A 144,179-nucleotide genomic window follows, 5' to 3' on the forward strand; every position below is an offset into this window, starting at 1 on the left:
GGACCTGAACAGACACTTCTCAGAGGAGGATATACAATCAATCAACAAGTACATGAAAAAATGCTCACCATCTCTAGCAGTCAGAGAAATGCAAATCAAAACCACCCTAAGATACCATCTCACTCCAGTAAGATTGGCAGCCATTAGGAAGTCAAACAACAAGTGCTGGCGAGGATGTGGGGAAAAGGGTACACTTGTTCATTGTTGGTGGGACTGCAAATTGGTGCAGCCAATTTGGAAAGCAGTATGGAGATTTCTTGGAAAGCTGGGAATGGAACCACCATTTGACCCAGCTATTCCCCTTCTTGGTCTATTCCCTAAAGACCTAAAAAGAGCATGCTACAGGGACACTGCTACATCAATGTTCATAGCAGCACAATTCACAATAGCAAGACTGTGGAACCAACCTAGATGCCCTTCAATAGATGAATGGATTAAAAAAATGTGGCATTTATACACAATGGAGTATTACTCTGCATTAAAAAATGACAAAATCATAGAATTTGGAGGGAAATGGATGGCATTAGAGCAGATTATGCTAAGTGAAGCTAGCCAATCCCTAAAAAATGCCAAATGTCTTCTTTGATATAAGGAGAGTAACTAAGAACAGAGTAGGGACGAAGAGCATGAGAAGAAGATTAACATTAAACAGAGATGAGAGGTGGGAGGGAAAGGGAGAGAGAAGGGAAATTGTATGGAAATGGAAGGTGATCCTCAGGGTTATACAAAATTACATACAAGAGGAAGTGGGGGGTAAGGGAAGAATAATACAAGTGGAAGAAATGATTTACAGTAGAGGGGGTAGAGAGAAGAGGGGAGGGGAGGTGGGATAGTAGAGGATAGGAAAGGCAGCAGAATACAACAGACACTAGAATGGCAATATGTAAATCAGTGGATGTGTAAATGATGTGATTCAGCAATCTGTATACGGGGTAAAAATGGGAGTTCATAACCCACTTGAATCAAACTGTGAAATATGATATATCAAGAACTATGTAATGTTTTGAACGACCAACAAAAAAAAATGTTATTGATTTAAGAGGATGAAAGTTACCTCTGTAATCCAGATTTTTCTTTTTTTTTTTTTTTTTTTTTTTTTTTTTTTTTTTTTTTTTTTTTTTTTTTTTTTTTTTTTTTTTTTTTTATAATATTTTATTGTTGGTTGTTCAAAACATTACATAGAACTTAATATACCATATTTCACAGATTGATTTAAGTGGGTTATGAACTCCCATTTTTACCCCGTATACAGATTGCTGTGTCACATCAGTTACATTTCCATTGATTTATAAGTTGCCTTTCTAGTGACTGATGTATTCTGCTGTCTATCCCATTCTCCACTATCCCCCCCTCCCCTCCCCTCCCCTCCCCTCCCCTTCTCTCTCTCCACCCCCTCTACTATAAATCGTTTCTTCCACTTATATAATTTTTATCCTACTCCTCCTGTCCTCTTATATGTAATTGTGTATAACCCTGAGGCTCACCTTCCAATTCCATGCAATTTCCCTTAACTCTCCCTTTCCCTCCCACCTATCATCCCTGTTTAATGTTAATCTTCTTCTCCAGTTCTTCATCTCTACCCTGGCCTTGGTTACTCCCCTTATATCAAAGAAGACATTTGGCATTTGTTTTTTAAGGATTGACTAGCTTCACTTAGCATAATCTGCTCTAATGCCATCCATTTCCCTCCAAATTCTATGATTTTGTCATTTCTTAATGCAGAGTAATACTCCATTGTGTATAGATGCCACATTTTTTTAATCCATTCATCTATTGAAGGGCTTCTAGGTTGGTTCCACAATCTTGCTATCGTGAATTGTGCTGCTATGAACATCGATGTAGCAGTGTCCCTGTAGCATGCTCTTGTTAGGTCTTTAGGGAATAGACCGAGAAGGGGAATAGCTGGGTCAAATGGTGGTTCCATTCCCAGCTTTCCAAGAAATCTCCACACTGCTTTCCAAATTGGCTGCACCCTTTTGCAGTCCCACCAACAATGAACAAGTGTACCCATTTCCCCGCATCCTCGCCAGCACTTGTTGTTGTTGGACTTCTTAATGGCTGCCAATCTTACTGGAGTGAGATGGTATCTTAGGGTGGTTTTGATTTGCATTTCTCTGACTGCTAGCGATGTTGAGCATTTTTTCATGTACTTGTTGATTGATTGTATGTCCTCCTCTGAGAAGTGTCTGTTCAGGTCCTTGGCCCATTTGTTCATTGGGTTATTTGTTATCTTATTATCTAATTTTTTGAGTTCTTTGTATACTCTGGATATTAGGGCTCTATCTGAAGTGTGTGGGGTAAAGATTTGTTCCCAGGATGTAGGCTCCCTGTTTATCTCTCTTATTGTTTCTTTTGTTGAGAGAAAACTTTTTAGTTTCAGTAAGTCCCATTTGTTGATTCTGGTTGTTAACTCTTGCGCTATGGGTGTCCTATTGAGGAATTTGGAGCCTGACCCCACAGTATGTAGATCATAGCCGACTTTCTCTTCTATCAGACGCCGTGTCTCTGATTTAATATCGAGCTCCTTAATCCATTTTGAGTTAACTTTTGTGCATGGTGAGAGAAAGGGATTCAGTTTCATTTTGATGCAAATGGATTTCCAGTTTTCCCAGCACCATTTGTTGAAGATGCTATCCTTCCTCCATTGCATGCTTTTAGCCCCTTTATCAAATATAAGATAGTTGTAGTTTTGTGGATTGGTTACTGTGTCTTCTATTCTGTACCATTGGTCCACTCGCCTGTTTTGGTACCAGTACCATGCTGTTTTTGTGACTATTGCTCTGTAGTATAGTTTGAAGTCTGGTATCGCTATACCGCCTGATTCACACTTCCTGCTTAGCATTGTTTTTGCTATTCTGGGTCTTTTATTATTCCATATGAATTTCCTGATTGTTTTATCTATTTCTACAAGAAATGCCACTGGGATTTTGATTGGCATTGCATTAAACCTATAGAGAACTTTTGGTAATATCGCCATTTTGATGATGTTAGTTCTGCCTATCCATGAGCAGGGTATATTTTTCCATCTTCTGAGGTCTTCTTCTATGTCTCTTTTTAGGGTTCTGTAGTTTTCATTGTATAGGTCTTTCACCTCTTTTGTTAGGTTGATTCCCAGGTATTTTATTTTTTGGGGGGATATTGTGAATGGAGTAGTTGTCCTTATTTCCGTTTCAGAGGATTTGTCGCTGATATACAGGAATGCATTTGATTTATGTGTGTTGATTTTATATCCTGCCACTTTGCTGAATTCATTTATTAGCTCTAATAGTTTCTTTGTAGACCCTTTTGGGTCTGCTAGGTATAGAATCATGTCATCTGCAAATAGTGATAATTTAAGTTCTTCTTTTCCTATTTTTATGCCTTTAATTTCTTTCGTCTGTCTAATTGCTCTGGCCAGTGTTTCGAGGACTATGTTGAACAGAAGTGGTGAGAGAGGGCATCCCTGTCTTGTACCAGATCTTAGAGGGAATGCCTTCAATTTTTCTCCATTCAGAATGATGCTGGCCTGTGGCTTATCATAGATTGCTTTAACAATGTTGAGGTATGATCCTGTTATCCCTAATTTTTCTAGAGTTTTGAACATAAAGGGATGCTGTACTTTGTCGAATGCTTTTTCTGCATCTATCGAAATGATCATATGGTTCTTATTTTTAAGTCTATTGATGTGGTGTATAACATTTATTGATTTCCGTATATTGAACCAGCCTTGCATCCCAGGGATGAATCCTACTTGATCATGGTGTATAATTTTTTTGATGCGATTTTGAATCCGATTCGCCAGAATTTTATTGAGGATTTTTGCATCTAGGTTCATTAGAGATATTGGTCTGTAGTTTTCTTTCTTTGAAGTGTCTCTGTCTGGTTTAGGTATCAGGGTGATGTTGGCCTCGTAGAATGTCTTTGGAAGTTCTCCCTCTTTTTCTATTTCCTGAAATAGCTTGAAAAGTATTGGTGTTAGTTCCCCTTTAAAGGTTTTGTAAAACTCTGCTGTATACCCGTCCGGTCCTGGGCTTTTCTTAGTTGGTAGTCTTTTGATGGTTTCTTCTATTTCCTCTATTGTTATTGGTCTGTTTAGGCTGTCTATATCTTCCTGACTCAATCTGGGCAGATCATATGACTTAAGAAATTTATCGATACCTTCACTATCTTCTATTTTATTGGAGTATAAGGATTCAAAGTAATTTCTGATTATCTTCTGTATTTCTGAAGTGTCTGTTGTGATATTGCCTTTTTCATCCCGTATGCTAGTAATTTGGGTTCTCTCTCTTCTTCTCTTCGTTAGCATGGCTAAGGGTCTGTCGATTTTATTTATTTTTTCAAAGAACCAGCTTTTGGTTTTGTCAATTTTTTCAATTGTTTCTTTTGTTTCGATTTCATTAATTTCAGCTCTGATTTTAATTATTTCTTGCCTTCTACTTCTTTTGCTGTTGTTTTGCTCTTCTTTTTCTAGGATTTTGAGATGATATATGAGATCGTTTATTTGTTGGTTTTTTCTTTTTTTAAGGAATGCGCTCCAAGCAATGAATTTTCCTCTTAGAACTGCTTTCAATGTGTCCCATAGATTCCGATATGTTGTGTCTGTGATTTCATTTAACTCTAAGAAGTTTTTAATTTCCTCCTTAATGTCTTCTATAACCCATTGATCATTCAGTAACCTGTTGTTCATTCTCCAAGTGATGCATGATTTTTCCTTCCTTCTTTTATCGTTGATTTTCAGTTTCATTCCATTATGATCAGATAAGATGCATGGTATTATTTCTACTCCTTTATATTGTCTAAGAGTTGCCCTGTGACATAATATATGATCTATTTTTGTGAAGGATCCATGTGCTGCTGAGAAAAAAGTGTAACTACTTGATGTTGGGTGGTATATTCTATATATGTCAATTAAGTCTAAGTTATTAATTGTGTTGTTGAGATCTATAGTTTCCTTATTTAGCTTTTGTTTGGAAGATCTGTCCAGTGGTGAGAGAGGTGTGTTGAAGTCTCCCATGATTATTGTATGGTGGTCTATTAGACTCTTGTACTTGAGAAGAGTTTGCTTGATGAACGTAGCTGCACCGTTGTTTGGGGCATATATATTTATGATTGTTATGTCTTGTTGGTGTATGGTTCCCTTGAGCAGTATGCAGTGTCCCTCTTTATCCTTTTTGATTAACTTTGGCTTGAAATCTATTTTGTTTGATATGAGTATGGACACTCCTGCTTGTTTCCGCAGTCCATATGAGTGGAATGATTTTTCCCAGCCTTTCACCTTCAGTCTATGTATATCTTTTCCTATCAAATGTGTCTCCTGTAGGCAACATATTGTTGGATCTTGTTTTGTGATCCATTCGACTAGCCTGTGTCTCTTAATTGGTGAGTTTAAGCCATTAACATTTAGGGTTATTATTGAGATCTGGTTCATTCCTCCAGTCATATTTGTTTATTTATGTTACTAAACCTGATAGTTTTCCTCTTTTATTACTTTCCCCCCTTTACTGTCCTACCTCCCACTGATGGTTATCAATGTTATTTTCAGTTTCCTCTTCCTGTAATGTTTTGCCAAGGATTTTTTGAAGAGATGGTTTTCTAGCTGCGAATTCTTTTAACTTTTGTTTATCGTGAAAGGTTTTAATTTCATCTTCCATCCTGAAGCTTAATTTCGCCGGATACACGATTCTTGGTTGGAGCCCATTTTCTTTCAGTGTTTGAAAAATGTTATTCCAGGATCTTCTAGCTTTCAGAGTCTGTGTTGAGAGATCAGCTGTTATCCTGATTGGTTTGCCCCTAAATGTAATCTGCTTTCTTTCTCTTGTAGCTTTTAAAATTCTCTCCTTATTCTGTATGTTGGGCATCTTCATTATAATGTGTCTAGGTGTGGATCTCTTATGATTTTGCACTTTCGGCGTCCTGTAGGCTTCTAGGATATGGGATTCTGTTTCATTCTTCAAGTCTGGGAAGTTTTCTCGTATTATTTCATTGAATAGATTGTTCATTCCTCTGGTTTGGAGCTCTGTGCCCTCCTGTATCCCAATGACTCTTAAGTTTGGTCTTTTAATGTTATCCCATAATTCTTGAATGTTCTGTTCATGGTTTCTTAGCAGTCTTGCTGAACTGTCTATGTTCTTCTCAAGTTGAAATACTTTGTCTTCATTGTCTGATGTTCTATCTTCTAAGTGATCTATTCTGCTGGTAGTATTGTCAATTGAGGTTTTAAGTTGGTTTATTGCTTCCTGCATTTCTAGGATTTCTATTTGTTTGTTTTTAATTACTTCTAACTCCCTGTGAAATTGATCTTTTACTTCCTGGATTTGTTTCTGTAGTTCCTTGTCAATGTGATCTTTCATTGTCTGATTTTGCTGTCTCATGTCTTCCTTGAGAGTCCAGATCATCTGAAGCATGTATATCCTGAACTCTTTATCTGACATTCCATCTGTTGCAGCTATTACCTCTTCTAGAGTTGAGTTGACCTGCAATGCTTGTGGTCCTTTCTTTCCTTGTCTTTTCATATTTCTTGCGTTTCTTTCTGCTTAGTGAAACTGTTGTGTTTTTGAAATTTTTCCCCCTGTTTATTTATATTGCTCTTGTATAGTTGGAATATCTCTCTTGTAGGGCGGGTAGTGGTTGTGCTCCTCCTCTAATCGGGGTAATCTATCCACTACGCTGTTTGGTCGTAGGTCTGCCCACCCTGCGGGCACGGGTGGCTGCTCTACTCTGCCCCCACTCCAATTGCGGTGACGTTCCTACCACGTCCTCGGATCGTTGGTCCTGATCCGGATATGGGCGGTAGCTCTTCTCCACCCCTACTCCAATTGATGTGACGTGTCTACCACGCTGGTCAGCCTCCAAGCCTGTTCCGCCGGTGGGTCTCAGATCTGCCCGCCCTGTGGGCCTGGGCGGCAGTTCTGCTCAACCCCCACTCCCAGTGGGGGTACCTAAATGCCTCTCCAACGGGTCTCTGGGCTCCTTCCGGACGCTGACAGCCGGCTCTGTTCAACCCCCACTCCAACCAGTGTGACGTGACTGCCTCGATGCTACTCGTCCACCACACTGGTAGGCTGCCGGGCCTGCCCTGCCAGTGGGACGGAGGACTGTCTACCCTGCAGGATCAGACGACAGCTCTTCTCTGCCTCCACTCCAAGTGGGTTGACTTGGCTACCCTGCCGTCTCGTCGCTGGTCCTGTTCCAGGCGTGGGCGGCTACTCTCCTCGGCCCCAGCTGCAGTTGGGGTGTCGCGATACCACACCGGCGGGACCCTTAGCCTGCTCTGGGCACAGGAGGCAGCTCCACTCTGCCCCCCAGGGCCCCGCAGCACCCAGCAGGACCCGGACTAAGAAGCAGACCCTGTAGGATCCCCAACCCTGAGCCTGGGCCGCTTCGGAAACCAGGAGCCGGTCTCTCCGATCCCCGCCACGTTCTGCTAGGCGTAGGCTCCTCAGAGCAACCGCTGCGGGTTCCCCAATCCCAGGCCAAGGCAGCCCCGGGAGCCCAAGCCTGGCTGCACCAGACTCTCCCTGCTTGGTGCCCAGGCCTGGCCGCACCAGACTCTCCCTGCTCGGTGCACGCTCCGCTGGGAACAGAGTCTAAAACGCACTTCCCGCGGGCTCCCCAGCTCCAGGCCAAAACTGTTCCGGGAGACAGAGTTTCGCTGCCCCTGTCGCAAGTTTCACTTGAGGCTGGCCTCAGCTTGCGGTCCCCGCAGGCTCCGCGGCCCTGGGCTCAAACAGCCACGGGGAGCCGGAACCCAGCCTCTCCGATCCCTGCCATACTCTGCTAGGTGCAGGTTCCACAGAGGTACCCCAGCCTCAGGCCCAAGTGGCCCCGGGAGCCGGAGCTTGGCAGCTCCAATCTCTCCCAGCTCAGTGTATGCTCAGCCAGGGGCAGGGTCAAAGACGCAGTTCCCTCGGGCTCCTTAGCCCCGGGCCAAACTGTTCTGGTAGCCAGAGCCACGCCGCCCCTCAGCGCACAGTTCCCTTGTAACTGGCCTCCACCCGGAGTCCCCGACGGATCGCCCGCCCTGGACCAAAGCAACCCGGGGAGCTAGAATCTGGCCGCTCAAAGTCAGGCGCCCGGCGTGAAGCCCGAGGAGTATTCTCCTCAGGTATCCCCGTCCCGAGCCTGGGCGATCTGTCTGCGCGACGCAGGCAAATACCAGCCTGGAATCACCTGTTCTGTAGTTGAATGAGCTGAGATCAGTAGAAAACAGGGATGATTGCATCAGCTCTTCATGATGGCGGCTGCTGCCCTCGTCCGTTTTCCGACCGGTGTCTGGTATCGAACTGGACCGGTTCTCTCCTCTGATTCAAGGCTGGAACTCAGCACTCAGCGCGGCCAGTGCGCCGCTGGCAGGAGCCCCAGAATCCGCTTCGCTGCAATCCCGCTCTGGAACCTTGCTGCCGATCAACCAGGGCGCGTCCCGGATTTCAGCTACGGGGCGGCCCCCGACCAGGCACTGCTTCTCTCCGTGCGGAGAAATCGCTGCGACCAAGCCCCTGCAGCCGGATCCCGCACGCTGGAAGTCTGTTCTCTAGATTCTGGAGCACCTCAATTTCACTGGGGATTCCCACCAAGGTAGCCTTCAGCTGTTTCACCTGTCTTTATCCCGCACAGTGGCGCAGCGCACTGGGGAGTTGCTCTCCCTTCGCCGCCATCTTCTGACCCCTCCAGATTTTTCTTAATATAGATTGAATTCTAGCATTCTATCAAAAAAAAAGGAAAAAGCAGCTTTACATGTATGAAGACATGAATTGGTGTGAGCATATTTTATATACAAACAGAGATATGAAAAATTGTGTTCTATATGTGTAATAAGAATTGTGATGCATTCTGCTGTCGTGTATTTAAATAATAAAAGCAATTTAAAAAAATAACAAATAAAATAGCTGCATGTTAAGATGCTACCCAAATGTATCCATTTAATAAATAATGTGGATTAATATTAAATAATATTAATATTATTAATATTAAATAATATTATCACATTGAATCAAAGAGCATTCTGCTGTTATGTATAACTGATTAAAACAAACAAATAAATTTAAAGACTGTAGATCTGATTAACGGATAAAGAAGACTACCTGACAAGTCTTGTCTACTACCTGACAAGAACAACTTATGGGAAAAAAAAGTTTATTTTCGGCTTGGTTTCAAAGGTTTATTCCATGGTGAGCTGACTCCATAGCCTTAGTACCAAGGTGAGATATGATCACAGTGGAAGGATGTGTACAGGAAAACTTCTCAGTTCATGGTGGCCAGGAAGTGAGTGGGGTGGTGGTATAGCAGAGGGAAGATGCACCCTTCAATGGCATGCCCCAGGGACCCAACTCCTTCAGCCATGATCCCTCCCACACTGTTACCACCCAGTCCATTCAAACAAAGATGGAGTAACAAGGTTATAGCTCTCACAATCTGATCATCTGAACATTCTGCATTAACACAGGAGCTTTTGGTAGATACCTCGGATTCAAACCATAATACACATTTTTCCTGGAATATCTGTCCTAGTACTAAGAGGGAGAAAAAATTGAACCAATAAACTGATGGGTTATTAAGTACTTCCAAACTGCTTAGGGGATTGTGCTCAATTGTGCTTAGGGGATTGTTTTAGGATTATTTGCTTGAGAGACAATTGGAACTAGAATTTTTTTTTAGAAGAAAAGTTGAAGGTTCACAAAACAAGTGCCAATTATCGTTCAGCTTGTTTTTGCTTTCTGGGTATTAGAAATATGATAAATAATGAATAAATTTAAAGATTTTTAAAATATTTCTGATTCAACATTTTTTCAGCAGATATTTGTTGAATACCTACAACATACCAAGCACTGTTTTAAACCAGCAGGTCATCAATGCTGAGTTGATATCCTGATTGTAGGGGAGGACAGTCATTCAACCAAGTCTTTATTAGTACCTATTTGCCAGGCAACCTGCACAGCTATGTGAGTGAATAGCAAACTTCACTGGGCATATGAGAATGAGCTTTTCATTTGTTCTAAATTGTTCCTCAGCAGTGTATATAGCAATGACTAGAATAGGTGATATAAAAATGTTCCTTAAATCTGCTTGCAAGAAGATTCAAGTTCTAGCCACGAGTTGGCAAAAATGCTCAGCTACTTTTTCTTGTTTTTTCTCCCCTCCTCTGCCCTCAGAACTGGGAATTGAACCCATGGGTGTGATACCACTGGGGTGCATCCCCAACCTTTCTTATTTTGAGACAGGGTCTTCCTAAGTTGTTGAGTCTGGCCCAGAACTTGTGATCCTCTTTCCATAGCCTCCTGAGTTGCCGGAATTACCAACATATGCCATTGTGCATGGCTCTGCTACTTTTTCTGAGAATGTTCCAAGTGGACAGCCTGTCCATTACCTAAAGTGTTTATACCAGTCCCAATAACTAGGTATAAAACAAGCCAGAATTTTAAAGTTCAAGTAAATCTGTGTATGCGTGTGTGTTGTGTGCGTGTGTAGAGATCTTTTCACATTTCTTATGCCAGAAACATAAAAGCATCCACACAAAATTTGTCATAATTGAAAGAGAATTAATGATGTAAGGGTACTTCAAACCAAATATATTTTGAAGATCATGTGACTCAACCAAATCTATGGCTCACTTTCGATGCAGATGCACTTAAAAATCTGAGGGGGAATAGCCCCACTCCTATGGAATTGGCAAAGTCAAGTTGTTATGACGGTTGCTTTATCCCTACAGTATCTCAGGTGTTTCAGTGAAATAAGTGGTACATCTACATGTTAAAGTAAAACAGCTACTGTAGTCCGGTGGTTCTAATCCCTGGCTGGAGATTAGAATTATCTAGGGAGCATTTTAAAATATAGTGATTCCTGGGTCTCACAATCTATAAATTGATTCAGGTGGACCAGGGTAAGGACAGAGCAAGGTCTAGTCCTATAGATCTCTCTGTGCCTTATAAGATCGGAGAACAAATATCTGCCATGCACATTGGTTTTGAGAGACAATGAAGGAAATAAAAGAGCTGGGCATTGTGGCACATACCTGTAATCTCAGTGATTCTGGAAACTGAAGCAGGAAGATGGCAAGTTCAAGGCCAGTCTTAGCAACTTAGCTAGATTTTCTTTAAAAGGGATGGGGATGTATCCCAGTGGTAGAGTGCCCCTAGATTCAATCCCCAATAAGGGAGGGGTGGCCTTAAAAGGAAATTTAAAAAAATCCATCTGTCAACTGAAACTCCATAACTCCAGCAATCTCAGGGGACCCAATCATCAAGTATCATGCTGCAGATAAATATCCTTAAAGGTCAAGTGTTTTAGCCAGTTTTTTTAACCACTGTGACCAAAAGACTTAACAAGAACAATTTTGCAGGAGGAAAAGTTTATTTAGGGCTCACAGTTTCAGTCCATACACAACTGACTACATTGCCTTGAGACTGCGGTGAGGCAGAATATCATGGCAGAAAGGTGTGGAGGAAGAAAGCAGCTCAGGTTAGAAACCTGGAAGCAGAGCGAGACTGCTCCCCTCATCATGGACAAAATATAAATAATCCCAATGATGCAGCTCCTCCAGCCACAGCCTACCTGCCTACAGTTGGTTACCACTCAGTTAATCCCTAACAGTAGATTAATACACTGATTAGGTTAATGTCTCATAACTCAATCATTTCACTTCTGTACTTTCTTGCACTGTCTCACACATGAGCTTTAGGGGGACATCTAATATCTAAACCATAATAACAAGATAAGGATAAAAGCCATTGGCTCAAAGCTGTGGTAGAAAACTTAATCTCAAATTGCTGCAGCAGAGATAGCCAAGCTCCATTCCATTGCAAAAGATGAGACATGAGGTAACTTCAGAGGATACTTTGAAACCAGAAATCAGATCAGCAGGTTCTTTTGTTAAAATATCCTTTGTAAGACTAACATTGAACTTAGGAGCATTAAAGAGTGGTCCTTTGGAGTTCTGTTTTCATATAGTTGTGATATTCATCTGCTACCAAAGCCTAGCCAACCATCCTTTTTGTAAACAATCATTTTAGCTTGGTTTTTGAATCCGTGGACTTTAGCCATTGTTTAGAATTGTAAGCCTTTTTTGTTGTTGTTGTTGTTTTTTGTTTTTGTTTTAGAGAGAATTTTTTTAAATAGTTTTTGGCGGACACAACATCTTTGTTTGTATGTGGTGCTGAGGATCGAACCTGGGCTGAATGCATGCCAGGCGAGTGTGCTACCACTTGAGCCACATCCCCAGCCCATTGTTGTTTGTTTTTGAAACTATTCTAAGATCCTAAAATTTGGAGACATTTTAATTAATGATATCATTTGGTATGTTTTATTTCTATAATACACATTGCTTCATTTATTTCATTTTAGCTACCTGTGATAGGGTATGTGGGATAATTAATCTCCAATTGGGGAAGTGAAGCATGGTCTATAAGAAGTTTTATATGGGCACACATAATAATTCTGAGGAAGGGTGTTAATCTCTGTTCTCTATTTTTCTATGAGTGGGCAAAGATTCACAGCCCCACAGCACAAACATATGCAAATTTTATACCATGATTTTTAAAAATGCTTATGACTCTGAAGGAAGTAATGAAATAGTTATTTTGGTAGAAATTAGATTATGACTCCATTGTATTAACAATGAGGTTCACTTAGGTCTAATTAGATAATTGAAAGTCAGCATTATAGAGTACTCTTATAAAATGATGGTTTGTAGCAACATTGTGAAAATTTCAAGGCCTAGACTGGATTCAACATTCAATAAATCACTTCTGAGAACAGAGATGATTTGTGTTTAAGATAATTTGATGTTTTTACAAACATTTGGTGTCATTTTTAAATTTTTTATTTTGAAATAATAATCACACAGGAAGTAACAAAAACAATACATAGAATCTGATGAACCCTTCACCCAGTTTCCCCTAATGGTGAAATCTTATGTAAATGTAGAATATTGTCAAGATAGCATTTGTTGTTAATGTCTTAAGTTCCCTCAATGTTTGCATCAGAGGAAGCAAAATCATTGGCTAAATTTCACCTCAGATGTAACCACTGAGAATATTGCATTGAAAAGAATGGTGGGGCTTGGGATGTGGCTCAAGCGGTAGCGCGCTCACCTGGCATGCGTGCGGGCCGGGTTTGATCCTCAGCACCACATACCAACAAAGATGTTGTGTCTGCCAAGAACTAAAAGATAAAATATTAAAAAAATTCTCTCTCTCCCCTCCCTCTCTCTCTCTCTCTCTCTCTCTTTTTAAAGAATGGTGGGTTTGCCCTTCTAGGAAAAATAACTCTTAAGTAAGAGGTGTTCATTTGTATATACAAGATAAATATTCTTTAGTTAGAACCTGGTCTAAGATTCATCTACTTTAAATTTAACATAGTGTGTAATGGTTATCTGATAAACCTCACTTCTCTACAAATTCATGTAACTCTGAAATTTTAGTTGAAAGTCTTCTATATTCACTTGCCTATAATTAATGTGACAATTCTTAAGTCACATCATAACATTCAATTCTGTAGAATTAATTAGGCTTTGGTAAAAGATGATATGGCAGTTTAAAATCTGATACTCCCACACATTAATATTCCAATGTAAATAATCATTATAATCACTATTTGATATCTGCTTAACTGAAGTATATATAATTATTTTGGCAAAGCAACTCATCCATGTGAATGGATGAAGAGAGCTAAGATTTCCAGTATCTTTATTTTTTAAATCATTTTATTGAAGTACATTAATGTATAAAAACTATATATATTTAATCTTGGTAAGTTTGGGGATAAGTAGATACTTGTGAAACCATCATTACCATTAAGATCATCCACATATATGTCACCTCTAAAAGTTTCCTTTATTTTTTTCCTTTTGCGTGTGTATAGTCAGAGTTTTTAACATAAGATTTGCCCTTCTCAGCAAATTTTAAGTGTGCAATAAAGCATTGTTAGCTACAGGTACTATGCTGTACAGTAGATCTCCAGAACTTACCTTTCAAAGCTAAAATTTTGTACTCTTGAATGATCACTTCCCTATTTTCTCATTCCCCCAGCCGGGGCAACCATTCTACTTTCCATTTCCATGAATTTGACTATTGTTTGTTTTTTGCAGTGCTGGGAATGAAACCCTGGTAAGTGCTCTACCACTGAACTATGTCCCTGTCCCCTGATATTGACTACTTTAGATTTCACACATAGGAGACATCATACAATATTTGGTTTTCTTTGTTTGACCAATTTTACTTGACATACTGCCCTCCAGATCTGTGTATGTTGTAGCAAAGGCAGGATTTCCTTCCATATTAATATTGAATAATGTGGGCTGGGGTTGTTGCTCAGTGGTAGACTGCTCGCCTCGCATGCATGAGGAACTGAGTTTGATCCTCAGCACCATATAAAAATGAATAAATAAAATATATTGTGTCCATCTTCAACTAAAAAATTTTAAATTGGTAAAATCATAAAAAATTGAATAATGTTTGTGTGTGGATGTGCATATACATGTACAAACACGTGTCTTACAACTTTATCCATCTATCAATGAACATTAAGTTCCCATATCTTTTAGTGGGAATAATGTGTCAATGAACATGTAACTAATAGATATATAGTCAAGATTACAATTTCAATTCATTACAATAACAAACTTAGAACTGGAATTGTCAAATCATAGGGTAATTCAAATTTTAATGTTTTGAGGGAGCTCCATACTGTATTCCATGATGGCTGCAGTAATTTGTATTCCCAACAATGTACAAGGATTCCCTTTCCTTCACATTCTTGATGACATTTGTTTAAATAATAGGCATACTAGCAGATGTGAAATATCATGTCATTGTGGTTTTGATTTGCATTTCCCTGACAATTTGTGTTGAGTATTTTTTTTTCATGTACATGTTAGCCATTTGTAAATATTCCTTAGAGAAATGTCTATTTAGGTCTGTTGCCCATTTTCAGTCACATTGTTTGTTGCTATTAAGTTGCTCGAGTTCCTTATGTAGTCTGGGTATTAACTCTCTATCAGATGAATACTTGGTTAAATGTTTTTGCACATTCTATAGGTTGTCTCTTCACTCTGTTAATTGCTTCCTTTTCTGTGCATTAGTTTTCTAGTTTGAAGCAATCCCATTTGTCTATTTTTACTTTTGTCTCCTGTGTTTTGTGGTCTTGCTCAAAAACATTCTTCTCCATTCTAATGTCCCAAAGTATTTTCTCCATGTTTCCTTTGAGAAGTTTCATGGCTTCAGGTCCTCTCAATAAGCCTTTAAAGGATTTTGAATTGATTTTTATATTTGGGGAAAGAAGGGGTGTATAGTTTCATTTTTCTGCAGGTAGATACCCATTTCCAATCATTTTTTAAAACTTAAAAAATTAGTTGTCAATGGACCTTTATTTTATTCATTTATTTATATGTGGTGCTGAGAATCGAACCCAATGCCTCATGCATGCTAGGCAAGTGCTCTACCACTGAATCACAATTCCAGCCCCCCTAGCATCATTTTTTGAAAAGACTATGGTGTGTGCTCTATTATCTTGTCAAAGATCCACCAGCTATAGATCTGTGGATTTACTTTTAGGCTCTATTTCTATTCCAATGGTCTATTTGTCTGTTTTTATGCCAATACCATGCTGTATTGATTACTACAGTTTAGTGGTACATTTTAAAGTCATGTAGTGCAATGCTTCCTGCTTTGTTCTTTTTGCTCAAGATGGCTTTGGGTATTTGGGGATTTTTGTGGTTCCACATAAATTTTAGGATTTTTTAAGCTCTGTGAACAATGCCATTGGTGTCTTGATAAGGATTGTATTGAAACTATAAATTGTTTTGGGTAGGATAAACATTTTAACAATATTGATTCTTCCAACCCATGAACTCAGTATGTCTTTCTATTGATGTCCTCTTCAATTTCCTTCATCAGTGTTTTTATTAAGATCTTTCACATCTTGGATTTATTTCTGGGGTCTTCATTTGATTTTTTTTGTAGCTATTATACATGAGATTGCTTTCTTGATTTCCTTTTCAGGTAATTCACTATTGGCATATAATAGTGTTACTGATTTTAGCATATTTATTTCATATCCTGCAAATTTGCTGAATTCTTTTATTCTAATAGTTTTTTGGAATCTTTGGGTTTACACACACATGCGCGCGCACTCAGGAAATCATGTCATGTGGAAACAGTAACAATTTGACTTATTCTTTGCCAATTTGGATGGCTTTTCTTTCTCTTGCCTGGTTATTCTGCCTAGGACTTCTGGTACTATGATGAGTTAAAAGGGTAAAAGTGAGCATCCTTATTTCGGATCTTAGAGAAAGCCTTTAGCTTTTCTCTAATAAGTGTGATATTACCTGTTGGCTTGTTTTATATATAGCCTTTATTATGTTGAGATATATTCTTTCTATAACTAATTCAGTATTTTTATCATGAAGTGGCGCTGAATGCATTTTCTGAATCTTTTGAGGATTTTTATGCTTCATTCTGTTGATGTGGTGTATCATGTTTATTGATTTGCATTTATTGAACATGTTTGCATCCCCAAGATGAATCCCACTTGATCATAGCAAATCATTTTTTAATGTGCACTTGGAGTCAGTTTGCTAGTATTTTGTTAAAGATTTTTGTGTCTGTTCATTTGACTTGTAGTTTTCTTTCTTTTCCTTTTTTACCATTTCTTTTTTTTTCACTTTTTTCTCATTTTGCATTCACACGTATGTATGTGTATCCTTGTCTAGGTTGGAAGAATTTCCTCCTCTTCAGTTTTTTCTTTTAGAATTGGTATGAGTTCTCCTTTAAATATTTGGTAGAACTTGCAATTAGAAGCCATCTGATTCGAGGGGCTTTTTGTTGATGGGAGACTTACTAATTTGTTTTCATTACTTGTTGATCTGTTCAGATTTTCTATTCAAGATTCAGCCTTGGTAAAGTGTATGTGTCCAGGAATTTGTCTGTTTCTTCTAGTTTATCACATTTGTTGGTGTATAATTATTCATAATAATCTCTAATGATCCCTTGTATTAATGTGGGGTCAGTTGTAATGTTTCCTTTTTCATATCTGATTATATTTGTGGCTTCTCTTTTTCTTAGCCTAGCTAAGGATTTGCCATTTTTTCTTTTTCATAATAACCAGCTCTGTTTTGATGCCATTTCACATTTTTTATTTATTTCATTTACTTCTGCTCTGATATTTACTATTTTTTTCTTCTTCTAATCTGGGTTTGGTTTATTCTTGTTTTTCTGGTTCCCTGATCTATAGCAATAGGTTGTTTGAAATCTTTTTTTTTTTATGTAGGTGTCAATTCCTGTAAACTTCCCATCTAGCTGTGCTATTGTTGTATCCCATAGGTTTTGGAATGTTCCATGTTTATGTGTTTCAAGAAACTTAAATTTTATTGATTCATTCCTTGAACCATTGGTTGTTCAAAAGTAAGTTGTTTAATTTCCATGTATTTGTACAGTTTCCAAAGTTTTTCTGATTGATCTCCAGTTTTACTGCATTGTGGTTGGAAAAGATACTTGATATGACTTCAATTTTTTAAAAAATTGAGACTTGTATTGTGGCCTACCAGGCCTATCCTGGAGAATGGCTTATGTGTTGTTGATAGAATGTGTACCCTGAAGCTTCTGGGTGGAATGTTCTGTAGATGTCTGTTAGGTGTTAGGTCCGTTTGGTCTAGGGTGCAATTTTACGTTTTTTTGTTTTTTTTTTTTTGGTTTGGATGATTTGTCCATTGACAAGTAGGTGTTAAAGTTCCCTACTATTATTGTATTGAAGTCTGTCTCTCCTTATAGGTCTATTCATATTTGTTTTATATATTTGGGCGTTCCAATATTGGGTGCATATAATATTTATAGTTGTTATTGAATTGACCCCTTTATCATTATGTAATGACCTTTTATGTCTCTGTATTGCTTTTCTTTCTTTCTTTCTTTTTTTTTAGAGAGTGAGAGAGGGAGAGAGAATTTTAATATTTAAGTTTTCAGCAGACACAACATCTTTGTTTGTATGTGGTGCTGAGGATCAAACCCGGGCCACACACATGCCAGGAGAGCACACTACCGCTTGAGCCACATCCTCAGCCCCTGTATTGCTTTTCATACAGAATTTATTTTATCTGATATAAGTATGGCTATTCTTGATTTTTTATTTTTTTAAATTCTATTTACCTTTGTAATCTGGCCATGATTGTGCCCATCCCAGAAATTCTAAAGAGTTGGCTTCTCTAAGCCTAAGGATGCTTCTGCTCTTTTAGCAGTAGATGACACCCTAAATCCAGATTTGCTTCAAGTCGGCTCTTAGTGTATTGTTGCTGTTTTGGCACTAGAGGGCGCTCTAAGTCCAAGTTGTCCTAAATCTGCAGTTGGCGTATCATTCAGAATGAACTGGAGGAATACCTAAAACATATAGTCCATCTCTGTTGTCCTCCATTTGAGGTCAGGATAGACCCAGATGCTTTGTCCACAATCAATGGCCTCTGTTCAGGTACCACAGGATTCTTCCTGGCTCTGGGCCTCGCCTTCACAAGACCAACCCCAGGTTTCTATACTGTGACTTGGCACCTACCTCCCTGTGCCCCCACCCCCAGTGGATAATTTCTCTCTCCATATTGTGCTACCTGGGGTTGGGAAAGTTGGAAAATCCCATGGCCACTAACACTGCAATGGTAGGTCACACCTGGAGTTCATGGCTTGCCAAGACCACTGCAGTGCTACTGCAGGATCAAGGCCCACGCTGCTATGGATTGCTGTCTGTTAAGGTAGACTCATGGACCAAGACCACTGCAGCCAGATACAGGTAATACTGGTTGGATTAGAAGTCCAATTGACTAGGGCCACAGGTCTCTTCCTAGCATGGGGGCTGATTCGGAGGCTCTATCTGCAGACACTGGCCCTGGAAATTAGGACTCTGAAGATCAGCCCACAATTAGGTTTCACTAGCCCTGCACTGAGTCTTGGAACTCACTTTTTGCCCTACATCCAGTGGGAGGAGCCTTGTTCTTCACTGTTCTGCCTGAGGGTGGTAGAAGCAGTCCCTAAGCTGATGCTAACCTGGGTCACACCTGAATCTCACAGCTGCAGAGACCTACACAATCTCAGGCAATGAGGTGCCATGACTGGCAGTGATGCGGGCTGAAACATGAGTGTATTCCACTGAGATTCAGGTTTCCGCATGATGTAGAGGCATGTCTAGAGTTTTAGTCCATGAGGACTGGCCTGGGGATGGGGGCCATGGGGCTCTTTCTGGTGCTGGGTCCCAATGTAGCAAGTCTTGTATAGAACAAAGCAAAGTCTATTCTCACTTTCCTGCCTTAGTTACAAGTAAGTAGTCGTGCTCCCCACTCTGTTGCCAGAGGTTGAGGGAGGGGTGGTGGTGGCAGTCCCTTGGCCACCTTGGCTAAGGAAGATCCAGAGATCTTTGGGCACTGGCCTCGGGACAGGGGTCCTGGGTCTCTTCCTGGTACTGTTTCCGTGTGGCAGGCCCGGTATTGGGGTTCAAGTCTAAAGTCTGTATTTAATTGTTCTCCCTCTCCCAGGTGGGAGGGGTGTCTCTCCATGCTGCACGGCTTGAAGTTGGGGGGAGGTGTGAAATAGGCAACTCTATCCTTTCTGCCTTCCTCAATGCATCTTTTCTTAGGCTAAAACTAGGCCTGGTAGCCTCTCACCTGGTTTAATTAGCTTTTGTGGTGGTAGTTTGATATGTGAATAGCTGTCCAAATTGGTTTCTCTGTGGGGAGATAGTTGCTTGAGCATTTTGGCCATTTTGCTCCCAACCCAAGGTAGTGTCCAAATATGGATGCCTTTTAGTTCTGTAAGTGCTTTTATTTGAATTCTTTTTTGTAGTTGTTGATGGACATCATGCCTTTATTTTAAAAATTTGTTTATCTTTATGTGGTGCTAAGGACTGAACCCAGTGCCTCATATATGATAGGCAAACACTTTGTCACTGAGCTACAGCCCCAGTCCTCTGTAAGTGCCTTTGGTAGAACTTCCAATACAACGTTGAATAGCAGTGGTGAAGGTAACCATCCTTACCAAGTATGATGTTAACTACATCACTGAGCTACATCCCCAGCCCAACTTGATTTTTTTTTAAAATATATTTGCAGCTGTAAATTTTTCTCCAAGCACTGCCTCTGCTGTAACTCTAAGTTTTGGTATGCTTTGTTTTCCTTTTCATTCATATCTATGCATTTTTGTATATCCCTTGTGATTTCTTTGACCCATCAGTTGTTTAAGAGTATGTTGTTTAATTTCCACATATTTGCAAATTTTCTGCATTACCTTTTTAAATACCATTCCATTGTAGTCAGAGATACTATATGATTTTACTTTCTTAAATATATCTATTGGGACTCTTATATGACCTAAGATTTTGTCTATCCTGGAAAATGTTCTATATGAACTGGAGAAGAATGTGCATTCTGCTATGGTTGAATGGTGTGTTCTATGTGCATCTGTTAGATATAGTTGATTTATAGTTTTATTTCAATCCCCTATTTATTGATTGTCTACCTAGATGTATTATCTATTTAAAGTCTTGTATTGAAGCCTTCAAATATTCTCACTGAAGGATATGGAAAATCACAACCCCTAGAGAGAGAAGGAGAAGAATGGGCTCTGGACTTTCACAATTTCCCATATTTTTACAACTGTTCCCCTGACTGCCCAACTGACACATCCCTGCTATGACTCAGCCCCAGTGAACCTTATAAAACTCAGACCCCAATTGTAACCAGTTGACATTTTCCTCTTGAAAATGTGCCCCTCTGCTGCTTTATTAAGCATCACTGATCTGTTGAGGTCTGTTCTTTTTCTTTCTTTTTTCATTTGCTTTCACTCACTATCTTGATTCTGTTTGCTTCTTATATTTGTAATAATAGTTTTAAATAGTAATCATAGCATGTAATAATAGCTAACATCATTTCAGCACTTAGCATATGCTAGGCATTTTTCTATATGCTTTGAATACAATAAATCAGTTAATGTTCACAACCACTCAATGAAGTTGAGTTTTATTAACTGATACCACAGAAATACAAAGGATCATAAAACTTCTATGAACAATTATATATCAACAAATTGTATAACCCAGAAAAACAGGTTATTATGTGTCTAGGAATTTATCTATTAAGACTGATCATGAAGAGAGAGGAGATCAAAACAGACCAATAATGACTAAGGAGCTCAGATCAGTAATAAAAAGTCTTCCATCAAAGAAAAACCAGAACCTGATACTGAGTTTTACCAAGCATTTAAACAAGTATAACTAAAAAGAACAAATTAAAAAAAGAACTAACCCCAAACCTTCCCAAAGTTTCCCAAAATTGAAGAAGAGGAAACACTTCCAAATTAATTGTATGAAGCCAGTCTTACCCTAGTATCAAGGCCAGTTAAGGACACAAGAAAAGAAAATTATAGGCCAATATCTTTGATGAAGATAGATGCAAAATCCTCAACAAAATACTAGCAAACTGAACTCAACAGCACATTTAAAAAAGCATATAACACAATCAAGTGGCATTTATTCCTGGGATGCAAGAATGTTTCAACATAAACAAATCTATAAATGTGGTTTAATAACATTAACAGAATCAAAGACAAAAACGTGATTAACTCGATGATGCAAAAAATGCATTTGAAAAAAGTCAATGTCCTTCTGTGATTAAAAACTCTCAAACATTAGGTGCAGAAGGAACTTTGCCTCAACATAATAAGTCACATATGACAAACCCACAGCTAACATACTCATCAGTGAAAGTTTTTTCTCTAAGATCAGGAACAAGACAAGGATACACACTGTTACTTCTATTTAACACAAAACTGAAGATCCTAGTCGGAGCAACTAGGCAAAAGAAAGAAATGAAAGGCATTGAAATTGGAAAGGAAGAAGTTAAATTTTCTCCAGAAGACATCATTTTATATATCGAGAACCATACAGACTCTAAACCAACCAACCAACCAACCAACCAACCACTGTTTAAAACTAATAAATGTATTCAGTAAAGTTGCAGGGTACAAAATCACCATCCAAAAATCAGTAGTGTTCCAATACACTAACAACAAACTATTGAAAAAACAAATCAAAATCCCAATTCTTGGGAATAAATTTAATCGAGGAGGTGAAAGATTTGTACACAGAAAACCATAAAATGTTGATTAAAGAAATTAGACATAAATGGATTGGTATCATGTGTTCACAAACTGGAAAAATTAATATCTTTAAATACCACTCAAATTGATCTACAGATTCAGTATACTTCCTATCAAAATTCTAATATTTTCACAGAAATAGGAACCCTAAATTTCACAATAGAACTACAAAAAAACCTCAAATATCCAAAACAAACTGAAACAAAAACAACTCTGGAGGCATTAAACCACCCGACTTCAAAATATATTACCAAATGATAGTAAAACAGAATGGCACTGGTATAAAAACATAGACCAATGGAATGGAATAGAGAGACCAGAAACAAATCCACAAATTTTGTTAATTTTTTTTAACCAAAGTGCCAAATACCCAAAATGTGAAAAGGATAGTCTTTCCAATAAATGGTATTGGCAAAACTAGAAATTCACATACAAGGGAATGAAATTAGGCCTTTGTTACATCATATACATAAATCAACTCAAAATGGATTAAAGATTTACACATAAGATCTGAATTTGTAAAAATTACCAGAAGAAAACACAGGGGGGAATCTCCATGACATTGGTCTTGGCGATGTTATTTTTAATATGGTCCCCAAAGCACAGGCAACATAACTAAAAGTAGGCCAATAGGATTATATCAAACTAAAAAGCTCTGCACAGCCAGGGAAACAACTGACAGAGAGAAGAGACAGCCTACAGAATGGGAGAAAAATATTTGTAGATCCTGTATCTAATTAAAGATTAACATCTAAAACATATTAAAGGGGCTAGGGATGTAGCTCACTGGTAGAATGCTAGGCTAGCATGTATAAGGCCCTGGGTTCCATCCCCAGCACCATGTACACAAAAATTTTATTTATATATAACAGCAGAATTCATTGGCAAGAAAACAACTCAATTTCAATTAAAAAATGAGCAAAAGCCTTCTTTGGTAAACTGTCTCAAAAGACGGCCAACAGGTATATGAAAAATTAATCAACACCACTAATCAACAGGGGAATGGAATCTAAACCTGAATGACATATTGCCTCACACTGTTAGCTTTAGTCTTTTTGAAAGTAGTCATCCTAACAAGTACTAGTAAGGATATGGAGAAAAGGGAATCCTTGCACACTGTTGGAGGGAATGTAAAAAATACAACAATTATAGTAAATACTATGAAATTTCCTCAAAAAATTATAAATAGGCCTACTATATGATCCAGCAATCCCACTACTGGGAATGATTCCAAAGGAAATGATGTTAATATGTCAGACATATCTGCATTCCGTGTTCATTACAGCATTATTTAGGATAGCCAAGAATAGAATCAACCAGAAAAAGAAAATGTGGTACATATGGCTAAATGGTATTTCATTGTGCATAAAGAATGAAGTTCTGTCACTTGGGACAACATGGATGGAACTAGAGATCACTTGCTAACTGAAATAATCCAGGTATAGAAAGACATACTGCATGCTCTCATATATACAATCTAAAACAGCAAACTTGTATAAACAGAGTACAATGGTAGTTAACCAAGGGCTGATGCATGGGGTAAATATCTTTCCACCCAAGTGGCAGATGTAGTTTGACTCCTTTGTGAGTAGTTATGTGCCTTCTTAAATCTGCTCACTTCTAAAAACACTTTCCCCACATGTTATACCTCATCTTGGCCTTGGAATGATTTTTGATTCAGCCCTTTCTTTTTTTAATTTATATATAAAAGCAGAATGCATTACAATTCTTAGTACATATATAGAGCACATTTTTTTCATCTCTGGTTGTATACAAAGTATATTCACACCAATTCGTGTCTTCATACATGTACCTTGGATAATAGTGATCATCACATTAAACCATCATTAATTACCCCATGCCCTCTCCCTTCCACTCCCACCACTCTGCCCTATCAACCCTTCCTCAGAGCTTTCTGGCTGGTAAAGATTCTTGACATGGCCATCTTAAGAGTGTTCTCTTAGCATACAGTTGTGATTTTTCTCCCCATTTTCCCATTTCACTGTTAAGAGTTGCCACAGAGACATCTTGTGCTGGAAATATTTCCCCAAGAGACATCACTTTGCATTCTGAATTGTCATTTCATGTGACTTGTTCTGTTATAGGTGTGGATGACTTATTTCCATCTAGAAATAATTCAAAATTTGCAGCCTCTGAAATGTCACTAGGATATAGTATTCTTATTCCATTCTGTTATTTGGGGAGTTGAAAGTCTTTTTAGTTTGAGATAATGTCTTTGCTAGAACCTCTTTTTGAGAATTTGCCTGAACTAATCTGTTTTATTCCACTTTTGAATCAAGAGTTTAGAAGAGCTTTTTAAGTTTTCAGATGGCTTGATTTATTTTAGTAACTTCTAGATTTAATACCTTATGGTCAAAAAATATGGCTTGTATAATTGTTTTTGAAATTGGGATTTTCTTGATTTCTGTGTGTAAATGTTTGGATATTAGGAAAAATATTTTTTTACAAAATAGTCTCAATATATAGAGAATTAACCAAGTTAATCATAATACTATTTAGTCTATTTTGCAGTCAAAATAAGAGAATTGTGTCTTCTATACAAAGATTTAGGAAAATTCTGATATCACCTGGATTGTTTACCCTTGTAGATAATATTTTCTCAACCCTCCTGCCCCCATGTCTCTATATAGTTATATGTCTCTTAACAGGAATATGATCTGAAATGTGTTAAGTGCTTTTGTTATTGTGCAAAGATCATAGAATATACTTCCACAAACTTAGATGTCTTCTTAATGTAATTGAGATGTAGTGAATGAGTTGTATGGGGTTGCTGCTAACATATCATGGCACAATTTTCTTCTATATCCACTGTCTGTTCCCTCTGGTATTCCTTATCACATTTCCTGGATATACATTAATTTTATTGGTTCTTTTTAGTTATACATGACAGTAGAGTCCATTTTTTATATAATTATACAAACATGGAGTATACCCTATTCTAACTAGGAGTCCATTCTTGTGGATGTACATGATGGTGGGATTCACTGTGGTGTTTATATGTGCATAGGAAAATTATGTCAGGTTCATTCCACTGTCTTTACTTTTCCTATACCCATGCCTTCTCTTCATTCCCCTTTGTTTAACCTACTGAATTTCTTTTTTTTTAATTTTTTTTTATTGGTTGTTCAAAACACTACTGAATTTCTATTCTCCCCTTCTTCCTGCTTTTTGTGGGTTAACTTCTACATATCAGCAAAACATTCAACCTTTATTTTTTTGGGACTGGCATGATATTCTCCAGTTCCAAGTGCCATTCTTTCTTTGTGGCTGAGTAATATTCCAAAATATATACCATATTTTCTTTATCCATTCATCCATTGAGGAACACCTAGGTTATTTCTGTGACTTGACTATTGTGAATTGAGCTGTTATAAACATTGACGTGGCTGTATCATTATATATGCTGTTTTTAAGTTCTTGGGGTATGTACCAAGCAGTGGAATAAATGAGTCAAGTGGTGGTTCTATTCCAAGTTTTCTAAGGAATCTCCATACTGCAGATTGGTTGCACCAATTCCCACCAACAATGTATGAGAGTACCTTTCTCCCACATCCTTGCCAACATTTGTTACTTGTATTATTTATAATTGCTATTCTGACTGTAGTGAGATGGAATTTCAGTGTAGTTTTTTAAGAAAATATTTTTTAGTTGTAGACGGACATAATACCTTTATTTTTTTGTGGTGCTGAGGATCGAACCCTGTGCCTTACACATGCCAGCCAGGCAGGCACTCTACCACTGAGCCACAACCCAGGACTTCAGTGTAGTTTTAATTTGCATTTCTCTAATTGCTAGGGATGTTTAACATTTTTTCATGTATTTTTGACCATTCATATTTCTTCTTCTGTGAAGTGTTTGTTCATTTCCTTTGCCCATTTATTGACTGGGTTATTTTCCTGACGTTGGGTTTTTTGAGTTCTTTGTATATCCTGAAAATTAATGCCTTATCTGAGGTACTGGTAGTGAAAGTTTTCTCCCATTCTGTAGGCTCTCTGTTCACATTCTTGTTTCCTTCACTGTGAAGCTTTTCAGTTTGATACCATCATATTAATATCCAACAAAACTGAAAACAAGTTTTCTACTTTTCTTCAGTAGTTTTATATATCACTTGGTTGGAAATTACTTGATTACAAAGTATTGGGAAGATTGGGAAGTTCAATACCTTTTAAGCATTTGTTTTTGGCCACTCAACAGTAGACAGCAGTATTTACTGTGGGGTTGAAAACCTCTTCCTGGAATCCTCAGGGGACCAAACAAGATTTTCATCTGTGTTCATCGTGGCAGCCTGAAGTTACTTGTTGCCTTATGTCCCTTAACTAGTGGCCAAGTAACTCTCAGTAACTGTTTTCCTTATTTTAGTGAACTGTGGTGCCAAGTGAGTCAGGAAGCAAATGCAATCTACATGCTTTCTGTCTAGGTTCTATTTGCTCACTGTTCAGAGCTTGGGGATCTTCATGGGTCCTATTGGGGAATCCCAAAGGCATGCTTTGCAGGTTGACCTTCACTCATGGCTAGAGTTGTGGCCTGGTTGACAGCAGTTGCTATTGCCCTCTATACATCCATCAACTTCCTGTCATTTCTGACCCCTTGAGAGTACCCTTCCCTGTTTTCCAATCCTTAAAAATGTTTTTTTTTTAAATGTTTCAGTGGAATTTGGGAAGAGAAACTAAAATTGCAATCTTGAAATCAGAGTCCCCTACCACATGTGGCAATTTGAAAAATATATTCACCAATGTTCAAAAGGCAGGAAAAGTGAGATGATTTGATTGGTCACAATTTTGCAAAACAAAATCTCAACCACAGGTTGGGGATATAGCTCAGTGGTTGAGCATCTACTTAGCATGCTTGCCCCACTGGGTTCAACCCTCAGCAATAACCCTCCATGTATTGTATATACTATCTTAAAAATCTCCATCATAAAACATTACCTGTTCTATGTTCTAGAAAAAGGCCAATAGGACAAAGTCAGGAAGTCTTTGGAGGAATACAGGTGGGATACAAACATTGGGCATCTCCCACACAACAGTCCCCCAAGTCTTCTGTATGAAAACTGAGCTGGTCAATTTCTAAATAAATCATTATATGGATACAGGAATTAAAGGTAAATAATGTAGTCCTCACAGATATCTCTACAAAACAGACACCACAGCAAACCACATCTGTGCTAACGGAACATTTGAAGTAACTAAAAATAATTCAACTGCTTAAGGCAACCTAGGATGTGGGAATTGATTTGGAGTTAAAAACACTTTACTACTTTTAAAGTTATCTTTGACATTTATTCTAAGATGTGGTAGAGTATAACTAAATAGGTGATGAAGAAAAGTTTCCTTAGAAGATATTCCAGTTAATAAATGACTAGTTTCCTGGCAAGGAGAGAAGAAAACTCTGAGGATGTGCATGCATACACACATACTGCACATTGTGAGACATGACAAATTTCAAGTACTCCATCTATACTATAATTTGAGAAACCTTATTTTTAAAAATGTGTGAGACTTGGGAAATTTAAAACACTGGATATTCAATATTTAAACAGCAGTGATTCTATAAGGTGTGATGAGTACAATGTGCTTATGTTAAAATGTATTTCCAAATGAACTGATGTCTGGGATTTATTTCAAAATAATCCAGGGAAAAGTGAGAGGTGATAAGAATATAGATGAAAAAGGATATGTATTTAATTTTGGAAGCTGGGTAATGAATAAATGGGGTATCATTATACAATTTTATACTTATGTATATAAAATGTAGAAATTATTAAAAAAATTTTTTAGTTGTAGATGGACACACAATATCATTTTTTTATGTGGTGCGGAGGATTGAACAAAGTGCCTCCTCACACATGCGAGGCAAGTGGTTTACCACTGAGCTACAGCCCCAGCCCTAGAAATGATTTTTAAATGTATTTAATCACAAAAGAGTTGTCTAATAGAATTCATCTGTGATGATTTCTGTGCAAAAAGTTGGGAAGGTTTACTTCAGACCCTAGGCAAGGTAAGTGACAGAACCCCTGTTTGCCTTTGGAAAACTAATTACAAATGATATCAATAGCTAGATGCAGTGGCGGGGCCCTGTAACACCAGCTATTAGGGATTCTGAGATAGGAAATTGCCAAGTTTCAGGACAGCCTGAGCAACTTGGCAAGATGTAGACTCAAAATAAAAAGGGCTGGGAGTGTGGCTCGGTGGTAGAGTGCCCCTAGATTCAATCCCCAGTACTACAAAAAAGAAAAAAAATGTAAAGAAGAAAAATAGTTTGTCGGTAAATAACATTAAGTGGAATGAAAAAAATATTAAGTTTCTAACATGTTCCAACTTATAAAAACATGCGCACGCGCACACACACTCACCCACAAATTTTCAAGTCAGAACAATGTGCACTTAATACTTACCCACGTCTAACATTACTAATGTTCTAAGAAGATGAAATGTGATGGTTAAGTTAGTGCATCCAGAAATGTTTAGAACTAGAACTAGCTTGATATTATGAATTATTTCTAACTATACAGAAAAGATGCAGAATGTAGTGTTTGCTTTTAGTTTATTAATTTATTTTTCAGGAAACTTTTGACTTTCTGAATATGTACTGTTTGGAAGTACGATGCATGCATAGCCTTTTTAAATGCCTTTGTACAATTTCATCTCAAAATAATTTCATTCACAGCATACACAGAAATCTAAGAGACATGGTATTTACAAGATTTAATAAGTTCTTGCTGCTTTAATGAAGAAACTGATCAATTCCTTTACAGTAGGGAAAGAAACATGGACATTGCGTGTTCTTATAAATAAGAATTCAGAATTGCTCAGTCTCAAAGCAACTTTTCATGGCTTTAGAAATTAAAATTGACTCATCATTCTATTAATCTCTGAATGCCCAAGCCATGCAAAATCTACTTGTATTAAATATTTGGGGATGCAAATAATACAGAAAAAAAATTTCTGGTGAATGTGAAAACGTCATCAGAATTAACTTTCACAATAGGAAAATACTGTTAATTCTTTCAAAAAGATACAGTAGTGGTGCAACACAGACAGTGCCCGATTTTGATTTTTTTAAAGTAGCATTTCATTTGTCATTTTCCTTTCTCTACAGATATACATACACACACTGTAACATAGACTCATTCAAGGTCTAACAATGGTACAATATTAAAATAATTTTTAACTATAAAGGGACATCTTCACATTCCAGGATACATCATTGATAATTTTTAAAGGACAATTCTTCTATGTCTTATATTCTTGCTTTTTGTTTATACTGTCAGCAAGACATTACAATTACCTTTTAAAAGACTATATAAAATTGAGTTGCCACAGAAAGTTGGATATGAACCCTAGATAATTGTGACAAAGCAATGACAAAATTTAAGGAAACATCGATTTATAATTAAAAAGTACTAAAATTGAGACCAGCTCCTTAAAAATTAAACTGCTTATCACACTTCCCATTTCTTCCAGGGAAATAAACAAATTAGCAACACTTTCCCACCATCATTAATCTGCTCTAAAACTACATTTTTACAATGCATTTCTTTTGTTTCTTTAAAATCTCCTGCCTCTACTCTCTCCCAAACTAGCTCAATGTCAACATTTTACAATGCTTAGAAAGTTTCTGGCTCTTCTATTACCACTTTAAACTTTTAAGAACTCCAAAATTTAAGGGGCAATGTACTATAGCAGAATGGCAAACGTGCTTTCTAAAAACCCAGTTATGAAACAGTGAAATAATGTAAAATGTATAGTCAGGTCTATATGTTACCAGATACATCAAACCAGTTGTATTTTAAGAAAGAAAATCTCTTACAAGAAACAAGGAGTGCACCAACTCAACCAAAGGGCGTAGGCGCCTCAGTGGCTAGGCATCACCCAACTTAATTCCTACCAATTGTTTATGCATACCAATCTGACTAGGAGATCCTTTGGAAAAGATACCTTGAAAGCTGGGTGGATTCTTACTCAATCTGGTCATAGGCAAGAAGTGGTCTGGGATACGGTTAAACACAGCAAATTTATCAGTGTCAAACAATATGCATATTTTAAAAAACTGAATACGGCCTAAGTTGGCAGATGAAACTTGTGCACAATCACAAATTGACATGTACAAAACTTCCTTAAAATCAATCTCTGATATCTCATACCCCACCTTCCACACCTAGCAAATGGACTGTTTTCTCATTTTTCCTGGCAGGAAAGCAATGATTGACTAGATATGTCATCAAAGGACTGAAACCATGCATCTACTGTATGATAACAGCTTATTAACCTGGATGTATTTTCATGCAATAGTTTTAAAGTCATCTACATGGTTTTAATAAAGCATCTGACTATTTTCAAACATGCTACTTTCATTTCAACTGACAACTGCCAAGTTAGTTGCTGCCACTTCAGCGTATCACTATGAATACTGGTAAACCTTTTAGCTAGAACACCAAGCAGTATATATAGGTTTGTCCCCCTAAATTGTTCATTAACACCAAGTGGGGTTGACCACCACTAACATGATACAAAACCACACAGAGGCAAAGGAATCTTACAGGATAGTAGGACTGCTGGACTGTTGTTGGAGACTGACAGATACCAGTGTTACAAAAGCCTGTTTAAAAAAAAAAACTGTTTTCAAGTCCATGCTTTAAAGCCTGTCTGCTTTCTCACCATCTTTTTCACAGTTTTGCCATAATTGTTGAATGAGAAATGTTTTATCAGTGTAATTACATAACCACAGTTAACTTTGGGAGACGAGTGGACATATTTTGGGGAGTTTTCCACATATGAAAAAATGTTTTCAAAGCTGTAGGCAGAGTATGAAATTATGATTTGATGGAAAACTATGATGAGTTATGCCTTTGGTTTCATTATGCTATTAAGTGCAGCTTGTTTTTCCAAGCCTGCCAGAGATTACTGCTAAATTAGAATACAATGAGAACACAAAGGGTGTGTGTGTGTGTGTGTGTGTGTGTGTGTGTGTGTGTGTATGTGTAGGGGGGGCACCTGCTGGTATTCCTAAGGTTACAACCTCAGCCAAAATGCTTCAGAATGGGAAAATCTACCAACTTTACTGCTGTTTATATTCACCAAAATGAGGGGTTTGGATTTTAAAATTCAATTCTGAGCCAAGAAGGAAACTGAACAGTGGCAGAGACCTTATTTAGATGTGCTATTAAATTTCCAGTGGTGCACCCTAATGAGTCACATGATTTTATCTCTTCAGTTATCCAAACCTTGAAGTTCTGTTTCATAGATTGCTGTGATGCCTGGACAAATTCAATATGATCTCTGAAAACACTTTTATTTAAAAAGTTGTTCATTTAAAACTCTTGTATTCATCTTTTTTCTTTTCGTGGTACTGGGTGCTCTACCACTGAACTACACCCCCATCCAATATTTCCTAACCAGTTTTTTCTTGCTCCCCAAACAATGCAGTGTGCAATTTTGATATTGGCCAACTGTAATTTCCCTCACATTGGTTTATAACATATGTGTAAATAAATCTTTATTGAACAGCTAATATTGATTTTTTTCTTCAGCTAAATTAGGATTATGGCACAAAGTATTATCTGTGCTGTAAACATCATGAATTCATCACAAAATTGGAAGGAGGCAAAAAAAAAGCCCTATGAACTGCAAACATTTCTTAAGAACCACAGCTGAGCTCAAGATTTCCAAATAGATTTTGGAATGGACTTGCATTTGGCATACATTCACTGTGCTATTGGCAAAGCGCAGTTTTACAAGAATGTCATTTATAAAATCATACTTTGTAAGGATTTGTTATTGTTTAAAACAGCCTAATAAAAGCATACAGTAACTTAAAAATATATCTCTTATATGGTATAATTAGGTCTTAGTTACCAGTGTTGATATAGCTTGATGAAACCTTGTACAAGCCAAAGGGATCTTACCACCTCTGATTGTACTTTCCAATGATGGGCATAATATGCCTAATTCCTGACTGCTACAAATCACATTTTAAAACATATTGTTTGTGTTTGAAATTACCCCTGAAAAAAAGCAGCAATTAAAAATATCTCTATTATTTTGCAAAAAAAAAATCATATTCTGGGTGCTTTTTCCTGTCCTTCTCTTCATAGGAAGCATGGGAAGAAGCACAGGGAGCCTTGGTTTTCCAGAGAGCTGTGGCCAGGTAAGCCTACTCTGGAATTCACAGTTTGTCTGCATAAACTGTTAACTTTTCATAATATCATTCAAGGTTTGACTTAAAAAAAAAAACATAAGGGCCACTCAGCAGTAACTTTAACAATTGGGATTCCACAGAAGAGCTCTTGACTTAGCTCTGTGTACATTCTTTCAGGAGTGAATCCTTCCCCAGTTTCAAGTATTCCTTTCTACCTCTAACTCTGCAATGAGTTAAGAAAGGAAAAAAGAAAGACCTCACCATATTCCTTTTGTGAGCACAGTGACCACAGTGCCATTCCTCCTCCTACCCACCCCCCGTGCAATTGAAAATGAAAAGGCTGGGCAGATGAATAGACTCCTGAGGTTTCCTTTTCTCATGGTGCTCAAAAAGTTTCACTCTTAACCTGGTGCCAACTCTTCTGAATTCAAGTGTACCGTGGCATCTCACACTGCTCACAGCGATTTAGTGCTGGGTGGTTAAGAAAGGTGCAGCTGTCACAATTCCACGGAGCCCCTTCGTAGTCTTCATCTCGGGGTTGTATCCGAGGACTGTGTGTGGAGCCAGTTAGATTCTCTGAGGGAAGTGAAGATTAAAGAGAGAGGGGGGTAAAGATAAAGTTTTTTTTTTTTTTTTCCCAAGTACAATCCAAAAAGCAAGGGACGTAACTTTCTGCCTTATGTGTAAGGCACTTAGTAAGCACATCTACTAGAAAAGCATAACCGAGCAGAATGCAAAATATAAAGTTTGTTCTAAACAGTTCACTTTTTTTTTTTTTTGCTATAAGACAGAAGCTGAGTGTGGTGTTGCTCACCTGTATCCCAGCTGCTTGAGAGGCTGAGACAGGAGGATGACAATTTCAAGACCAGCCTGGGCAATTTAGCAAGACCCTGCCTCAAAATTAAAAAGGGGGCTGGGGATATAGCTAATATCTAGCATGCACAAGGCCCTGGGTTCAATCCGCAGCACTGCCAAAATGAAAAAAAAAATGATGGACAGAAGTCCAGAACAGATTATCTTCCTAAAAGATTACTAATAGATAGTGGATATTTATGCTTTATTCCAGCCAAATGAAAAAAAAATGGACATGGAAGAAAACATGTTTTCCCTGACGATCTCGGCCTACCTTGACTTTTTTTTTTCTGTTACTATATACATAATATAGCAAATATCTGATATATGTGCCTTTTCCTATGAGATATTTAAACTCCAATACACATGTGCTTTGTACTAATGGTTCATAAATGGCGGGGGATAGTTCGTAAGAAAAATTTCCCCAGAATAGTGAAAAGATAAAGACTTCAGTTTTTCTGAAAGCCAAATTACATTCAATATAAAAGGCTATTATTCCCAGATTCTTTCTTACTTTTTTGGCATTCAAATGTCCTTCATATGTTTTGAAAAAATGTCTATAATTGGCAAAATCAAATGCTGGCAAATTTAAGTTGGCCTCCAAGGTTTTTTAAAAATTCGAAACTTGTATTCGTGTTAAATCTTCATTCTCCCTAATCATCACACTTAAAAAGGCTCTGCTTCTAGGGTCCATTTGTAAATCCTGCCTTTTAGGAACAGTCCCTATTAAGAGCAGGGTGAGTGAAGAGAAGGCTAAAGGTCTCCTGATGAAATCTTCCCTGGAATCTGGGGTAAGATCAAGAGGCTGGGAATGTCCACCTATAGGACACTGGAAACCCTCACTATGTTCTGGAAATACGATTAAGATCTAAGGTAAGCAATCTTTCCAAATAGTTAACAAAAATAAACAGATATGGGAAAGCTCTGTCAGTTATGGTTCTGGGTTACCATATTTCCCACTAAAAATTAACTAGCTTACTTCTGGGTTATCAATTTGTCTTTCATGGCAAATGACTAGTGTGACCATTCCCTGAGAACTGAGGTTCAGATTCTGAACCTTACCCTATGATAAGGCTCAGCCCCTATTGGGAAGGTTGATCTTAGTTATACAATGACTAAAAATTGCTGGGATCTTTACCCTATTCCTATGACTACATAAGAAAGATGGGCTCATTTCTCTTGTTTCAATTGCTGCATTAAGGGGAATTTAAGAATAGCAAGTAGTATACTTGCACAAACACAAACATATCCAATACTTTTAGAAATCTCATTTCAACTGAATGCCAGGATAAACCATTAGAAAATTTCAGTGAGAAGTTCATAATAATCCAGAACTTTCAAGTCATTTTGAAATTGTTTATTTGGCCTTGCTCTCTATATATGCTATTTCCTTGGAGCTTGATCCACCTAATATGGTGGCCACTGAGTGTTTCAAAGATGATGAGTCTGATTTGAGATGTACTGTAAGTGGATAAAAATCACTAACTTTACCCTGATTTCATATTGAAATATTTTATGTATATTGGATTAAATAATAAATATATTAAAATCTTTTTTTTTACTATTTAGGGTGATTACTAGAACATTTTTAATTATATACATGGCTTGCAAAATATTTCAATTGGATAGCATAGCCTTAAAATTTAACTCTATAGAGAAAAAAAAAAATTCAGGGTAGCGGGGTGGTTTCTGGGAATTGAGCCCTGGGGCACTTTTGTCACTCAGCTCTCTCTCTAGGGTCTTGCTAAGTTATTAAGACTCAAACTTGGAATCTTCCTGTCTCAGCCTCCCAAGTAGTTGGAATTATAGGTGTGTGCCCCCTGTTCCTGGCTTAGGGAATAATTTTTGAAAGCAAAAATTAAAGGTTTGGTTTTACTTTTATGGTAACTCTACATAAGTTAACATGTGTCTGTGGACATTCTGGACACACAAGTACAAACCATCTGCAGCTGCTGCCTGGGTGTCATGAACATCCGCCTGTACTTTGGAGGTCACACTAATTCTTCGAGCTTTTCTCTCAATTGTGCAGGGGTCTGAGGAGTCTGTTTATTTAAAAAAAAGGAAAGAAAAAAGAAAAAAAGAAGAAAAAGGAAAAAAAAAGGAAGAAAAAAAGAAAAAAAAGAAAAAAAAAGGAAAAAAGCAAAGCCAGTAAGAAGAGATCAAGTGATTCTTTAGCAAGAGTAAAAAGGCTCACAAGGTTTACTCCTGCAACCCACACAGCTGAGTACATTTCCTATCACTTCATGCTACCTTTAGTTGTCCTGTGAGGGCAAATACTACATTTAATTCTGCACTGCAACCTGAGCCACAACCTGGCTCTTACAACATTTTCCATTCTCTGATTACCCAGAACCAATGGCCTATTTTATCAGATTCCTACTTGTTAGTGGATTAGGGGTACAAACAGTGATAGCAATGAAATGTCAATGTGGAAGTAAAGTTAGGAAGATTACAATACAGTAATTCTCTAATTAAGCAATAATTAACAGGAAATTATAGGGTGAAAACAGACTATCCATACAAGGCTAACTATTACAATAATGATGATGAAATACAGATTTTATAGTTTAAGTACTATTATTCTTGCTCTTTAAGTCAAAATTGACTCAAAATAATACTATGTCCTGATAAACCTACGCTCCCAAATTGTTTCATGAATTCTAATTACCCACATCTGCAGCAGACATTTTGCAACATAGGCAATAATTGTATGTATCCTGACTTCTTGCTAGAATGTTTCTATGAATTAATAGGTTATTAGTAAATAATCTTTGTATTAAGTAAAAATGAAAAATGGCAGACTTCATATTATTTTTGCATTTAAGAATCAAAGAAAAGTATTGCATTTTCTAATTGGTTTGGAGCCCCTGTGCAATCCCCTAATGCAACACCTTTGGAGATCACTGTTCTAGAATTCTAAGCATGATGCTTAAACACTTCAACACTCCATTATCAGAATTAAACAAGAGCAAAGTCAATGTTTCCATAGACCCCCAACAAACAAGGGTAAAGTTCTATTTCTTAGGTTTTGTAAAGCACTTTTACAGCATCACATGCCTACATGTCACTAACTCTTACAAAAACCTTGTAAAATATCCTGGTAAATATTTGAACAGATCAACTGTGGTGCAGATTAGAGCTGAACAAGGCCATGTGGCCAAGATGACCAGAATCAGTACTTAGCATCTGGGAAGCCAAGGTCAGTGCTCTTGCCACTGTATGAGTTTCCAATGGGGAAGTGAGGAGACTTGCTGAGTCACCTGAGGGGTAATACACACTGTATTGCTTAACTGCCAAGTCCAATTCAAAAAAGTCTGTCTTCCTTTCTGTCTCTTTCTTTATCACATTTATGCACATAAACTTCTATATCCCATATGGATTTCTTGCATATAACTCCAAGACATTTATTCAAACCAATATGCCAGTTCTACCAGTTGTGAGCATTTTATTCATTTGGTTTGTTACTGAGTACTATTGCAATCATTCTGTGCTAAACTAGATGTACTTTTACAAAGGCCATGTTAGTTTAAAAAACAAAGTGGAAAATATGCAAGTGCCTAAAAGAAAACAAATTTGAATTCATAAAGAAAAATGAGTAGCTTTTGAGAAACCTGTTATGAAAAGGCTTCCAATGAAATTGGAGAATTTAATCAAGTTTTATTATAAATTTTAACAGAAAAAATGTGAAAGTTCAGAAACTGTGGTAAATAGTACAATTTTTTTACTGACATAATAGCTTATGCTAGTATATAATTAAAACAAATTTCTAAAAAAATATTGTGAAATGTTTTAGGTGTCTTTCTAGTCTTTTATATTAAAACTGTACATATAGAGTAGAAACTGCTTAGGGTAGGAGTCTTAGAATCAAGCATCTGTATAATTAATCTACATATGAGCATCTGATACATATTTAAGAAATGGGTTGTAACTGGACCCATTACAGCTAACTTCATGGGACTATCCAATATCGGCTTTAGCAAATTTTATTTGAATTAAACAAGCCACAAAAAAAAACCCTTTTTAGTGTACAAGTACTTGTAGAGAGCTAGATGAAGGTTGATATTTATGAGACTACATCATGGAATATTAATGCAAGCCTTGCACAATTTCTAGCCAAGGAGGATACCAAACAGGAACCTCCTACCTCAATTACATGGTGTTGGTCCCAGAGACAGAAAACAAAATGACATATTGACACTATCACTACCACTGCTAGAAAATCACCACTCGGACTCAACAGGCTCTTGGCAACAGATCTATCATGTCGCCTCAAGAAATTTCTTTGTATATAGTCTTTCGTGTGTATTCCTTTGTGAAGGTCTGATTAAATGTTTTTGCTTTTTAAAGTCGGGTGTTTTTTCTCTTTACTATTATTTGTAGAAGTTCTTTAGGCTATGGATACCAATTTTTTATCAGACATACTTCACAAATATTTTCTCCTAGTCTGTGGCTTGCCTTTTCATTTTCTCAAGAGTCTCTCCAGCAGAAGTGTTGAATTTTAATGAAGGTTTGTTGATCAATTGTATTTATTGCTTCTTGTGTCCTGTTTAAACTTTAAGTACACCCAAGTAGCAAAGATACTATGTTTGTTCTGGAAGCTTTATAAAGCTTAGTGTTTAAAAACACTTAGGTGTATGAACAACAAATTAAAATTTTTGTATTATGATGATCATGTGAGGCAGAGATCAAAATTTGTGTTTTCCCCACAAGGATATTCAGTTCTTCCAGTCCTGCTTGTTGAAGATTTTCCTTTCTCTGTTGGTTGCTTTGTTGCTTCTATCAAAATATCAACTGACAGTTGAGTGGGGGATCTATATCCAGGTTTTCCGTTCTGTTCTAGTATTCAATTTCTTTATTCTTATGCCAGCATCACACTGTAATTACCTTAGCTTTATAATTAAGTCCTAAAGTTGGTTAGCTTAAGGTTTCTGGCTTTTGTTTTTTTTTTTTCAAGATTGCTTTGCATTTCCTTTTGAATTTTAGAATCAATTTTGTTAAATAAAAAGTTTAGTGGGTATGGTGGAACACAGCTGTTATCCCAGCTATTCAGGAGGCTGAGGCAAGAGGATTGCAAGTTCATTGCCAGCCTCAGCAACTTTGGGAGACCCTGTCCCAAAACTTTAAAAAAAAAAAAAAAGTGCTGGGTGGGGGTATAGCCTAGTGATTCAGTGCCCCAGGGTTCAATCACCAGTACTGCCCCCCGAAAAAGGGGGGGGGGTAAAAAGTCTTAGTGGGGTTAATTTGGTATTGTATCTGCATATCAGGCTTGAAAAATGGGTATCTAAACATTACTCGTGAAATTATTAATCAAAATTTCTTAGCTCAGTTTATATGATTTAGATGGAATCTATATATGGCTTAATTAAAACAAATCTAAGATTTTAAAAATATTCACTCTTCAGAATGTCTTTAATCAATAGTTTGAACTGCTTAAAACAAAAAGGACTAAAATATGAAATGTATACTTCAATTCAGTCTAGAACTATAATTATGAAGCAACTTGAGCTATTCATTAATAATGGGATAGAAATGTTACCTACATTTAATAACGCAAATTAATTTGATTACTCGGCATTATAATATCTTAATTTAAACATTGATACATAAAAATAGAACAGATTTTTAAAAAAATTATTCTACTTAGTTGTACATGACAGCAGAATGCATTTCAAATAAAACAGATTTTGATGATATTAAACCATTTCTACATAAAAAAAAAATCTGAAAATGTTTGTTATATAGAATTTATTTTGTCCTTGATAAGAAAATACCCCTCCCCTAATTGTTATGCTCAACTTCTGAGTACACAAGGACTCCTGTTGCCTACAAAATAATCTCAGATCTATTACAAATCTAACTTTGTAGTTTAACATTAGACCTTTGAAATTCCTATTGTTTTGTACCATTAATTATATAATACAGTTTCAATAAAATTATATATTCCATTCAATTCTGTGCTTTTAAAAAATTAACATTTGGGGATGTAACATTATTGCCTTGCTATGGTGACATCAAGATGGTAACTTTGTTTATGCTGAACAAGCTAAAGAAGATCTCAAACGGAAATTTCTTCAGTTTCAAAGAATTTTGTCATTTGTTTCTACAATGATTGTGGCATGTCCCTACTTACCTTTCTTGGATGGTTTTGGTGGTACAACTGGACCAGGTTCTATGTTGTCATAAAAATTATTCATGGCTTTTGGATCAAAGTTTCCTATAAATAAAATGAAATCAACCAGGCACTTAGGACTTTTTCTTCTATTTGATTTTTTTAAAAAAAGAAAATCTATAAAGACGTAAGAAGGGAGAATGTTTTCTAGGGTTTCAAATCTCATTATACTATTCTGTCCTCCCACTGAAATTGTGTTTTTTTTTAATCACTGTGAAAAAAGAACTGAGAAAACCACATCAGTGTTTGTCTCCAATGTGTTACCTGAAGGAATATTTCTTTAAATGTAAAGCTAGTCTCCTCAGGCAGGATAAAGCATGTTGGGCATTTGAAGAGGTAAATGAAGAAATGAAAGGATGGCTGACCTGTATTCTGTTTTAATTTAATGAACAAACCATAAGAGAAGACAAATAGTGAAGGCTCACTTTCATGTCTTTCATAATTTACCTTAAAAATTTATCCATTATAAATTCACCTATGGAAGAGGCCAAAAATTTATTATATTTTGAGATAGCTAAGTGACCTGGATAACTGTGAAATAAGTAGCAGCTCATGGATTCCTATTTTCAAAATTGGATAATCTTAACTTCAATATTAAATTTAATGTAGCCCATATGATTTATCAATGATAAAAGATGATGTGCCAATTTCAGTATAGAACATTCCTTGAGAAATTTGTCTTGCCACACAATTTTTCACTTCTAAGATATTCATGCCCTGATACAGACACTGGTCTGCATTTCAACCATTTCTCCTAGTGTGAGTCCTACAAGGTTCATTTTGATATAGTGCCAGTTTTGAGTCTTAACTTCTCTCTGTACTCTGGTTGTTCTACACAATTCCAGTAAAAGTTTGTTAACTGTTATGTTTATTTACAGAGGATGGAGTAGGATACCGACAATTTAATTATACTAAATAGTTAAGTCCTGATTTCTAGACTTTTTTTCTCAAAAATTATTACCAGAAGTTACTTTTCATCAATGTGTGCACTGATTTGTATCTAGTCTAAATGCCACCCACTATACCTCAAAAAGAAAGTTCAGACTGGAAACTTGGTCAACCTGGTATAAAAAGTTTTCTAGAGTGTATAAAAGTAGAATTCAGTATAAATTAGCTAGGTTTGGACCCTTTACGTAAAGAGACTTGGAAATGCTTCAGTACCAAAAAGAGCTAATTGCAAGGTCATTGCCCAACAAAGCCCCAAAACACAGCTCTTTACTTACAAAACCTTAATAGTGGTTCCCCCTTTGCAGGTCCTATTACAAGTAGTTTATCCACTTGGATATGTTGTTTTATTTTGGGAGAATTTCCTGTAAACAATTCCTATGGTAGCTCATAAATACCATGATGCTATTTGATGTAGTAACTGGATTGTTTATGATAAAATGCTACATATGTATTTCTGATTCCTTAAGTCACAGCTAATATTCTAATTTCTAGATCCCATAAGGTTTACTATAAATATCCTAACCAAATTTTTGAGTTAAATGTTTCTTGTTTTGCTTCAAAGACCACTCAAGTAAAAAAAAAAAAAAGATGTAAATTTCTATGATATAGTAGCAAGAGTCTTTATAACCTACATGTTATGCATAGTAAATCTTTCACTGCTTAAAGCTATCAGGCTACACAGTGACTAAGCTTCTGAAAATAACTTCAAGGGTACCTGACTAGATTGCTCAACTTTCACAGTCCAATTTTTCTATTTATTGTTCAGACAGTTCCATTTTGTTTGTATTCTCCTGCCTCTACTGTTCAGTCTTGCCTAGAAGTGGCAATGAGATACTATATTGTATATTCTTAAAAGATCATAGAAGCTCTCTTAGCTGCCATAATTAAGAGAAATTGTGGGGGCTCAGGGAAAAGGCTGGCTAAAACATATTAAGGAAAAATCTGCATCAACTTTTTAATGTAAAAAAATGGATATAGCAGTAGTTTAATGTTTAGACAAAAACCTTTTCTTTATGGCTGAAGTTCCATATTATCTTATGTAAACCAAACCCTGGGTGACCAAAAGCAAAGGTCAGTACAGTTTTTCTGTCAAGGGTCTGATAATAGTTTAGACTTTGTGGACCTGTAATACAGTCTGTTGCATTTGTGCCACTGATGCACAAAGGCAACCTTAGATAACATACAAACAAATGGGGATAGCTATCATTTCACTAAAATTTTATTTATAAATAAATAAAACAGCAGATCATAGTTTGCTAAACCCCGGATCTGTAAATTTTCTGTTTTGATTTCTTTAGAATGGAGCAAGAAAGATTCTAAGGACACTTCTATAAATCACTGAGAATCCTTTTAGATTTTTATGATTTTAGTTCCTATCATAGCCCTTATCTTTTCAGTGTTTTGTCTTTGAGGCTTAAAAAACATTTGCCTTTGGTTTTTAGACACAGGCTTTCTCTGGATTCATCTCAGTTTATGAAACATTAAATTACAGAAGTATGGTAACTGGCAGAAACAGTGTTGGGGACTGACTCATGGTAAGCAGACAATATGACCAATGAAAGCAATGGTACATGGGCATATCACTCATCACTTTATTTCCTAGAGGAAATGAATGAAGGCTGTCTCTAATCTAGTGAACTGGGTAAATGAAAGTTAAGAGAGCTTCTTCAGTAGTATACTAATGTAAGAAATCAAAACACTAAAACTCTTCATGTAACAAACAAAAAAATGGCATACAGTATTTAAAGCTGAAACATCTGATAAACTGATTTGGGATTCCCCATTTTTTTCAGATATTTTAGATGACTGACTAAACTGTACTATATCTTAAAACCCATTGATTTATAAAACATTCACAGTAAGATTAAGAGGAATAAATGCAAAGATATAACATAAAACACTTTAGGTAAGAATAATGATGAAATCGCCAAAGTAAAACTGTTTTTTGATCCCCCAAATCTGATCCATGAGCAAGGGGAAGGGTGATCTCTTTTATAAGGATTATAATCTTATAATGGACAAAAATTGTCTCTTAAATCTACAAAATCAAAATTATTGCTATTTACGCAGCTTAAAAATACCACACTATTAACTTATGGTTTACCAAATAATCAAGTCTATACCTCTAGATTGAAGGAGGTCAACTTCTTTCAGTGTACAGTCAACATTTATCTGGAGTTGTCTGTTCATGCTTCTCAATCTTGTCATTTCCTCAGGCTAGTAAGAAAGGACCCAAAATAGCAATTGTGGGAAAGTCATTATCAAGCCCAACATTTAAGAACTGCGTTTCATGTTAATTGTTCTGATTGGGTATTACCAAGAATTCTGCCTTAGTCCATAAGAGGGCATGTTTAAGAAGTCCTAAATGTATATTTTTAAAGGAATAATCAGGTAAAATGGGGACACTGAAATGGCCACATATAAACAAAAGCTGCAATGTAGTGGTAGGCTATAATATTGGACTGTTCTATCATACAATATACTACCATTTTAATCACAGAATATTCTGCTTCTATATTTTCATGGCAACGGAAACTAAGATAAACAACCTTCTAAACAAACAATGTCCATGATTTTGGTCTTGTCCAACCTGCTAAAAATTATAACAGTACTAATTTTACTAAGTGCTTAGTGTCAGGCATTGTGTTTACCAGGATTCTCTCATTTCTTCCTCTGAACAATTCCCTATTTACTGAATAGGAGATGGAGGCATAGGTCAGTTTTCCTTTCTTCAACTGTTTCTTCTCCCTCAACCTTTCTAGCCCACCCAGTTCCTAGGCCTTTCAGGAGCACATATAAGGAGAGAGTTCTAATCTTCAGGTAAGTAAGACTTTTTGGAAGTCTTTACTTCTCTTGCCATTGTCAATTTCTTTAATATTTATATATGCATATATGCGTGTGTGTGTGTGTGTGTGTGCGTGTGTGCGTGCGTGTGTGAACAGTAAAAAATAAGGTCAGTGTTTGGACTCTAGAGGCACAGGTACTGAAACTTTCAGCATAGTCCAGGTATTAACTCAATTACTAGGGTGGTTTTAACTATAAAAAGAAAAAAAAAACATGTATCTGCTACTGTGGGAAAACAGAAAAAAATTCTATTCTGTTAATGTCTTTAACCTTTACCAAAATACATGTAATCAACAGTGAAGAAAAATGAGAAAGAATATCTTAATTCACAAAATTGTATGCTATTAGGAGGTATTATTAGAATAACTGGGAATGTCCATTAAATGAGAAAGGATCACAAGTTTAAGAGATTTAAAAGGCTCAATAGAAGCTACTATCCCTTAGAATGCTAGAAAAAACAAAAAAAAATCACTCAAAAATATTAGGTATTGTTTTTCTTTCCTCACTTCTATGGGAAACTATGTAGCATTAACATGTAAAATGCTTATACCTTGCCTACCAGGCAACATTGTTAACAGTTTAAAAGGTATAATTGAGCATTTACATTAAAGATAAAACAATTAATTAAGGGATCCAAAGAGTGATGCTATCTTCCTAGGACCATGTAATATAGTCTCTTGAAGGCACTGATCCTTCCTATGTATTTTTGACGGTGCAAAGAGATTTTTCAGCTGTGGCCCTGCATAGTAAAGGTTACTACACATTTACTATACAAAAACAAAAAAATCACTCTGGTCATTAGGCTCATTTTCAAACACACCAGAGCCACTGGAATCCACTAAACTCAGGGTTTATCTGTAAAATTCCTATGTCCCTTTCCTAACTTCTGATTGAGAGGGGAAAGCTGTTTCTGAATAGTTACTGCCACTTACCAAAAGTATGCTGTGTTTTCATGGAGGACAGGTTTTAGTTAGAGTTATTTGTATCTAAAATTCTAAGTTCTTTTTTTTTTTTTAAAGGGTGGCAGAAATACCTAAGTCAACTGTTGTTGTGGCACTTTAACTCTGTGGCAACCATTGTGCCACAGAGACCAACATCGAAGACCACTGTTGATGTTTGGTACTTATCCACAGATATGCATCTGGGACTCAAAGCTGTGGGGTATCCAAAAATCAACCAGAATAAGATGAATAGTGAGAAATAGCTTGGTAGAAGGAAAACTGGCAGTTCTTTGCCTAAAATTTCCCTTCCTCCATGAAACTGTCTCATCTTTGGATCCAATTAGCAAAAGGCTGTTTCTATCTCTGAACTCTGAAAGTACTTACGTCATTACCAATTAGCAGGTCAACACTTTTGATTTACTACCCTACATAACTTTTCTCTTTCTCACACACACAAATATAGATTTATAGTTAGATGCACATATCTAAACCATCTTCTGCATCATTTAATATAGTACTTTGTAAACAGCAGACTGAGGGAAAATGACATGCCACATCTCAAAATTTCTATTCTCCTTAGGAAAAGATTATTTCACTCCTATACTAAGTTTCTGAAACACACTTATGGCTGGTCACAAATGTGCCTTGCAACCTCATTAGGCAAGTATTTCTTAACCAACTTTTTGTACACTGTTTGATTAGAAATTAATTTGTCTAAACTTGAAGGTAGCAATATGTGCAAAAATATCAACACTCTATTGGCTATTCCTACAACAAAGTGGGACAATGACAGCCATTTGTTGAGCACCTACTTCATACCAGGCATATTACATACATTGTCTCTTTCATGTTTACAACAATATTGTATTTGTTATAATTTCCCTTTTATAGACAGGGCAAATCAAATAAGACCAGTTGGCTATAGCCAGTGAGTGCCAGAGCTATTCTGACTCCTAAGCCTAGACAGTTATCTCTTCCATTATCTTATGGTTCCTCAAATGAGCCTCAATGAGAATTTTGACTAAATAATTTATTTCTTGGTTAATTTCTTACACTAGGAACATGCACAACATAATTCCTTAAGTTAAAGCAAAACCAAAGTTTTGTAAATTGCTTCGGATTTGTATATTAACAGGTAGGGGTGTGTGGGTGTGTGGGTGTGTGTATCATATATAGTAAGCAAAATTCTAGTATTTTGCAACCAATGTTTTATAAGAACACTTACTGCTTATTGTATCTTATATAATTCTAAAGAAAATCCCATGGGATGGGAACTCTCCCATACACATTTTATAGAGAAGAAAATAAGCATAGAGAATGTAATTTATCCAAAGATATGAGTGACACAAGTAGGGGAAATAGAATTCAAATTTATACCTGACTCAAAAGCCCACTCACTGTCTTAACCACCACGTACAACAAACTGTTCCTCAGCCATGCACTCCTAAGTGTCTTCCATTTTACTATAGGTCTGACAGCAGAATTACAAGGCAATCACAAACCTCTCATCTCTTGATTATCACCCATCTAACTACCAATTTCTGAAGCTTGAAGATGGTTCTACACAGGTTTCACTATACTCACTTTATCTTTGAAATCTTCTTTTTAAAAAGTTAAAAATATAGTCAGGGAAGTTTTATCAACTTATCTTTTTTTGTTTTTGAAACTGACTCATCAATAAAAGCTCCAATCTAAAATCTGGGTGCTTTTTTTGAAGAACGAACCCAGGTTACATTAGACAGTTTCTGACTTCCAATTTTTTTAAATAGTTTTATTTAGCAGAGGTTATCATGTAGCAAGTAGTTGATAAGCAAGGTTTATAAGATTAAAGAAAATGCTTAATTTTTTTTATGCTGTACAGGTACCTAGAGAATTACAAAGTACACAACCATCATTAAGTAGATTCCCATATGGGTTTTATACTTCAATAACTTTCCTAACCAGAAGACTCAATTAAGATTTTCAAATAGAGAAATGAGGCAGAAACTGAATTTACAGTAACATCACCTTTAGTTAAAAGATAGCATTGTAATTTTCCAAGTGCTTAATGAAAACTCGTCCTTCTAATGTTAACTGAGAAGAGTCAATATTAGGAAAAAATCTGATTAAATTATTGAATATGCCTAATTCTCAAAAACCTCTTCCTCAAATACTTCTACTGGTTCCCTGTTACCAGCAGAATAAAATTCAAATGCCTTGATGCAGCTTTCAAGGTCTAAACCACATTACACCTCTATGAACATTCATCTTTGGAAACTCATCAGAAATCAGCTTAAGCCAGGGAACTCTATTTACTGCCTTGAGAAAATTAGTCCCTGTCTTGACTTCAAGCCCTCATTATCTTGTGTTCTTTACCTTTAAAAATGCCTTCCCCCTTTCCTCCCTGACTATAGCAATACTAGCAATTGTTTAGGGCAGTGGTTTCTCACCCTTTTTTTCCTTTAATAATTTTATGAAAATCAGATGAAAGCTATTTTTCCACCTCCCATATGATCACACATATGAAACTGTGCACTTAATTTCAGGGATTTCACAGATCCCCTTTGAAGCCAGGAACCTCAAGTAAAATTTTCTCTATGAGAAAGGAGCTATAGCTATGCTGATGACAAGAGGCCTGATACATATATGGTTGTTTCTTTGAACCTATAAGCTGAGAGATAACCCTAAACTTAGTGAGGGAAGTGAGGAAAGGCTCCACAGAAAAAGTAGAGTTATGTGAGCCTTGAACTACAGGATTTATACATGCAGAATTTTAGAAGGGTCATTCCAGGAGGATAATGTGAGAGGAGAGAAGTGCATAGAATATACTGACAAACCAGATAATGTAGGTGTTCTCTCATTAACCCGGCACCATATATGGCACTTACCCCAATGTATTAATACAATTATCTATTTTTCCCATTGGCAGGTATGCACTAAGCACCTAGCATAGCACCACACTCCTAAGCTGTATGCAAAAACTAGAATCCATGAATGTTGAAAGGTGAAATGATAGGTTGGATAATTGAAAGCTTGTGGAGTCCCAAGATTTTAGGAGATGTGCTTTAGAATTTTGGGAGTTATTTGAGATCATTAGAACTCCTATACATTAACCAACATGTTGAAAATACCCAAATCTTTCCATCAGATAAGTACCCTGAAGGCCCACTATCAATCAATACTGTCATCTCAGTTTCTACAATGACTTACATTTGGTGAAATTGCTTTGTCTTAAAATATCCTATAGTCAATACTGTCCCAAAATTCATATTTAACTATTTGAACAAATATATATCCTCTGCTTAGAAGAATAAATGAATACATGGAGAATAATTTATAAAACTTTTGATCAGGGTGCATATTTCTATTTTGACAGAAAGCAATTTGCAATAAATGAGATGCTATACCTTGATTATAACTGTCTTTGAAAATACTGATGAGCCTATGGAATTTGCACATGTGAAAAAAAAATCAAATAATTCTGACAAGTCCTGCATCCATTGTTTAAAAAAAAAAACCTGTCAGGAACAGAACTTAAAAGAAAAACAAATGGCCACTTTCCTATCGAGATCACTTACCGTGGGGATCGCAGTGGTGCAGCTGACTCTTCTGAGGCGTCTCTGCATCAGGTCGTGCTCCATACCATTAACTTCAGCCTTCAACCGCTCTAGCTCCTCTTTCTCAACTTTCAATTGCTTTGCTAACCTCTCCATCCTTGCTCGCTGATGTAACAGCAAGGCTATAGCATTATAGATAAAGTCATTGCAGAGAATAACATTGAATAAGTGACTGGAAAATTTCTATACGCACTGCTAATGTATAAAGCACTCATCCAACTTGGGGGTTGGCATTTACTCTAATGCTTTAATTTAGCTCTTAACTACCAAAATACATCACCTGCACATCTGTCTTGTTCATTCATCTTTTATTTCCCTAAGGATATCCCTCAGTTTCCACAAGATTCTCTTTAACTGGACTTGTGTTTTAAAAGGGTTAATATCAGGCAAATTAACTTAGAATTATAATCACTCCCTATCCACTGCAAGATTACTAAAAAGTACTAAATTCTCCTCTCTTAAAACTATCTGAACATGGGTCTGGGATTGTGGCCCAGTGGTAGAGTGCTCGCCTAGCACGTGGGAGGCCCTGGGTTCAATCCTCAGCACCATATAAAAATAAATAGATAAAGAGATTGTGTCCAGTTACAACCAAAAAATAAACATTAAAAGTTAAGATTTTTCTTTGAGGATATTGTGAATGGAGTGGTTTTCCTTATTTCCATTTCAGAGGTTTTGTTGCTGATATACAGGAATGCCTTTGATTTATGCGTGTTGATTTTATAACCTGCCACTTTGCTGAATTCATTTATTAACTCTAGCAGCTTCTTTGTAGACTCTTTTGGGTCTGTTAAGTATATTATCATGTCATCCGCAAATAGCGATAGTTTAATTTCTTCTTTTCCTATTTTTATGCCTTTAATTTCTTTTGTCTGTCTAATTGCTCTGGCTAGTACTTCGAGAACTAAATTGAATAGAAGTGGTGATAGAGGGCATCCCTGTCTTGTTCCAGATTTTAGAGGAAATGCCTTCAGTTTTTCTCCGTTTAGGATGATGCTAGCCTGAGGTTTAGCATATATAGCTTTTACAATGTTGAGGTAAGTTCCTGTTATCCCTAGTTTTTCTAGTGTTTTGAACATAAAGGGATGCTGTACTTTGTCAAATGCTTTTTCTGCATCCATCGAGATGATCATGTGGTTCTTGTCTTTAAGTCTATACTTGGGAATAAGATACTTGGGAATCAACCTAACAAAAGAGGTGAAAGATTTATACAATGAAAACTACAGAACCCTAAAGAGAGAGAAGAAGATCTCAGACGATGGAAAAATGTACCCTGTTCATGGATAGGCAGAACTAACATCATCAAAATGGCGATATTACCCAAAGTTCTCTACAGGTTTAATGCGATGCCAATCAAAATCCCAACGGCATTTCTTGTAGAAATAGGCAAAGCAATCATGAAATTCATATGGAAAAACAAAAGACCCAGAATAGCAAAAGCAATTCTAAGCAGGAAGTGTGAATCTGGAGCTATAGCGATACCAGAGGTCAAACTGTACTACAAAGCAATAGTAACAAAAACAGCATGGTACTGGTACCAAAACAGGCAGGTGGACCAATGGTACAGAATAGAAGACACAGAGACTAATCCACAAAGTTACAACTATCTTATATTTGATAAAGGGGCTAAAAGCATGCAATGGAGGAAGGATAGCATCTTCAACAAATGGTGCTGGGAAAATTGGAAATCCATATGCAACAAAATGAAATTGAATCCCTTTCTCTCGCCATCCACAAAAATTAACTCCAAATGGATCAGGGAGCTAGATATCAAATCAGAGACACTGCGTCTGATAGAAGAAAAAGTTGGCTACGATCTACATATTGTGGGGTCGGGCTCCAAATTCCTTAATAGGATACCCATAGCACAAGAGTTAACAACAAGAATAAACAAATGGGACTTAAACTAAAAAGTTTTTTCTCAGCAAGAGAAACAATAAAAGAGGTAAAGAGAGAGCCTACATCCTGGGAACAAATTTTTACCCCCCACACCTCCGATAGAGCCCTAATATCCAGAATGTACAAAGAACTCAAAAAATTAAACAATAAGATAACAAATAACCCAATTAACAAATGGGCCAACGACCTGAACAGACACTTCTCAGAGGAGGACATACAATCAATCAACAAGTACATGAAAAAATGCTCACCATCTCTAGCAATCAGAGAAATGCAAATCAAAACCACCCTAAGATGCCATCTCACTCCAGTAAGATTGGCAGCCATTATGAAGTCAAACAACAATAAGTGTTGGCGGGGATGTGGGGAAAAGGGTACACTTGTACACTGCTGGTGGGGCTGCAAAATGGTGAGGCCAATTTGGAAAGCAGTATGGAGATTCCTAGGAAAGCTGGGAATGGATCCACCATTTGACCCAGCTATCACATTTCTCGGACTATTCCCTGAGGACCTTAAAAAAGCGCTCTATAGGGATACGGCTGCATCAATGATTATAGCGGCACAATTCACAATAGCTAGACTGTGGAACCAATCTAGATGCCCCTCAATAGATGAATGGATAAAAAAAATGTGGCATCTATACACAATGGAGTATTATACAGCACTAAGAAATGACAAAATCATAGAATTTGCAGGGAAATGGATGGCATTAGAGCAGATTATGCTAAGCGAAGCTAGCCAAGCCCTAAAAAACAAATGCCAAATGTCTGCTTTGTTATAAAGAGAACAACTAAGAACAGAACAGGAAGGAAGAACATGAGGAAAAGACTACAGTAAACAAAGATGAATGGGGGGAGAGAAACGGAGAGAGAAGGAAAAGCACATGGAAATAGTAGGAGACCTTCAATGATACATAGAATTATAAGAGGTTATGAGGGGCAAGGGGGAGGGAAAAAAAGGGAGAGAATTGAACAACAGCAGGGGAGGTAGAGAGGGAAGATGGGAGGGGGGGGAGGGGGGATAGTAGGGGATAGGAAAGGTAGCAGAACACAATTTGAGTCAAATGTATGAAAGATGATATATCATGAGCTATGTAATGCTTTAAATAATCAATAAAAAAAAGATTCTAAAAAAAAAAGTTAAGATTTTTAAAAATCTCTATTTTTCTATAGGTCTAATATTAGCTACTCCAATAATATTCATTACTAATTTCACTTCTTTTATATTACTTATCAGTACTGTTATGGTCTTCAGACCATCTTCAGAAAAGATTCACATTCTTTGAACTACAGTCCACCCTCCACCCTGTCTGAATCTCTTTTTCCTATTCTGTAGTTGTGACTATCCATTTCACTTATTATTTCACCGGTTAGTATTTTTTCCAAATGAGTGTTCTCCCCCACAAAATGTTAATAAGTCACAATTTTCACGCCTATACATTCGTATTTTAAAACAGTGTATAGATGACTCTGAAGCATTAATGTCACTGCCCAACATTTAATAAATACTAAACATTTAATTAAAACTAACCAGCTAATAGAGTGTTATTCAAATAGGAGACTGCCACTTTACCACAAAGATTAACTTTTATAAAAAGGGCTAAAATTTACCTTGTGTATAGGCATAGTCATCTGATCCAGAACTAGAACTCCTCTGATATTTATGGCTTCCCTTTTCTCCCCCAGAGCCTGGTATCACTGAAATGGGCTGAATAGGTTCTGGTGCTGCAGAGCGCTCTTCTTGGTCCACTAAATTTAAAAGATTTTCGGTTGTTGCTCGGCCTACAGTAATTTTAAAAACTGTAGTTGGGTTTGGTATCACCCGAGGAGATGGCAATGGAGCACATGAAGGTCCAGTTGGCTGTGTATATGTAATATACACAGGATTAACATTAAATGGAGGTTTTGGTTGACTAGACATCCCTCTTGAAGGAGAACTTGAAGGTGGCGTGGTAGCTGTGTACAGTGAATGCTGATTCCGAGGAGAGGGTTGATTACTGATGGGCGAAGGACTCCTAGTAATTGTTGTCCCAGGTCTTTGAGGAGGTTCAACTGTAATTTCTATCTTCTTCATGGAACCTTTGGGTAAGCTAGATGCTGTGTATGGGAGATAGGCTACTGAGTGGCTTCCCTGTTTCTGATAGCTAGGAGGTCCTTGTTGATATAGATGGGGTGGAGTAGTTGAAGGACTAGGTGGCATAAACACATGGGAGCTTGGGTGGCCCAACTGGGAAGGTTGTACTTGATGCTGTGGAGAGCTGAAGGGTGAAGGACACTGAGAAGGAGGAGGTGAATGGTAAGCAGACTGGGGAATCTGCTGCTGTTTGGGAGAATACTGAGAAGGTTGATAGTTCTGTTGGTGTGGATAAACAGGTAAAGGACGTTGGCTATAATGAGGCACTGGGCCCTGTGGTGAGGACTGCCATGGCGTACTCTGAGGAGTTTGTCTTCCTGATGAACTCTGAGATGTCTGTCTAATATAAATAGAACCAGGAGACCCATAGAGATTGCTTGGAATTTGTGGAAGAATCTGTAAAGCTCTTGGTACAGTCTGTCCAGAAGGGAGATTTTGGGACACTGTAACAGTAATTGGATTTGTACTATACCGAGGTATGTGCATGTATGAAGGAGGTGGTGGCGGCGGCGGTGAAGGCCCTTGCATAGCAGATGGATTCATTCCTGTTTGCAGGGAAGATGGCTGTTGAGGTGGCTGTGAAGGAGGAGTAGCTGCACTTCTGTTCTGTTCATTCATAAAAAATGGATTGTAGTTGGGAGTAGCAGCCACAACAGCTGGAGCTGAGTGTGGTTCCTGAACTAAGCAAATCAACTGTTTACCTGCTGTATGCTGTGGATCAATGTGTCCATCACTTGAGCTATGTACCAGTGTTCGACCACCATTAAGTTGAGCTCCATCTCCTGGGTGGTAGCTACCAGGAGAATGTATACCCAGGTTAATATGCAAAAGGCGATTTCTATTCATTCTATTGTCATCTGGACTATGGTATTCCATATATAAGTATTTGCTACTCTCCTGGGAAAGGGCTCGGCAACAGGCTTCAAGATTGTTGTTATTCTAGGGGAGAAAAACGGTAAAAATAACATTGGCAAAATTAACGAATCTTAATAGTGGAAATCAGGCTTTATACTACTGTCATAGAGTTAAGTAGAGAGCAGTATTTTAACCACAAAAAAACTTGATGGTCATCTACCCTGAAAAGAAGATGCCAAATCAATCATATTAGTTTATAAACATTTAGTTCACATTACTAGTACTACCACTACTACTACTGCTACAGAAATGTAAAGTACCTACTAATGAACATTGTGACTCAACCCCAAGTTTTCTGACTCCAAATCCAGGACTCATTTTACACTTGTTGCATCTCAACAAATTAAAATGTTGGGCTAATCTTGGATTCACCACAATTGCTGCAATATACAAGTATAAGCAATATCCATCATTAATAGTTAAATTGATTAAATGAAAACCATTCTTTAGTTTTTAACAGGTACTCTAAACACTGAAGAATAAAACATAATAAAACTGCTGAAATGTTAAAACAACAAAAATTCTAAAGCAGCCTTTTGCTTTTCTTTTACCCAAATTTATGCCTATATAATTTAAACCTCTATCACTGTAAAGATTTAGGCAAAGCAAAACAATCAGTTAAAAAAACAATTCCATATTTTGAACCATGACTCTGACTTTGCCAGAGTTGATGGTAATTTAACAAAACTAGCCTCAACTGCCTTAAATTCATTCACACTCCCGCTGTCTCAAGTTTCTATCTGCTAAAGGTGACTTGATAAACTTTCAAAATCAAAGATTTGAATTTTCTTAGTTATACACATAGATAGTACTAATAAACTCACATTTTAGTAGTTCTAATCAACAGAAATCAAAGTAATAAAGCCTCCCTTTTTAAAACTTTAAGATATTATAAAGCAGTTTTCCATTAAAATACAGAATTTTTAACTATTAGAGTAAAACATTATATATGATAAATCTATATTATCCATCATAATCCAATTATGACTTTCTATGTAGCTCATAAACATTCACACAAACATAAACATACATACATGTATGTATACACATACATATTCATTTATTTAAGGAGAAATACATTTTATATAAAAAATGAAACACTTCTGATGAAGCAAAAAAGGTTAAACCTAAAACAGAACCAACAATACTGTAATCTTAGAATTGGGAGAACTCACGAGTTCGTCTACTCAAACTCATATTTACAAATGAGGAAAGAGATGGCTGGGGGTAAAAGTTACCATGGCTTAACAACAGGCACTGAACTAGTTAACTGGAGACCTAGTCTAGATTCCTGGTCTCCTGAGCTTCAGTGCTCTTTCCACACAGTAATTCCAAGGGAGAGGTTGTTTGGCCAAAAGGATATTACTAAACTGGAGCTTTAGAAGTGAAACAACACATTCAGTCAAGCAAACTTTTGCAAAATAAATTCTCAGGAATTTAAAGAATTGGCTTCATTGAAACTTCATATCTAATTTTGATCTTTTCCTTATATAAAGCTTTTGATATTAAACTTCAAATGCTTTAAAAAATACTAGAGAAAGAAGTGTTAGTTGACAGTTAAGAAAACAAGAACACAAAGATTTAACTTTTTCTTATCCTCCTTGAAATCTTGTTGAGCAAGAGAAAGGGGCTAGATATCAAAAATAATTTTGGAGCTAAAGGATTCAGACTGCCAACTAGAATGTGTCACTGACAGAGTTAAAGGAAAAAAATTGAAAAATGAAAACACAGTTATCTCCAAGCTTTTTATAAACTTATGGATTATGGGGAAACACATTTTACTATTTGATATTTTTATTAATACTCTTGAAATTGCATGCTTTCCACATAATGAATTATGCCCTCTAAATAGTCTCATTACAAAAAGGATCCAAATTCAAACTGATAAAAATGGATTTATCAACTTATTCAATTATATGCCTACAGTGACAGTAAATTTTCCTCTTTATTAAAACCACCAGACAGATTCAAATACCATATTTGACTTGCTAAATGTCATAAAACAAGAAAAATGGGTGAAAGTGTCAAAGAGTTAATAAATGGTTAAATCAAAATTGTCTAGCTGGATAAAGAGATCAGAATGACTGCCCTGAGACAGGTTTTAAGGCCTGTGTTTTACATGCAAACTTCTAAATTTCACAGTTTTAGAGTGAAGAAACTTTCTAGAGCCAGCAGGTAGTAAATCTGATACACTGTACTAATCCCAAAGGAAGAAAAAAAGTGACTTAGAACAATGTAAATATCAACAAATGTTCACCACACAGAATTTCAAAGTTCTATTCCTTCAGTACAGTTAAGTGACCATAAAAAAAAAAAATGCATGTAATCAAAGGCCAAACAAAATAAGGTCAGAACTCAGTGGGGCCCTAGAATGGGTGAAGAAAGTGATTCCTGGACGTTTTTTCAAGTAGAAGACGCTCTCCTGCTTGGTCTTAGTCCAGTGGGAAGTACCTTTATTCTACCAGAGACCCAAGTGGGGCTAAAGATCTGAGATTCAGACTGGGAATACGTGTAACAAAAAACAAAGGCAAGCAGGGCATGGTGGTACACCTGAAATCCCAAGCGACATGAAGTAGGAGGCTGAGGCAGGAGGATTCTAATTTCAAGGCCAGCCTCAGCAACTTAGTAAGACCCTCTCTCAAAAAGGGGATGAGGCTAAGTGGTAGAGTGCCTCTGGGTTCAATCCCTAGTACCAAAACAAACCAAACCAAAAAGGCAAGCTGTAACACAGAAACCGTAAGCCCAAGGGCTAGACCTAGTAAAGGGTCTGCAAAGGAAGCACCTGTTACCACCATTATTCTGTACATCTCTATTTGTAACTAAACTTCCCTGTATATAGCTAGGTTATATCTTCAGCTACTTGTACTGCAGTAAGGTAGTATGAACATGAGTACTGACTACCATGTGAAGAAGACCAATGGGTAGAGTGGTAGAACAGCTCCCCAAAGTAAATGAATTCGGGAAGTGCCATAACCCCAAACACACCAAGATCCTGTGAAAAATGATACAAAACAGAGGAAGCAGCAGGCCTGTTTTCTGTTATCTCTTGAGTGCGAAGACTTGTCCCTGTAGTACAAGACAAGGGAAATGCTTATGAACTAAAAGTGGATTTACACTTCAAATCAGATATTAGTTTAAGGATTTACCAAATGGAAAAATGGTAAGAAAGACTCAGAAGTGTATAGTCTACTTCTAAAGAAGTTAACATGATAAATTTGAGATTCAAAATTCAATTTTAGGGGTTGGGCTGTAGCTCGGGGGTGGAGTACTTGCCTAGCATGCATGAAAGTCTGGGTTCCATCCCCAAAATTCAAAAGTTAAATGTAAAGAGAATATTTTTTTCTCTTTGGTACATGCCTTTACTCTTTTTCTCAACATCAGCGGTTCTCCATGGGAGAGATTTTTGTCTCTCACGGGACATTTAGCAATGCTTGGAGATATTTTTGGTTGGTACAACTATGGAGAAGCTACTGATACCTAGTGGGTAGAGGCCAGGGAGGCCGCTAAACATCCTACTGGGCACAAAGCTGATGTCCATAACTAAGAATTATTCAGCCCCAAATATCAACAGTGCCAAGATTGAGAAATCCCACTCAAATTGTCCCAGCCCCTCCCCCCCCAACACACACACCTGAAAATTTAAGTTTGTTACCACAATACAAAGCCAACTCTAATTAGGAAAATCTAACTTAAAATCAGTGTCACTGGCAGGAAATTTACCTGTAACATGCACTGAGAAACCACACCCTCTGGAATTTCAGGAAAACGTTGCCGAAGATCATGGAGAACCTGAATATCAAGCTGTGGACTGCTTTGCGCCATGCCAGAGCAAATGATGGTCAAATTTCTCTTAGGAATTGATACTAATCGGCTTTCCAAAAGTAATGATCTTCCAACACCACAGTCATTTTCTATTAAAAGAAATTAAAATACAGTTAAGCCTAACTGCATATTTTACTTTATTCAGTTATCAATATTTTTAAAATCAAAAATGCTAAGATAAGTATATCTAATTTTAAGGTTAGAAAACTGAGGGATTCAACTTAGCCAGAGAGTCTGCTGATGTAATATAACCAGTCAGTGGCTTAAAAAATTTCAGCTTCATTTTAATGTGAAAAAAATAATCAGCAGCTAGATTTAAAGTACGTAGTGTTATAATTTGGCAACCATATTATTTTAGCCTTGAGAGAATATACTTAGGCATAATCACTCATGTTTTTCCAAGGGCTATTTCACTCCTTTAAAGCACAATAATTATTTTGATGTCTGAAAAGTCACAGATGACACAACGGGACATCTGCCAGAAATGTTTTCTATCTTCCCTCCCAACCACCCTATTTCTCCAAGTCCTGCTGGTCCTGTACTTGTCAACTGTGGTATAACCTCCTCTAAGGAGGCTCCCATTGACATCCTGCCATCCAGTCCTGCTGCCATGCCTACATTAGCTAGAGAGCCTTCTGTGCTACCACTGCAGGATGTGCTTACCCTCATACTAGCCTAAAACTAACTGAATACCTAAGAATCTCTCATATAAAACTTCAGCATCTTCTGGACCGTGCTATTATGCCAGAGAGTAGGGAAGTAATCAAAAAATGATGAGAGCATGTGAAAAGGAATGGAAGACAGCCTGAAGAGGCTCCCAACAGTCAAACCTGTAAGAATTTGGACAACAAAATAAAGAACAGTAATGAATTGTATGTCTGTGGAAAAGAGGACTCCACAAGTTCATACCAAAGATAGTTAAATAGGTAGGTGTAGGTGTGTGTGTGTGTGTGTGTGTGTGTGTGTGTGTGTGTGTGTGTATGGAAGAGAAGGGAGGATTCTTACTGACGGTAGAATTCAAGTGGTAAATGTGCAGAAAGCCGCAGCAGAAAAAAATCATTTTGCAGGCATCACAGTATAGACTGCTTCAAGTAAGTATTATCCATCAATGGATGCTAAATCTCAGGGAAATTTGGATGAAGAATAGAATATATTATGCATGATCTCACAAGTGTTTTTCCAAAGCTTGTTAATTGGAAGGGAGTGAATGGATAGTGGATAAACTGAACAACACCAGGCCTGTGTGATCAAAATGAAATATCGCCAATGAGGGCTAGATAGACAGTATATACCTCCAGATGTGACATCCTCAAAAAGATACATCACTTTATAGTATTCCAGTCAGGAATGTATAACCTAAAACTACTCATGAAGAAACTGACAAATCCAAAGAGAAATGTTCTATTTTTAAAAGGGGGGAGGAGCAGGGTGTGGTGGCACACACCTGTAATCCTACCTCCTTGGGAGGTTAAAGCAGGAGGATCAAAAGTTTGAGGCAAGTTTTAGCAATTTAGCAAGACCCTATTTCAAAATAAAAGAGGGCTGGAGATAAAAACGCAGTGGTAGAGTACCACTGGGTTCAATCCCCAGTGCTGGATGTGTGTGTTATTGAGGGCGGTGGAGGGGGGTGGTGGTGTTGGGTAATGCTGTCTTCAAAAATGCCAATGTCATATATGACAAAGGCCAGAAAAATGTCCCAAGTTAAAATAACAAAACCATGACAACTAAAACTAACCTGATCCTAAATTGAATCTTAAGGTTCAGGAAAAATGTCATACAAAAAACGAATCAACAGACAAAAATGAAATATGGATGGTATATTACAAGTATTCTATTCATATTGAATGTAGTAAGTGTACTGAATTGATAATTGTTGTGGCTGCATACAGGAATATTCCTAATTTTAGGAATTAGACAATGAAGCTTTTAGAGATAAAGGGTATACAACTTATTCTCAAATAGGTTAGGAAAAATATATATCTTATATATGTGTGCAGACTCAAACGTGCATATATACATATATACACACAGAGAAGAAACGAACTATAAAGCAAACAGGGAAATGTTTTGACATGTGCATCTAGGTAAAGGCTACACAGTATTCTTTGTACTTTTATCTTTGCAATTTCTGTGAGTTTCAAATTACTTACAAATAAAAAGTAAAAACAAAAAGATAAAAACCCAAATACCAAAAAAAAAGCCTGTAGTCTTTTCAAGATCCATGCTTCATTCATTACTGCATTTCCACAGCCCAACCCCAATATCTGCTCAAATACATTAAAAGATGAATTGACTGTACTAAACCATCCTGATAAAACATTATTTGTATTTAAAGAAATGTATATATATATATAAACCTTTTTTTTTTCTTTGAGGGGGGACCAGGAATTGAACCCAGGAGCCTTAACCACTGAGCCAAACCCCCAGCCCTTTTTATATTTTATTTAGAGACAAGTTCTTGCTAAGTTGCTGAGGCAACCAATCCTCCTATCTCAGTCTCCCAAGCTGCTGGGATTATAGGCATGCACCACCATGCCTGGTCTCCCTAACTTGTCCCCCACCCAACCTTTCACAAATACTGGGGGAGCAGAGACCACTTATATACAGCAAACTGTAAATACTTAGGAAAAAGAAAAATAAGTTTTGGCCACTATATCAATGGGTATATTTTCCCAGTTTGCCCCTTTCAAAAGTATTCCAAATCTGAAATGCTGGGATTCTACTAGATTAATCATCTAGGCTTTAATTTAAAATGCAAATTATTTCAAAGCCCTAAGTAATTATTTAACTTTTTTTTTCTGAAACAGGGTTTTAATAATCCTCTTTTTTTGGAGAGGAGGAGGTACTAGGAATTGAACCCAGGGGTGCTTTAGCACTGAGCTTCATCCTCTGTACTTTTTATTTTTATTTATTTTTTAAATAACTTTTTATTGTATTTATTTATTTTTATGTGGTGCTGAGGATTGAACCAAGTGCCTCACGTGTGCTAGGCAAGTGCTCTACCACTGAGCCACAACCCCAGCCCTGTACTTTTTATTTTTTGAGAGTGAGTCTTGCTAAAATTACTGAGGGTCTCTCTCAGCTGCCGAGGCTGACCTTGATCTTGCAATCCTCCTGCCTCAGCCTCGGCAGCTGAGAGAGACCCTCAGTAATTTTACACGTGAATATCACCTAATAATTGATCTTTTTGATCAAAACAAACACTGCCTGCCACTTTCACAATAAAGCAATCTATAATTTGCACTAACCAAAGGAATCCCAGCTAGATAAGTACACTTGCCAAGTCACTGAAGCTCTAAGGCAGTACTGTCCAATAAAAATATAAAGCAATTTTAAATGCTCTAGTGGCTACATTAAAACATAAAAACAAATAGGTAAAATTAATTTAAAGCTAGTGTATAAAAATAATGTCTTAACATGTAATCAATATAACAATTATTGATATTTTACATTATTTTTGTAAAACTAAGTTCTTGAAATCCAGTGTATATTTTATGCTAATAGCACACCTCAGTTCAGACTGTTCACATTTTTCAATGTTCAGTACCCATCAATGGTTAGTAACTATTGTACCAGAGAGTACGGCTCTAAAATTTTAGGATCTTCATTTAAATGACAGACTAAGACAACTCTTGGATTCCTTAATTCAATATAGGTGGAGCATTCCTAATCCAAAAGTCCAAAATCTAAAATGTTCCAAAATCTGAAACTTTTTGAGCACCAACGCAATGTTCAAAATATTTTTGGGTTTTGGAACATTTCAGATTTTCATATTAGGGATATTCAACCAAAAAAGCCTATGCAAATATTCTCAAATCTAAAAAAAAAAAAAATGACCTCTGGAATACTTCTGGTTCCAAGCACTTTGAATAAGGGATACTTAACTTGTATCTCCTTTGAGGGTATACAAACGACGAGGCACAGGACCTAGCACAGACTAAGTATTCAATATATATTCATTAGGTGAAATGAAAAAAAAAATCAGTAACAAGAATGACTAATCAAATCTACTTGTATTTACAGAAATAACTTCCCTACCAGGAAATGATCCCTAACATTTGAGGTTCTGACCATATTCAGAATACCTCATGGCAACTTAATCAAAGCTTCAGTAAAGAGCTTCTCATGTACCCAAAGTCTTAACTTGAGATTTCCTAGTGGCACCAAAAAATTTCCCAACCCTAAAAGTCTTTAATACAAGGACAATATAATTGTTTTTTTATCAGATAGAAGAAAAGATGTCAAGAGTCAACAAGGACAGAGAAGTTTCAGATGTCAAAAGCATAGGCTTTGTATGTCTCAGAGCTACTGGTTCTTAGTTTTGTCGGCCTCCAGAGATCTCAGGCACTACACCAAGGCCAGAGTTACTGTTAATTTTATCACTATTATCAGCTACCATTTACTAAACCACTATGTCATTAGTAGCATATGATTATGTCCAATTTACAAATAAGAAAATGAACTCAAAGAATGAGCAGATGGCAGACTCTTGACTCAAATCCAAGCCTGTCTTTTCCAAAGTCTGTGGTCTTCCCTACATCACTCACTGGTAGATAGATACCAAGGACATCCTCAAGACACATTCCCAATAATGAGTGCCTTTCTTTCACTAGCAGGGTAAAAAACACAGCAAACCCTCATCGGTTTATCATCCAAATAAAGAGTTATAGGTATGTGAGGAGGTGGAGGGTTGAGAGGGGGAAGGAATTCTTTAACAAATAAATTTAGCTTTTTCAGGACACACAAAAAAACAGTTATAAAGGGAACAAGTTACCCTATATGTACATTTGAAAAATCATATTAAAGAATCTTTCAAATCAAAGCCAACAACTTGCACACCCATAAGATGATTACTATCTGAAAAGATGATTAATAGTAGGCTGACTTTTCACAACAAATAGGATCTAAACTGATAAAGAGCCATGGGTGGTGGCACATGCCTATAACCCCAGCAACTTGGGAGGCTGGGACAGGAGGGTTGTGAGTTTAAGGCCAGCTTCAGCAACTCAGAGAGACCCTAAGCGACTTAATAAGACACTCAAATCCAAGTCTCAAAATATAAAATAAAAAGGGCAAAGGATGTTGCCCCAGTGGTAAAGACCTTGGGCTCAATCCCCAGTACCCTCCCTACAAAAATTGATATTTTCCTTAAAGAATTATGTATGTAATCTTAACAGTGATTGGCACTTTGCCCTCTACATTCACTCACATAAGCACTGACTGATGTGGATAATCATTTAGTATTTCATAGTACATAACGCACTCAAATAAACTTAATTTCTTAAACATTATATAACATTAAAATGTTTTAAAAAGTGATTTCCCTTTTGTGCACAAAGAGGTTAAGTCAACAGTTTACAAACAGAAAATATCCCAGCCAACAAGTCAGCTTCCTTTAAAAACACTTAACATTTTACAGTAAAATACTATATTTTTGTGTTTAGTCCCATAGAAAACAACTAAAATGAAAATACTGTTGTCTATCATATAGTGTTGTACAGATCTGGCCACAATGCAGATCAAAGCACACACTCTATTCTTATCCATAAATATCAATTTATGCACCAGTTACTATGAAAAATACACACTGACTTTAACATTAAAGTGGGCTATTTTTAACCCAATATTAAAACTGTTGAATGATGGTTTGACACTTTAAAACTAGGCAGAGGACTCAAACAGTACCTACACCAATGTGACCAAATTCCTGGGACACCCTTGAAACACCCCCACTAAAGAAGCCCAGATGGAATCTGGAGCTGTGTGGGCAGTAACCCTAGATCAAGAAAGAAGAAATACTGAAGGTTTAAGCCCTATGATCACCGTATAGTTCAGGGCCAAGTGAACCAAGAGATTCTGCAGGGTTGAGCCATCATTGCTTGTCAGCTTTGTGGGAACTCTAATTTTTGAAGGCAAGGCAATGTCTGAAGGGACCAGATACTAGGCTCAGCAGTGGCATCACGGAGGCTTCCTTCAGTTGTGCAGCCACCTCCTAATTCAAGGAGTACTAGCACCACAAGGCAGAGTGGGTTCTGCTTCTGAAAATGCAGCTGCTAGGATTTCTCCCCAAAGAATTTCTCCACCCACAGAGGAAGTTCCCTTACAGGTCTGCTCTGATACAATTCCCCACACTTGAGAGAAAATGACGTGGACACTTAAGTGCTTTGTTTCTACAGCCTTTTCTGAGCTCAGGAAATACATAGGATGATGCCATTACGGCTCAGAGTGTTGTACCTCTGCCAGAATTTTAGCTCACTTCCTAAAATAATTATATCAGAAGTTGCAAACCAATGGTCTGTGGGCCAAATCCAGCCCATAGCCTACAGAACTGCCTGGTTTGGACTTGGTGGTGTTTAAAAAAAAAAGTTGAGCTACATTTTAAAATAAGAAAACTTCACATAAAAATTTAGATATCTACTTTTTTCTGAAAATTCAGACCATCTAGCAACTACTGGCAACAACTTGTTGAAGCTAGGGTACCACTCCCCTTTTAGAAAGGCCAAATCAGCTCCAGTTTGCCTAGTTCTTATACTCCCTAGGGATCCTAGATACTGAGGCCTGGCCTTGCTTCATTCACTTACACAGCTGCTGGGTCTGTCACACCAGAAATGTGTTCTAAAAGAGGTTTAAAGATACTATGGTAAGTATCAGTTTAGTCTAATGTGTCCAAAGACATAGTATTGAGGCAATAATTTGGGGCATAATTATGAAAGATTGTCTCAGGACAAGGAAAGGAATTTGCTGCCCGGACCCCTTCCATAAAATCCCAGAAGCCCCATGCAGCCCCTAATGGCAATAATAGTTCATAATCATTGCTATCATGTTAACATTGGTGAGATGCCATCTCACAGGTTTGAAGTGTGTCTTGTTTTGAAGAACTTTTAAGAATAAATGAAAGAACCATTCATTTTTCTGATTAGGCTAGCCTAGTAATAACTGTTGAACTAAAACAAGTATGTATACCAGTATAAAGCTTTAAATTTTATCCATTGTTTTCCTGTTTCGGAGGATTTGATTTTAGATACTATTAACTAAACAATATTTACATACCAATAATGGTGCTAAGTGCTTTATCTCATTTTATCCCCAAAATAATCCCATGAGAGAGCTAATAATATCATTCACATTATATAAGTGAGAAAATTTGAGACTCAGAGACAGTAAAAAATTTGCCTACTGTCACAATGTTAACAAGTAGCAAAGTTAGAACACAAACTTGAAGTCTAAACTTTTAACCATTATTCTCTTGTACTGCTGGCTACCTGGTAAGAATTTGATGATGTCATAACTATTAAAGAGAGGATAAAGCAAGCCTTGCTTTTAAACAGAAGAATATTTGTACTAGAATATGAATTTTTCCAGTTAAATAGCAACAAGCTGTGGCTGATACTGGAGCATAAGCTTTCACTGACAGAGGGTTAGAGTTCCAATTTCAAGATTACTTTTTGTTCATATATTAAGAGTGCTACCAAATAACAACAGGTTAGGAAATAATAATTGCTATTTTCCCTAAATGAGTCTTCCGAATAATATTTTTTTTTGGTACTAGGGATTGAATCCAGGGGCAGTCTACCACTGAGCCCCACCCAAGCTTTTTAAATTTTTTTAATTTTGAGACAGGGTCTTGCCAAGTTGCTTAGGGCCTCCCCAAGTTGCTGAGGCTGGCCTTGAACTTTCGATCCTCCTGCCTCAGCCACCTGAGCTACTGGGATTACAAGCGTGTGCCACCATGCCCAACAACCTTCCAAATACTTTCAAAAACAATCATCTTATAGGATATTCATTACAGTGGAAACCATTTTGAAATCATCACAATATTCACTACATCTATCTCATTGTTACATTCTAAAAAGAGAAATGAGACCCAAATAATGTTTATATTAAAATAGAACTGAAACATTTTCAAATTAAATATAACCCCCAAGAAACAGAAGCATAATCAGATATCATTTAACTGTAACATCACCCCAAATGAATATTTATTTGTCAATTGCAACCTATACACAGAAATGTTTATAGACATGCATAAATATGTAGGTAGCAAACGCACAGAATTCCAGCCAAGAAAGGCAAGAAGGAACAATACCCCAGTTTTCTAACAGCATTCTCTAATAAAAGGAACCAGGGCCCTATAGAGAAATGGCTGATTCTAGAACTGGGTCAGGAAATATACAAGATAAGCCTGAAGCATCTTGTAATATCAGAGAGTATGGAAGTACTCAAACAAAACTACCCATTATTTCAACCACAAGAATGGGATCATAATTAGAATAAGTTATACTTCATGTATGTATAATATGTCAAAATGCATTCTACTGTCATGTATTTCTAAAAAGAAAAAAAAAATCCACGATCATGGGGACATGACAAAACAACACAGGAGCTAACTGAAGGATCTCCCAATGGCCAAAGCTGGAAAAACTGGAACATCAAAACAAATAAAATAGTATTAGATTATAATTCAAGCTGTAAAATAAATATCCACAAACCCATACTGATATAAAAAATGATTAAATAAATGGGCAGGTGGAAGATGAATCTCTCTCTTGACACTGAAGTATTCCAAATAATTTATGTGGATCATTTATCCAAGGAAGAGGAGCATACCTTCCCACTTCGTAAATGTGCACTGTTGTTAGTATGTACTTTGGATATGATGGGATAAGAATGTCAAAAGGCACTTAATCTTGTGGTCTTCTCAAAAATCCATAACTCTATTCTAACAATGAGAAAAACATCTAAGTAATCCCATCTGAGGCATATTCTTAAAAATGCCTGATCAGTACTCCTCAAAACTGTCCAGGTCATTAAAAACAAGGAAAGTTAAGAAAGTGTCACAGCCAAGAGAAGCCTAAGGAGACAAAATAACCAAATGTGATGTGGTTTCCTACATGGAATCTTGAACCACACCAAAAAATATCAGATTAAAAACTAAGGAAATCCAAATAATATGGATTTTAGTTAATTAAAATAGTTTAGTATTGGTTCATTAATTGTAACAAATGCATCAAGCTAACATAGGGTATTAATAATACTGGGAACTATGTATAGGATCTATGGGGACTCACCATACCAGTTTCTCAATTTTGCTGTAAAAATAAAACTATTACTTAAAAAAGTGTTTAAAATTAGGAAGAAAAATATACCTCAATATGGTCTGTGAACCCTGGCCCAGGAGTTTTTAAGTTCACATCTCTGGCTCTGAAAATGCCTTCTTTTCAGTAGTCTACAAATCTGCAAAAATGAAAAGATAATTATCTTTTTGTTAACTTCCCAACTCAATATGGAAAATGACAAAAACTAGTAAAGGTCTGGTGCCTTAAAGTAACAGCAGACAGAATGCTAGACCACACTTTTATGGCTGGTGGCTCTTTCCTAAGTATCATCATAAGCGAAATCTTCCACTTTTCTTTTAGATCATTTTAGATCAAAAATATCTTCTATAGTGGGGTTGGGGATATAGCTCAGTGGTAGAGTGCTTGCCTTGCATGCACAAGGCCCTGGGTTCAATTCATAGCCCCCCCCCCCCCAAAAAAAAATCTTCCATAGTAATTAAATTCTGTATACTCCATAGAAGAAAGTCACAGATCAAAAAGGCAAAAACATAGTCTACTGCTTATTTTCTCAAGGTTTTTGTGGCATTTGGTTGTAACTTACATGCTGAGCCTCCTATTTACAAATGATTATGCCTGAGCCTATGACGTAAGCACATAGTTTGTAATTGCATAGGTGAAATAGTATATAACATTTTTTAAAGGCTGAATACTATACAAATTGTTTTTGTCCCGTGAAAAGCAATTTATATAGAATAGTAAAATTATTCACTTATTTTGACAGATGGGCATACTCCCTCCACCATTTGGAGGTTATCTGCAATCTCAGTAAACCTAGTAATTCAATATTAATGTAATCATTTTAGGGTAAATATTGGCTTATATCAGAGCTATCATGCATACAAGTTTCTAACTAATCTACTGGGTAAACTTCATGTTACAACCACCATAGAGCTAAAATTACATACCCTGTTTATAACCTATATTTTCAGCATTTTATATGCTTTTTTAGTATTTGTTAACTTCTCACTTTATCCTATTATACAAAAAATAAACTTCAAGTATGAGACAAAAGTACTGCACACCTATCTGAATACTGTTTCTACCATGCATAATATCTTTTTCCACTTTCTGATATGACAATGCAAAATCTATCACACAATCATGTTATTTTTCTATCATGAACCTCAATTAGCACAGCTTTCTCCCTTTCTTAACACCTATAAAGATCACTTTGTATTTATTACCTCTTTTAGGAACTGAAACAATATATTTATTAACTTAATTTTCCTCTAGGTTTTATCAACATAAATCTTGAGAACAAGAACCAAATATACTCTTTTGACGACAGTACCTTGTACATACTAAATACTCAGAATAAATGACAAAATATAGGACTTTAATTGGAAATGTAATTTGTTCTGGTTAAGATGTTACAATGTCTTTGTTGGGTCAATTCTTAAGTGACATTATTTAAAAAGAAAGGAAAACCTATTAGTGACATAAACCAGAGGTAGATTATCTCTACATTTTATTACTTAATAATGTTTTTCAAACGCTGGGTTGTGACCTTTTACTAAATTATATAATAAATTTACTGATGATGACCACTCTTTAAGAAAAAAAAGGAAAGAAACAAAAGAGCATCAAAATGTTACATACATAGTAACGATAATACTAATTTAAAAATCTTGTTTCAGGTATATGCATATGCACTAGGCCATGGTTAAAATGTATTACTACTCTGGGTTGCTCTGAGAAATATTTAGAATATGGTGAGGAATAATGTAAGGTGAGAGGTACGTAAAAAAAAAATATTTACTACCTTTCCTATTTACTTATTTCTGAGTAGATGGAAGCTAACTGATTAATAAAGTAGAATTATTTTAGAGCCCTCTAGATATAAAAACTGAAACAGCTCAACTCTGTTATGAATTTTTGTGTGATTTTCTTTCTCTCAGTCTAGATGTGTTTGTGTAGATCTCTCACATACATATAGGAAGCTCCTGTCAGCTAATCTATCTAAAAAAATCAAAAAAGTGGGTAATTGGTTTCATTAACCCAGAAATTCAAATTCGGTGGGAATTTCCTAGTGGAAGTGTTTGAAAGATTAACAAAAATGCCATTTGAAACCATTTATTTAACAATTTCTAATCTGATGATATTCCTGAATTCACTGTTTGTTCATATAATAAAATCTGAGCTGAGAAATACAGGAGACCCATGCCCTAAAATGAGAGAAACACACTAGTCGTTATAGAAGAGTGGTGTTAAATTCTATAAGTACTCAAAAAAGAATTAAGGTAGGACAAAGAGGAAGCAATCTGAGGAAAACTTCATGGAAGAGATGACATCTAAGCTGGATTGCAAAGAGAAGGTTTTGGTTTTTGTTTTAATAAAAACAACAGAATTATGAAGCTGCAAGGAACTCTAATACATCATTTAACCCAGTGGTTCTCAATCCAGGATGATTTTGCCCTATAAAGGACATTTGGCAATGTTTAGAGCCATTTTTGGTTGTCATACTGGAGAGTGGTTCTATTGACATCTGGTGGGAAGAGGCCAAGGATGCTCCTAAAGTCCGTAGTCCCTGTTGACAAAGAATTACCGGGCCCAAGATGTCAATAATGCTAAAGCTAGAAAACCCTGAGCCCAATCCCAATGTAAACCTCTGTTTTATACAATAAGATAACTGAAGGCTAGTAAGGTTTGTAAACTTGCTAAAAAGATGAACTGAACAGGCCACATAACATCTTGTCCAGTGCTTAATTTACAACACACACCAATGTGTGTTAATATACTAGGACATAGACATTTAAAAGAGCAGGAACATTTTCATAAGGTGGAAAAACACACTATCTAGAAATCAAAGTCTATATTCTCAGTTTTTCTTGATACAGATCTGCCAATGGCCCAAAGCAAGAACTATCATTACAATGCCCTTATTTGTTCATAATAACAGTAGATTAACCATCTGTTCAATTTAGATATTGAACATAAATTTGAGAATTAAAAAATTACAAAAAGTACTAGAAAGCTGGGGAGGCACCGTGGCACATATCTGTAATCCCTGCTACTTGGGAAGGTGAGACAGGAGGATCACAAGTTTGAGGTTAGCCTGGGCAACTTAATGAGACACTGTTTCAAAATAAAAAGGGCTGGGAATGTAACTCAATGGTAGAGCATTTGCCTAGAATGCATGAGGTCCTGGATTCAATCTCCAGCACCACAAACAAAACAAAACAAAACAAAACAAAAAAACAAACAAACTAGGAAGCTGGAAAATCTGCATATACACACATGTGCAGTTATTTTTGGTGGGGGGATAGCTATTTATTGGGGGATATCTTTCAAGATCCACTGCTCCAACCAACAAGGGATCTGGTCTCTGGGCAGGATTAGCCTCTTTTATTCAAAACCAACTGCTAAATTACCTTCCATTCTCTGGTGAGGTTTGTAATAGCAAATGAATTATCAAAAGAACTTGTACCTCCTACTGCTAAAGAGTGAGTAGCAGCTGCTTAGCATCCTGATTTAAGGCCTATTATCTACACAAATGAAATTGCATGGACATCATCTTTTTCTCTTGCTCTTGAGTAAACGGAGGGGAGAAGACTGGACAGTGGAGGGGTGTAAACATGAAACTTATTAACAGCAACATACATTCGTTTTCAAAAAAGACATATACATTTCTTACCTCTAATTTTACAACTGATGAAACTTCAACTAAGACACCTTGTGTAGTCTGATGTGCTACAATTCACGATGAAGTGAAGAAAACCTGAAGACACGGTCCTAAAAAATGAAAACTAAAGATTTTAGATTCCAACTATGAACAGTTTAAAAATGAAAGCATGAGCAAGTGATACACTGTACAAATAAAAGGTCATTAAAATGCAAGCAGTCATTTTCCTACATGAAATTTCAGTGAATGAAGTTTATATTTAATGAATGCTAAGATAAAATTATCCTGGCTGCCTGAGCCACTCTGCTTCCCTCTCAGTCACCTCTAATGCCTAAGGCAGAGCTCCAAATGGCAGAGGGCACAATAAAGGTTTGCTGAAATTCTGCCTTTAGAGAAAGCTAGCAAGAGGAGCTTTAGTTATATCCCTGGCAAATCATCAGGGGTCCCTGCAGCTTCCCAAGATATACTAGTCATTAAAATTTAATGAGTTTGATTACAAAACTGTGCTGGAGCCCTTTTTAGGGCCCTAGGTCTTTAAAATTTAAATGACTCCACAATGAAACTGACTTGTCTCTGGTTAAGCACAGGACTTTTTAAATTCCCACACTTCAAGCAAGTACCACACCCTCACTGCAAGCCAGTAGCATTAAAGAAGTTATACCATCTTTTCTTACTGTTATTTTCTCTGCTATCCTATGCCTCAAGAGAATGACAATTGCTCACTCAGGACTGGGAAACTCTCCCATAATTTGGCCCACTAAATCACTAATCTACCACTCAGGAATGACTTTAACTCCCTGAAAAAGGAAAAAAGTTAATTTGTTATAATCATAAATAAACTAATACCATTTTAGTTTAAAAAGAGGAAAGCAGAGTCTTCAGTTTCCCAATTAGGGATTTTATTAGCTCAAGAACTGACTAGATATTTCATGTTAACCAAATAGTCCTAGTGAAAAAGGAAAAAAAAATTCTACCATCTAGAAAAATTTCAGCTAATAATGCCAGAAGTGAGCAAATTAGAATAATCACAACTTTGCAAACTTTAATTAGGTAACTAACTCACTTACTCATAATCAATAAATAATAAGAGCACTAAGTGAAAAGTTGGGCTTCATGAAAACATCAAGCTGTCCACCTGAACCCTCTGATAAATCATGGATATATTTAAAAAGTGAAATGATCAGACATTACATGCCTCTGGATGAGACATAATATGAAATGACAGCAAGTACTCTTATTTATTCCCCTAAGAAAGTATAATCTGAAAGAAATTAAGCATATAGTTCTAATTGTCAGTCCACATAAAATACAAAGGATAAAGGAACAAGTTAACACACCCCAAGAATGGACATGTGAGCATGAATAAAAGCAGAGAGGGTTGGTATAGTTTACAAGAGAATAAAGAGAGATTTAACTGAGGGAACTTGAATACGGACTGAAGTGTTGTCTATGTTATTAAGGAATTATTATTAGATGTGCTATATATGATAAGAACACTGCAGTTATGTAAAAATGTTTTGTTTTAGAGGCATATTAATTTAGAGGTGAAATTATATCTTAGATATGCTTTAAATTCTCAGCAAAAGTAAAGGAGTAAGGAGATGATGAAACAAGTAGTGAACTGTTGATAACTACAACATCAGAAGTTCAGTGAACTTTTTATTTGTGTATATTTGGAATGCTCAAAAGTTAAAAGTAATGAACTAGAAGACACTATAGTCCTTTAAGGAGAAAAAAGTAGTATATTCCAAATATTTGCTAGAGATATAAAGCTATTAAGAGGGTTCTTCAGCCAGTCCAGAGGTAAAAACCTTTAAAATACCAACACCATTTAATTTAAATATTTATTGAAAACTACAATAAGTGATAAAGCAAGAAGTATGAAGGCCATGCCCAGTCTTGAACCATCTCTTGAGCTGGTTAAGAAGTGCACTCTCTGGAATCCTGATGAGAAAGTTCACAAAGGTAGTTACAGATTCAGTAAAACAAGCTTACTGAACAAAAATTATACAGACAAAAGAAAAGATGAGAGATTAAACAATAAAAAGAGTGAAGATACAAATGTCCTACATGAGGAAATTCAGTTCTATCAACATTTCAAGGCAGGAGAGATTTGTGAGTAGGACAGGGGAAAAATCTGATGAATGAACTTTCAAAACAAAAGAATCCTTAGGGATAAAGGAAATAGTTCTCAAGAAAAAAATGGAGTGATACTAAATTTTAGGAGGAGGCATTCTTATACCCCAAAACATGTAGTAACTGAATATGCTCCAAATTAAATAAGGGCATTTGACGTCACAGGTCTAATGTAAGATAACTAACTCTTTGAGGCTATCATTCAAAGGAGTAGCAAGAATGTTGAAAACAAGAATGTACAGGAGCACGGACTCTATTGCTGGGAAAGGGGTCTGAGGTGGGTCAGCTTTTGGCCCTAAGTCTAAGAAGGACAGAGCTAACAAGATTTTGGCTAGGATTTCATCAAGAGTGATTGAAGAAGCAAAAAAGAAAGACTTACAGAAGGTATCCAGGAATGAAGTTAGTAAAGAAGTATGACATTAATCATAAAAGACAGAAAATGCATTAGATAAAAAAGAGGCAATTTTGTTGGAACTGGAAAATGGAGGCATATCTGAAGAGAGGAAAGGGAACTATACATGTAGGGATGAAAGAAGACTTGTGACAAAGCAAGCTTTCAAACAGGGCAGAGGTTGACAAATTCAGAGCCAGTGGGACTATGTTCTAGAAATGAGGTGTGGTGGGGGACAGTGAGAATGGGATATGAAGAAATATTCTCCCAATTGTCTCTATCTTTAGGACATGAGTCATGGGGTCATGATACATGGTTTACAGAAAGAAGAAAGCATAGAATGATAAAACTTGGAGTCAGTGAGCGTCTGTAGGTCATTATAGCTGAAATAAAATGTGTAATAATAATAGACAAAGAACATACACAATTCGCCAGGTGTGGGACAACAGGCAAGTTACTTCAGCTCTCAGACCCTGTTTCCTAATCCTTTGCTTAAAACCACACCTAATTATCACATACTTACTTCAGAGGCTCCTATGGGAATTAATTTACATAAAAGGAAAAAGTTTATAACTGATAATGTACCATATTTATTCATTAGGTTGAGAGCTCTCATATGGCAGCAAATTTAAGAATCTCATCAGAACTGCCTCTTTCTTCTATTTCACAAGGGCAGATATATATTATACCCACATACAAGTATACTAAGAAGTCATAAGGGTAAACAGATAACTAAAAAAAATATTCTTTTCAATTAGAGGGGGGAAACTTAGTTGATATTATGCATACTAATTTCAATAGCAATTAAAAGATATTTCATATTATGAGAATCATTTTAGACCACTGTAACCGACATTTCAGTAAATTTATCCATTGGTTAAGGTCTAAAAATTATCCAAGGTTTTAGAGGCTCAAAATGTTGCTGACTAATCACAAAATAATGTACTTACATTTATATAAATAGACAGAATATGTAGCTTTTAAATAAAAATGTACATAATTACACGAGTAAATAAACTCTTTAAAACAAAGCTCATATGGAACTAGGGAACAAGTCTCAGGTCTTAAAAAAGAGTGATAAAGTCACTGCCTTTGTAAATAAATTCTGCCCATAAAGAGCCAACAAGAAGCCTCCCTACCTTGGTTATAGAATATGAGGTAATTTGAATCAACCCTCCCATTGAGATAAGTAACAGAGTTGGACAAAATATAAGTAATGACTTTCTTCAAAGGGTCAAAGAATTAACAGGACAGTGCTTTCAGATTCATTAAAGGACTGAAATTCAAAAAGGTAAGCTGAGCAATCTAAAAGAGGAAGTCAGAGGTTCAAATGTATCTGACAGTTGGGCTCTTGAATGTCCCTCAAAAGTTCGTATGTTGAGGACTTACTTGGTCCCCAGTGCAACAATGTCCAGAGGTGGGTAATATGGGCAGTGAGTGGATCATGAGAGTTCTGAACACATGTGTGGATTAATACACTGACAGCTGAATGGACAACTAAGAAATGGTGGAAACTATAGGCAGATGGGGTGTGGTTGGAGGAAGTAGGTCACTAAGAGTGTGTTACTGGGGATAAAACTTATTCCTTGCCCCCACCCCCAGACTGCCATAGCTGACAGCTTTCCTCTGCCATCCTGTTCCACAGTAATGTTCTGTCTCACCTCAAGCCAAGAGCAATGGAACAGACTGGCAGACTGACAAAGACTGAAACTTCTCAAACTCTGAGTCAAAGTAAATCTTTCCTCCTTTAAGTTGTTCTTGTCAGGTATTTTAGTCACGGCAATGAAAAGCTGCCAACACAGCCAGTCTGACAGACCAGAGGGACAAAGGGGAAAAAGCCCCTTCTCACATCTTCAGGTTGGAATCCTTGAAGAGCTTAGAAATAAGGGTAAACTAAAAATGAATCAGTACATACACTGAATGTAATATGATCTTGAGTCATGTGGCTGACCCAGGAAAGGTGTGATTTGATTAAGTAATCCTGGGTTCTCTCAAGCAAATGAAACACACACACACACACACACACACACACACACACACACACACACACACTTCTTTATGAAATGTATCATTTCAAATGATTTCTCAAATAAAATTCCATATACAATGCCCAGCAAACAATTAGAACACGAGGAGACAAGAGAAGATGACCAAAAGCCAAAGAAACAATAACAAAAACAGAACCACAGGGGCTACAAGTATTGGACTTAATCAGGCATTGATTTTAAATTACTTACTATGTTGAAGATAATATCAAAACAGAAAAACCTTGGCAACAAACTAGAAACCATAAAAAGTGACAAAATACAGTTGTGTCACTTAATGGCATATGTTTTGAGACATGCACCGTTGTGCAAATATTACATAGGGTACCAAGTAAGATGGCTACAATATCACAAGGCAATATATTCTTAAGGAACCTCCATCTTATGTGTGGTCAATCATTGGTGGAAATGTTATACAGCATATGATTATGGATCTTAAAAGGAACAGAGTAATTGTTACTAAAAAATGTAAAAAATTAAAATTAATTCAAGGAACAGATTTAACAGCTGACACAGTTGAGACAATGAACCAAAAGACAGATTGAAGAAGGGCTCAGAATGACGAGAGAGGGATGTAAGAAACATTAGGATTCAGTGAGATGGTCCCATATCCAATAGTTAATTGGAATCACAGAAGGAAAAGAGAGAATGGAGCAGAAGCAATATTTTCATATATGAAAATTTTCCAAAAATGATGAAAAGCGCCAAACCACAGACTTAACAATCTTAATGAATTCCTAGCTGAAAAATCAAAAAAGGAAAAATTAAATGCATCCTTAGAAGGTAAAAACTACTTTCAAAGACACAACAGGTAGACTGACAGCTTAATTTTCAACAGTAAAAATGAAAACTATAAGAGGAGCAAAAAGAAAATAATTGTTGGGGCTGGGGTTATAGCTCAGCGGTAGAGTGCTTGCCTAGCACGTGCAAGGTCCTGGGTTCGATCCTCAGCACCACGTAAAAATAAATAAAATAAAGATTAAAAAAAAAGAAAAGAATTGTCAATTTAGTATTCCACTGCAGAGAAAATATTCTTCAAGATTGAAACTGAAATACATCTCAAATAAAAACAGAGTTAACATTCAGTGGATACTAAGAAATCAGCACAAAGGAAAACTGACCCAAGATGGGAGTGTCATAAATGCAGAAAGGGATGAAGAACTACAAAGGTATAAATGAGCATGTAAAAAAATCTATGGGACACTGATTTTAGAAAAATGTCTTGTGGTGTTTAAAATATATACAGAAATAAATTCCAGGTTAAAAAAAATAGCACATATGTCAAAAGATAGGTAAAGGGAACGGAGGTGTTTTAATGTACTTACTTCAACCAGGAGGAAGGTAAAAGTACCTCAACACCAGACTTTGATAAGTGAGGGATACATGCTCGACTAGTTATTCCAGGGTGATAACTATTAAAAAAGAATAATTATGAAGAAGCAAGAGATGACAATGATGAAGAAGACTGTAATTCTATGGTAATCACACACACAAATGGAATAGAAACAAATATGTGATATCTGAGCCTTAAATAAAGGGAAAAAGCTAATATAAAAATAAATCAATGGAAGAAAAAAGGAAACAGCAGAGTTAGAGGAATAAAAATGTAATGTTCCACTTAGTTCCCAAATACCAGTAATTACATTAAATTTAAATTTAATTTAAATAGACTGAATGTTACAAAAAGAGAATGATTATAACACTGGATTAACAAAAAGAAATCTGCAAATGTATATGCTATTTTCAGGAAACCCATCTGAAACATAAGAACACAGAAAGGTTAAAAGTAATAGAAAAGTATGTATCATGCAAACAGCCAAAATAAAGATGGCATAACTATACTAGTTTCAGATAAAATAGATATTTAGAAAAGCATCATTTTAAAAAGTCACTCTAGGGACTGGGGTTGTGGCTCAGTGGTAGAGTGCTTCCTTAGTATGTGTGAGGCACTGGGTTTGAATCTCAGAACCACATATAAATAAATAAAATAAAAGTCCATCGACAACTAAAAAAATATATATGTATGTGTGTGTATATATATAGATAGATAGATACAGATATAGATAGATAAAATACATTCTTTAAAAAGTCACTCCATAATGATAAAAGGTTTAAATTCACCAGAACAAACTAAATTTGCATGCACTTGATAAATGGCCTCCAATTATGTATAAAGCAAAAGTTAAAAAATTACTAGGAGAAATACACATGCATCGATGTCATGCTGGCAGATTTTAAGATATCACTCTCAGCGAAAGATAGTTGAAAGAATAAACAGACTAAAAAAATTAGTAGAGATCGAGCTACAACACAATTAACATGCTTCATGATTGGGCATACATTGAAGGCTGTATCTAAAAACTACAGAATATATGCTTTTCAAATGCTTACGTATTTAAAAAAAATTTGATTACTTGCTGAGCCAAAAGTAAGCCTCAAGAAATTTTAAAAGATTAAAATCACTCAAGGGAGTTCTTTAAAGTGTGATAAAGCCACAAACCAATTACAAAAAATACATAGAAAATTCTCTTATTATTAGAAATTAAGAGACACTTTTGAATAACCCATAGATTAAAAAATAGGGTGGAAATTAGAAATATGAAATAAATAATGAAACGATTACATATCAAAAATCACAAGATGCTGGTAAAGCTACACTTGAAAGTGAAATGTGGTTTTAAATGTGTCAGGAAGGAAATAAGGATGCAAACTAATACCTAACTACCCATCTCCATTAGTTAGGGAAAAGGAAAAAAGCAAAAAAAAAAAAAAAAATCCCTAAAGAACTAAAAGGAAAATGAATATAAAAACAAATCTTAACAAGACAGAAAAACATGCATATAGAAGAATCAACAATGTTGAAAGTTCTTGGGGAAAACCATTATAACTGCTAAACCTCTAGTGAAATTATTCATTAAAAAGAGAAGGACTGGGCACAGTGGTGCATGCCTGTAATTCCAGTGGCTCAGGGGACTGAGGCAGGAGGATTCCAAGTTCACAGCCAGTCCCAGCAACTTAGCAAGACCCTGTCTCAAAATTTAAAAAAAAAGGAGAGAGGGGAAAAAAGATTCATATATCCAGTATTAAGAATTAAAAAGTACCAAGAGAATGAAAACAAATGGCTAGACAAAAATCTGTACACAAATGTTCACTGCAGTGTTATAAATAATATTCCAGAAGGGAAACAACCCAAATGTCCATCACTGATGAATAAATACAATGTGGTATATGCATACAATGAATACTATTTGGCAATAAAAACAAATGAAGTATTGATACATACTACAACATAGGTGAACCTAGAAAACATTATGCTAAGTCTGGTTGTTTGCATGATTCCATTTATATGAAAATTTCAGAATAGGCCAGTCTACAGAAATGAAGAGACTTGTGATTACCTAACTAACGATGATGGGAAGGGGAGAAGATAAGAACGACTACTAACAGGTGCACAGATTCTTTGGGGGATGATAAAAATATTATAAAATTGACTGTGGTGATAGATGTACAATTTTGAAAAATAATAAAAACTAATAACTGCACACTTTATTTATTTTATTTTTGGTACTGGATATTGAACCCAAAGGCACTCACACACTGAGCCACATCTCCAGCCTTTTAAAAATATTTTATTTAGAGACAGGGTCTTGCTGAGTCGCTTAGTGCCTCATAAAGTTTTTGAGCCTAGCTTTGAATTTGTAATCTTCTTGCCTCAGCATCCCAAATGGCCAGTATTACAAGCATACACCACTGCACCTGGCTATAAAATAAATCTTAACATAATCTCTTCCAGAGAATAAAAAACAAGTATATTCTTTAATTCATTTTATAAGGCTACCCAAACCTGACAAGGACAGTATAAGAAAACAATACTAAAGGTCAATCTCATTCATGGGCAAAGATCTAAAACTCCAAAATAAAATTAAACAAAAATGTGATATTGACCAAAGTGGGTTTATTTCTAGAATTCAAAGCTGATTTAGTAATAGGAAATCAATCAATGTAATTTAATTTGAGAAACAAAATCATACAGTTATTTTAACATTAGCAAAGCATCTGTTAAAATCCAATATCCATTCATGATGTAAGCTCCTAGCAAAATAAAAACAGAATGAAACTTCCTTAATTTTATAATGTCTGGGGAAAAATTAAAGCAAACATCATACTAGGTGGAAAAATGCTGGAAATTTTCCTTTGAGAAAGGGAACAAGACAATGTTGCCCACTCATACCACTTCTATTTAATATTACATCGAAGTACTAACCAGCACTAGAAGAATAACAATTAGAAGGAATAAAACTTTCTTAACTTGCAGATCAAAAGACTGAATACATAGCAAAAGATTCTAAAGAAGAATATCATAAGTAGTAAAAGTTTAGGACAACTCCTATGTACAAAGTCAACATAAAAATATAAACATTTATAACATCAAAAAATATCACATATCTAGGAATAAAACTCTCCAAAGTTGTGAACAACTTCCTGGAGAAAATTGTAAACATTATTGAGAAAAATTAAGAAGGACCTAAACAAATGGAGCAGTGTATCATGTTTAACAAGTATTGAAAACAGCCAGGCATGGTGGCACATGCCTATAATCCCAGCAGCTCACAAAGCTGAGGCAGAAGGATAACGAGATCAAAGCCAGCCTCAGCAAAAGTGAGGCGCTGAGCAACTCAGTGAGATCCTGTCTCTAAATAAAATACAAAATAGGGCTGGGGACGTGACTCAGTGGTTGAGTGCTCCTGAGTTCAATCCCCAGTATCTCCCCACACATACACACACAAAAAAATAAGTAGAAAACAATATTATAAAAATGTTAATTCTCCCTAAATTGGTCTATGGATTCCATGCAATTCCAATCAAAACCACGGACTGTGGGGTGCAGGGGCAGGGATACTAGAAGATACTAAAATTCATATAAACGTTCAAATGGTCAAGAGTAGCCAAAATGTTGTCAAAAAGGACAACGTCGAAGAACTTGTTATACTGACTATTAAGACTTATTATAGGGGCTGGGGTTGTGGCTCAGAGGTAGAGCGCTCACCTAGCACGTGTAAGGCACTGAGTTCGATCCTCAGCAACACATAAAATAAAATAAAGATAAAAAGACTTATAAAGCTTTTATAAGTAAGAAAATGTTGTATGAAAACAAGGACAGACAGACCACTGGAACAAAAGAGCACAGAAATAAAATCAAATACATATAGATATTTGATTACTCACAATAGTATGGAAAAGACGGTGCACTGGGACAATTAGCTGTCCTTATGGGGGGGAAAACCCCAGTATTGTCCCCTAACAGGATACATAAAAATCAGTTTCAGGTGCAAAAGCCCAAACCCTAAAACTTTTGGAAGGTGAGAGAATATATCCCTCACCCTGGGACAGGAAAAGATACTTTAAACTGAACCTGATACTTGATTTAAACATAAAGGAAATGATTAATTACATTGAAAATGAGAACTTCAGATTATGAAGACACATTAAAAATGAAAAAGCATGCCACACAGTGGGAGAATATATTTGCCACCAGCAAAGGCTCATTTCTAGCTTATAATAAAGAACTCCTGTAAATCAACAAAAAAGGCAAGGAAGAACATGGCACATTTTCTTAAGAAATTATACCCACAATAGTTATTAAGGCATAAACCTCTGTCTGGAAGACTTACCTACAAATACTGACACACTCCGTGAGATTTACTGAGTAAAAACTTTTAACTATATATTCACATTTTTAAAAATTTTTCAAATGCTCTTATTTCAGTAGACAAGTTCTCCTGTCCCTTCTCCAATCTGAACACTAAGAGGTATAATTATCATTGAAAAGTCTTGTTTAAGAAATCTTTATCTACTCTAAGGTCACAAAGACACTTTCTTAAAAACAGCATCCAAACAACATATACAGTGGATATATTCACAGTGGAATAGTACACAGCAAAAAGAATGAAAACAACTACAAGTAATACATATCTCACATTCACAACTCTGCACAAAAGAAGTTAGACACAAAAGAGTACAAGTAGCAACTTGATCTTGTAGGTTTTTGTTAAACAGGCCAGTTTTTAAATCTTATAAATTAACTAATAAATGTAAAGTATAAAAGTAGGCAAAACTAATCTAAAAGTGGTCAAGAAAATGGCTGGGGTGGGAAGGGTGGTAAGCAGGATTTCTAAGTTGCTGATGATGTTTACTTTCTTGATCTAGGTGCTGATACAAAAATGTGCTTAGTTGGTGAAAATCCTCTGAGTTGTTCACTACTGATAATGTGTACTTTCTTCATATTAAAGTTCAGTAAAAAATTTCCTTGTTTTTTTTAAGTATGAAGGAGTACATTTCTTTTCAAATTTATTCAGGGAACAGAACAGCAAAAAAGGTTTCAAAGTCCATTGCTTCAAGTTATAGCACAAAAACCAAATGACAAACATTTTAAAAGCAATATGCTAATTATCAGAAAGCATTTATAGAGGTGTCAAACCAACTAGTAACTCTAATATTTGTAGTATTGTTGATATGAAACTACTTGAATAGGAAAAATTGACTTACAGCTAGATTTAGTGAAGAGTATTGAGTAAAGATCTAAGTATGAATAAAGATCTAAGACAAGCAACCTGATCTTGTAGGTTTTTCTTAAATAGGCCAGTTTTTAAATCTTATAAATTAACTATAAGATTTAAATTTAAATTTAGATTGACACATCCAGCCAAACCCCCTCATTTTACAAATAAAGAAACCAAGATCCTTTGAAGTTGGATGCTTTGTCCCAGGTCATAAAAAGCTCTGAATAAGAATAAACAATTGAAGTTATTTAATTAAGTTCACCCCCTCCCAATTTTCTAAGTTCTGGGGGATTTCCACCCACCAAGAAAATTTATTTACTGGCAGTGTCACTCAATACAAGCCATATTCAACCGAAATATTTTCATCCAAACAACTCAAAATGAATTTCTTTGCCACCCATGACTAATAGCCAAAAGTTATTTCTGTGGCAAAAAAAGATAAGACTTTCTAAAAGTGAAGTTCATGATGTGCAGCCTAACAGATAACTTTCTGTTACACAAGTGACGACTCTGACATCAAATTTAAGGCATGAGTGATAATTTAGAATAACAAGGGCACCTACTGCATATGGTAGTCCAGAAAAAGACCCTAAAAAATCAATCATGGGGGCTGGGATTGTGGTTCAGTGGTAGAGCACTTGCCTAGCATGTGTGGGCACTGGGTTCGATTCTCAGCACCACATATAAATAAAGAAAATAAAGATCCATTGACACCTAAAAAATGTTAAAGAAAAAAGACTTAAAAAAATCAATTATGACCACAAACTGAAATCAAGAATTTTCTAAAAGCTCACATAAACACACAAATGTGCTAAGCCACTGACATTACCTCAATACCAATTTCTTAAATCAATCACAATTATGAGTCCTAAAAAATTAAAAGTCTCCAATTCATCTCAATTCACTTGCATATATAAAAATAAGAAGTATGCTTAACATTTTAAAAATAATGTGTCATTTTGAAACTAAATACATCAAAAGTGAACAGTACATAAAATAACTCATTTAGTGTTGTGAAAACATAGTTTAAAGTTATAAAAATGCTTCAGCCTCAACCCAAACCCTATAGGGTTCTTTCCACTATCATAGCACTCCTTTTATTTCAAACCATAAAGTTCAGTACCAATATTAATGACTGTCCTTGTCATCCCTAAAGGAAACACCTGGCCTTTGAGGATCTGAGGAAAACTGAAAAGTAAATCAGAAAATCATTCTATAGTCACAGAAATTTATTCACCAAAGAACTGGAGATTTCAGCCAGGCATGTTGTCTCACACCTATAATCTCAGCTACTGGGGAGGCTGAATCAGGAAGATTGCAAGTTTATTGCCAGAGTAGATGGCAGATTTGGACCTTGTCTGCAAATTTACTGTAAGTCAAAAATTATTCCAAAGTAATAAAATGTATTTAAAAAGAAGTGAATAAGCCAGGCATGGTAGCACATGCGCATAATCTTAGCTACTTGGGAGGCTGAGGCAGAAAGATCACAAGCATGAGGTCAGCCTGGACAACTTAGCAAGACCTTGTCAGAAACTAAACACACACACACACACACACACGTGCGCGCATGTACACACACACACAGAGGGGGACACTAATGTAGCTCACTGGTAGAGTGCTTGTCTAACATACATAAGGTCCCAAGTTAATCTACAGTAAGCAAAAAGGAAAAAGAAAAGAAAAGAAAGAAATGACTTAGCAAAAAACTACCTTAGGTTGAGAAATTTATACCTAATTCAGACCCAATCAAATGTCCATAGTCATTATGTATCTTCAATTTACCTAAGGCCTAAATGGGGGCTACAGTGAATTCACAGAAAGAACTACAAATGCTATCTATTTCTCCACCATTATAAAACCCCCCAAAAGCATTAAAAAAAAAACACCATTTTACCAATAATGAAAAGGAAAAGTCTGATATCATTCCTCCATGGAAAATGAAGAAAAAAATTTCTATTCAAGAACAGATGTAGGAGCTTTGTAATGTTGTGAACAACCAATATTTAAAAAAAAAAAAAAAAAGAACAGATGTAGGCAGTGGACAGCCAAGTAGAGAAGGGTATTCTAGAGGTTCTAAAAACCATAAAGCTTAATAAAAACACATTTCTTATGTACTCATCTACTGGTCAGGGGCTGCTTCACTTGCTTCACATATATTAACACATTTAATCCTCCCAAGAACCCTACTGGGAGGACCCTACTTTTTAATCTCCATTTTACAAATGAGAAGTTCTGTAAGTAATGGAACAGAGACTTGAAAGCAAGCATTCTGGACAGACAGTCCACGCTCTTAACCACTGTATGCAGTTTAGCCTTTTAAGAAGCCTATCCAGGAAAAAGCCCCTGCCTTCTAAAAACCAGCCCCCATTATTCACCCTATTCTCAGCCTTCCCTAGATAAAACTCTCTTCCCAAGTTGGGGGGGACCTTAGTAGGACCATGGAGGAAGACGACCCAACTGCCCCATCTACAAGACTGTGTTCGTAATCTTTTAGTATAGGATGAGATACTGTTATACATAGAAGTTAATTTTTATAGTACTATCTATATTCAAATTCAGATATGTTGGGTTGGCCTGAGAATTTGAACACCATATGTGACATTTTTTTTTCCTGTGGGAAAATGGTGCTGATTTCAAAATAAAATGAAAAAAGAAAGTCTTTATAGACCGTTTAGAAATTGAAGCTCCTCTACACAGCCTTATAGATGCCAAGATCATTAAATTTTAATAAAGGCACTGACTGCAGTTACTCAATCCAGTTTTGCTCATACATCAAAGAAGCATAGCTCTTTATACTTAACATGATGGGAATGAAGCTACGGAAAAAAAAATAGCTTACTATTCTATGGATTTCTTGCACTACGGCCAATTGTGGATGTATGTAGCAGTTAATATATCGGTCTTCCTGGTCCCCTCAATAAACTGCTTTAAAAAATTACTATTGAGTAAACATACATTTTTCACAGCTACCTGCTGCCCAAGAATAGAAGGGTATCATCTCAGAAGGTAGCTAAAGTAGTAACAGTAGTCATGATGATGACAAAGTAATAACAACAAGAATTAACTCCTTTTGAGCAGATATCATTGCTAGGCATGTTTTAAATACAATGCATCCTTTGGCTCATTTAATCCTTACAAGAGGTAGACACCACATTATCCCCATTTCAAAAAATGAGGAAACAGGTCAGAGATTAAGCAATTTGCCCAAGAACACAGAGCTAGCTAGTGTCAGAAGATCGCAATATTTGAACATTTACTCCCTAGAGATCATGTTTTTTAACCACCATACTCTGTATAATTATAAGAATTTTGTAAACTCTTAAAATGAATAGAGGGTCTTACTCAAATTCATTTTTTCAAACCAAAGAGTGGTTTGGAGAACAAAAACTAAAAAAGATCCATCTTGCCTTTTATTAGGAATATTTCCTTCAACCAACCTAAGATTAAACACATTTATGGAGAACAAATGTAAAATGCATTTGGCTTTGCTTTTATCACTTTGAAATCTTTCACTTAATTGTTTGAACACCACAAATAATGGTAACATTATGTAACTCCAACAGACTAATAAAACTTTATTTTAAAATCTTCAGGTAAAACAAACATACTGTCCATATTTACCACTAAGTAAACTAGGGTAAAATAGCTGCATGAGGTCCAATACCTTTGAAAAGTTTCAAAACATCAGCAAGAAAGGAACAAGATATTCCTTTCATGACAAACTAAAACTCTGTACTGTCAACAATACTGTAAGATCTTCTTTAACAACAAACTGAAATGGACTGAATTTAAGTTTTATTTCAAAACATGTACCTAAATTCAGAAATTCTTTTTTGACAATCTAATAAGCCTATCAGATTATTTCCCAGAAGAGCCAGTACATTAGAAAAACAAACCTAATTTTGAATAGCTAAAGGTATGATACCTACCACCTCACTAGGTAATTCACAAAATGCTGACAATCTCCAGTGACTTCTGGGACTCAAGTTGATTTTTTGTATTTATTTCTTTATTAGAGCATTATAATTATACATAGTAGTTGGGTTCATTTTGATATATGGAATTTTATTTACTCCATTTCAGTCTCAATTCCCCCACTTTCACTCTTCTCATCCCTTTCTCTATTCCTCCTCTACTGATCTTCCTTTCATTCATTTATTTTTGATTGGTGACAAGCTGATTTTTTAAATCATCTATTTGAACCTCAGATCTCAGCTTTCTGGAAACAATGGTCAATGTGCTAGGTTTCCAAGCCACCCCACAAAAGCCTGACCAAGGTTACAGAAGAATAACAAAATACTTAACCTGTGCGAGCAATGTTTCTATGGGAAAACCCATTTAACATTCCAACTTCAGATAAAAAGCAACTACCCTTGCCCCATTCAGTCCTGAAAGTAGAAAAAGGAAATCTTCCCAACCCAAACTGGGAATCTGAGCTTCTCTAGGACCACAGCCTCAGCCTCCCTGATAAAGGGAGAGCAGGAAGTAAGGCATGAATGAGGACAAAAAGCAGAGCTAGAGTAGAAGACTCAGAACTGGGAAGGCAAGACACTTAGAAGAGAAGTATCAAGGGTGGGATGACAGCTGAAAAGAGAGAGGAAAAAGTATGACAGTGGGGTGGCTGGTGAAGAGGATGAGGGAACAGTGCCTGCTCCTGCAACACAAGGGCTTTTTTACAAACTTTCCTCCTTAATGCTTAAGGAAAGGGAAGAAGAAAACCCGTAGTAGGTGTCTTGACACTACCTCTCTGGCCTGGGTTATTCTCATTCACTTCAGAGAACTAAGGGGAAGGACCCTGGTAGTGGAAGGAAGGGAGGGAGGGAGGGAGAGAGAGAGGGAGGGAGGGAGGGGGAGAGAGAGAAAAAAAAGAAAGAGAAAAAGAAAGGAAAGAAGGGAGGGATGGAGAGAGTCAGAAAGGCAGGCAGGAAGACAGGAAGGAAAATAAAATGAGAAATTTTAGGTAGGGAGGAAAGTGGGAAGTTGGAGAATTGGAAAAATAAAATAATAGACCTGCCAATGAATTATACTGTAATAAATGTTCTTAAATATTCAGGATTCAGTTTGACAGTTACAAATATTTCATCAGGTCCACTTCACTATTAGACAAATATCTGTGTCCCTGGTAATAATTTGAAGTTTTATTATGCAGAAAGTATTAAAATAAACTTATAAATACATGAGGCAATTTTCTGGTGTCTTTCTTTATATAGTGACAATATAAATCATTTCAGGAAGGTTTTCTTACTTGGTAAGCTCTCAGTTACATTATCACTTGTCAATTTTTTCACCCTCATAGCCCAAATAACATGAGTCACTACCTTCACAAGTAAAGAAGTACTTTTTTTTTTTTTTTGGTACTGGAGATTGAACCTGGGGTGCTCTACCACTGAGCTACATGCCCTACTTTTTATTTTGAGGTAGGGTCTTACTTCATTGGCCAGTGGCCTTGAACTTGCAATTCTCCTGCCTCAGCCTCCCCAGTTGCTGGGATTACAGGCATGTGCCATCACACTGAACTACATTTAACTTCATTCTTGGAAGTACAACTATAATTAAAAACTTGCTCATTCAGACTAAGAGACTGCCTGTCAAGACTCCAAGGTATTATTTAAAAATCCATTCCAACACTCTGTGTAACACACATGTATGCTTCTATGTACTGAAAAACACAAGACTTCTTTTTCCATTTCTAGAAGACATGATTATCTCATTAAAGGTAACCAAACAATTTACTTCTTAAAAGATGAAGTAGCAAATCCCAAATTGCGTAACTTTTCTAGAAATTCCAGCCAGAGATAATCACACAGGTAAAACTGACCAAATGACCTTTTAGAGATGAGGGCCACTTAATACCTTTATTTTCCTACAGTTGTTGTTCCAGTTGAACTCTACCCAGATACCCAGATGTAGGGCCTCTCTCTTGCAGAGATAAGGGCCAGGACGACAGGGCTCAACAGCACATCAGAGATGCAACAGCAGAGACCAGTGGGAGACAAAAATGACACCCCCCACAATGTTTCTGCTCTTTCACCAACGTCTCAGATACTGCTGGGAACCTCTAAAGTTTTTCATTGCCATCCCCATAAGAGATTATGCTGTTTCCCATAATAGCTGCCGTATTTTCTACAAACCATGACCTGAGTCCAAAACCTTTGTACTAAATTAAAGGGAAGAAAAACAGGGTCAGCTACCAAGTACTCTAATTGCTAGAGATGGTAAGGGTGTATGCATATACCTCCAATGTGCCAGAAAACAAATCCAAAACCCTATGAATAGTTAACTATTTTAATAATGTAAAGGATCAGAACAAATAAAATATCTTTTGTGTGGGTACTGGGGATTGAACACAGGGGTGATCTGCCACTGAGCTATATCTCCAACACTTTTTTATTTTTTGAGATAGGGTCTTGCTAAGTTGGCCTGGCTGGTCTCAAACTTGCAATCCTCTTACCTCGGCCTCCCGAGTAGGAGGAAAAGTTTCTGAAAACATCTGAATTCCAGATAGGTCACTATGAGTTATTAGGAATCTTTTACAGATCAACAAAATTCTGAAATTTTGCCCAAATATTACCTCTGGGTAGAAAACGAACACATTTGAAAAGGGGAAGAAAAAAAAGAACCTTAAGATTATATTGAGTCAAGGACACTGAAAGCTTTCAAGATTACCAACAGAACTGAAAGGTTTCTTTGTAATAAAAATTCCCATTTTCATAAAATTTGTATTAGTCAGCACATAAACTTATGCAGAATATGATGGAGCATATGTTCTAGAATTAGTTCTAGTTCTGCAATTTACCAGCTATATGATCTCCTTAACTACCCACGTAAGTTACAGAATACTGGAGGTTATTGTCTATATCTGTGCAACATGTATAAGATTATCTTTACATAGGGTAGCTTCAAGGATTAATGCAAATGCACATTACACACCAAGCCCAGTGCCTGAACATACTCTGTGTTAGCTCTAGCACAAACTATAGAATGGTCTATAATTAAGGAGAAGAATGTATCAAACAAACATAAGGAAGAAAATTCAGGGTGAGTGAACACAGGTAATGTTCTGTTAGCTGTCAAGATGAAAATCATATTTAATATTTACCTTTACTGAAGTTTAATTTTCCCTTGACTGAGCCAAGTATGCTAATGGGGTAGGGGGATCTAAAGTTGTAAAAAAATTCTATCACACGTGGGCTTAAAATTATGAGTATATGTTTGCATTCTTCCAGTGTTCATAAAAAGACAAAGTGACAAAATGTACCATGGTTGGTGATGCCTTTTAATAATTTAACACTGCAAAATTAAACTCTCATCTCAAAAGCCCTTTCTTCATCAAAAAAATGGTATTTTTCTTACACATGTTCTTGTTTACTATTGCAAATCAGTACAAAAGCAAAGAGTTTACTTTCTGTAAACTCTCCTATCTTTCCAAAATAAAAGTGGGTATAGGGAGCTCAGTTGTCAAACTGTTCTTTTATCCCACTCATTCCTATCCTTTTACAAACCATAAGTAAATATATAATACACCAAAATTACTGTCTGATAGACAAACGTCAATAAAGAATACACCAAATTGAAAAGCCTTGTCTCGACCAAAGGTAGCTAATTTTGTTAAAGAATTTAACGTTTCGTAAAGACAGAAAATGCTTTATATTTTAACACATCAACAATACCAACTTTTGATTTTCATGCAGTTTATTCCTCACCTTGTCCCCATCTCATCCGCACCCCCCCCATCCTGCTTTTATGCACTTTATGAGCAGGCACATGGTACTAAACTAAAGAAGTCCAACTGGGAATAATTCTAGTCTGTTGCTGAACCTCAGAGTACTGCTTATGTGATCTTTAAATGAACGCAGACAATGTTTTCTCTTTACTCGACACTTGCTAACAATTATTACTATTACTACTAACCATGTCTCAACACACTCAACAGACCTAACCTTACGTGCTGCTAGTCCTCATCACCAAATACCTTGCCAGGGTGTCAAACCGGTGCAGAGGTAGGAACCCGCGAAGGAGGACATCATCCCCTCACTCCGGGGACGAACGCCAATCAAGCCCCCCCCCCCACCGGCCACTCCCTCTCCCCTCCGCCTCTCGCCTCTCGGGGTGTCCCGGGCGGGCACGGACGCGCCAGGCCCTGCACAGACCTCCGGCAGCCCTGCAGTTCCCAGTGGCAGCCTCAGCTCCAGGCCAAGCCGAGCTCGCAGGATACCCGCAGTCGCGCACACGCCCACCGGCCTAGGCGCGAGATCACCAGGACGACCCCGAGGCACCATCGACGCCCTGGCACGGGCAGGTGCCGGGCCTCCTCGCGGACACTCACCCAGCGACCGCAGCTCCTCGTTCGCAGCCGCTGCCTCGCCCTCACGCCCGTCGTCTGCTCCCGCGGGGGGGTCCGGGCCGGAGCCGTTTCCCCGCCCGACCCCCCTCGGGTGCGCGCCGCGCGAAGCCTGGATCCGGTGTGAGCCGCCGCCGCCGCCGCCCCCTTCCCTCCCTCCTCCCTCAGTGCGTCCCTCCCACCGAGGCCCGCCTAGTATTTCCTGGATCCGGTCTCCGCGATAGCTTGGCAGGCGAGCCGCTGGCTTCAGGGCTTCCGTCGGGAGCCGTCGCTCGCCAGGCACAAAGATGGCGCCGCCGGGGACTGCCGTAGGCAATCTCGCGAGGCTTACCCCACAGGAACCGTAGGGCGGGGGACCACAGGAAAGGTGATAAATTAGCCAGAGCAAACGCTCCCCCATATCGGAAATGGGCAGCACCAGTTACAAGAGGGAAGTTAGTGCGCCTGCGCAGGAGCGTGGGATAGCGCATGCCCAGAATGACCGTAGGGCGGGACCCAGTTCTTCGGGTTTTAGAGGCGGGCGGCGGAGGGACTGGGAGTGAAACCTGGTGAAGGGCTTGGCAGCACCAGGTGACACAGTGAGAGGCATCTCTTAGGGCTTGGTCATCCTTCAGAAGCTCAAATGGCCAACACATTTCTGCGTCCCCGGGAATACTCCAGCCCTTTGCTCTTCCCTATTCTCGTTGTGAGAATATTCTTTGAAATCTCAGGAGCCTCTTCATCTTGTTCTTGGTTCACGTTATTTAACAAGAGCTTCCAGTGAACTTAAAGCTGGGTTCACAGCTGGCAGCAACGGGCCTCCTGTTTCTCACATCATCTAACTTTCTCTTTCATTTTGGTGCTACATAACTCCTTTTCCTGCTTTATTTTTGCTCGCTCATTCATTTATTCAAGCATGTGTTCAGAATTTTCTATGTTAGGAACTGAAGAAATTAATATACTCTGAACTTGGAGAGCTGTTGGCTTGGAATGAAGATGAAAGACAACAGTGATGACAGTTTACCACAGTAAATTCTCATAGAAATGAATACAGAAGAGGAGTGACAGATATAGAGGGAGGACGTCATGACAATACCTCAATGCAAAAGTTTTTGAGGGGCATCTCACAGGCACAGGATTTTAGTTCAATGAATTGGTCAAAGTAATGTCAAGAAACAAACCACCCTAATTATTTTAACATAATTAATATAAAGATTTGATTATTCAGCAACTGAAAATACCACAGAATTCAATGTATCACGTGATGGCAACTGCAGGAAGCAGCCATGATGTCTAAAGTGAGAGGGACAAAAGGAAGATGTTGGGAATTTTACAATTTAGATGTTTAGAGAAGGGCTTTGTGGAAGAAAAACTCAGACCACTGAGGAGAAAGCAGCATCCACTTGTAATGATGTCTCAAACAGGAGTTGAAAGTGGGGAAACTGCAAACCAGATCCAACTTCACTACGTGTACCCCTCCCTCTAAGAGCTTCAAATCTCTCTTCAGCCTGGGGATGAGAATCAGACACATGGGCTAGAGCTGAACTTGGTCTGCATCTTGAAGCAGAGAAGCTCCATCATCAAGAGAGTCACTCCCTGGGGAAGCTGAATGTGGTCAGAAAGGGGGCCATTCACTCCTGTCACACCCCACATAGTGAAGACCATTGTGCTAAAATATTTGTTGAAAACTTTTAAGATCAGAGTCATGCCAATCAGGGCAGCCCCAGCCAACTTACCAATCCATGAATGAGAAATAAACACTTGTTATTGGATAGCACTGGGACTTTTGCTTATTACATAGTAAATGTGTACTAATATAGAAGCTCTGTTCCACACAGTAAGCTGAGGTTAGTCTCCTTCTGTCTTCTTGATTCACCATCCCTAGAGTATTGTCCTAGTCTACATGGTCCAGAATGGCTCAGTACCTTATCACATTCCAGTCATCAGGAAGAATGTACCCATTTCCTTCAAGGGCATGACCCAGAAGTTAACATCACATGTTCGCAATCCCTTCACCCAAACTTAATCACATTATTGCATTCACCCACAGGAGAGGCTTTGGAAATGTGGTCTCATTCTAAGCTACCTCATACCTAGCCAAAAAAAAAAAAATCCCATGACCTTGGAAAAAAGATCATGGGGGTGGGGACAAGCAGCAACCCCATAATTAGAACTTGATTTAAAGTTGTATCTTGTCTTCTCTTCCAGTTGGAACCCACTAGTGAGAAGTTTGAAATCAAGGAAGCATGGGGAACCTTTCCCTTTCTCTTCTTTAGTCTTCTACTTCAGCTCCCCTATCTTGATAACCATAGCTTCTTCTCCAGGGGTGAAGAGGGTAGAAATTGAGCTGGCCAAAGTATTGCTTTACTGATATGTCAAAAGACAGCTTTGTTCTCTGTGGACATGGCAGATGTTTAAAATTAGCTCTTTCTCTCTTGATTTTTTTTTTTTGGTTTCTACTCATGCTCCCATTGGGAAGATTCATCAGCATGTCCCAGGAGAGAAGTCCTCTGTCTGGCCTCTCTCTCCTTAGCACCTGGTCTCTTTTACTTTTCAATGTGTCAATACATCCTCTCTTGGTTGTCAGTAGCTTGTATGTGACTGGCATCCAAATGCTTACTCATAAGCATGATTGTTCAGGAATCTCTTCACTGCACAGTTATTAGACATGACTGAATCTTTTCTAACTTATTCTCAGACCCAAAATCTTGTAGAATACCCATAGCATCTTACCCCCAGGTTTCCCTCACCCAATGACAGAGCCTCAGGCAGGAAGCAAGCACAGGGCTTAAGCTTTTTTCTCCTTCTGTAACACTCATTGGATCCCTGGGAAACCTATGTGGTCTTGCCATGGTGAACAGACATGTCACTGCTGCTTCAGCAAGCTTCCTTCCTTCAGAATTCCAAGAGGTATGCAGCAGTGTCTATGTTGACACAGGCCTCCAAACTCCAAAGATACATGACAATTTTTTCCTAAAATTCTCCAATTCTACTTACAGATCACTACAGTTCAGTAATCAAGCAACTAGAGAGAAATACATCTTGAAGACACCTCTGAGCCCCCCCTTGCTTGGCTTCCCCTTCCCCACTGGGAAAGAAAGTCTCCAACACTCTCTCAGAGGTAACTAATAAACATCTCCCTTGTAGTCTTTTCTTACTTAGGCTAGAGGACGTGTTTAAGTGATAAGTCATAGAACTGGTTTTGCCACTTCTTGGTAAGTCCTGTGGAAGACAGCCTGGAAGATTTCTGTATAATGTGACAGAATTTAGTGTGTATTCTCTTTATCTATGTCAGACACATCTTATGTACCATTTCAGATATTTTTGATATTGCCTGTTGTATCAATAATCTATTGTCATGTAACGAACCATTTCAAAACATGATAGTCTAAAATAATAATCACTTTATTTGTTCATTATGCAATGAAGCAGCAATTTGGGGTGGGTTCAGCTTGGCAATTCTCCTGGTCTTACCTGGGGTCTTTCATGGTGACCACAATGGAGGCTATTCATGGGACCAACAATATCTATTGTCACCCTCAACTCCCCAAGTTATGGTCTAAAAGCTAAAAAGTTACCTGCTGCTTTGGCTGCCTGCTTCTGAGTGATGAGGGATACAATGAGAGCAGTGGTTCTCATAGTCATGTGCAACTCCATTGTAGTAAAATGGGTTCCCTGGCTTTAGGCAATACTGTTTGGGATACCATCTCAATAGATAACCACTTTATAAACTTTTGAATGGTGGTGGTGGTGGGGGAAGTGTAGATAGGGAAGGGAAACTTCCTGAATGTTTGAAGCAGTTCTGGAAAGAATGAATTACTGCCTCACAGTCACACATCCCCTGTGGAAGGGACCAAAGTAATCAATCTAGAGTGGCTGGCTGGTCTCCTTGAGAAATGGTTTCATACTGTGGGCTCAGTGTTGGTCTGTGCTGCTGGTATTAGCTAATTGAGCATTGGTGAGAAGGAGCCCTTGCTGGGCCTGAAAGGTGCCTTCAGGTTCCATTGAGAAGATCCCTTGGTCCCTTGCTCTCCCTTCTTTTGGTGAGCCTAAAAAGAACCTTGTCAGTGATGGACTACTCAGGCTGCTTGAAGCCAGGCATTCTGAATTTTGGGCGCCATCTGTTTATAGGCCTTGTATGGGACTTTGGATTTAATGGGATATTACAGTTCTCCTGTGAGGGAAATAATTCCCATGGGAAGTTAAACTTGGGTGCAACCTATCTCTCTGGGAGAAGGGCAAAGCCCCAGTTCCAGTTAGCTTTTTGCCTGAAACCCTGGATGAGTTCTAAGGAGCACATTCAGACAGATTTGCTCTTTGTGCTAAAATCCTATTTAAATTGTATTAATTTTCTACTTTGTAAATGTCTTGATTGATGTTTATCCTGTGATTTGGTGATTTTCAATAGAAAATAAGTTCCTTATAATGTAATTTTTTCCACAAATTCTACAAACTACTCTGCTTCCACCTAACCTTCACTTAGTACTTACCCTTGTATTAGTCAGGTTTTCATCACAATGGCCCAAATACCTGACATAAACAACTTAAAGGAGGAAGGTTTTATTTTGGCTCATGTTTCAGAGGTTTCAGTCCATGGTCGACTGGCTCCAAGTCACAAACATCATGGTAGAAGGGTGTGGCAAAGGAAAGCTGCTTAGCAACCAGGAAACAGAGGAAAGATGGACTAGTGACAAGAAATATCCATCCATGGAGACCCCCCAGTGGCCTACCTCTTCCAACTATGCACCACTGCCTACATTTTCCACTACCTCCCAGTCATCTATTCAGTGATCAATGGAATAATCTACTGATGAGGTCAGAGCCCTCATGATATAATCACTTTCCCCAAACCCCACCTATGAACATTGCTGCATTGGAGACCACGCTTGTAATACATGAGACTTTGGGAAACATTCCAGATCCCAACATTTATACCCCTGTAATGGCCAGTACCCTATTGGAAGTCCAGAGGCTGCTTGAGCTGGCTAGAAGAATTAAGAGCAACCTATTATAATTTTTCCTGCATAACTAAAGGAACAAATTAATTGAGCCTTCTTATACCAGGCACTAAAAGAGGATATAAAATTATTAATTTGGTGCAAATGATTAAAAAAAGAGGCATCAATTTCCTATCACCTCTACCCTTTTACCCCTGGACCCATGCAGGACACATTCATTGTTTTATCTCATCATTCTCTGGCTTGTGAGTTATGTACAGATAATGGATTAATATTCTGTTTGGAATATGAATCATCTATACTCATCAGGGCTCTTTTGAAACAAGCTGGAAGATTAGAGTTGGGTCTTAGGTCATCACCTAAACTGGGCAGATAGAAGACACTAAGCAATTCCAGCTAAGGAGCACGACCAACCATTTCACATCCCTCCTTTCCCTTCTAGGACTTGTTCTCCTAACCACCTATGTTCCCATCTAGTGGATGAAGGTCAGTTCCCTACTGGCTCATCCCTACTAAGGCTGTCATCTCAGGATGACCTATCTCTGAGAAGTAAGAGCTTAATTAAATTGGTTCAACTTCTTTTTCTTGTTTGAAGTCAAAGTTTAATTAATAGGAACAAAACATTTGGTGGGGGGCAATTCTCTTCACAAATATAAAGTGGTTTCTAATTGTTTTTTCTAAGAACACATTTCAAGTAGAAAACAAGTTCAGTATCTCCTAAATTTATCATGACTCTCAATTAGTTTTTCCTTAATGCTCAATAAGCTCAACAGTGCTCTAGAAGACTCCTATACATAGATGGACAGTTGCCCAACTCCCTCAACTCCCAAGTTGAGGGAATCACAAATATATTTCTCAAGAAAACAGTTTCCTCTAATGGGCCAGCAAGGTAGACTTGCTACATATGCAGTGGGTAAGTAATGATGGTAGGGGAAGACAGGACAGGAAAACTGAGTTTTTGGCTAGACAAGAAGAAGCAATAAATGGGTGGGTGAATTAGAAAGAACACATATGGAATGACCTCACTATCAATGGTAGAGAACATGTGCAGTGGATACTGTGGTGCTCAACCAAGATCCCTGCTTCAGAAAATATGCTTATCCATAACTATTGGTTTCTGACACTTTACATCTATGTCCCTAATTAAGAACGGCTTTTGTCTATGAGAGAAAACATTCAATCCTTGACTTTCTGAGGCAGGCATATTTCATTTAGTATAATGTTCTCCAGTTCCATCTATTTACCACCGTGGAATAAAATTGACAAAATTATGTTGTGTACACATATGAATATACCACCTTTATGCATATCTATAAAGCATCAATTTTTAAAAGAGCAATAAATAAATAAATAAATAAATAAAAGGAAGATCAGCAGAGTAGAGGAAGGGGAATAGGGGGAGAGAGGAGGGAAAATAAAGAGGAAAACCTGGCAACTGAAATGGAGCAAATTATATACTATGCATGTATGATTATGTCAAAATGAGCCTCATTATTATTAATAATAATCACTTTAAGAAGTGATTAGGCCATGAGACTTCTCTTCCCATGAATAGATTAATGTCTTTATTGAAAGAGTGTGTTCATTATAAAAACACTAGTTTCCCTCCTTTCCCTTCCTCTCTTTATCTTCTCTTTTCCCCCTCTTTCCCTTTCACCTTCTGCCACTGGATGAGTAAACAAGAAGCCCTTTCTACCCGCTGGCCCCTCAATCTTAGACTTCTTATGATTTAGAGCTCTAATAAATTTCTTTATAAATTATCTAGTCTCAGGTAATTTTTTTGTGGGGGGCACCAGGGATTGAACTCAGGGGCACTCAGCCACTGAGTTGCATCCCCAGCCCTATTTTATATTTTTTATTTAGAGACAGGATCTTGCTGAGTTGCTTAGTGCCTAGCTTTTGCTGAGGCTGGCTTTGAACTTGTGATTCTCCTGCTTCAGCCTCCTGAGCCACTGGGATTACAGGCATGCACCACCACACCTGGCTCAGGTAATTTATTTATTAACGGAATACCCAGTCTCAGATATTCTATTATAGTAGCACAAAAACGAACCAATATAGTGGAAGTGTGTATAGTGGACTAAGTATTTTACTATCAAGTATCTACTAACACTTCTTCTAGCAATTGTTCCAGATTCCTTTTGGTGAGGGTTGGAGGAGACTACACTTCTCTTAAGTATATGTGCATCTGGTAAAGTAAACTACAACTCCAGTTCCAATGGTGATCATATGACTCAGTCCTGGCTAATCAGAGACACATTCCTCAGGCCACAGCAACTGGCTCAGGAGTGAACACATGACTTTGGGAGAGACAAAGAGATGCAATGAGACTTTTGGCTAGACATCCAGGGAATCACTCTCACTTTTTTCCGTGAAGATATAAGATCTGGAGTTGGGACAACCAGTCAGGACTACAGTGGGAACTCTCTCTAAAGAACAGTACCAATCCAAAGGAAGTGAACTCAAAGACTAGAGAGAGAGAAAGAGGAAGTAGGTTTGGGGAACATCATTTGAACCAAGCCTTATCCCTACACTATACAGTTGTATAAACTCATGTATTTTCCTTTTGCATAGCCTGGGATAAATTTTCTATCACTTGCAAACCAAAGAATCTAAACTGATACGCTATGAATGAATGTATGTACAACAATAATGCGCCAATAAAAAATGTGAAAAAAGATAAAATTTTTTAAAGTACATTTTTAAAGTAAAAAAATGAGTTTGAGTATTGAAGACCTTACTTGAGTACAGGGAAGGTAAAGTGACAAAAAACATTTACATTCTGTATTAATAAAATGCATCCATTTTGTGCCTAATGCTTAGTTTTCAACATATAATAAGTACTCAAAATATAGGTGATCAATAAGCCTATGTTAAATAAATTATAATTCTTTAAAAGCAAACAACCCTGGAGAACCTAAGGTAACACAGTGAATTTGAACAGAGGCAAGATTTAAAACTCTCTCCTCAAAACTCAACTAAATCAGGCTGGGGATGTGGCTCAAATGGTAGTGCACTCACCTGGCATGCGCACGGTGCTGGGTTCGATTCTCAGCACCACATACAAATAAAATAAAGATGTTGTGTCTGCAAAAAACTAAAAAATAAATAAATAAATATTAAAGAAATTCTCTCTCTCTCTCTCTTAAAAAAATCAACTAAATCACTTAGGTGGTCTTACTGGCTACAAAACATTATAGTTATCCCGGCATGGTGGCACCTGCCTGTAATCCCAGCGGCTCTGGAGCCTAGATAGGAGGATTGCAATTTCAAAGCCAGCCTTAGCAGAATTGAGCTGGGGTTATGGCTCAGTGGTTGAATGCCCCTGATTTCAATCCCCAGTACCAAAAACAAAAAACAACAAAAAAATATATATTATAGCTGGGAGTGTTCTTTGTTCTTCGGAAGACTATAGCTAACCTCCTTAATACACATTTTAAAATAGCTTGTTTTCACTGCTCTCTTTTCCAAATGGTCTTGAGGTCTTTCTGAAGCACAGTTTTTTTTTTCATGGTAAACATATAGTAATACTACAGAAAGACATTTGACAGATGAAAATTGAATTTAAGAGGATTGCCCAAGGTAATAGGTAACTGTTCCAGCCAAGAAGGGAACTTGGCCCTTCCTGTCTCCAATGCAATGTGCTCTCTGCCAGGAACATCAGAAACAGCAAGTATAATTTACTCATAGCCTTAGGGATTCATTCATTGTTCAACATACATTTATAAAGCTAGATTCTAAGGATACAGAGATGAATAGAACAAAGTCCCTGACTTCAGGTATTTCCAGTCTATTGGAGAAAAATGTCACATAAACAAATAAGTATAATGGAATATAGCAAATGAAGCTGTAGCTCTTGGCTTTGGTGTTCTAGAATCTGAGTCCAAAGGAAGTGTTTGGGAGAGTGGGAGCTGGGAAAAGTAATGGGAAGGAGAGAGTTGTCTGGGGTGGTATCCCAAAGGAAGTCACGTGTAAACTCATAATAAAAATGAGTAAATATAGATCCAGCTGAAATGAAATAACAAATATTTGAAATTAAGGTTTATTATTATTTCAATTTAACCAAGGAGAAAACTCATAGCAGAATTTTTTAATGTCCCCTTTTATTACTTAAAAAAATAATTTATTTATTCTCAAATCTTATGCTTCCAATCAGAAAGTGGTAATATCACAAGAACTGTTTCTATACTTCTCATTCTACAATCTTTTTTTTTGAACTGGGGAATAAATTCAAGGGTACTACTAAGCTATATCCCCAGCTCTTTTTGGTGTTTTGTTTTTTAATATTTTTTAAGATGTTGATGGACCTTTATTGTGTTCATTTATTTATATGCAGCGCTGAGAATCGAACCTAGTGCCTCATATATGCTAGACAAGTGCTCTACCACTGAGCCACAACCCTAGCTGCTCCCCCTGTTTTTGAGACAGGGTCTAAGTTGCTGAGGCTGGCCTGAAATCTGAAAACCCTCCTGCCTCAGCATCCCAAGTCACTGGAATTACAGGTGTGTACCACTGTGCCTGGATCTGCCTCATTATTTTGAACTCAGGGATATGAGAGGGAATAATTGGCAAACCATGTGCATGACAGTTATCTTTTTTATATAGATGGTACTTGATCTTATGATGATTTGATTTGTAATTTTTTGATTTCATGAGAAATTTCAATTTTATGGTGCAAAAATAATATGTATTCAGTAGAAACCATGCTTTAATTTTTGAAATTTGATTTTGCTCCCCAGGTTAGCAATGTGTGGTAGGATACTCTCTAGCAATTCTAGGCAGTGACAATGAGCACAACTCCTAGTCAGTTACAAATCACAAGGATCACTAGTGGAAACAATAGATACTCTGCAGAATATTGTGTTGTAAGCTATGATGGTCTGTAGGTTAGGTATAGTAAATGCATTTTTGACTTATAATATTTTTAAACTTAGAATGGATTTTTTGGGATGTAACCCCAACATGATGAAGTAGCTGATAAACTACATGCATAGTTCTTTTGAACTAGGATGGGTAAAACACTAGTATCACAATAGATTAGGAATTAGAAACCTAAGCCTACTCCTAATTCCATGTCTAGCTCCATAAACTTGGCCAAAAGATTCTCAGCTAGATTTCCTGTGAAATGAGTCTATATCTAGACACTCCTCCCTTAGATGACTTCAGTGAGTCTCACAGGATAAAATACTCCAAGGTATTATTTAAAATTAACTCCAACACTGTGAAGTTCTATGGCACATAACTATGTGATACTTGGGATGTTTTGTTTTATTTTTATCCAGCACAATTTTAATTTAATTTTCATTCTTTTCAGAGCATTTCACAAAACACTACCATTGTCTTTTCTTTCTTTCTTTCTGTTTCTTTTTTTTTTGTTGTTGTTGAATCCAGGGGCATCAAACTGCTGAACCACATCCCTAGCCATTTTTATTTTTTTATTTGGAGACAGGGTCTCACTAAGTTGCTGAGGCTGGCCTTGAACTTATGATACTTCTGCCTCAGCCTCCTGAACCACTAGGATTACAGGCATATGCTCCCATGCCTGGCTAACTACCATTTTCTAAATATATCAAGATTTCAATCAAAAACAAAAATGAAGGCCCATGGATTGAGATGCTGGGGAGCATAAATGTTTTGAGACTGTGACACATCTTCTCACCTCCATTTAATATAATCATTGGAATGTTAGAAGAAAAAAGCCACCAATATAGTTTACAAAGAATCTCCTTTCCTTGTTCCACCCGGTATATTTCTCAATAAATAAATACAATTTTAAAAAACTGTTTCAAACCCATAATATAGTTCATAAGTAATTTCCAAAGATAGTTGAGGAAAAATAGTTGAGCAAGTTTAACTTACCCTATTAAGTTAGAAAATTATAAATGATGCATATTTAATTTATAGTCAAAAGTATGTTAATAATTATTTAAAATATTATACTAAATTATCTGTAATTCCATCATTGCAACATAATTACTTTCCTTTTTTACTTTTTCAATCATTCAGAAAAATATGTAAGGCACATCCTCAGTGATGCTAGGCTTTATGCCGGAAGCTAGGGTCATAGGAAGGAAGTTGTATGCACAATACTCTCTGATATATCATTGACCAGAATTTAGTCCCATGACCACATCTAATTACAAGGGAGAATGGGAAATGAAGTTTAATTTTAGGTAACCATATTTGCAGCTCAAAATTCTATTACTACAGAAGTGGCAAACAGATACTGGGAGAGAACTTGGCCTTTCTGCTATTCTGACCACACAAGCAGCTATACATGCTCTTCTTCCCACACATAGTGATGTCATCTCCTATATAAGGTATAGGTATGTCTCCTTGTGATCCTAAAAATTATTAAAAAGTAAGAAAAGTTATGTGCCCCATCCACAACATAATGGTGGAGGAGTAATGCAACAAGAATAGAAACACTGATACTGAAAAGGGAGAAATAGAACCACTTAGTAGTCATCAGTTTATAGTAATTACTAAGACCTACAGACTTGGAAATGCAAAAGTACTTTGCCCTAGCATTGGATTACATTACTTGGTTAGCTCATCTGACAGCCCTTAGTTCTTCTTCTTCTTCTTCTTCTTCTTCTTCTTCTTCTTTTTTTTTTTTTGGTACTGGGGATTGAACCCAGTAGTGCTTAGCCACTGAGTCACATCCCCAGGCATTTTAAATTTTTATTTGAGACAGGGTCTGCTGAAGCTGGTTTTGAACTTGCAATTCTCCTGCCCTCAGCCTCCCGAGCCGCTGGGATTACAGGTGCACATCACCACATCTGGCTAGTTGTTTTCTTAAAGGAACTCTATTGTCCTATATGGCCCTTGTCTTTGCCTTCAAGAAAGTTCATTTCCATTTATTATTATGACCACATCTGCAATGAGCCTTTCTTGGAAATTGCTCAGCTTTTAAGGCCTGTTTTCTGCTAAACAATTTGGGGCTCTGGACACTAGTTAGGGACTCTTTAATCATCATAGGCATTTGGGGTTTTTTGTTTGTTTTGTTTTGGGTACTGGGGATTGAACCCAGGGAGCTACATCCCCATTCGCTCTTTTGAGGCAGGGTCTTCCTAAATTACTGAGGCTGGCCTCAAGCTTGTGATTTTCCTGCCTCAGCCTCTCCAGTTGCTGGGATTACAGGTGTGTGCCATGGTGCCCAGCCATCATAAGCATTTTTTTAAAAATATTTTTTTAGTTGTTGATGGACCTTTATTTTATTTGCTTATTTATATGTGTTGCTGGGAATTGAACCCCGTGCCTTACATGTACGAGGCAAGTGCTCTACTGCCAAGCTACAACTCCAGCTCCCCATCATAGGCATTTGTAGCCAAGCTTTGAGTTTATTTGCTTTTCAGATTCCCTCTAACACATAATAGGTGTTTTAGTCAGCTTTTTTGCATCTGTGACCAAAATACCTGACAAGAACAATTTTAGATGAGGAAAAGTTTATCTGGGGCTCACAGTTTCAGAGGTCATGGTGCATAGACTGCCTGTTCCATTGCTCTGGGCCTGAGGTGTGACAATACATAATGGTGGAAGGGAATGGCAGAGGAAAGCATCTCAGGACGTTGTACCAGGAAGCAGGGAGAAAGAGCTCCACTCTCCAGGGACAAAATATATACCCCAAAAGCATTCCTCCAGTGACCCACCTCCTCCAGCCACACTCTATCTGCCTACAGTTAACACAGTTAATCCCTTTCAGGGGATTAATGCACTGATTAGGTTAAGGCTCTGGTAACCCAATCATTTCACCTCTAAATTTTCTTGCATATTCTTACACGTGAGCTTTTGGGGGACACCTAATATCTAAACCATAAGAATAGGCTTCTGATATATTTGCTACTTGCCATTTACAAATAGAAGTGACCACAGCTTCAGATCTCTTGCAGGCAAATTCTCTGTGCTGACTCATATTCCTCTCATTTAACTTAATAGCTGCCTCCTTGAGGTCTTCTTAATAGGTTTGGGTGGGAAGTTGACATAGTTAATATGATCTTTACCATTGCTTGGGCTCTTTTACTGGTCCATAATGAAAGTGGCGTGAGGAGCCACCAGATTATCTCTTGCCAAGTTCTCATTTTTTGACATCTCTTTAAACTGCTTCACTATGGAGCTGTAGAAAGCAGTTGGTTCTTACAATTATTTGGGGTTCTAAAATTGCAGGCCACAGACAAAGAATGCTCTTTTGACAAAGTTTTGTTCCCTTCCATATTTGTTAGCTGTCTGGGTAGGTCTGATCAGGGTCCATCCCTATGTAGGATGTTGCTAAAAGTAGCAAGAAGTGGCATACATTTACCCAACATTTCAAATATTTCTTATAATTTATCCTAATATTATTGCTTCTGATACCTGTGAGCTTTCTTCCAAGATATTGCTGACTTTGTTGATGTTGTACATAACTAAAAATTCTACTTTCTTGAAAGAAAGAAAAAAATGGATACTGGGGAAGAACTAGCACCCCCTGTCACAAGTGCCTATTGATTTGAACTGGTTCCTAATTCTACTCTATAAAGTGAGTCAGCAACTCGTTCAAGGCATGGGGCCAGTGAAATAGAAAACTGGCACCCTTAGATTACCACATTGTACATTATGAAAGGACTCACTGTAAAAAGGAAACCCAGACAGCCTCCCCCACATAAAAAAAATTGTAGCTAAACTTTTGCTAGTTTTGATATGATTGGTACAGATGCCTAAAGATTATCTCATAACTAGCTATGAAATTGACTTTCTGGGTCCTGTCAAAACTAACTGAAGAAGAACTTTATTTTTAAAGTCACGCAAAATAGCTGTATGCTGATTTAAAAACCTATAAATATGGGAAAACCTATGTATTATCATAAGTTGTCAATATGGTTGTCAGACTACTGAAGTTACTTCTAAAATTCTTTTATTCTCCTTTAGATAGCTTTAGTGTAAATTTGGAGCTTGTAACATATTCCAATGTTTCATGATGTTTCCTTCCTTCTTGCATTATAAAATAAATCTTTGAAGAAAATAAAATATTAATGGTTGTCACAAAAAGATTTTTCTTACCCTTCCCAGCATGTTCATATGTCATTTTCTTGATGTTCACTTTGTCTGATAAATGTACTCCAGAGTAATTTATCTCTAGCACTAAAGATACCTTCATTAGTCTGCACTGTCAAAATACAAATTAAATATCAATTTTATTTGAGAATGGAAACAATGACCATTTTAAGCAGTAGTTCTGGAATATAGCCAACACACTTTGAGAAGTTTATGCCATTATAGTTATTTACATCAGTATAGAGTACACAGGATTTTTATCTATTTTGTTCACTGCTATATATCTGGTACCTAGAATAGCACTTGGTGGGCACTCGATAGGTATTAATGAATTAGTGAGTTTTCTTTTTAGTAATCCTAAAATACACTGGAAAATATTTAACCAAAGTAGTTAGAACACAGTTGTTTATTTCCCCCCAGGTATAACAAGGATAAGGCATGATCAGATTATATAATTTAAAGTATTAGTGTTCTCTCTCTCTCTCTCTCTCTCTCTCTCTCTCTCTCTATATATATATATATATATATATATATATATATATATATATATATATTTGTAGATGGACACAATATCTTTATTTTGTTTATTTTTTTATGTGGTGCTGAGGATTGAACCCAGTGCCTCACACATGCTAGGCAAGTGCTTTACCACTGAGCTACAAACTCAGCCCAAGTATTACATTCTTTTTTTTTTTTTTTAAAAAGAGAGAGTGAGAGAGGAGAGAGAGAGAATTTTTAATATTTATTTATTTATTTATTTTTTAGTTCTTGGCAGACACAACATCTTTGTTGGTATGTGGTGCTGAGGATCGAACCCGGGCCGCACGCATGCCAGGCGAGCGCGCCACCGCCTGAGCCACATCCCCAGCCCCAAGTATTACATTCTTGAAAGCCTTCAGACCAGATGAAAAAGGCATTTAACCTCAGTTTAACATCTCTGAATACTCATGCCAGGAGATAGGAGTGTCACAAATTGTGAGAACACAGCTATGTGATAGAGTGTGTAAGTTGTGTCTCTGTTAGAAGATGATGGCTGAGGAGACATTGATTCATATACTTGGCGACATTAGTATTGAAATAAACATTTTCAAGTGGTCTTCTGTATGACAGTGAGATAGTCTCCTGGCCTCCCAATACTTTTGATAAGTAGTTTGTACTACTATTCTCATTTTATAATTGTGGAAATTGAGCTTCAGAAGGGTGAGGAACTTGTCCAAACTCAAAGAGCTATTGATTGATAGAGTCAAGACCTGAAGGTCTTTGTCAGTAATGATCAAGATGGATAAAGAAGCCATATTTTGTCAGACATAGTGGTGCACACCTGTAATCCTGGCCATTCAGGAGGCTGAGACAGAAGATCACAAGTTCGAGGTCAGCCTGGATAACTTAGTAAGATCCTATCTTCAAATAAAAAGTGCTGGGGATGTAGCTTGGTAGTAGAGTGCCCCTGGGTTCAATCCCCAGTTTTTGGTTTGTTTTGTTACTAGGACTGGAACCCAGGGGCACTTTACCACTGAGCCACATCCCCAGCCCTTTTTCTTTTTTTATTTTTATGTAAGGTTTCACTAAGTTGCTTAGGGCCTCATTAAATTGCTAAGACTGGCCTTGAACTTGTAATCCTCCTGCCTCAAGCTTCTCAAGTTTCTGACATTAAAGGCATGCAACACAATGCCTAGCTCAATTCCAGTATGGCAAATTTTTTTTAAAAAGTCATGTTTTGAGCCCTTCTACTGCTCCCATCATGAAGGCCTCACTCTAATTACCCTAACTTATCTTAATTACCTCCCAAAGACCGCATCTCCAAATACCATCACATTGGGGATTAGGGATTCAACAGATGAATTTTGGTGGTACACAAACATTCAGTCCATAACTGGAAAAGGGGGAGGAGGAGGAGGAGGGGGAATGAAAGGCACCAAGGAAAGGCCATGTGAGGACAGAGCAAGAATTTGGACATCTGTAATCCAAAGAGAGAGCTCTCATCAGGAACCAAACAAGCTGGCATCTTCATCTTGGACTTCCCAGCCTCCTGAACTATGAAAAAATTAATTTCTGTGGTTTAAGCCACCTATTTTATGGTATCTTATTATGGCAGCCCAAGCTGATTAAGATACTTTAAAATGTTATGCCCCCCCCCCCCCAAATCTTAAGTAGACTGGATCACTCATGGGCAGCAAGCACTGTTTTTTATTTTTTAATATTTTTTTAAAGATGTACACAATATATTTATTTATTTATTTTTTATGTGGGGCTGAGGATCGAATACAGTACCTCACTAGTGTGAGGCAAGCGCTGTACCCCTGAGCTATAACCCCAGCCCCAGCAAGCACTGTTTATACCTAGACTGAAAACAAGCTTAAGTGGCTTCTCCCATGAACCTGATTTTTGCTTGGGCTTCTAAAGGATGTAAGTGGAGATAGGGGTCTTCTTTCCAGATGGAGGTGGGGAGAGTGAGGAAATAAAAGCATGTTGCCCATTTGTCATTACCAGTCACAGAAAGAGGCCAAGAGTTATAATCTGATCAAGAAACTCCAAAATGGGAATCCAGAGTAATAAGAATGTCAATGACTTGTGCATAAACCCATTTACCTTTCTGACCTTATGGAAGCTGAGGTCATTGATGTGAGACCTTTTGTCTTTTCTAATATAGTACTGTCTGACTGAGGCCCAGGTCCTGGAAGGAAGGTTCAAGTTTCTGGCAGTTGAAAGAAGATGCAGAGCGCATTTGGGATGGTCGATATGCTTTATTCATATGCAGCAGCTGCCTCAGCCCCCTGAGTCTTTCCATAGGCCTTTTTAATATGCAGGCCAAACAAAGAAGGCACAGTGCCAACAGGTTACATAAGTGAGTGCATGCTCACAAGCAGATTTATGACCTTGAGTACATATGCTGAATCAGAGTATTTATGACCTTTACTACATACTAAAACATAGCTGGCCAGAAGTCTCAGCAAGGGAACCTAACCCTAGCCATCTTTGGCCTATCCCACAAGTACTATAAGTTTTCTTCTAGGAACTGCTTTAGGTGCATTTCACAAATATTAATTTGTCATATTTTCATTCATATATAGTTCAAAATTCTTCTAAATAGCTCCTCTGATTTCATTGATCCATGCATTATTTAGAGTTATGTTATTTGGTGACTTTTATGAGATCATCCTGTTAGTGTTTTCTAATTTAATTCCATTGTGGTCTGTTATGGTTTGGATATGAGGTATCCCCCAATAAGCTCATATGGTAGACAATGCAGGAATGTTCACAGATGAAATAATCAGATTATGAGAGTCATAACCTAATCAGCGAACTAATCCATTTGATGGATTAATAATTTGAATTGATTACTGGGTGGTAACTGTAGGCAGGTGTGGTGTAGCTAGAGGAAGTAGGTCACTGCTCGTGTGCTCTTGGGGATTATATATCTTGTCCCTGGCTCCTGGCTTCCTCATTGCTTCCTGGCTGCCATGAGCTGAGCAGCTCTTCTTTGCCATGCCCTTCCACAATGATGTGCTGCCTCACATCAGGTCCAACGCAATGAAGTAGGCCAACCGTGGAGTGAGCCTCTTAAATCATAAGCCAAAATAAACTTTCCCTCCTCTAAGTTGTTGTTGTCAGGTGTTTTGGTCAAAGTAACAGAAAGCTGACTAATGCATGGTCACAGAACATACTTTGCATAATTTGAATCCTTCTAAATTTGTTGAAATTTGCTTTATGGCCCAAAATATAGTCTATCTTTGTAAATATTCTTTGTGTACCTGAAAGGAATGTATATTCCATTCTTAGTGGATAGAATGCTTTGTAAATGTTAATTAGCTTACATTACTTGATAGGGTTGTTAAAATTTTCTATATACATGCTGATTTGCTGTTTACTTATTCTATTGATTCCTGTGAGACGAGTATTTAAATTTCCAACCATAATTTTGGAGTTATCTACTTTACCTTTCATTTCTGTCAGTTTTTGATTCAGGTAATTTAAAGTTCTGTTATCAAATCCATAAATATTTGTGATTGCGATATACTCTTGAGAATTGACTCCTTTATCATTATGAAATAACCCTCTTTATCCCTGATGAAATTCTTTGCTCTGAAATCTACTTTGATATTAATATAGCCACTCCAGCTTTATTTTGATTTCTGTTAGTATGGTATATATTCTCCATGTTTTTACTTTTAACCTATTTGCCTCTCTAAATTAAAAATGGTTTTCTTGGAACTGAGGATATAGCTCAGTGGTAGAGTTCTTGCCAGCATGTTCAGTAGTCTGGGTTCAATCCCTAGAACCTCAAAAACAAAAACAAAACAAAAATGGGTTTCTTCAAGGCAGCATACTTGAGCCTTGATTTTTCTCCATTTGATGATTTAAAAAATTATTTCAAGTTCTATTTATATTTAGTTTCAAATATTCTATTCATATTTAATTTGTGTATGTATAGTATGTATGTTTGTACATGCACAGGTATTTGTTTTCTAAATGAAGGTATGTGTATAGATATTGGAGAATGTGATTAAAAATCTTTATACTAATGGGGCAAATAACAAGAAAAAGCATGGAAACCAGGCATAGTGACACATGCCTATAATTCTAGCTACTCAGTAGTTTGAGGCAGCAGGATCAGGGTCAGCCTTTGCAACTTAGTGAGGACTGTCTTAAAATAAAAAGGGCTGGGGATGTAGCTCAATGATAGAGAGTCCAATCCTCAGTCCAGGTGTGGGGGTATGAGTAGACCAGGGAAACCACAGTTTTAGGGAAAATATGAACAAATCCTATGAACAGAAATAAGAACATGAGAGTAAGACAGGATGTGGACATTACACAACTCTAATTAAATAGCACCCCCTGGATCACGTATATGAATGGTACTCCCTAGAATTTTGTTAAGCTATGGCTTTTGCTAAAAGATCCATTTAAAGGAAATAATAATACAACCATGTGTAAAAGAAGTTGTGAGGGTTCTGTTCCAATTAGATATAAGACAAGTGATCTGTCCCAACATACATCATCATCCATGAGTCCAGAAAGATTTTCCAGTGAAGAGAGATGTATATACTGGGCAAAGGACTTGTGGAGAGAAGACAAGACAGAAATGATCCAGGATATCCAGGCATGGTGGAACATACCTGTAATTCTAGCTACTCAGGAGGCTGAGGCAGGAGGTTCCCAAGTTTGAGGTCAGCCTCTGCAGCTTAGGTAGACCCTGTCTCAAAATAGAAAATAAAAAGGGCTGGAGATATAGCTTAGTGGTAGGGCACCACTGGGTTCGGTCCCAAATACCAGAAAGAAAAGATCCAGGAATCTGCTTAGGGATCTTTTTCAGACTGTGACTGAAATTAAGTTGCACATTCTCAGAGTATAAAATACACAGTATGTCTAAAAGTTGTGAAGATAAAAGGTTCAAGTACTACTTCTGAAAAGGAGATGTTTTTATTAAAGTTAACATGCTATTCAGATAGTCTTCTTGGGTAATAAGTATATTCTACTGAAGAATATTAGTAATGATAGTTGTAAAGACTAAGTGTGTATGTGAACTATCTAAAGATTACCTCACTCAATATCGAGCTTCTTGAATTCATTTTGCAAGCTTCCAAAAGCAATCTAAAGCCTGTTATTTTCCAAGTTGTGGATTGAAGGTGTGAATTTCCTCAGCCCTTATTGGGAAACACTTTTGAATTCATTTTCCTGACATGAGATTGCTTTCCCGAAAGCAATTCTGGAGGGAACATTAAGTGCTATAGAACTGGAATTGGAGAAATGGGCCCCACAAAATGTTTTTAATCAGAGCTCTGTGGGAGCACATTTAATCACTTCCTAATAGAAGACTTTAAAGGAACAACACTTTATTTAAGAGACTTATTGACTAAAGTTAATTTAAACTGGATCCTCTTTCTCCCTTGCTTCTTTGACTTTCCATTTTGGAAATGTTTGGCAAAGACTTAGCTCAATATTACTGTTTGGTAGCTATTCTGCAGCCCATTGCTACTCACCCCCAGCAGTAGCATCCTTTGAACTATAAATGGAAATTCACATGTTTTGGATTTTGTCCTTGCAACTTATAGTTGTCTCTGACAATTCCTTTTTCATTTGAGAAAAGCCAGAGCGGTGCTGTGTATTTTCAGTCATATTCTCTCTGGTATCAAATGTCACAGCTGGTTTATTTGTATTATAATAGCATTTCCTTTAGATCTCAAGGGGCTTCTATCTCTGAAATCGCTTGTCTACAGGAACTTCAGGGAGAATAACTTGACCTTTTTGAAAGTAAACTTTCCAACTGAATATCTCCCCCTGGATCTAGGTTCAGATGAAGATGATGTGTGTGTGTGTGTGTGTGTGTGTGTGTGTGCGCGCATACATGCATGTGTGGGATTTGGGCTTTTAGGTTAATGTCGATTCTGACTTTCCTTTTTCTTTTCTTTTTATTGTTTTAGTTTTAGACGGACACAATAACTTTATTTTTGTTTATTTAATTTGTTTACGTGGTACTGAGAATCGAACCCAGTGACTCATACATGCTAGGCAAGCACTCTACCACTGAGGTACAACCCCAGCAGGAGGTTCCCAAGCTTGAGGTCAGCCTCTGCAGCTTAGGAAGACCCTGTCTCAAAATAGAAAATAAAAAGGGCTGGAGATGTAGCTTAGTGGTTCTCTAAGATGTAGCTTAGAGTTGTGTAATGTCCACATCCTGTCTTACTCTCATGTTCTTATTTCTGTTCATAGGACTTGTTCATATTTTCCGTAAAACTGTGGTTTCCATGCTCTACTCATACCCCCACACCTGGACTGAGGATTGGACCCTCTATCATTGAGCTACATCCCCAGCCCTTTTTATTTTAAGACAGTCCTCACTAAGTTGCAAAGGCTGATCCTGAACTTGTGATCCTGCTGCCTCAAACTACTGAGTAGCTAGAATTACAGGCATGTGTCACTATGCCTGGTTTCCATGCTTTTTCTTATTATTTGCCCCATCAGTATAAAGATTTTTAATCACATTCTCCAATATCTATCTGATTTCCAGAGAGAGTTTTTGTTGATTGTGGAAGGATAATGTATTGAGATCATAATGTGGGTTCTTTCTTTTCTTTCTTTCCCCATTCCAGAAAGTTAGTCAATTCTTTTTGTGCATCTTCCCAGGGGAAGGTTTTTATTTTATTTGCAGGCAGAAATAGAGTGACCAACTGTCTTAGTTCATTCTTTGCTGCTATAACAGAATAACACACAGTGAGTAATTTATAAAGAAAACTTATTTATCACAGTTGTAAAGGTTCAGTGGAGCAATAGAAAGGTGCAGGCATCTAATGAAGGCCTTCCTGCTGTGTTGTAACATGGAAGAATGTGTCGCATAGTGAGAGGGTGTATGTCAGCTCAGGTCTCTCCCTCTTCTTATAAAGTCACTAATCTCATCATGGGGCCCCTATGCTCATGACCTCATCTAACCCTAATTACCTCCCAAAGGCTCCACCTTCAAATACCATCAACATATGAAACTAGGGATTAAGTTTCCAACACATGAACTTTAAGGGACACATTCAAACCGTAGCACCAATTATGCCAGTTTGCCCAGGACTTGGTGGGTGGAGGAATAGTTTCTGGCATATGAGGCTTTCAGTAATAAAACCAGGACAGTCCCTGGCAAGCCAGGACAAGTTGGTCAACATAGGCAGATGTCTTACAAGCTACCTCCTATCCTGAAGGTTTTCCTAAACCCTGCATTCAGTGAACAGAGGTGTCCCTAAGGGAAAGAGGAGAGGGGGGATACTATGTTTATATAAATTTTTTAATTAGAATGTTACATGTAAAAATTGCACAAAGTGTGAAGCTATTAATTTTTACCAACTCAATACACATGTAAGTACTAAGATCAAGAAAGAATTTTTTCAGTTGGGTACAAAGGCACACCTTATGCATATTTGTGATTCTAATGACTTGAAAGTCTAAGGCTGGAGGATCATGAGTTTAAGGCCAGTCTGAGAACTTAGCAAGATCTTGTCTCAAAATAGAAAAATAAAAAGAGCAGGGATGTAGCTCAGTGGTAAAGCTCCCTTGGACTCTATTCCCAATATCAAAATACACAAATGGGAATGTTTTCAGAATTTCTGAAGCCCCCTTTTACATCCTTCTAATCACTATCCCCTTGATAAACTATTGTCCTTACTTAAAACACTTTGGATTAGTTTTGCCTGTTATGGAACTCTACAGTTTATAGTCTCATTTGTAGTTTCTTTCATTATGTGTATGAGATTCATCCATGTTGTGTGTCATTTACTTTGTTCGTTCTGTGTTGTAAAATATCTCGTGGTTAGACTACACCACTATTTATTTATCTATTCTACTTTTGACAGATATTTGGATTGTTCTACTTCAGAACTATCATGAACAGTGCTACCATGAATGCTTTTGATGGAAAGGGGAGAAAGGGGGTGGGTTACCAGAATCTCGGGAAGACAGCAACAATCAACAATCAAAGGGTCAGGATAAAGTGGACATAGGAAGATTAGACCTTAACTCTGGAGGTTTTCACCTCTGTAAATTCTGTGTTCTATGCAGGGCACCAAAGCAAGGTATTATGGTACCTCAAGGAAAACTGAATCTTTGACAACAGACCAATCTGCTGCAAGAACTGAAGGTTAGGTGTTACATGGAGTTAGCCAACCTATGAGGATAAGGGACCTGACCTTCAGACTGCCAAGTCTGCCCAAGACTCTGACACCAACCACAAGTTCAAGGGTTTCCCAAACCACCTTTGGTTCAATAATGTGCCAAAAAAGACTCACGGAACTCACAGAAACTTATGACACAGCTACATTTGTTACAAGAAAAGGATATGTTATAATCAATCAAAGATGTATAAGGCAGAGTATGGGAGGGTTGTAAAGCCTTCCAAACCTGAAGCTCCTATTGTCCTCAGGACACATAACTCTTCTGACATGGATTTGTAACAATAAGCACAGAACATTGCTAACAGTATCTGTGCCAATCATCCATGAGAAAGTTCACCCAAGCATTGGTGTTGAGATTATTTTACTAGGGCTTTATTATGCAGCCATGATTAATTTGGTTCAATTTGATCTCCACCCCACCTTCCATCACATTTTTGTTTTTTCTGGTGTGTTCAGCCACCCCCCTTCCTGCCAAGAAAATATGTCTAGTGTGCCTTGCCCCACTCTGAGTCATCTCCTTAGCCTAAACTCTCAAGTGCAGCCCAAGTGGCCCACCATGAGTGACAAAAACACTGTCATCACTCTGGAAATTACAAGGATTTAGAGTTTACCTCTAGGAGTCAGGACAAAGGCCAGGCCACTGTCTTGTTGGGCAAGGCCAAATTTCTTCCTACACAGGACCCTTTCTCTTTTTCTCTATAAAACTCCTGGATTCTCATGTAACAACAAGAGGGGAGCTGTTTTAATAATGATTGAGATCATCTGTCCAGTAGAAATGGAGATTCAAAACAGAATTTAAAGTGATTTATAGAGAACAAAGTGATGCCATATTTCCCGTATAAGTGATGTAGCAATGGTATTTTGCAATGTAAATCAATGTGTTTTTTTTTTATTATTGGTAATTCTTTTTACCCCCATAGCCTTTCCCTCATTAAAATGAGCAAAAAGAAAGAGAATTATTTACTTTTGCCAGACATGGTGGCACATACCTGTAATACCAGTGACTTGAGAGGCTAAGGCAAGAGGATCACAAGTTTGAGTCCAGGCTCAGTAATTTACTGAGGCCCTAAACAACTTAGAGAGACCCTGGCTCAAAATAAAAAAAATAATAAAGGGCTGGGGATGTGGCTTATTAGTTAAACGCTCCTGGGTTCGGTACCCAGTACAAAAATAATTACTTTTGTGCTACAAAATAGGATTTTAAAGCTTTTTGCAGAGCTATTATTTATGAGTAAAAAGGGATTATGGTTGCAAGAGCCTGAGTGGTTTGGGTATCAAAAGGAAAGGCCCTGAAGCCTTCAGAGTGGACACAGAAAGATCTAGAACAAGACCAGATCAATCAGAGCTGCCTAAAGCTATTTAAAGCCTTCCCAGGACTAGCAAAAAGGAGAGTCAGAGAAGAAAAAGAAACCTACTAATGTGATCCTGAGGTGGAATTCTATTCTCTGCATGTGCTCGTTCCACCCCTGCCTAGGCAAAGAGAATGAAAGGGCAGAGACATAGTCAAAGGTTGTTTGTAGCACTCTCAATGCCTCATCCATGGCCCTTCATCATTTTAGTATGCTCTCTGTGACTTCCACTGGCTATTACATACATCCCTGCATCTGAATATCTTCCCTCTGACCCCAAAACTACTCTTCTTGATGCAGCAGGCCAGGAAATCAACTCCCTGAGAGCAACTCTAAACCAAAAACCCGTAGTACAATTCTTATCCCTCATTATAAATTATATCTCATTATTAACACCCTACATCCCCTTGAGTGGGATAATTCTTAGGTGAGTATTTTGTACTTTTCCTCCAGTTAACCTTTTGGGATTAAGCTCCAACTACTCATCATAAGAGCTGACTTTATAATGAAACCTCACCTTCCTTACCTTTCCTGTATCATCCCCACACCCATCTACAGGTGATTTCTATACATCTTAAATGAACCACTTGTACTTGAATTCTTGTCTCAGAATCTGCCTCTTGAGGTGCCCAAACTACTGCAATACTCTTCCTAATGCTTTTAAAGAGGTAAAGGTTCCTTTTTATTTTTCTATTTTAAAAAATTGTATATTATAGTATTGGGGATTGAATCTAAGGACACTCAACCACTGAGCAACAGCCCCAGCTCTTTTTATTATTAATTTTGAGGCAGGGCCTAGCTAAGTTGCTGAGGCTGGCCTTGAACTTGCAATCGCCCTATCTCAGCCTCTCTAGTCACTGATTATAGGCATGTACCACTATGCCCGGCCAAAAAGAATAAGGCTCAAGAAGAATAAAGGAGAATATGGTTCTCCATATATACCTGTTTGATTTCACTGTGGCCCCTTGCAATGAATTCTCTGATTAATAACATTGGCTAACACTCAGGGCAGTGTCCTCATGTGCTTTGTAATTATTTTTTTGCTGTGAGATCATCTTCAGTGAGCATTATCTTTTATGAGAATCTTCTGTATACCCTAGATCAAATAGGTATCACCATCAGATGGCTTAACATTTGCCTCGGCTCTAGGCTTCCAAATTTCATACATTCAAGATCAGTTTTAAATGTTTGTCAGCAAAGGATATTCACATTCCAGGATCTAAAAACTTGTTTCCAGTCTCCAGCAGAAATCAAACTAGGGCTTTCAGTTCTTATAGGTAGCTCTATTTCCATCAATGGCCCAAGGTGAACAACCTAATTGTGTGCATTCTACTTTTACTCTTAAACAAAGGACAGGGAAACCCCTTTGCAGTGCCCACCTTTGTTTAAAGAACTTGGGTCCAGTTTCTTGTTGGATTTTTTAGACCCTGGATTCCAGGACTGTTCTTGTATCAATATCTTAGCATCTTAGGTGTATATTCAGGCCCAATATTCCATAGGCTGTATGGCTTAAATCCTTCCCACTTGACACACAGGAATTTGCTTTTGAATTCAAATATGTTTTTAAATTATTTTTTCATATCTTACCTAACATTTCTTTGTATTAAGGATAAAAGATGGGACTCCAGCATCTTTCCAGGCAAGAATAATTACCATGAATGGAAGAAGCATAAACTGTAGGCATTATCCCCTTGCCCATAATGAAGACAAATTTTCACATTATCCAGAGTGGATTAGCCCTTCATAGTCCATTGTGGAAGAGGATCTTGGCTTTACTTTTATGCATCCCATAGACTTCTGAAAGTAAAAGAGCCCTCAAAGAGGAATTAAAGCCTCTGTTTTAAGCACTTAGGCTTTGTGCCAAGATTTCAAAAATTCAAGGAACAGTTTTCTAGGCAGATCTCAAGGTCAATATTCTTGTGCTATTTCTTTCACCAGAAATCTCTGCAAAATGAAAACTCTTTCCCAAAACATGGCCCAAGATGGAGGCATAGCCTTGACATCAGGAACAATGCAGCATAAGATTTCTCTCCCAATTCCAGAGAAAATCAACTTGGTGTAGGGAAATCACAGCTCCCTTACTGTTCCATATATTGACATTCCCATCTTCAAAGGTAATCTAGAATAGGAAAACACCAAGAACTTTGACATCAAATATTATAATGCCAAAAGATAATTTTCAAAAGTTAAGAACATGACTCTCATGCAAATATAGAATGGACACATATCAAAGATGTTATTTGATTCATTAATGAGAAAAATCAATAAGATGGTAAGGCTGGATCAAAGAACATTTTGAGCACTGCCATATTTAGAGTCCACCAGGAAAGGCACTTTGAAATGAGTTTACAGAGTTAGAGACAAAACTAGTTACTGTACAAAGGGCAGTGAAATTATAATTTGGGGGTTATATTTTTAATGAACAGCAAAATTAACATATAAATGCAGAGTGTGAGCCCTTAGTTCACCGTTGCACAAAGATACATCCCCCTAGGTAAATAAATAATGCTTGAGTGATCCTGTCGACATCTCAGGGTAGTATTGAAAAATATGCAACACTCTCTTCCTCCTTATTTTCCAAGTTTTAAGTAATGTGTCTTAACGATAGCTAGGACATCTTGCCATGCAACATACTAGCTTTTGAGCAATTATCTAAATTCAATGGGAATCAATTTCTTCATCTGTAAAATTGGGGTAACTATATCTACCTCACCTGATTATTTTTTTCTTGATCCTCAACTAGTGGAGACCAAATAGAGATAACACCTACACAGGTAGAAGATGGAGTTGGGTACATTTTACACTTATAACTTGGTATAGAGACCTGAGGGTACTAGGATGTAGGTCAGGAAATGTACCAGAGCCTGGGTCACCATATTTAGGGGATGGGAAGCCTAAAAAACCAAAACAAGTGAATAGCCATAGCAAATCTAAGGAGAAGTCAAAAGACAAAGAAACCCAGATATAAGAGTGGGAGATGACCCCTGGGTTTGACCCCAGCACTTCAGAAAAAAGCCAGAAATATGTGTTAATTAAAGGCACACACAAGTTTGGAGTTCAAAAAAATAAAGTAGTGGGGGGAAAGGGGGTGACAGTGAATCTGAATCTGAGTCATGGAAGGTGGCAGTTTTTGTACTATTCAGTGTTGCCAAAAGTGTGGGATGGCATATCCTTGGAGATTAAAGGTACTTTTGGATAATGAATAGTATAAAGGTTAAAGATAATTTACATCAGGTACCTTGTTTAGTATCTAAAAATAGCAGGTGCTTAAGAAATGGTAGTGATTATACTTTTTATCTAGTTTCCTCTCAGCATGGGTTGTAGATGAGGCTGTTTTCTCTAAAAAAAGAACTACAAGAATAAAAATCTCTATGACTTACCTGTTCACTACAGAAGATGTTCATATTATTGATGAGAGTGAGGTGGACATCTGTTGTTTTTGTCTACTGTGGCAAACAAAGAGATATGCCATTTGCATCTTCCTTTGAAAAAGAACTTGTTTATCAGCTTCAAAGAGTACAGTTATCAGACAGGCTTGGACTGCAGTGTCTTCAGGATCTGCCTCAGCACATAATTGTGAAGCTCTCCTCTTTCAGAGGAAGCATAATGTAACTACAATGATGGGGCTATTTCTGCCCAACATAGGTCTTTATTAACTGGCATTCTTTGTTCAGAGCTCCCCACTGAGCTGGCTGAGACTTTGTCAGATCTGCATTGCAGTCTGAAGTTCTCTCTACCAGATTTTACTTTCTCCTTCACTTTTTTAAAAAATAGGTGTCAGATGTGCATCACCATTCAGAGGCTTTCTTTCTTTTTTTGATGGACTTTTATTTTATTCATTTATTTTTATGTGGTGCTGAGAATCAAAGCCAGTGCCTCACACATGCTAGGCAAGTGCTCTACCTCTGAGCCACAACTCCAGCCCCGATTCAGAGGCTTTCTATGATTCTTGCACCCTCTTTATTTTTTCCAAGTGTTGAACCCCTCCATTAAACTTTCTGCACTCCTCCCTCCATCTCACTATTTGCTTACTGGGGGACCTAACTGACATAGTGGAACCTCAAGTGGTCTGGAAAAGAAAAAAAAAACAGGAGAAAAGATGGGCAATGTTGACAGATCGCTCACCACCAGGCTGGCAATGAGAACACCCATCCTTTGTAGTAGAATGGCCCTGATCTAATATTGCACTCTCTTGGCTAAAACTTCCTCTGGTGGTGATTGGAAGAATGTTCTGCTGGAGAGGAATGCCTGGCTGGTGCAAGGATTTGAAAGGTCCTTGGTGGGGTGGGGTGTAATCACAATGCACATAAGAACAAAGGAATTGTTTGGTTGCTTTCAGTTTCAGTGATACTCTACAGAGACATAATGGAAACTGAACAATTGAAAAATAGGTGTGAAGGCCAGAAGGCCTCTTTGGGAGTTTACAAAGAGGCCCTAATAGCCTGCAGTGGGAGAGCAGAAAAAGCTGAGGACAAAACTCATATTTATATTCATTGGCCTTCAAAGATGTTTGAACACTCAGCTAAGGCATCCTAGTATTCCATGGACAGAGAGTCCTGTTTGGGGCAACCTTGGACTCTGAAACATGGGATAGAAACTCAGTATCCCTGAAGCTTTTGTCTCCCCAGATTCCTTTGCACACTGAGAATCTTCAGGGGGTTTCCCATTCTTTTAAGAGCTTATGCTTAGCATCATTTGGCTGATGGAGTTCTGGGTCTGATAAGGGGCAAAGGGACCACACCCCAAAGGAGCTGCAAGACCTGTTAAGCATGCACTGACAAGAGCTAGAAGAGTAACAATGGACTGGATTTTGAGGGTGACTGATCAATGAGACTGAAAACTATGACTGGATAAAGGAGAGCTTATTGACTTCGAGTCACTCTCTTGGGACATCCTGGCAAGGACTTGAGGATATGGGACAAACTCAGTGCTATGTGGCTCCTAGATGTCCAGAGAAAGTGCAAGCCCAGGCTGAGCTAAGTTGAAATGCCTAAATAGCCAGAACAAATGATGGAGCAAGGAATAAAGAGTCTGAGAGAAGTGCAAAGACAGCAATGCATATATTACATGAGGCCAGAGATCCACCAGTGGATTATGCCCCAGTGAAAAGCCCAGAGGACACATCATTTACCAAGACCATGCGAAAAGCACTGTTGAGATGATCATCAGCATTTAGTGGTGGCTGCCTCTGCATGATGGCCTAGACTAAAACAGAGAGGCTGTCACAAAGTTTGGCTTATTGATAGTGATTAGAATGATGGAACTCGAAAGCAGGCCAGGTGGTGGTGCTTAATCACCAGAAGCCATGGGGATGCAATTATCATTATGACCAGAAAGACAGGAGTGGCTGCCAAGGGGCCTTAACTAGCAAAGAACTGTGGAGATGGTTAAAAGCTATGGCTCCCTAGTGGCAAAACTGATGGCATACAACCAGGGTGCAGGAAGCCAGTGTCATATAGAAGACTTCATGTGTCGCTCCAATAAAAAATTCTGACTCATTGCTCATTTCTTAGATCTGATCCTGGTTTTAGAACCAGAATCCATTGATTGAAGAGATGTCCAGGGAGCCAGGGCTCTGAGTCTCCAGAGAAAGGACCGTGTAATACTATGGTGAGTGTAGAGCACAACAATTTCCTCAATTCTTTCCTAAAGGAACTGACTGTCAAGTCAGGTGACTCTTCCATTGGGGATAGGGAATTTAGGTAGTATTGGAAAAAGAGTCTGAGTTGACATTGCGCTTAACAGACCATGAACATCATCACAGCCACCCATTAGAGTAGAGGCATGTGGGGGCCAAAGTCTAGCTTACAGTGTTTCTACTGGTTTTATGGAGCCACCTGCTGATCATTTTCCTATTCCCTGAATGTATGTATAATTGCAACTGATACACATGGCAATTGATTCGACCTCTACATTGGGTACTTGGCCTGTGCAGGGCCAAGAGCTATCATAGTGGGAAAAACAAAGCTGATGAAACACACCTCTCTCTCCCAGCCCCCAAGGGAGTAACCCCCAAATAATATTGTACCCCCAAAAGATGGCAGGGATGAATGCTACACTTAATAATCTAAAAGGGATCTCATGAATCCCTGAACTTGCTAATCTGGCCCCTGTAGAAATTGGATGGATTCTGAGGAATTACCATGGATTACTGCAAGTGATGAGGCCATTCACAGCCACCATTCTAGACATGGTATCTATGTTCCAAGAGACTAACATGGTCTCAAGACATGATATACAGCTATCAATTTGACAAATGTGTTCTTTTCTAGTCCAGTCAGGAAAGAGAATCTGAAACAGTTCCCAACTACGTAGGACAAAAATATACAGTCACTGTTTTGACACAGGCTAACTTAATCTGCCTGTTTTATGTCATAACATAGTTTAAAGAGATCTGGGAAGTTCCACTGAATAATACATTAATCCATTACATTGATGACATTATGCTAATTGGAAACAATGAGGGAGAGGTGATCAGAAGGAATCTTATACCTCAATTAATTTTTTTCTTCTTTTTCTTTTTTTGAAGTACTGAGTGAGACTCTGAGATTCCAGAGTCTCACACATGCTATGTAAGTACTCTACTAGTGAGTTACATCCATAGCCCTGTTTTTACTTTGAGACATGGTCTTCCTAAATTGCCTGGGCTGGCCTTGAATTGTGATTACCCTGCCTCAGCTTCCCAAGTAGTTAGAATTACAGGCGTGTGCTACCATGCCTGCCAACTTCAGTAAATTTTTAAGGGACCAGTGGTTAGGACATGCTAAGACATCCTCTGTAAAGTAAAAACTAGTTGAATCTTATATCCCTCCTACAAAGAAGGGAAACCTTATTACCTGGTGATCTCTTTAGGTCTTACAGGGAATACCTTCTGAATTTAGGAATACCATTCTGGGCATATGTACTGTCACAAAAGGCTGCCAACTTAATGGGTCTAGGGTAGGAAAGGGCTCCATGGCATGAGTCCAAGCTACAATAAGACTTGCTGATGCAGCAGACTTAATGGGGGTGTCAGTGGTAGAAAAAGATGTAGTGTGAGATTTTATGTCAAGTCCCAGTGGGAGAATTACAACAAGTCTGTCTTTCTGGAGTAGGCTCCTAGACATTGGTAGAGAAGCAACAGTTGATCAGGGGACAGTAAGTAACCATTTTTGTGTCTAGAATTGCTTATAGGAGCTAGGCTGTGTCCTCTCAGACATACAAAGTCATAATATTGGGTGGGCCAAGCAGCAATCCATTGTAAGATGAAAACCACACATCCAGAATCCTAAGCAGGCCCAAAGGTATGAGTAAGCCACATGGTTAAGTCATACCTCATGTCAGCCACCATAATTATACTAGCATCCCTTCCTCAGCTCACACCAGTAGCCCTATGTGGATCTTGTACAACTGACCACCTGAAGGAGGAGAAAAATGTCTGAGTGTGCTTTATATATGGTCCAGCTCAATATATAGATGCAAACTGACAATGGACAATGGTTCCTCTATGGCCATGCTTGGGGAAGCATTTAAAGATAGTGGTGAAAGAAAATCTGCACAAATGGCAGACTCCAAATAGAACTGCCCTGCATTTTGTGTAAAGGAAAAGAGCCACATTGTGGAAATATTTATGGAGTCCTGGGCAGTGGGGAATAGCCTGACCATCTAGATAGGATGCTAGGAAGAAAAAGAGAAATATTTGAGGGCAATAAAATCTGTGGTAGAGGCACAGGACACAGGGATGGACCTATGGAAATGTGCACAAAAAATTGAAGATATTTGTATCACAGGTTGATGCCACCAGAGAAAACATACCATGGAAGAGGCACTGAACAGCCAAGTAGATAAATGGATGAGCACATAAACTAGCCATTCTTGGGGATTATTTTTTTGTACTGGGAATTGAACCCAGGGGCACTCAACCACATCCCCATCTGCCCTTTTTTTGAGGGGGGGTTACTGGTGATTGAACTCAGGGACACTCAACCATGGAGCCACCACATCCCCGGCCCTATTTTATATTTTATTTAGAGACAGGGCCTCACTGAGTTGCTTAGGGCCTTGCCATTGCTGAGGCTGGCTTTGAACTTGCAATCCTCCTGCCTCAGCCTCTCAAGCAGCTGGGATTACAGGCATTCACCACCACACCCGTCCAGCCCTTTTTATTTTTATTTTGAGACAGGGTCTCACTAAGTTACATAGGGCCTCACCAAATTGCTGAGGCTGGGCTTGAACTTGTGATCCTCCTGCCTCAGCCTCCTGAGTAGATGGGATTACAGGTGTACACCTTTATCCCCTTTAACCACTTGAGCCAATAGAAAAAAGCTTTTATTGATGGAGCTAGTTTGAATTGCAACTCTGTTACTTATAATAAAGAATACTAATTAGCACTGACTGGGACCCTGAGTTGGTAATTTCCCTTAAAATAGCGCAGTGAACAGGTGTGGTGGTACATGCCTGTAATCCCAGTGGCTTGGGAGGCTGAAACAGAAGGATCATGAGTTCAAAGCCAGCCTCAGTAATAGCAAGGCACTAAACTCAGTGAGTCCCTGTCTCTTAAAAAAAAAAAGAAGGAGAAAAGAGATGATAGAAGTGAATATGAATATGAAAGTACCATGATTCATGCACTGTGTACAGGACTTTTCCACATTTCTAATTTAAAATAGGTTTGTATGGAGCCAGGCATGGTGGCACATGTGTATAATCCCATGACTCAAGAGGATCTCAAGTTAGAGGCCAGCCTTGGCAATTTAGTGAGCCCTGTCTCAAAATTAAATAAAAAGGGCTGGGGGATGTAGCTCAGTGGTAAAGCATTCCTGGGTTCAATCCCCAGTACCAGAAAAAATTAGGTTTTTGTGATTAATCACTAAGCTACTGGAGTCAATCTTGGTATTAACTCTAACCTGTTTAATAACCCATCGTGGCATGGAAATGAGCCAAGATGTTCCTTAGAAAATATTCTGGGCCCTTAAATGAATACATAGGCTATTCCATAAAGCACCCCTCAGTGATTTCTTATCTCCAATGATTTCAAAGCAGAGTTCATTAGTGACTGATCATAAGGCAGAGATATAATTATAATAAGGCATCTGTGAAATAGTTTAAGTAATGCAGCTTTCTGGTGAACTCACAGGGTGGGTTGTCTGAAAAATTAAATATTTAGAATTATTGGATATGCACATTTTAATTTTCAGATGTATAGTACTTTTGGACATGCATATGTAAATTTTGATGAATGATTTGGAGTTTCTGGCTGAGATTTACTGACAGTGCTGCCATCATATTTGTTCTATAATTCTTCCACTATTTTCATCTGGGTGCATAGCTTCTCAGATAAATGTACTTTTCCCAGCCTCCTTTGTAACTAAATGGGGTAAGGTGATTAACAATCACCATATTAACTTTGGACTTCCACTTAAATTTATGTAGCCATGGAGTTTTAAAGATATAAAAGCAAATGACTTTTTTTTTTTTTTTGTGCTAGGGATTGTGTGAAGGGCCTTGTACTTGCTAGGCAAGCTCTGTACCACTGAGCTACATCTCCAGCAACTGTTCTTTTATTTTCAGTGCCTAAGCCATTAGGAGACATTTCCAGCCAGGTATGGTGGGTTTCTTTCATTTACAGCTAACTTTAATTATGATATAGGATATAGGATCATTTGATCCAAATAATAGTGGAATTTTAGTGTCATTGATTTTAAGTATTTCTGATGATAATTTGATAATAGAACTGTCCTATCAATATTGTTGCCAGTTCAACTCAATAAAGAAATACACTGATTTTTCTATTCCACAACAGGAGTTAAAATGAGAGGATATGATTCTAGGTTATCTAAAAGAGTTTATAAATAGGCAAGTACAAGGCAAGGGGAATGGTATAAAACATAGCCCTGTATGACACCACTTAAAATCACTGACCTACTATCAGGAGCATTAGGACAGACCCTAATTCTCATAATAATGCTGAAGCAGGGGACTAATCAAGTATGACTAATCAAGGGTCTACATTGAGATCACAGAGTTGCAATCATAGTTAAGGACAATTAGATTAAACCTGACATTTGATTTACAGTCCTTAACAGATTATCACTAAAAGTTATAAAATATTGTCTGAGCAACCTCATAAATCAAATTTGTCCAGTAGAAACAAATGCTGAATTTAAATTGATGATCAGCAGACCAGTGGCCTGACTGGATTAGAGGATTACCCATAGAAACAATTTGATAGTATGTGAAGAAGACTTATCAGGAATGCAATTTAAGAGGGCTGAATAAAATTATAGGCAGTTGACCTTGGATTATAAAAGCTGAGTAAAGGAAGCTTGCTGGGTGTCAACTTGAATCTAAGTATATGACCAGCCTGAGTACACTTCTTTAATGTGATTCTCAAGATTCAAAATATGGATGTACAACATCTTAAACTATGTGATTAGTGCTTATAGAGGCCTAACCTAGGGTGAGCATATAATACAAAAAATCATATTACTTATGCATTATTTTGACTTAAAATTTTTATAGCATTATTATTTTAAGCATTTTTTTTAGGCAATAAGGAGTTTGTAATCAGGGTTAACTTTACTAAGTTCCTCTGAGGTGGTTTCTTCTATATTTCTTTTCACATAGCACCTTATCAGCCTGGCTAAGGTTGTGTTTTGTTTTGTTGCACCCCAACAGTAGTTGTCAAACCAGAATCTGAAAGGGCGAGGCCCGAGTTTACCAAAACCTGGAACATGATTTTAATTGTCAATAGTCTGTTGTTAGAAACGAAAGAGGAAGCTCCGCTCTCTAGGTACTCAGGGCAACTTGAAGAAATAGCAGGAAACTGTTCATGAAATTTTTAAAATTTGTTTTTAGTTATACATGGACACAATATCTTTGTTTATTTATTTTTATGTGGTGCTGAGGATCGAACCCAGTGCCCTACAGGTGCAAGGCAAGTGCTCTGCCACTGAGCCACAACCCCAGACCTTTATGGAATTTTTTTAAAAATTGCTTCTTCTAGATTACTTTTCTCCATCTTTTACAATTCTCATCTAATTAGACTAATTAGACTCCAGGACAAGTTGAGTTACCAGTTAAAATGAAGATCAATGTTACACTTTCTACAGAGTACAAAATACCTAAAGCACATAACACTGGCCTTCAGGTTATAGACAATATTTTCTCAAGATCTGTCACATTTCCTGTTAGCAATATGCAATTTATAATTATAAGTAGTTTGTTGAGAAATTTTACATTTAAGTAAATATAGCTCTCTTAAAACAATTGCTTATGGAGAACCAGTCCTGACTGCCTCTATCAATTGTGATGTTTACATTTTCAGAGACCTGTAAATCAAATGTATTAAAGCTGGTAAAATAGATAAGAGAATATATAGACCTTGAGAATATATAGAGTAGAAATACCAGCTCTGCCACCCCGCTTTTGTAACACTGCATAGTCAAAGGCCATATATAATAAAAAGAAAACTTCTTCAAAAACTTCTTTGAGGGGTTGGGCCTGTGGTTCATGTAGAGCACTTGGCTAGCATGTGTGAGGCATTGGGTTTGAACCTTAGCACCACATAAATAAATAAAATAAAGATATTGTGTACATCTACAACTAAAAAAATGTAAAAAAAAGAGACTTCTCTGAGGTTGCATGAAACAATGTAATTACTGAATGTTAGCTTTTCCATCCTCACTAAGTCCCCCCCAGTATACATTTAATGGTTACAAGAAGAAAGTACCTCATTTTATATATTCTTCTATGGACTTTAATCCCAAATCTGTTTCCTCTGAGAAGAGGACTTAATAATATGAATCAAAGAAGAAATATATATGCTTCATATTTTAACTCAGGGTATCTTAAAACAAAATGATTTTTGAGACAATATTCCCTCATGCTTTTAAGGGATATATACATAGTTTTCCATTCTAGATGTCTTTTGCATGGTTTTGATATTCATATATATACTAACATAATTCACATACAATGCACTTTGGGAAAGTTATGGGTAAAAATTCAAGAGAAAACAGTTTAGAGATAATGCACATATAAATTCATTTTCAGAGAATGTATCTTCCTTTTCACTTGGACCATAGATTTACCTAAACTAGGAAATTCTCATTTATGTTTTCCAAATATTTCCTATTCTATGGCATGTAACATATGCAAAAGTTACAAAATAAAGATGAAAACATTGAATACTACCAGCTTCTTAAAAAAGACTAAAATTAAAAAGTACATAATCTTGAATACACTTAAAATATAAAATAGAATATCTTTTTTCTGAAGGGCAACTTGGCAGTATGTAGCAAAACTTTAAATACATTTCTGGGGTTGGGGATTTAGCTCAGTGGTAGAGCACTTGCCTCCCTTGTGCAAGGCCCTGGGTTCAATCCTCAGCCCTGAAAAAGAAAAGAATAAAAGTACATTTCTTCTATCCAAGCATCTTTATTTTAAGGATTTTTTTGTGAAGATTATAATCATATAATTAATTGAAAAAGGCATTTGTAAAATATTTTGTAATTTTGATGATGAAAATGAAAAAATTATATTTATTGGTTAAAAAGTATGGCACAAATGCTTACTGAAATTATAATGCATTGATATATTTTATGTTTAAAATTTTATTGGTGCATTATTATTATATATAATAGTGGGAATGATTGTGACATTTTCATATATGCATATATTTTCATCAATTTCATTCCCAAGTTTCTCCCCTTTCTCTCTCCTCCTTCCAGTTTCTCCATCCCCTTCCTTGTCTGAGGTCCCTTTTAAAAATATTTTTCTTTCCAGTTAGTTATTAAAATATTTAAAATATATGTTCATTAATATAAAATATAGCTACAATGCTATTGAGTAAAAATAACATGTAACACAATACTGTGAATCTTATGAGCTCCATAACATTTAAAACATGAATTTATATATGAGCATATACATATACACACAAAAAATATATGTGAATTTATAGTAGAAAAATGTTAAATGATTATTGTTAGGTGCCAGAAATAACTTATTACAAAATACTGCAAATACAGAAAGTTATGGAAAACATATTTATATACCTAATACTTGGTTTTATTAAATATTAATATTTTGCTATATTTGCTTCAGATGTTTTAAGTAATGAAACATTTAATACAAATGAAGCCCTCTGTGTTATCCCCTCTCCAACCTATTTTACTTTCTCTTCCCACTTAAGTTCACCACTCTATTGAACTTGCCAAAGTATTAGATTTTCTAGAATTATATATTTAATATACAATATTACTCCATGTATTACTTACATAAATAATACATGTATTATATATGTACAACATATTAGTATTTGCATTTTTAAAACTTTATTTATTTAAAGTACATGTCCTGCAACTTCCTTTTTTCTATTAATATTGGTTTTTTAAAATATTTTTTAGTTGTAGATGGGCACAATATCTTTATTTTATTTTTTTTTAATGTGGTGCTAAGGATCAAACCCAGTGCCTCACGCATACGAGGCAAGCACTTAACAGCTAGCTGAGCTACAACCCCAGCCCCTATTAATATTGTTTTTAAGGTGTAAAAATATTGATATCTATAGATGACTCTATGACCAGTGTGATTCTGCAATCTGTACAATCAGAAAAATGAGAAATTATACCCCAATGATTCAAATGAATGAATTGCCAAGATCATTGTAATGTCATGTGTAGCTAATAAAAAATAAATAAAAAATATTGATATCCGTCTCATGTACTCATATATGTCTCTGTATAGCTCTCTCTCCCCATATATATTTCTCTCTATGTGTGTGTGTATATACACACACACACACACACACACACACACAAACACACATAGAGGTTCTGTGTGTGTGTGTGTGTGTGTGTGTGTGTGTGTGTATGTATGGGGAGAGACAGAGAGAGAGAGAGCATGCTTTGATGTACCACAAATTATTTATTCCCACATGATTTGAGTGGGGGTGATGTGTCACTTTTGATATGAGACAGTTGAGAGCTGGTATGTATCTTATCTCCACAGTCTCTTCTCATCCCCTGGTTGCATACAGTGGTGCCAATGGAGACCACAAGTATCACAAACACTGAGAAAAGAGAAAGCCTGGATCTTTGGAAGGCCATGTGAAAGGTTTTCAGAAACACCCTAACAGTTCTGTAACATGAACAAGATATAAGCTTTGGGGAGCTGGGGTTGTGGCTTACTGGTAGAGCACTTGCCTAGCATGTGTGAGGCACTGGGTTCAAACCTCAGCACCACATAAAAATAAATAAAATGAAGGTATTGAAAAATAAATAAATAAAAGAAATACACTTTCTACTCTGCCAAGCCACAGATTTGAGAGTTATCTGTTATGGCATCTGGCTTTACTTACCCAGAGTAGGATAGTTGGTTACTTTTTAAAAATTCTGGATATTTTGCAATTTCACCACAGTATATCTGGCTGTGGATTTAACTTTTTTCACTTTGGTGTTCAGGGCATACTTAATTTTTTAACAATGAGGACTCAATATTTTAATATAGGGAAATTATTAAATATTATTTCTTCATATTGCTCTTTTTTTTCTTCTGTCACCCTGTCAGAAGTATTATGTAATTTCTCAATGTATTTTCCATATCTCTTCTGGTATTTTTTTTATTGTGGTAAAACATACCCTTCTAACTAGGTTTTGTTGTTGTTGTTGATAATGTTGTTAGCAGAAATTGAACCCAGGGTACTTAACAACTGAACCGCGTTCCCAGTCCTTCTTATTTTTTTATTTTTTTGAGACAAGGTCTTGCTAAATTGCTGAGGCTGGTCTCAAATTTGCAATCTTCCTGCCTGAGACTCCCAAGTTGCTGGGATTATAAGTGTGTGCCACCACACCCGCCCTTCTAACTACTTCTAAATGTACAATTCAGTAGCATTGAGTACATTTACAATGTTTTGCAACCATTACCATTATATATTTTCAGAACTTTTTCATTATCCTAAGCAGAAACTCTGTACCCATTAAACAATAGCTTCCCATTCTCCCTTCTCCACCACTCCTCTTAACCTCTATTCTACATTTTGCCTATCTTAGACACCTCATAGTAGTGGAATCATACAAGATTAGCCCTTTTGTGTCTGGCTTATTTTACTTACCATAGCATGTTCACTTAGCATGTTTTCAAGGTTTATCCATATTGTAGCATGTATCATTCACTTTAAAAATTTTTTAAATTTAATTAATTTATTTTAATTAGGTATATATGGCAGCAGAATGCATTTTGATTCATTATACACAATTGCAGCACAACTTTTCATTTTTCTGGTTGTACACGATGTAGCATTGCACCATATGTGCAGTCATACATGTACCTAGAGTAATGATGTCCATCTCATTCCTTTTTTAAGGCCTAATGGTATTCCTTTGTATGTATAGACAACATTATCTGTTGATCACACTCTTTTTTTTCACTTTTTGACTACTGTGAATAATGCTACTATGAAATCTGACATACAAGTATATGTTTGAGTCCCCGTTTTAAAATTCTTCTATTTTTGGTGGTACCAGGGATTGAAGTCAGGGTCAGTCAACCACTGAGCTACATCCCTAGCCCTATTTTATATTTTTATTTAGAGACAGGGTCTCACTGAGTTGTTTAGTGCCTTGCCATTGCTGAGGCTGGCTTTGAACTTGCAATCCTTCTTTCTTAGACTCTAAGCTGCTAGGATTAGAGGTGTGCACTACCACACCCTGCCTGTTTTCAATTCTTTAGAATATATACCAATAAATGGAAATGTTGGATCATATGGCAATTTTGTGTTCAATTTTTGAGGAACCACCAAACATTTTCTGTATAGGCTTACACCAATTACCAGTAATGCATAGGGTTACAATTTTTCCACACTCTCAACAATGCTTATTTTTAGGGTTTCTTTCTTTTTTTTAGCTAGCCATCCTAATTGCTATGAAGTGGTATTTCATTGCAGTTTTGATTTGCATTTTTTTAATGACTAATGATGGTGATCATATTTTCATGTACTTGTTGCCAATTTATATATCATATTAGGAGAAATATCTATTCGAGTCCTTTGCTCATTTTTTAATTAGGTTATTTTGTTGTTGGATTGTAGAAGTTTTTATATATTCTCTGATACATTTTCTCTCTGCTGCACTCATTATGAATCCTTTGGTGCTATCTTTCAATTAACTAGTCCTTTTGTTAAATGGACCCGAGCCTATTTTGTCACACCTATTGAGTTTTGCTTTGTTTTCTTTCAATAGCTAAGATATTACATACATTTCAGACACTAAACTTTCTTTTTTCTAGAAGTTTTCCTAATGTGTGATCCTCTGACCTCTTTTTCCATACAAATATTTTAATAGCTGAAAATATCCATTAATAATATATTTCAAATACACACACAAACATATAGTTAACCATAATATAGAATAAATCAACACATTACACCTGTGAACTAATATCCTTCAGACATACATTTCCCTGAGTGCTACCAATATGAGTAGGTAAATGATTGGATACTCTGACCTCTTAATTGAAGACCTGGATGTTCAACGTGCAATTTCTCCTCTGGTTGGTCAGAACTCAAACATGTCACCGTCCTGTCTGATCTTTGGGAATTGCTAACATTACAGCTCCAATTTCTCTTTTGTCTAACATCAAGTATTTTCACCCTTTGCATGTGTGCAGCTCAATATTCAGGAACACACTCAAGGGGACATCTAGGTTTACTTCTAGAATTATTTTTCTATAAATCTCCCTACTCCCTCGTGCTCTACCATGCAACTTCCAGTTATCTAAGTCTTCCTGAACATTGATATTCATCTCTTCCTTTTAGCAACATACTCTTGCTCTGTTGGAATTCTGTATCACAGTCTGGAAATTGCCTCTAGAAAGAAGACTGGGATGATTGTATGACTCACCTCATTTGTTTTCCAATGTCCTTATGGTCCTATAATGCCTATCGTCCAATAACTAAAAATTGTCATCTATATATTTTCACAAGTTTTTTAGTTATTTATGAGAGGAGGGCATGTTAATCCCACCACTTATACCACCATGACTGGAAGTAAAAATCTCAAAAGTCACATTTCCTCCAGAAGAAATTGGAACGGAAAGAAAAACACTTTTCCACTAATTCAGGTATGCTGTCTACCTGGAGAAAATTATAGAAGTGGAGCTTAACTGTGGCTCTCATGAGTTACTGAGAAATATAAATTTAGGAAAATTCACTTTAGAAGTGATAAGAACTTTGCTTGCCCTGGAACAGTTCCAGGCATCATTACTGGAAAGATGGTATCTAATAGAATAGATGTCATTGGTATTCTGCTGCATGTTTTCATGGCTTGCCTGAGTCACTTGAAGCTATATGTACATTCCCAGCAAGATAGCAGGTTCCAACTGCAAAGTATCTGTGTATTTCTACTTTTGTGCCAAGGTCATTTTCTGGCACTGCAAAAGCTTGCTCAGCATCATGTAGGCACAACATGTGCAGGGTAATTGATAGCCCTGGGGACAGCTCTCAATCAAGGGAGGTGAGGAATTGATGGATAAATTTCTTGATGTCTTCAACATTTAATATGTGACAATTTTGAGGGGTGTTCTATACTTTATTTCAGATGATAGTCATCTGAATTGAGTCTTAATTGCCTTCAATGATAACCTATATTTGAACACAACCTTTGTATACTTTCCCCCTTACTTTCCTCACCTTCCCCAATTCCTTGCATTTAATTCCTGGAACCACTGTCCAAATAAACTACCAGCATCAACATCCATGTTTTAGAGTCTGTTTTAGGAAACTGCAAGCTAAGATATTTAGTTTGCCTCCTCCATCTCACCATGAACCCCCTCCAAAAACCATATTTCTTTCTGACAATTACAAAAACCAATGCTAAAAGGAAATGTATGGGTGTAAAGAAATGTGTTTTTTCCTTACCCATTCAATTGACCTCTTCTATCTAGATCCTAAGTGAGTTATCCATCCCTATGGTTGGTGGAATTGGACCTATATTCAGGTAGGAAAGCAGGAAGGAGAAGGCAGGGTTTGTGTGTGTTTGCAAATTTTAGAAATCTACTCATGGTAGCTTAATCAAAATGGAGAATTTATTGGCTCACAGAATTCCTCTTGGGTCTTAGGAATATTTGGAGCCAGGGATATGATATCCAGTATTTTCTTTCCTCCTTAAATCTTATCTTTGCTTTTTTCTGTACATTGACTGGATATGTTCTCAATGCAGATCAACTTTCTCACTTCTTCTTTCTCATCATAGTGACTAATATTTATTAAGCTTCTATAGTATTCTAATATTTCATTTTATAGTCAAGTAACATAGGTACTTTCATCATTCCAATATTTAATCTGTGTGAATGATCATGGACAAGTCACTTAAAATCTTTGGGCCTTAGTTTTCTCATTTATAAAATGGAGATAATGAGCATACCTACCTCATGGAGTTGTTTTTATGATTACACGAGATAACATAAGCACCAGATACAGCATAGTGCCTTGTTCATAGTAAGTGTTCAATATTAGTTATTATTTTTATTATAGGGTGCCATCATCACAGTAAAACAAGCAGATGCAACCAGCATTTCCCTCTTCTATATACTTTATGGTTACATTTTTATCATTAAGACAGTATCTAGACCAGATTAAGTGAAATAAACACTATCTGAGCTTGAAGAAAAGTCTTTTGATATACTCCATTCAGACAAATTTTTTAAAAAATGAAGAGAGTATTCCAGATCTCTTTAATATCATTAAATGAATAAACATCTGCATCTTTGTAATACTTGAAGATGAGGAGATAAAGATTAAAGGCATAGGAACCTTATTTTATAAAATAATAACATAGAATAATTTTCCCCTAAACTGGAGAAAGAGAGAGAAATCCACGTACTGAAGGCTTATAGAACCCCAAATAGCATGACCAGAAAAGATCTCCACCATGGCGTATTATAGCCGAACTGTCAAAAGTATAAATAAAGGAAAGAATCTTAAAACACATGAGAGAAAGGTGCCAATTCATACTTAAGGACATCCCCATTAGAGGCATAGCATATTTCTTAGCACAAAACTTACAGGCCAGGAAGGAATGGAATGATGTATTCAAATTCCTAAAACAAAATAACTGCTAATGAAGAATATGATATACTTCAGAAATGAAGGAAGAATAAAGATCTTCTAAGATAATCACATATTGAGGGAATTCATGACCACCAGACTAGTCTTACAAAGGATATTTAAGGGAGTCATACATCCAATGGAAAAAAAAGATAACTAATATCATGAAAGCATAAATCTCACTAGAAGAGTAGTTACACAAAGGAGATACAGAAAATACTCAAACATTATCAATACAGTAAACCATCAAAACACAAACATGAACAAGAGAGGAAAAAATAAAAAAGAATATTCAAAACAACCGAAGAAAATCAACAATATGACAGAAATAAGTCCTTACCTATCAATAATAACTTAGAATATAAGTAGGCTAAATTCTCTAATTGAAAGATACAGACTGGTTTAATAGAAAACAAACAATAACAATACTTTGACAACATACTGCCTATAAGAAACTCACTTTACCAGTAAAAACTATATATAGACTGAAAGTGAAAAAATGGAAAATTATAAGCCAAGCAACAAAAACCTAAAGCAAACAGGATAGCTATACTCATGGATGACAAAATAGACTTTAGACCAAAAAAGACATAAGAAGAGACAAAGAAGTCCACTGTAGAATGATGAAGGATCCAATACATCAGAAAGAAAGAATGATTGGAAAGCTATATGGGTTCCTAATGTTGGAGGACCCAATTTTATAAAAACAAACACTGTCAGACCCAAATGGAAAGATAGGCTCCAATACAATAATGAGGGGGACATCAACACTCCACTTTCGTCAATGGAAAGATCATCCAAATAAACAAGAAAAGAGTTTAACTATATTACAGATCAGATTATAGAATATTTACAGTACATTCATCCAACAGCTGCAGAATACATATATTTTTTTTTCAATCAGCCAATGGAACTTTCTCCAGAATATTCCATCTGTTAGGCCAAAAACAATTCTTAAATTAAAAAAAATTAAAATCATATCCTATATCTTTTCTAATCATGATAAAATAAAACTAGAAGTAAACAAAAGAAATCTTACAAATTATAATTGGAACTGGGGTTGTAGCTCAGTGGTAGAGCGCTTGCTTAGCATGTGTGAGACACTGGGTTGGATCCTCAGCACCACATAAAAATAAATATATAAATAAATAAATAAAGCAAAGGTATATAAAAAGTTATACAAATTCATGGAAACTAAACAACACACTTTTAAAAATATTACAACATTATAGTTAATACACACTAGTTGAGTTAATCCTGACAAAAATCATACATACATGGAATTTTATTTCAGTTCATGTTCTCTGCCTTTTCCCATCCCTTTGCCCTTTCCCCATTCTCCTTCCTCTACTTTATTTATTTTTGATTGGTTCTTTTTACTTATACACTAAGATGAAATTCCCTTTGGTATATTTATATCTGCACATAGCATGATTAAAAAAAATCCATTCTGCATTTCCTCCCGTTTCCCATCCCTCTTTTTCCCTCTTGATTCTCAATCTCCTTTTTCTACTTTAGTGATCATCCCTATATCTTTATGATCTTCCCCTCCTTCATTTTTTTACTTTGCTGTAGCTTTCACATATGAGATAAAATATTTGACCCTTGATTTTCTGAGACCTGCTTATTTTATTTAGCATGATGTTTTCCAGTTCCATCTATTTACCCACAAATGGCCATATTTTCATTCTTCTTTATGGCTGAATAAAACTCCATTGTGTATGTATACCAAAATTTATTTCTTTTTCTTTTTTCTTTTCTTTTTTTGAGAAATAGGGAGAAAAAGTTTTATTGCTTTGATAGCAAAGGAGAAACACAAGGGACTCCTATCCCAGAAGCAATGATTCTCCCTATCAGGGGGAAAAGAGTATTTTTAAAGAGGTGATCCAAAGGCTACACTCTAGGTGTTCTCTGTCTAAAGTTGTAATTCACTTATTAATCCCCCCCCCATATTTCTTATATCTCTTGGTGCCATCCCTGAAATCTGAATTACTTCTTTCCTGTGGTGAGTATGTGCTTAAGGATAGATAACTGTCTAGGATGGGGAAGAAAGGTAATCCTGTTTCCCTAAGATTATGGAGGGGAAAATTAGGGGGGGAGAGAGATTAGGTAAGGAAGGGAAAGATTAGAAGAGAAAGAAACATGTCTGTTTAAAAAATAAGTTGCAGTAGCAGAGCAGCAAGGGCTCAAAGCATAAAGTGGACCACTGTTACTATACCACAATTTCTTAATCTGTCTATTGACAGGCGTCTGGGTTGATTCCACAATTTGACTTTTGTGAATTGTGCTGCTATAAATATTAAGTTGGCTATATTGCTTCATGCTGGATTTAGTTCTTTTGGATAAATACTAAGGAGTTGGATAAATACTAGATCATATGGAGGTTCTATCCCTAGTTTTTTGAGAAATCTCCATACTGCTCTCCAGAGTGGTTGTACCAGTCTGCAGTCCCACCAACAATGTATGAGTATCATTTTCCCCTACATTCTTGTCAGCATTTATTATTATTTGTGTTCTTAATAATTGCCATTCTGACTGGAGTAAGATGAAGGCTTAGTGTATTTTTTTTTTGTTTGTACGCTTTGTTTTTCTGGTACTGGGGACTGAACCCAATGGTGCTTAACCACTGAGCCACACCTCCAGCCCTTCTTTATATTTTATTTAGAGATAGGGTCTCACTGAATTGCTTAAGGTCTTGCTAAGTTGCTGAGTCTGACTTTGAACTCACAAAAATCTCCTGTCTTAGTCTCCCAAGCTGCTGGGATTACAGACATGTGCTACCATATCCAGCCTTAGAGTAGTTTTGATTTATATTTCTCTGATTGTTAGAGATATTGAACATTTTTCATATATTAGTTAGCCATTTGTGTTTAGTCTTTGGAGAAATGTCTGTATAGTTCTTTTGTCCATTATTGACTAGGTTTCTGGGTCATCTGTTTGTTTGTTTTTTGTGTTATGTTTTTTGAGTACTTTATATATTCTCAATATTAATCCCCTGTCAGAGTAGCAGCTGGCAAAGATTTTCTCCCATTCTGCAGATTCTCGCTTTACACTCTTAATCATTTACTTTGCCTAAACAACAACAGTGGATCATTGAGAAAATCAGGAGGGAAATTTAAAAATTTCTAAATAAAAATGGTGATAAACATACCAAAAGTTTATAGCAACAAGTCTTTACACACAAAAGAGAAGACTTCAAATAAATAACCTAACAATGTATCTTAAGGACTTATAAAAGCCAGAACAAACTAAATTCAAAATCAGTATAAGTAAAGAATTAGCAGATTAGAGTAGAAATAAATGAACCTGAGATGCAAAAGGAAACATTACAACTGATATCACAGAAATACAAAGTATTATCAGGGATTGTTATGAAAAAACAATATACTTACTAATTGGAAAACCTGGTGGGGGGAATGAACAAATTTCTGGACACATATAACCTACCAAAATTGAACCAAGAAAGCATAAAAAATCTCAATAGACTAATAATGAGTATTGAGAATCAATCAGTAATAAAATGTCTCCAAGAAAAAGGCCAGCACCATATGGCTTCATATCAAATTTTACCAAACTTTTAAAGAAGAACTAATGTCAGTGTTGTGGTGTGGGTATAAGGTATTCCCAAAAACTCATGTGTGAGACAATGTAGGAATAGAGGCAAAATTATTAGATTACAAGAGCTGTAACTAATCAGTATATTAATCCATTTGATGGATTAATGATTTGAAAGGACTATTAATAAGTGGTAGGCAGGCAGGTAGGGTGTGGTTGGAGGAAGTAGGTCACTGAGTGTGGGCCTTTGGAGTTTATATTTTGTTCCTGACTTGTGTTCTCTATCTGCTTCCAAGTTGCCATGAGCTAAGCAGTTTTCCTTTTTCATGATTTTCTGACATGTTGTTCTGCCTCATCTTGAGCCCAGAGAAATGGAATCAGCCAACCACAGACTAAGACCTCTGAAACCGTGAACCTAAAATAAGCTTTTCCTCCTTTAAATTGTTCTTGGCAGGTGTTTTGGTCACAGCCATGAAAAGCTAACACAGCCAATTCTTCTCAAACTATTACAAAGAATTGAAAGGGAGGGAACCCTTCCAAACTCATTCTATGAGGCCAGCATTACCCTATTACCAAACCAGACAAGGACACAAAAAGAAAAAGAAGAGGGAAAAACACATACTATAGGGCTGGGTGCAGTAGCACACACCTGTAATCCCAGTGGCTCAGGAAGCTGAGGCAGGAAGATAGCAAGTTCAAAGTCAGCCTCAGCAACTTAGCAAGGCCCTAAGTAGCTCAGTGATACTCTGTCTCTAAATAAAATATTTTAAAAAGGGCTGGGGATGTGGGGATGTAGCTCAATGGTTAAGTCTCCTTGAGTTCAATCCTTGATATTAAAAAATACTATAGGCTAACAGGTCAATATCACTGATGCAAAACTTCTCAGTAAAATCCTTGCAAATTGAATCCAGCATCACATGAGAAAGCTCATTCACAGGCTGGGGCTGTAACTCAGTGGCAGAGCACTTGCCTAGCATGTATGAGGCACTAAGTTTGATTCTTAGCTGTTGAGAGCCACAGCCAAAGTGACCCCAGCAAACTTCCAGCTGATTGGCTCCTCTGTGGTGATGCTCATTGGGCTGTTTCCCGCCCTTTCAGATTACTCCTGTAATCCCAGGAGCTGCTCATTGGGGGACTCTTTTGGCTCTGCCCACATGACCCAGCCAATCGGCCTCAAGAGTAGGAGGAGTGGGGGGATTGAGAGGCTCGCCAGAAGCCTGTGGTGGCAGTTGGGCTCTGAGAGAATTCCTGAAGAGCTTGTGTGGTCCGGCGTGTGTGTTCTAAAAATAAAGTTCCTTTCTGCTTGACAAGTGGCTCGTGAATTGTGCCCAGCCAGACTGCAGCACTTAGCACCACATAAAAATAAACAAATAAAATAAAGGCATTCTGTTCATCTACAGATGAAATTTCAAAGAAAAGAAAAAGAGCTCATTCACCATGATTAAGTTGGTTTCATCCTAGGGATGCAAGGATAGTTCAACATATGCAAATCAATAGACACTACATCATATAAACAAAATGAAGGTTGAACAACACAGAAAGATCACAAAGTTCAAGGTCAGTCTCAGCAACTTAGTGAGACCCTGTCTCACAATAAAAATAAAACATATAAATTAGTCATGGAAGGATCATAACTCAACATAATATAGGCAAATATGATAAACCCATAGCCAACATCATACTGAGTGGGGAAAAGCATTTCCTCTAAGATCAAGAACAAAACAAGAGTGATCTGTCTCACTGCTCTTATTCAGTATAGTATAGAAGTTTCCATCAGATAAATTAGACAAGAGAAAAACCTAAAAGACAAAGGAATAGAAAGAGAGAAAGTCAAACTATCCATTTTTGCAGATGATATGATACATAGAAAAACCTTAAGAGTTCCCCCAAAGACTATTAGAAATGATAAATGAATTCAGAAATGTAGCAGGATACAAAATCAATACATAAAAATCTGTAGCTTTTCTATACACTAATAAAGAATTTTCTGAGAAAGAAATCAGTAAAGTAACCCCATTCATAATAGCAACAACAACCACAGCAAAGATACCCAGAAGCAATAAGCTTAACCAAGGAAATGAAAGACAATGAAAATTATAAAACACTGATGAAAGAAATCAAATAAGACACTAAGTGGTGGAGAGACTCCCATATTCATGGATAGGAATAATTAATATTGTTAAAATGGGCATACCACTGAAAGAAATCTACAGAGTCAATATAATCCCCATCAAAATACCAATGACATTCTTCAGAGAACTAGAAAAACAAATCATAAAAATTATGTAGAAAGACAAAAGTTCCAGAATAGCCAAAACAATCTTGAGCAGAAAGATCAAACTGGAAGCATCAGAACCTGGTTTCAAGATACTTCAGAACCATAATAAACAGAAAAAAAGCATAGTATTGGCATAAAACACATACAAATAGACCAAGGGGACACAGTAGAAATCCCAGAAATTAATCATGCATTTATAGCCAACTGATTTCAGACAGAGTTGTCAAAAACACACACTAGAGCCAGGCATGGTCGTGCACACCTGTAATCCCAGCAGCTCAGGAAGCTGAGGCAGGAGAATCACCAGTTCAAAGCCAGCTTCAGAAACTTAGTAAGGCCCTAAGCAACTCAACAAGACCCTGTCGCTAAATAAAATACAAAAAAAGCAGGGGTGGTGGTGGTGGTCGGGTGGGGTCTGAGGATGTGGCTCAGTGGTTAAGGCCCCTGGATCAATCCCCTGTACCAAAAACAAAACAACACACACACACACACACACACACTGGAGAAAGAACATCTTCTTCAATAAATTTTGCTGGGAAAACTGGGTGTTTATGTGCTGAAGACTGAAACTTGACCCCTCTTACCCTGCACAAATATCAACCCAAGATGGATCAAAGACCTAAATGTGAGATTTGAAACTCTGAAAATACTGAAAGAAAGCATAAGGGAAATATTTCAAGACATTGGCACAGCCAATGACTTTCTGGTTGGGATCCCCAAAGGAGAGGAAACAAAAGCAAAAATTGACAAATTGGATTAGATCAAATGAAGAAGCTTCTACACAGCAAAAGAAGTGGTCAACAGCTGGGCACAGAGGCTCACTCCTGTAATCCCAGTGGCTCGGGAGGCTGAGACAGGAGAATCTCGAGTTCAAAGCCAGTCTCAGCAACTCAGTGAGACTCTGTATCTAAATAAAATACAAAATAGGGCTGGGCATGTGGCTCAGTGGTTGAGTACCCTGAGTTCAAACCCCGGTACCAAAAAAAAAAAAAAAAAAAAAGTGAACAACAGAATGAAGAATGGTAAAAATATTTGCCAAGTATTCATCCATCAGAGGGTTAATAACTAGAAGATATAAAGAACTCAAAAAAATATGGGGGAATGAGTTAGACATCATTACCCTACTAAGAACATGTATGAAAACACGAATGGCGTGAAAATACTTTGTATACAAACAGTGACTTGAAAAAATGTGCTCTATATGTGTAATATGAAATGAATTGCATTCTGTTGTCATATATAACAAATTAGAATAAATAAATAATTTAATAAAAACAAACAAAAAAAGAACTCAAAAAACTAACAAAAATGCTCACAAGTAATCCAATGAAAAAAACGAAAAATGATCTGAACAGACATTTTTCAAAAGATGAAATACAAATGGTCAACAAATACAAGAAAAATGTTTGATATCATTAGCCATCAGGGAAATACAAATCAAAATCACAATGAGATATCATCTTACCCCATTTGGGATATCTATTTAAAAAATACATAAAATAAATATTGGTGAGGATGTGGAGAAAAAGGAACTCAATATTATTGATGGAAATGTAAATTATTACTCCCATTATCTACAAAAGTATGAAAGTTCCTCAAAAAACTAAAAATATATCTACCATATTATCTAGCTATTCCACTCATTTCCAAGGGAAATGAAATCAGTCATATAAAAGAGATACCTGCATGCCCATGTTTATTGTGCCACTATTCACAATAGATAAGACATGGAATCAGCCTAGGTGCCCTTCAGCAGAAGAAAGGATAAAGAACATGTCGTGTGTGTGTGTGTGTGTGTGTGTGTGTGTGTGTGTGTATACACAATGAAGTATTCTTCAACCATAAAGATGAATGAAATCCTGTCATTCACAACAAAACAGATGTAATTGGAGAACATAGTAAGGCAAATATCTCATGTTCTCTCTCATAGGTGGAAGTTTTAAAATGTTGACCTTAAAGTTGAATAGTACTTACTAGATGGAAAGGGTGTAGAAAGGGGCATGGAAAGAGTGATTGGATTTGTTCAAGGTGATAGATACATTTTTGCAATATTACACTGAACCCCATTAATATATATAATTAATAGGTGTTAATAAAAATTTTAAAAGACTGCATATAATTTTTAAAAATCAGATTACATTAGAGCACAACTGTTTAAAGCAGAAAGAGGGAGTATAAAAATATCAACGGGTACAACCAACCTAGAAATGACCTGATACACTATCAAAGAGGGAGAAAGGATTATGAAAAGTTCCCCTGACATGTAGAATTTCTCTGATAATTCCTGGGTAACTTCTTTCTGATTTCTGATTTCAAGTTGAATATCACACATTTTCCTCTTCATTTTAATTTCTTTTCTCTCTCTCTCTCTCTCTCTCTCTCTCTCTCTCTCTCTCTCTCTCTCTCTTTCTTTCTTTTTGGCACCAGGCATTGCATCCAGGGGCACTTTACCACTGAACCACATACCCAGCCCCTCTTTTTTAAAAAATATTTTATTTGGAGACAGTATCTCACTGAGTTGCCTAGGGCCTCGCTAAATTGCTGAGGTTGGCTTTGAACTTGGAATCCTCTTGTCTCAACCTGCTGAGCCACTGGGATCACAAGCTTACACCACCACATCCGGCTCTTCATTTTAATTCCAACCATTGACTATTTGGGCTGATTGTGACCTGAATATGTTAATAGTGTGGTCAATGTTTTTTGAAGGAGTCATTGTATAATTAATGACATGTGACACAAGAAGTAAGAAAAATGAAGGCTGGAACTAGTTTTGATGCTGAGAAGAAAAATTAACCACTAGTATAGCTAATGCAAATTGCTGTGAAAGGAAATCATGCCCTAGAGAAATGAGGTATTTTGTTAAAGAATATCATGTATAAAAAACTTTATAAATTCATGTTTTAGGACCATCAATTGTAGCCTACTTTGTTTCCCCTTTTTTCTTCCAAAAAGTTTGAAGAAACACAAAGCTCAAACTTAGAAGGCATTATCCATTCTGGAAACATAAGTTGAAATGCAGCCTTATATTTTAAAGGAGCTTACGAATTTTCAAAAAGATTTTTTTCCATTTCACTCCCTTTACAATCTCTTAAGTGAAATAGAAAATAAAGTTTATCCATTAAACAATCAAGTGGGTAAGAATACTTGATGATATAAAAGTAATTCCTGTCCTAGACATGGAGATGACTCCATTGAGGTGAGGAAAGGTTTAAATTTAGAGAAGAAAATGAGAGATTTAGAAGTCCATGAGTATCTCTAAGAGTACTGGAGCTTGGTCTCCACTTTGTGGGATGCATCTGGAGTGGGAAGGGGTGATGAAAGCCTTGAATAGGTTTTGGGAGATCTGAGCATGGAAAGAATTGTGCCACACGCCTCAAGTGTAACCAGGAGACTGCAAGCTTCTAAAAGAAGTCTCACATTTAGCAAGGCACCAGAACAGAGAACACTCAGGCTGAGAGAGGTCCCCAAGCAGATATACTTTGTGTTCACAGAGGTTCATGCACACTAACTTTGTATGAGGAAAGTAGCTAAGGGTCCCTAAAACCTCTGAAAGTGCCTGAAAGAGTGCCACTGGACCTGAAGGTACTTGGGGTCTGGTTGGAGAAAATTCTGAGTTGTGTCCTTATAACTATAGGCCATGATGGGATTATGGACCTTAGCCATGAATGCCAGAACTAGTGACAAAGACCAGGTAAGCAAGTTAAATTCCAGTAAGTCTTGACAAAAGACAGGTCATCTGTATCTAGAAACTCTGTGATTTCTGGTTTGTAGGAAACCACCCAGAAAGAAATTCATTTATTTCTGCCGAGAAGAAGGTATGGGGAATACTCAAGAGACACTGAGTTCCAAGTTAGATATGGCTGAGTTACCTAAATTCTATACTGCCAATTGCTTTGGAAGCTCAATATCTAAGTATAAGGAGAAAGGAAGAAGGCTATAGTTTTTCAGGTTATTTGAAAATTATATTATGTAAAGTAAAATATATTTAAAAACACATTTAAAGGAGTTCTATAGTAATTACACAATGGAAATCTTCACAATTCGTGAGTTTTCTAATTTCTAACAAAATATTTGAACCTCAGATTTGAAAGTGATTTTTAAAAATATTTTTAAAGTTGCAGATGGATACAATATCTTTATTTTTATTTTATTTATTTTATGTGGTGCTGAGGATCGAACCCAGTGCCTCACATGTGCGAGACAAGTGCTTTACCACTGAGCCACAACCCCAGCCCTGAAAGTGATATTTTTTACACACTTAAAGTTTTGGGATTGTGAATTTAATACCTGCTACCTTTGTGCAGATAATTTGCACTTTTCCTTAACTCATGGACAAAAATATTTTGCTGTTGGAGGGGTTGCAGGCTAGAGGTAAACTATGAGATAATATTTGTGTGTAGGGAGGTCCCGACAGAAACTCTAAGTTAGCTCCATCCCTGGTACTATAAATATCTGGGCCAATATATTTTCTTTTCTTTTCCTTTACTTTGGTTCATGTGTTCTGGTTCCTGTCACTTTGCAACTGAGATCAACTAATAAAAGAATCTAACAAAAACATGCAAGTCTTATATGGATAAAACCACAGCACTCTACATTATGGTCTAGGAGACAACCTGAATAAATGAAGGGGTATAAAATTGAATAGATGGGAGAAAAAGATTCTCCTGACTCCCCCCCTACCCCTTTTTTGACTACTGGACTGGGAATGTAACTCAGTGGTAGAGTGCCTCTGGGTTCAATCCCTGGGATTGCCAAAAAAGAAACAAACAAACAAAAATGCACAAATTTATCTTACATCTCTGCCCATTAGGAGTTCATCTCAAAATAAAAATAAAAAAATAAAATCAAGGTTATCACAAGGATGGTATTCCTTTCTGGAGAGTCTCAAGGAGAATCAATTTCCTTGCTTTATCTAGCTTTCACTTCATTTGTTGGCTCATGGTCTACTTTCTCCATCTTCAAAACCAGCAACATTTTATTTCTCTGACCCTTCTTCCATAGTTATGTCTCCTTCTGACTCTATTATGCCTCTCTTCCACTTTACAAAAACCCTTATGGTTATATTGAGCCTTCCCAGATAATCCAAAATAATCTACTTTAGTCCTCCCAGACAATCCAGAATAATCTATTTTAAAGTCAGTTGATTAACAACCTTAATTACTCTTTGCCATATAATACAGCATATTTACAGTTCTAGGTATTATGATGTGGTCTTTGCAGGGATAGGGGACATTAATCTGATTGTCACAGAAAATTACCCACCCCCCCGTTAATTTACAAATTTATTGCAATGTCCATTAGAATCTTGATATGCTGCTTCCAAACGTAATGTAAAAGAGATAATATAAAAAATAACAAATACGTTTTTGAAAAATAGCAATAATAATAGAGACTTGCTCTATCAGCCATAAACCATATAATAAAGCTAAAGTAATAAAAATACTTGGGCACTGGTAGGTGGTAAAAGATGGTGTTATAAATACTGGCAATTCATTGCATTAAAAGTAGAGCTCTTCTGCTCAACACTCCAACATATTGGCACAGGCACTAACTTCCTTAACAAGACTCCTAAAGTGCAAGAAATAAAACCAAAAATCAAAAAGTGGCATGGCATCAAATTATAAAGCTTCTGCACAGTAAAAGAAACAATTAAGAGTGTGAAGAGAGAGCCCATAGAATGAGAGATCTTTGCTACCTGCTCCTCAGACAGGGAATTTATATCCAGAATATATAAAGAACTCAAAAAATACAACCCAATTAGTAAATGGGCGAAAGAACTAAACAGACACTTCTCAAAAGACGAAATAGAAATGGCCAACAAATATATAAAATAATATAGTCAACATCTCTAGCAATCAGGGAAGTGCAAAAATCAAAAGTACATTGAGATTTCATCTCACTCCAGTCAGAATGGCAATTATCAAGGTCACAAATAATAATAAATAATGGTGAAGATGTGGAAGAAAGACACATTCATACATTGTTAGTGGGACTTCAAGTGAGTGCAACCAAAAAGCAGTATGGAGATTCCTCAAAAAACTAGGAAAGGAACCACCATATGACCCAGCTATCCCACTCCTTGGTATATATCCCAAAGATCTGAAATTAGCATGCTATAATGATACAACCACATTAATGTTTATAGCAGCTCAATTCACAATGCCAAGCTATGGAACAAATCTAGGTACCTGTCAACAGACAAATGGATAAAAAAATGTCGTATATTTACACAATGGAGTTTTACTCAGCCATAAAGAAGAATGAAATTATGTCATTTGCTGGTATATGGATGGAACTGGAGAACATCAGACTAAGTGAATAAACCAGACCCAGAAAGTCAAAGGTTCAATGTTTTCTCTCATATGTGGGAGCTAGACCAAAATAAGGGGAAAAAATAGGGGACCCCATGAAAACAGAGGAGTAATCAGTGGAGTTGAGGAAAGAGATTGAGGGAGACAGAGGAGGGATGGGAAAAAAGAGGAACACCAGAATGAAACTGACCAAACTATTTATGCATATATGAATATACCATAGTGAATTTTACCATAATGTATATATATAATGCACTATTTTTTTAAAATTATAAATAGAAAAAAAACAGTAGAGAAAAGGAAACAAGGGGAGGGAGGAGGGGAGGGAAAGTGGAAATACTGGCCTCTGAACTGAAGCAAATTATATTCCATGTTTGTGTAATTATGTAAAAATAAACCCCA

General features: G+C 37.0%; 1 protein-coding gene across 6 annotated transcripts; it reads right to left on the reverse strand.

Moving 5' to 3' along the window:
* Window positions 1–31,477: 31,477 nt before the first annotated feature.
* Window positions 31,478–88,978, reverse strand: TAB3 (TGF-beta activated kinase 1 (MAP3K7) binding protein 3). Of its 6 annotated transcripts, XM_081277787.1 has the most exons (10): window positions 88,571–88,710; window positions 69,125–69,222; window positions 65,521–65,608; window positions 56,273–56,463; window positions 51,115–52,576; window positions 47,567–47,727; window positions 42,348–42,441; window positions 39,238–39,321; window positions 35,048–35,149; window positions 31,478–32,831 (listed from the first exon to the last, which is right to left on the reverse strand). In XM_081277787.1, the coding sequence occupies exons 4-10, from the start codon at window positions 56,372–56,374 to the stop codon at window positions 32,683–32,685; spliced, it is 2,154 nt and encodes a 717-aa protein (XP_081133913.1). In that variant the 5' UTR covers window positions 56,375–56,463; window positions 65,521–65,608; window positions 69,125–69,222; window positions 88,571–88,710; the 3' UTR covers window positions 31,478–32,682. The 6 variants fall into 6 exon arrangements, with proteins under 6 accessions (XP_081133913.1, XP_081133914.1, XP_081133911.1 ...); XM_081277788.1 differs by lacking the exon at window positions 65,521–65,608; XM_081277785.1 differs by lacking the exons at window positions 65,521–65,608; window positions 69,125–69,222 and having other exon boundaries at window positions 88,571–88,977.
* Window positions 88,979–144,179: the final 55,201 nt, after the last annotated feature.

Source organism: Spermophilus citellus (assembly GCF_964194105.1).
Source record: "Spermophilus citellus genome assembly, chromosome: X".
Lineage (NCBI taxonomy): Eukaryota > Metazoa > Chordata > Mammalia > Rodentia > Sciuridae > Spermophilus > Spermophilus citellus.

Bases quoted from the DNA above. Each gene is read 5' to 3' on its own strand.
- TAB3 (XM_081277785.1), bottom strand. From the start codon at position 56,374: ATGGCGCAAAGCAGTCCACAGCTTGATATTCAGGTTCTCCATGATCTT. The intron at 39,322-42,347 runs GTATAGACTTGA...TTTTATTTATAG, and splicing joins TGACCTCCTTCAATCTAGAG to GAAACTTTGATCCAAAAGCC. The intron at 35,150-39,237 runs GTAAGTAGGGAC...TTAAATAAACAG, and splicing joins ACCAAAACCATCCAAGAAAG to ACTCCTCAGACCCCTGCACA.